This window comes from Mesoplodon mirus, assembly GCF_964341445.2.
Source record: "Mesoplodon mirus genome assembly, chromosome: 9".
Classification (NCBI taxonomy): Eukaryota; Metazoa; Chordata; class Mammalia; order Artiodactyla; family Ziphiidae; genus Mesoplodon; species Mesoplodon mirus.
The window spans coordinates 337,628-481,806 of NC_138985.1; positions in this window are offsets into that span (position 1 = coordinate 337,628).

Sequence of the window (144,179 nt, forward strand, 5' to 3'; positions counted from 1 at the left end):
ATGCAAATCTGCACTACACAGAAGTATCACTTCCCACCGGTCAAAAGGGACATCCACAAAATGTGTAAAAACCAGAAAGGCAAGACAGGCCCTGGAGAACAGGGAGCCTTGTTATGCTGATGGGCGGGATGTAAGTTGCCAACTGCCTCACTGGAGGAGTGCATTGTGTTCCCTAAAACAAGTAAACAACAGAGCTACAGAGCCAAGGGCACTTCCGGTCTAGGGAATATACCTTGGGAAAACTGAAAATCCATAAGACAGAGCCACCCCCAAATTGAGGGCTGCACTGCTTACAAGAACCTCAACCTGGGTACACCTGAAATATCCCAGGAAATATAAAAATGGTTCCAAACATTGTGGAACTTACGTACGATGGAATATCCCTCAGCCATGAAATCAATGTCATAAGACCAGTAGCAGCAAAATGAGTGGATTCAGGTACGATGATTCTAAGTGAAAGAAGTCACACAGAAAAAGAAACTTATTATAAGATATCACTTAGGAAGATCCTGTAAACATGGCTACACATGAACTGAGTTAGGCAAGAGAACAGAGTCTCACATTTAGAAAACACTCTTATGCCTGCTTAAGGGGGAAGGAGAGGTGGGGTGATGCATCAAACCAGAGTTTGATATAAGCACAGGTACCGTTCCAAAAACCAACTATGGAATAGACAAGACCTACACCTTCCTCAGTGAAAGGGACTCAAAACCCCATATTTCCCGCAGAGGAATAGATCTGACTAGTAAGAATCTTAAAACCTATGTATTGATATGTCTCCGTAAGGGAATCAAGTGTGTCTAGACTGGCATAAACATGGCAGCGAGAATCAGCTCAAACCCACTCTAAAAAGGAATTTCAAAAACAGAACAAAGAAACAGGGAAATTCTTTACAATTCCTTCAGGGTCTCTGATGCAACCTGGAATGACCCTATCTACAATGACAGCTGGATGTGGCATGAGGCTGGACACTTGGGACTGAGAGAATTGGTGAGATTGGGTGAGCAAATGCAGACCCTTTAAAGCAATAATGCATGGCACCCATTCCATGGGTCCCAGCCCTCCAGGTTGAAGGGAATATTACTACAGCTATAACATGTAAGGGAAACCTAGAGAATGGACACAATGTGAATACGAATGGTTTCTAAAACTCAACGAAGAGTCCCTCTCCTGGTGCTCCGGTTTGACTTTCCAACTGCTTTCCTATCAATCTCCCAACTTGGAGAGACAGCCCCTTTAAGCTCCTGGTTCGCACAGGTTGCCAATTTGTCAGAGGATGAAAGGGAAGAGGGAGAACCAATGAGAGAGTAGCTGTTAGGCATTTGGATGGGCACATGTCACTCTAATTTCCTGGCAGGAAGAAGAATTAACCAAAGTCTCAGCCACCTACCGGGAACCAGTATAGGTCATGAACCAAAAGTTTGGACTTGCGTTCAGCTCACAAAACAACGAGTTGAAAAATGGAGCTCAGGGGCACAGCAATTCACAAACTGGCAGAGTAATCAAGGCCAACTATGGTCCAAAAATCTGTTGAGGGAAGGCAACGAGGCGGACTTGAAAGCGAGGCAGAATAGCAGGAAACAGATTTCAAGAGGTACGTTGGAATCGCCTGTAAAGCACAGGAAGAGGGGCACAACTTCGACAATGATGCACTTGGCCAAAAACCGCGTACGCGTTTTCTCCTGAATATATTCAGGAGAAAACGCATACGCCCTTTTTGGCCAAGCAAGCAAGCGGGCAATGCAAATCTGCACTACAAAGAAGTATCACTTCCCACCGGTCCAAAGGGACATCCACAAAATGTGTAAAAACCAGAAAGGCAAGACAGGCCCTGGAGAACAGGGAGCCTTGTTATGCTGATGGGCGGGATGTAAGTTGCCAACTGCCTCACTGGAGGAGTGCATTGTGTTCCCTAAAACAAGTAAACAACAGAGCTACAGAGCCAAGGGCACTTCCGGTCTAGGGAATATACCTTGGGAAAACTGAAAATCCATAAGACAGAGCCACCCCCAAATTGAGGGCTGCACTGCTTACAAGAACCTCAACCTGGGTACACCTGAAATATCCCAGGAAATATAAAAATGGTTCCAAACATTGTGGAACTTACGTACGATGGAATATCCCTCAGCCATGAAATCAATGTCATAAGACCAGTAGCAGCAAAATGAGTGGATTCAGGTACGATGATTCTAAGTGAAAGAAGTCACACAGAAAAAGAAACTTATTATAAGATATCACTTAGGAAGATCCTGTAAACATGGCTACACATGAACTGAGTTAGGCAAGAGAACAGAGTCTCACATTTAGAAAACACTCTTATGCCTGCTTAAGGGGGAAGGAGAGGTGGGGTGATGCATCAAACCAGAGTTTGATATAAGCACAGGTACCGTTCCAAAAACCAACTATGGAATAGACAAGACCTACACCTTCCTCAGTGAAAGGGACTCAAAACCCCATATTTCCCGCAGAGGAATAGATCTGACTAGTAAGAATCTTAAAACCTATGTATTGATATGTCTCCGTAAGGGAATCAAGTGTGTCTAGACTGGCATAAACATGGCAGCGAGAATCAGCTCAAACCCACTCTAAAAAGGAATTTCAAAAACAGAACAAAGAAACAGGGAAATTCTTTACAATTCCTTCAGGGTCTCGGATGCAACCTGGAATGACCCTATCTACAATGACAGCTGGATGTGGCATGAGGCTGGACACTTGGGACTGAGAGAATTGGTGAGATTGGGTGAGCAAATGCAGACCCTTTAAAGCAATAATGCATGGCACCCATTCCATGGGTCCCATCCCTCCAGGTTGAAGGGAATATTACTACAGCTATAACATGTAAGGGAAACCTAGAGAATGGACACAATGTGAATACGAATGGTTTCTAAAACTCAACGAAGAGTCCCTCTCCTGGTGCTCCGGTTTGACTTTCCAACTGCTTTCCTATCAATCTCCCAACTTGGAGAGACAGCCCCTTTAAGCTCCTGGTTCGCACAGGTTGCCAATTTGGCAGAGGATGAAAGGGAAGAGGGAGAACCAATGAGAGAGTAGCTGTTAGGCATTTGGATGGGCACATGTCACTCTAATTTCCTGGCAGGAAGAAGAATTAACCAAAGTCTCAGCCACCTACCGGGAACCAGTATAGGTCCTGAACCAAAAGTTTGGACTTGCGTTCAGCTCACAAAACAACGAGTTGAAAAATGGAGCTCAGGGGCACAGCAATTCACAAACTGGCAGAGTAATCAAGGCCAACTATGGTCCAAAAATCTGTTGAGGGAAGGCAACGAGGCGGACTTGAAAGCGAGGCAGAATAGCAGGAAACAGATTTCAAGAGGTACGTTGGAATCGCCTGTAAAGCACAGGAAGAGGGGCACAACTTCGACAATGATGCACTTGGCCAAAAAGGGCGTATGCGTTTTCTCCTGAATATATTCAGGAGAAAACGCATACGCCCTTTTTGGCCAAGCAAGCAAGCGGGCAATGCAAATCTGCACTACAAAGAAGTATCACTTCCCACCGGTCCAAAGGGACATCCACAAAATGTGTAAAAACCAGAAAGGCAAGACAGGCCCTGGAGAACAGGGAGCCTTGTTATGCTGATGGGCGGGATGTAAGTTGCCAACTGCCTCACTGGAGGAGTGCATTGTGTTCCCTAAAACAAGTAAACAACAGAGCTACAGAGCCAAGGGCACTTCCGGTCTAGGGAATATACCTTGGGAAAACTGAAAATCCATAAGACAGAGCCACCCCCAAATTGAGGGCTGCACTGCTTACAAGAACCTCAACCTGGGTACACCTGAAATATCCCAGGAAATATAAAAATGGTTCCAAACATTGTGGAACTTACGTACGATGGAATATCCCTCAGCCATGAAATCAATGTCATAAGACCAGTAGCAGCAAAATGAGTGGATTCAGGTACGATGATTCTAAGTGAAAGAAGTCACACAGGAAAAGAAACTTATCATAAGATATCACTTAGGAAGATCCTGTAAACATGGCTACACATGAACTGAGTTAGGCAAGAGAACAGAGTCTCACATTTAGAAAACACTCTTATGCCTGCTTAAGGGGGAAGGAGATGTGGGGTGATGCATCAAACCAGAGTTTTATATAAGCACAGGTACCGTTCCAAAAACCAACTATAGAATAGACGAGACCTACACCTTCCTCAGTGAAAGGGACTCAAAACCCCATATTTCCCGCAGAGGAATAGATCTGACTAGTAAGAATGTTAAAACCTATGTATTGATATGTCTCCGTAAGGGAATCAAGTGTGTCTAGACTGGCATAAACATGGCAGCGAGAATCAGCTCAAACCCACTCTAAAAAGGAATTTCAAAAACAGAACAAAGAAACAGGGAAATTCTTTACAATTCCTTCAGGGTCTCGGATGCAACCTGGAATGACCCTATCTACAATGACAGCTGGATGTGGCATGAGGCTGGACACTTGGGACTGAGAGGATTGGTGAGATTGGGTGAGCAAATGCAGACCCTTTAAAGCAATAATGCATGGCACCCATTCCATGGGTCCCAACTCTCCAGGTTGAAGGGAATATTACTACAGCTATAACATGTACGGGAAACCTAGAGAATGGACACACTGTGAATACAAAAGGTTTCTAAAACTCAACGAAGAGCCCCTCTCCTGGTGCTCCGGTTTGACTTTCCAACTGCTTTCCTATCAATCTCCCAACTTGGAGAGACAGCCCCTTTTAGCTCCTGGTTCGCACAGGTTGCCAATTTGGCAGAGGATGAAAGGGAAGAGGGAGAACCAATGAGAGAGTAGCTGTTAGGCATTTGGATGGGCACATGTCACTCTAATTTCCCGGCAGGAAGAAGAATTAACCAAAGTCTCAGCCACCCACCTGGATCCAGTATAGGTCCTGAACCAAAAGTTTGGACTTGCGTTCAGCTCACAAAAAAACGAGTTGAATAATGGAGCTCAGGGGCACACCAATTCACAAACTGGCAGAGTAATCAAGGCCAACTATCGTCCAAAAATCTGTTGAGGGAAGGCAACGAGGCAGACTTGAAAGCGAGGCAGAATAGCAGGAAACAGATTTCAAGAGGTACGTTGGAATCGCCTGTAAAGCACAGGAAGAGGGGCACAACTTCGACAATGATGCACTTGGCCAAAAACCGCGTACGCGTTTTCTCCTGAATATATTCAGGAGAAAACGCATACGCCCTTTTTGGCCAAGCAAGCAAGCGGGCAATGCAAATCTGCACTACAAAGAAGTATCACTTCCCACCGTTCAAAAGGGACATCCACAAAATGTGTAAAAACCAGAAAGGCAAGACAGGCCCTGGAGAACAGGGAGCCTTGTTATGCTGATGGGCGGGATGTAAGTTGCCAACTGCCTCACTGGAGGAGTGCATTGTGTTCCCTAAAACAAGTAAACAACAGAGCTACAGAGCCAAGGGCACTTCCGGTCTAGGGATTATACCTTGGGAAAACTGAAAATCCATGAGACAGAGCCACCCCCAAATTGAGGGCTGCACTGCTTACAAGAACCTCAACCTGGGTACACCTGAAATATCCCAGGAAATATAAAAATGGTTCCAAACATTGTGGAACTTACGTACGATGGAATATCCCTCAGCCATGAAATCAATGTCATAAGACCAGTAGCAGCAAAATGAGTGGATTCAGGTACGATGATTCTAAGTGAAAGAAGTCACACAGAAAAAGAAACTTATCATAAGATATCACTTAGGAAGATCCTGTAAACATGGCTACACATGAACTGAGTTAGGCAAGAGAACAGAGTCTCACATTTAGAAAACACTCTTATGCCTGCTTAAGGGGGAAGGAGAGGTGGGGTGATGCATCAAACCAGAGTTTGATATAAGCACAGGTACCGTTCCAAAAACCAACTATGGAATAGACAAGACCTACACCTTCCTCAGTGAAAGGGACTCAAAACCCCATATTTCCCGCAGAGGAATAGATCTGACTAGTAAGAATCTTAAAACCTATGTATTGATATGTCTCCGTAAGGGAATCAAGTGTGTCTAGACTGGCATAAACATGGCAGCGAGAATCAGCTCAAACCCACTCTAAAAAGGAATTTCAAAAACAGAACAAAGAAACAGGGAAATTCTTTACAATTCCTTCAGGGTCTCTGATGCAACCTGGAATGACCCTATCTACAATGACAGCTGGATGTGGCATGAGGCTGGACACTTGGGACTGAGAGGATTGGTGAGATTGGGTGAGCAAATGCAGACCCTTTAAAGCAATAATGCATGGCACCCATTCCATGGGTCCCAACTCTCCAGGTTGAAGGGAATATTACTACAGCTATAACATGTACGGGAAACCTAGAGAATGGACACACTGTGAATACGAAAGGTTTCTAAAACTCAACGAAGAGTCCCTCTCCTGGTGCTCCGGTTTGACTTTCCAACTGCTTTCCTATCAATCTCCCAACTTGGAGAGACAGCCCCTTTAAGCTCCTGGTTCGCACAGGTTGCCAATTTGGCAGAGGATGAAAGGGAAGAGGGAGAACCAATGAGAGAGAAGCTGTTAGGCATTTGGATGGGCACATGTCACTCTAATTTCCCGGCAGGAAGAAGAATTAACCAAAGTCTCAGCCACCCAACGGGAACCAGTATAGGTCCTGAACCAAAAGTTTGGACTTGCGTTCAGCTCACAAAAAAACGAGTTGAAAAATGGAGCTCAGGTGCCCAGCAATTCACAAACTGGCAGAGTAATCAAGGCCAACTATCGTCCAAAAATCTGTTGAGGGAAGGCAACGAGGCGGACTTGAAATCGAGGCAGAATAGCAGGAAACTGATTTTAAGAGGTACGTTGGAATCGCCTGTAAAGCACAGGAAGAGGGGCACAACTTCGACAATGATGCACTTCGCCAAAAAGGGCGTATGCGTTTTTCCCCTGAATATATTCAGGAGAAAACGCATACGCCCATTTTGGCCAAGCAAGCAAGCGGGCAATGCAAATCTGCACTACAAAGAAGTATCACTTCCCACCGGTCAAAAGGGACATCCAAAAAATGTGTAAAAACCAGAAAGGCAAGACAGGCCCTGGAGAACAGGGAGCCTTGTTATGCTGATGGGCAGGATGTAAGTTGCCAACTGCCTCACTGGAGGAGTGCATTGTGTTCCCTAAAACAAGTAAACAACAGAGCTACAGAGCCAAGGGCACTTCCGGTCTAGGGAATATACCTTGGGAAAACTGAAAATCCATAAGACAGAGCCACCCCCAAATTGAGGGCTGCACTGCTTACAAGAACCTCAACCTGGGTACACCTGAAATATCCCAGGAAATATAAAAATGGTTCCAAACATTGTGGAACTTACGTACGATGGAATACCCCTCAGCCATGAAATCAATGTCATAAGACCAGTAGCAGCAAGATGAGTGGATTCAGGTACGATGATTCTAAGTGAAAGAAGTCACACAGAAAAAGAAACTTATCATAAGATATCACTTAGGAAGATCCTGTAAACATGGCTACACATGAACTGAGTTAGGCAAGAGAACAGAGTCTCACATTTAGAAAACACTCTTATGCCTGCTTAAGGGGGAAGGAGAGGTGGGGTGATGCATCAAACCAGAGTTTGATATAAGCACAGGTACCGTTCCAAAAACCAACTATGGAATAGACAAGACCTCCACCTTCCTCAGTGAAAGGGACTCAAAACCCCATATTTCCCGCAGAGGAAAAGATCTGACTAGTGGGCCTCCCTGGTGGCGCAGTGGTTGAGAGTCCGCCTGCCGATGCAGGGGATACGGGTTCGTGCCCCGGTCTGGGAGGATCCCATATGCCGCGGAGCGGCTGGGCCCGTGAGCCATGGCCGCTGGGCCTGCGCATCCGGAGCCTGTGCTCCGCAACGGGAGAGGCCACAACAGTGAGAGGCCCGCATACCGCAAAAAAAAAAAAAAAAAAAAAAAAAAAATCTGACTAGTAAGAATCTTAAAACCTATGTATTGATATGTCTCCGTAAGGGAATCAAGTGTGTCTAGACTGGCATAAACATGGCAGCGAGAATCAGCTCAAACCCACTCTAAAAAGGAATTTCAAAAACAGAACAAAGAAACAGGGAAATTCTTTACAATTCCTTCAGGGTCTCGGATGCAACCTGGAATGACCCTATCTACAATGACAGCTGGATGTGGCATGAGGCTGGACACTTGGGACTGAGAGGATTGGTGAGATTGGGTGAGCAAATGCAGACCCTTTAAAGCAATAATGCATGGCACCCATTCCATGGGTCCCAGCCCTCCAGGTTGAAGGGAATATTACTTCAGCTATAACATGTAAGGGAAACCTAGAGAATGGACACAATGTGAATACGAATGGTTTCTAAAACTCAACGAAGAGTCCCTCTCCTGGTGCTCCGGTTTGACTTTCCAACTGCTTTCCTATCAATCTCCCAACATGGAGAGACAGCCCCTTTTAGCTCCTGGTTCGCACAGGTTGCCAATTTGGCAGAGGATGAAAGGGAAGAGGGAGAACCAATGAGAGAGTAGCTGTTAGGCATTTGGATGGGCACATGTCACTCTAATTTCCTGGCAGGAAGAAGAATTAACCAAAGTCTCAGCCACCTACCGGGAACCAGTATAGGTCATGAACCAAAAGTTTGGACTTGCGTTCAGCTCACAAAACAACGAGTTGAAAAATGGAGCTCAGGGGCACAGCAATTCACAAACTGGCAGAGTAATCAAGGCCAACTATGGTCCAAAAATCTGTTGAGGGAAGGCAACGAGGCGGACTTGAAAGCGAGGCAGAATAGCAGGAAACAGATTTCAAGAGGTACGTTGGAATCGCCTGTAAAGCACAGGAAGAGGGGCACAACTTCGACAATGATGCACTTGGCCAAAAAGGGCGTATGCGTTTTCTCCTGAATATATTCAGGAGAAAACGCATACGCCCTTTTTGGCCAAGCAAGCAAGCGGGCAATGCAAATCTGCACTACACAGAAGTATCACTTCCCACCGGTCAAAAGGGACATCCACAAAATGTGTAAAAACCAGAAAGGCAAGACAGGCCCTGGAGAACAGGGAGCCTTGTTATGCTGATGGGCGGGATGTAAGTTGCCAACTGCCTCACTGGAGGAGTGCATTGTGTTCCCTAAAACAAGTAAACAACAGAGCTACATAGCCAAGGGCACTTCCGGTCTAGGGAATATACCTTGGGAAAACTGAAAATCCATAAGACAGAGCCACCCCCAAATTGAGGGCTGCACTGCTTACAAGAACCTCAACCTGGGTACACCTGAAATATCCCAGGAAATATAAAAATGGTTCCAAACATTGTGGAACTTACGTACGATGGAATATCCCTCAGCCATGAAATCAATGTCATAAGACCAGTAGCAGCAAAATGAGTGGATTCAGGTACGATGATTCTAAGTGAAAGAAGTCACACAGAAAAAGAAACTTATTATAAGATATCACTTAGGAAGATCCTGTAAACATGGCTACACATGAACTGAGTTAGGCAAGAGAACAGAGTCTCACATTTAGAAAACACTCTTATGCCTGCTTAAGGGGGAAGGAGAGGTGGGGTGATGCATCAAACCAGAGTTTGATATAAGCACAGGTACCGTTCCAAAAACCAACTATGGAATAGACAAGACCTACACCTTCCTCAGTGAAAGGGACTCAAAACCCCATATTTCCCGCAGAGGAATAGATCTGACTAGTAAGAATCTTAAAACCTATGTATTGATATGTCTCCGTAAGGGAATCAAGTGTGTCTAGACTGGCATAAACATGGCAGCGAGAATCAGCTCAAACCCACTCTAAAAAGGAATTTCAAAAACAGAACAAAGAAACAGGGAAATTCTTTACAATTCCTTCAGGGTCTCGGATGCAACCTGGAATGACCCTATCTACAATGACAGCTGGATGTGGCATGAGGCTGGACACTTGGGACTGAGAGAATTGGTGAGATTGGGTGAGCAAATGCAGACCCTTTAAAGCAATAATGCATGGCACCCATTCCATGGGTCCCAGCCCTCCAGGTTGAAGGGAATATTACTACAGCTATAACATGTAAGGGAAACCTAGAGAATGGACACAATGTGAATACGAATGGTTTCTAAAACTCAACGAAGAGTCCCTCTCCTGGTGCTCCGGTTTGACTTTCCAACTGCTTTCCTATCAATCTCCCAACTTGGAGAGACAGCCCCTTTAAGCTCCTGGTTCGCACAGGTTGCCAATTTGGCAGAGGATGAAAGGGAAGAGGGAGAACCAATGAGAGAGTAGCTGTTAGGCATTTGGATGGGCACATGTCACTCTAATTTCCTGGCAGGAAGAAGAATTAACCAAAGTCTCAGCCACCTACCGGGAACCAGTATAGGTCATGAACCAAAAGTTTGGACTTGCGTTCAGCTCACAAAACAACGAGTTGAAAAATGGAGCTCAGGGGCACAGCAATTCACAAACTGGCAGAGTAATCAAGGCCAACTATGGTCCAAAAATCTGTTGAGGGAAGGCAACGAGGCGGACTTGAAAGCGAGGCAGAATAGCAGGAAACAGATTTCAAGAGGTACGTTGGAATCGCCTGTAAAGCACAGGAAGAGGGGCACAACTTCGACAATGATGCACTTGGCCAAAAAGGGCGTATGCGTTTTCTCCTGAATATATTCAGGAGAAAACGCATACGCCCTTTTTGGCCAAGCAAGCAAGCGGGCAATGCAAATCTGCACTACAAAGAAGTATCACTTCCCACTGGTCAAAAGGGACATCCACAAAATGTGTAAAAACCAGAAAGGCAAGACAGGCCCTGGAGAACAGGGAGCCTTGTTATGCTGATGGGCGGGATGTAAGTTGCCAACTGCCTCACTGGAGGAGTGCATTGTGTTCCCTAAAACAAGTAAACAACAGAGCTACATAGTCAAGGGCACTTCCGGTCTAGGGAATATACCTTGGGAAAACTGAAAATCCATAAGACAGAGCCACCCCCAAATTGAGGGCTGCACTGCTTACAAGAACCTCAACCTGGGTACACCTGAAATATCCCAGGAAATATAAAAATGGTTCCAAACATTGTGGAACTTACGTACGATGGAATATCCCTCAGCCATGAAATCAATGTCATAAGACCAGTAGCAGCAAAATGAGTGGATTCAGGTACGATGATTCTAAGTGAAAGAAGTCACACAGAAAAAGAAACTTATCACAAGATATCACTTAGGAAGATCCTGTAAACATGGCTACACATGAACTGAGTTAGGCAAGAGAACAGAGTCTCACATTTAGAAAACACTCTTATGCCTGCTTAAGGGGGAAGGAGAGGTGGGGTGATGCATCAAACCAGAGTTTGATATAAGCACAGGTACCGTTCCAAAAACCAACTATGGAATAGACAAGACCTACACCTTCCTCAGTGAAAGGGACTCAAAACCCCATATTTCCCGCAGAGGAATAGATCTGACTAGTAAGAATCTTAAAACCTATGTATTGATATGTCTCCGTAAGGGAATCAAGTGTGTCTAGACTGGCATAAACATGGCAGCGAGAATCAGCTCAAACCCACTCTAAAAAGGAATTTCAAAAACAGAACAAAGAAACAGGGAAATTCTTTACAATTCCTTCAGGGTCTCGGATGCAACCTGGAATGACCCTATCTACAATGACAGCTGGATGTGGCATGAGGCTGGACACTTGGGACTGAGAGAATTGGTGAGATTGGGTGAGCAAATGCAGACCCTTTAAAGCAATAATGCATGGCACCCATTCCATGGGTCCCAGCCCTCCAGGTTGAAGGGAATATTACTACAGCTATAACATGTAAGGGAAACCTAGAGAATGGACACACTGTGAATACAAAAGGTTTCTAAAACTCAACGAAGAGTCCCTCTCCTGGTGCTCCGGTTTGACTTTCCAACTGCTTTCCTATCAATCTCCCAACTTGGAGAGACAGCCCCTTTTAGCTCCTGGTTCGCACAGGTTGCCAATTTGGCAGAGGATGAAAGGGAAGAGGGAGAACCAATGAGAGAGTAGCTGTTAGGCATTTGGATGGGCACATGTCACTCTAATTTCCCGGCAGGAAGAAGAATTAACCAAAGTCTCAGCCACCCACCTGGATCCAGTATAGGTCCTGAACCAAAAGTTTGGACTTGCGTTCAGCTCACAAAAAAACGAGTTGAATAATGGAGCTCAGGGGCACACCAATTCACAAACTGGCAGAGTAATCAAGGCCAACTATCGTCCAAAAATCTGTTGAGGGAAGGCAACGAGGCAGACTTGAAAGCGAGGCAGAATAGCAGGAAACAGATTTCAAGAGGTACGTTGGAATCACCTGTAAAGCACAGGAAGAGGGGCACAACTTCGACAATGATGCACTTGGCCAAAAAGCGCGTACGCGTTTTCTCCTGAATATATTCAGGAGAAAACGCATACGCCCTTTTTGGCCAAGCAAGCAAGCGGGCAATGCAAATCTGCACTACAAAGAAGTATCACTTCCCACCGGTCAAAAGGGACATCCACAAAATGTGTAAAAACCAGAAAGGCAAGAAAGGCCCTGGAGAACAGGGAGCCTTGTTATGCTGATGGGCGGGATGTAAGTTGCCAACTGCCTCACTGGAGGAGTGCATTTTGTTCCCTAAAACAAGTAAACAACAGAACTACAGAGCCAAAGGCACTTCCGGTCTAGGGAATATACCTTGGGAAAACTGAAAATTCATAAGACAGAGCCACCCCCAAATTGAGGGCTGCACTGCTTACAAGAACCTCAACCTGGGTACACCTGAAATATCCCAGGAAATATAAAAATGGTTCCAAACATTGTGGAACTTACGTACGATGGAATATCCCTCAGCCATGAAATCAATGTCATAAGACTAGTAGCAGCAAAATGAGTGGATTCAGGTACGATGATTCTAAGTGAAAGAAGTCACACAGAAAAAGAAACTTATCATAAGATATCACTTAGGAAGATCCTGTAAACATGGCTACACATGAACTGAGTTAGGCAAGAGAACAGAGTCTCACATTTAGAAAACACTCTTATGCCTGCTTAAGGGGGAAGGAGAGGTGGGGTGATGCATCAAACCAGAGTTTGATATAAGCACAGGTATCGTTCCAAAAACCAACTATGGAATAGACAAGACCTCCACCTTCCTCAGTGAAAGGGACTCAAAACCCCATATTTCCCGCAGAGGAATAGATCTGACTAGTAAGAATCTTAAAACCTATGTATTGGTATGTCTCCGTAAGGGAATCAAGTGTGTCTAGACTGGCATAAACAGGGCAGCGAGAATCAGCTCAAACCCACTCTAAAAAGGAATTTCAAAAACAGAACAAAGAAACAGGGAAATTCTTCAAAATTCCTTCAGGGTCTCTGATGCAAACTGGGAGGACCCTATCTACAATGACAGCTGGATGTGGCATAAGGCTGGACACTTGGGACTGAGAGGATTGGTGAGATTGGGTGAGCAAATGCAGACCCTTTAAAGCAATAATGCATGGCACCCATTCCATGGGTCCCAACTCTCCAGGTTGAAGGGAATATTACTACAGCTATAACATGTACGGGAAACCTAGAGAATGGACACACTGTGAATACGAAAGGTTTCTAAAACTCAACGAAGAGTCCCTCTCCTGGTGTTCCGGTTTGACTTTCCAACTGCTTTCCTATCAATCTCCCAACTTGGAGAGACAGCCCCTTTTAGCTCCTGGTTCGCACAGGTTGCCAATTTGGCAGAGGATGAAAGGGAAGAGGGAGAACCAATGAGAGAGTAGCTGTTAGGCATTTGGATGGGCACATGTCACTCTAATTTCCCGGCAGGAAGAAGAATTAACCAAAGTCTCAGCCACCCACCTGGATCCAGTATAGGTCATGAACCAAAAGTTTGGACTTGCGTTCAGCTCACAAAAAAACGAGTTGAAAAATGGAGCACAGGGGCACAGCAATTCACAAACTGGCAGAGTAATCAAGGCCAACTATCGTCCACAAATCTGTTGAGGGAAGGCAACGAGGCGGACTTGAAAGCGAGGCAGAATAGCAGGAAACAGATTTCAAGAGCTACGTTGGAATCGCCTGTAAAGCACAGGAAGAGGGGCACAACTTCGACAATGATGCACTTGGCCAAAAAGCGCGTACGCGTTTTCTCCTGAATATATTCAGGAGAAAACGCATACGCCCTTTTTGGCCAAGCAAGCAAGCGGGCAATGCAAATCTGCACTACAAAGAAGTATCACTTCCCACCGTTCAAAAGGGACATCCACAAAATGTGTAAAAACCAGAAAGGCAAGACAGGCCCTGGAGAACAGGGAGCCTTGTTATGCTGATGGGCGGGATGTAAGTTGCCAACTGCCTCACTGGAGGAGTGCATTGTGTTCCCTAAAACAAGTAAACAACAGAGCTACAGAGCCAAGGGCACTTCCGGTCTAGGGAATATACCTTGGGAAAACTGAAAATCCATAAGACAGAGCCACCCCCAAATTGAGGGCTGCACTGCTTACAAGAACCTCAACCTGGGTACACCTGAAATATCCCAGGAAATATAAAAATGGTTCCAAACATTGTGGAACTTACGTACGATGGAATATCCCTCAGCCATGAAATCAATGTCATAAGACCAGTAGCAGCAAAATGAGTGGATTAAGGTACGATGATTCTAAGTGAAAGAAGTCACACAGAAAAAGAAATTTATTATAAGATATCACTTAGGAAGATCCTGTAAACATGGCTACACATGAACTGAGTTAGGCAAGAGAACAGAGTCTCACATTTAGAAAACACTCTTATGCCTGCTTAAGGGGGAAGGAGAGGTGGGGTGATGCATCAAACCAGAGTTTGATATAAGCACAGGTACCGTTCCAAAAACCAACTATGGAATAGACAAGACCTACACCTTCCTCAGTGAAAGGGACTCAAAACCCCATATTTCCCGCAGAGGAATAGATCTGACTAGTAAGAATCTTAAAACCTATGTATTGATATGTCTCCGTAAGGGAATCAAGTGTGTCTAGACTGGCATAAACATGGCAGCGAGAATCAGCTCAAACCCACTCTAAAAAGGAATTTCAAAAACAGAACAAAGAAACAGGGAAATTCTTTACAATTCCTTCAGGGTCTCGGATGCAACCTGGAATGACCCTATCTACAATGACAGCTGGATGTGGCATGAGGCTGGACACTTGGGACTGAGAGGATTGGTGAGATTGGGTGAGCAAATGCAGACCCTTTAAAGCAATAATGCATGGCACCCATTCCATGGGTCCCAGCCCTCCAGGTTGAAGGGAATATTACTTCAGCTATAACATGTAAGGGAAACCTAGAGAATGGACACAATGTGAATACGAATGGTTTCTAAAACTCAACGAAGAGTCCCTCTCCTGGTGCTCCGGTTTGACTTTCCAACTGCTTTCCTATCAATCTCCCAACATGGAGAGACAGCCCCTTTTAGCTCCTGGTTCGCACAGGTTGCCAATTTGGCAGAGGATGAAAGGGAAGAGGGAGAACCAATGAGAGAGTAGCTGTTAGGCATTTGGATGGGCACATGTCACTCTAATTTCCTGGCAGGAAGAAGAATTAACCAAAGTCTCAGCCACCTACCGGGAACCAGTATAGGTCATGAACCAAAAGTTTGGACTTGCGTTCAGCTCACAAAACAACGAGTTGAAAAATGGAGCTCAGGGGCACAGCAATTCACAAACTGGCAGAGTAATCAAGGCCAACTATGGTCCAAAAATCTGTTGAGGGAAGGCAACGAGGCGGACTTGAAAGCGAGGCAGAATAGCAGGAAACAGATTTCAAGAGGTACGTTGGAATCGCCTGTAAAGCACAGGAAGAGGGGCACAACTTCGACAATGATGCACTTGGCCAAAAAGGGCGTATGCGTTTTCTCCTGAATATATTCAGGAGAAAACGCATACGCCCTTTTTGGCCAAGCAAGCAAGCGGGCAATGCAAATCTGCACTACACAGAAGTATCACTTCCCACCGGTCAAAAGGGACATCCACAAAATGTGTAAAAACCAGAAAGGCAAGACAGGCCCTGGAGAACAGGGAGCCTTGTTATGCTGATGGGCGGGATGTAAGTTGCCAACTGCCTCACTGGAGGAGTGCATTGTGTTCCCTAAAACAAGTAAACAACAGAGCTACATAGCCAAGGGCACTTCCGGTCTAGGGAATATACCTTGGGAAAACTGAAAATCCATAAGACAGAGCCACCCCCAAATTGAGGGCTGCACTGCTTACAAGAACCTCAACCTGGGTACACCTGAAATATCCCAGGAAATATAAAAATGGTTCCAAACATTGTGGAACTTACGTACGATGGAATATCCCTCAGCCATGAAATCAATGTCATAAGACCAGTAGCAGCAAAATGAGTGGATTCAGGTACGATGATTCTAAGTGAAAGAAGTCACACAGAAAAAGAAACTTATTATAAGATATCACTTAGGAAGATCCTGTAAACATGGCTACACATGAACTGAGTTAGGCAAGAGAACAGAGTCTCACATTTAGAAAACACTCTTATGCCTGCTTAAGGGGGAAGGAGAGGTGGGGTGATGCATCAAACCAGAGTTTGATATAAGCACAGGTACCGTTCCAAAAACCAACTATGGAATAGACAAGACCTACACCTTCCTCAGTGAAAGGGACTCAAAACCCCATATTTCCCGCAGAGGAATAGATCTGACTAGTAAGAATCTTAAAACCTATGTATTGATATGTCTCCGTAAGGGAATCAAGTGTGTCTAGACTGGCATAAACATGGCAGCGAGAATCAGCTCAAACCCACTCTAAAAAGGAATTTCAAAAACAGAACAAAGAAACAGGGAAATTCTTTACAATTCCTTCAGGGTCTCGGATGCAACCTGGAATGACCCTATCTACAATGACAGCTGGATGTGGCATGAGGCTGGACACTTGGGACTGAGAGAATTGGTGAGATTGGGTGAGCAAATGCAGACCCTTTAAAGCAATAATGCATGGCACCCATTCCATGGGTCCCAGCCCTCCAGGTTGAAGGGAATATTACTACAGCTATAACATGTAAGGGAAACCTAGAGAATGGACACAATGTGAATACGAATGGTTTCTAAAACTCAACGAAGAGTCCCTCTCCTGGTGCTCCGGTTTGACTTTCCAACTGCTTTCCTATCAATCTCCCAACTTGGAGAGACAGCCCCTTTAAGCTCCTGGTTCGCACAGGTTGCCAATTTGGCAGAGGATGAAAGGGAAGAGGGAGAACCAATGAGAGAGTAGCTGTTAGGCATTTGGATGGGCACATGTCACTCTAATTTCCTGGCAGGAAGAAGAATTAACCAAAGTCTCAGCCACCTACCGGGAACCAGTATAGGTCATGAACCAAAAGTTTGGACTTGCGTTCAGCTCACAAAACAACGAGTTGAAAAATGGAGCTCAGGGGCACAGCAATTCACAAACTGGCAGAGTAATCAAGGCCAACTATGGTCCAAAAATCTGTTGAGGGAAGGCAACGAGGCGGACTTGAAAGCGAGGCAGAATAGCAGGAAACAGATTTCAAGAGGTACGTTGGAATCGCCTGTAAAGCACAGGAAGAGGGGCACAACTTCGACAATGATGCACTTGGCCAAAAAGGGCGTATGCGTTTTCTCCTGAATATATTCAGGAGAAAACGCATACGCCCTTTTTGGCCAAGCAAGCAAGCGGGCAATGCAAATCTGCACTACAAAGAAGTATCACTTCCCACTGGTCAAAAGGGACATCCACAAAATGTGTAAAAACCAGAAAGGCAAGACAGGCCCTGGAGAACAGGGAGCCTTGTTATGCTGATGGGCGGGATGTAAGTTGCCAACTGCCTCACTGGAGGAGTGCATTGTGTTCCCTAAAACAAGTAAACAACAGAGCTACATAGTCAAGGGCACTTCCGGTCTAGGGAATATACCTTGGGAAAACTGAAAATCCATAAGACAGAGCCACCCCCAAATTGAGGGCTGCACTGCTTACAAGAACCTCAACCTGGGTACACCTGAAATATCCCAGGAAATATAAAAATGGTTCCAAACATTGTGGAACTTACGTACGATGGAATATCCCTCAGCCATGAAATCAATGTCATAAGACCAGTAGCAGCAAAATGAGTGGATTCAGGTACGATGATTCTAAGTGAAAGAAGTCACACAGAAAAAGAAACTTATCACAAGATATCACTTAGGAAGATCCTGTAAACATGGCTACACATGAACTGAGTTAGGCAAGAGAACAGAGTCTCACATTTAGAAAACACTCTTATGCCTGCTTAAGGGGGAAGGAGAGGTGGGGTGATGCATCAAACCAGAGTTTGATATAAGCACAGGTACCGTTCCAAAAACCAACTATGGAATAGACAAGACCTACACCTTCCTCAGTGAAAGGGACTCAAAACCCCATATTTCCCGCAGAGGAATAGATCTGACTAGTAAGAATCTTAAAACCTATGTATTGATATGTCTCCGTAAGGGAATCAAGTGTGTCTAGACTGGCATAAACATGGCAGCGAGAATCAGCTCAAACCCACTCTAAAAAGGAATTTCAAAAACAGAACAAAGAAACAGGGAAATTCTTTACAATTCCTTCAGGGTCTCGGATGCAACCTGGAATGACCCTATCTACAATGACAGCTGGATGTGGCATGAGGCTGGACACTTGGGACTGAGAGAATTGGTGAGATTGGGTGAGCAAATGCAGACCCTTTAAAGCAATAATGCATGGCACCCATTCCATGGGTCCCAGCCCTCCAGGTTGAAGGGAATATTACTACAGCTATAACATGTAAGGGAAACCTAGAGAATGGACACACTGTGAATACAAAAGGTTTCTAAAACTCAACGAAGAGTCCCTCTCCTGGTGCTCCGGTTTGACTTTCCAACTGCTTTCCTATCAATCTCCCAACTTGGAGAGACAGCCCCTTTTAGCTCCTGGTTCGCACAGGTTGCCAATTTGGCAGAGGATGAAAGGGAAGAGGGAGAACCAATGAGAGAGTAGCTGTTAGGCATTTGGATGGGCACATGTCACTCTAATTTCCCGGCAGGAAGAAGAATTAACCAAAGTCTCAGCCACCCACCTGGATCCAGTATAGGTCCTGAACCAAAAGTTTGGACTTGCGTTCAGCTCACAAAAAAACGAGTTGAATAATGGAGCTCAGGGGCACACCAATTCACAAACTGGCAGAGTAATCAAGGCCAACTATCGTCCAAAAATCTGTTGAGGGAAGGCAACGAGGCAGACTTGAAAGCGAGGCAGAATAGCAGGAAACAGATTTCAAGAGGTACGTTGGAATCACCTGTAAAGCACAGGAAGAGGGGCACAACTTCGACAATGATGCACTTGGCCAAAAAGCGCGTACGCGTTTTCTCCTGAATATATTCAGGAGAAAACGCATACGCCCTTTTTGGCCAAGCAAGCAAGCGGGCAATGCAAATCTGCACTACAAAGAAGTATCACTTCCCACCGGTCAAAAGGGACATCCACAAAATGTGTAAAAACCAGAAAGGCAAGAAAGGCCCTGGAGAACAGGGAGCCTTGTTATGCTGATGGGCGGGATGTAAGTTGCCAACTGCCTCACTGGAGGAGTGCATTTTGTTCCCTAAAACAAGTAAACAACAGAACTACAGAGCCAAAGGCACTTCCGGTCTAGGGAATATACCTTGGGAAAACTGAAAATTCATAAGACAGAGCCACCCCCAAATTGAGGGCTGCACTGCTTACAAGAACCTCAACCTGGGTACACCTGAAATATCCCAGGAAATATAAAAATGGTTCCAAACATTGTGGAACTTACGTACGATGGAATATCCCTCAGCCATGAAATCAATGTCATAAGACTAGTAGCAGCAAAATGAGTGGATTCAGGTACGATGATTCTAAGTGAAAGAAGTCACACAGAAAAAGAAACTTATCATAAGATATCACTTAGGAAGATCCTGTAAACATGGCTACACATGAACTGAGTTAGGCAAGAGAACAGAGTCTCACATTTAGAAAACACTCTTATGCCTGCTTAAGGGGGAAGGAGAGGTGGGGTGATGCATCAAACCAGAGTTTGATATAAGCACAGGTATCGTTCCAAAAACCAACTATGGAATAGACAAGACCTCCACCTTCCTCAGTGAAAGGGACTCAAAACCCCATATTTCCCGCAGAGGAATAGATCTGACTAGTAAGAATCTTAAAACCTATGTATTGGTATGTCTCCGTAAGGGAATCAAGTGTGTCTAGACTGGCATAAACAGGGCAGCGAGAATCAGCTCAAACCCACTCTAAAAAGGAATTTCAAAAACAGAACAAAGAAACAGGGAAATTCTTTACAATTCCTTCAGGGTCTCGGATGCAACCTGGAATGACCCTATCTACAATGACAGCTGGATGTGGCATGAGGCTGGACACTTGGGACTGAGAGAATTGGTGAGATTGGGTGAGCAAATGCAGACCCTTTAAAGCAATAATGCATGGCACCCATTCCATGGGTCCCAGCCCTCCAGGTTGAAGGGAATATTACTACAGCTATAACATGTACGGGAAACCTAGAGAATGGACACACTGTGAATACGAAAGGTTTCTAAAACTCAACGAAGAGTCCCTCTGCTGGTGCTCCGGTTTGACTTTCCAACTGCTTTCCTATCAATCTCCCAACTTGGAGAGACAGCCCCTTTAAGCTCCTGGTTCGCACAGGTTGCCAATTTGGCAGAGGATCAAAGGGAAGAGGGAGAACCAATGAGAGAGTAGCTGCTAGGCATTTGGATGGGCACATGTCACTCTAATTTCCTGGCAGGAAGAAGAATTAACCAAAGTCTCAGCCACCTACCGGGAACCAGTATAGGTCCTGAACCAAAAGTTTGGACTTGCGTTCAGCTCACAAAACAACGAGTTGAAAAATGGAGCTCAGGGGCACAGCAATTCACAAACTGGCAGAGTAATCAAGGCCAACTATCGTCCAAAAATCTGTTGAGGGTAGGCAACGAGGCAGACTTGAAAGCGAGGCAGAATAGCAGGAAACAGATTTCAAGTGGTACGTTGGAATTGCCTGTAAAGCACAGGAAGAGGGGCACAACTTCGACAATGATGCACTTGGCCAAAAAGCGCGTACGTGTTTTCTCCTGAATATATTCAGGAGAAAACGCATACGCCCTTTTTGGCCAAGCAAGCAAGCGGGCAATGCAAATCTGCACTACAAAGAAGTATCACTTCCCACCGGTCAAAAGGGACATCCACAAAATGTGTAAAAACCAGAAAGGCAAGACAGGCCCTGGAGAACAGGGAGCCTTGTTATGCTGATGGGCGGGATGTAAGTTGCCAACTGCCTCACTGGAGGAGTGCATTGTGTTCACAAAAGCAAGTAAACAACAGAGCTACATAGCCAAGGGCACTTCCGGTCTAGGGAATATACCTTGGGAAAACTGAAAATCCATAAGACAGAGCCACCCCCAAATTGAGGGCTGCACTGCTTACAAGAACCTCAACCTGGGTACACCTGAAATATCCCAGGAAATATAAAAATGGTTCCAAACATTGTGGAACTTACATACGATGGAATATCCCTCAGCCATGAAATCAATGTCATAAGACCAGTAGCAGCAAAATGAGTGGATTCAGGTATGATGATTCTAAGTGAAAGAAGTCACACAGAAAAAGAAACTTATCATAAGATATCACTTAGGAAGATCCTGTAAACATGGCTACACATGAACAGAGTTAGGCAAGAGAACAGAGTCTCACATTAAGAAAACACTCTTATGCCTGCTTAAGGGGGAAGGAGAGGTGGGGTGATGCATCAAACCAGAGTTTGATATAAGCTAAGGTACCGTTCCAAAAACCAACTATGGAGTAGACAAGACCTCCACGTTCCTCAGTGAAAGGGACTCAAAACCCCATATTTCCCGCAGAGGAATAGATCTGACTAGTAATAATCTTAAAACCTATGTATTGATATGTCTCCGTAAGGGAATCAAGTCTGTCTAGACTGGCATAAACATGGCAGCAAGAATAAGCTCAAACCCACTCTAAAAAGGAATTTCAAAAACAGAACAAAGAAACAGGTAAATTCTTTACAATTCCTTCAGGGTCTCTGATGCAACCTGGAATGACCCTATCTACAATGACAGATGGATGTGGCATGAGGCTGGACACTTGGGACTGAGAGGATTGGTGAGATTGGGTGAGCAAATGCAGACCCTTTAAAGCAATAATGCATGGCACCCATACCATGGGTCCCAGCTCTCCAGGTTGAAGGGAATATTACTACAGCTATAACATGTACGGGAAACCTAGAGAATGGACACACAGTGAATACGAAAGGTTTCTAAAACTCAACGAAGAGTCCCTCTCCTGGTGCTCCGGTTTGACTTTCCAACTGCTTTCCTATCAATCTCCCAACTTGGAGAGACAGCCCCTTTTAGCTCCTGGTTCGCACAGGTTGCCAATTTGGCAGAGGATGAAAGGGAAGAGGGAGAACCAATGAGAGAGTAGCTGTTAGGCATTTGGATGGGCACATGTCACTCTAATTTCCCGGCAGGAAGAAGAATTAACCAAAGTCTCAGCCACCCACCGGGAACCAGTATAGGTCCTGAACCAAAAGTTTGGACTTGCGTTCAGCTCACAAAAAAACGAGTTGAATAATGGAGCTCAGGGGCACAGCAATTCACAAACTGGCAGAGTAATCAAGGCCAACTATCGTCCAAAAATCTGTTGAGGGAAGGCAACGAGGCAGACTTGAAAGCGAGGCAGAATAGCAGGAAACAGATTTCAAGAGGTACGTTGGAATCGCCTGTAAAGCACAGGAAGAGGGGCACAACTTCGACAATGATGCACTTGGCCAAAAACCGCGTACGCGTTTTCTCCTGAATATATTCAGGAGAAAACGCATACGCCCTTTTTGGCCAAGCAAGCAAGCGGGCAATGCAAATCTGCACTACAAAGAAGTATCACTTCCCACCGTTCAAAAGGGACATCCACAAAATGTGTAAAAACCAGAAAGGCAAGACAGGCCCTGGAGAACAGGGAGCCTTGTTATGCTGATGGGCGGGATGTAAGTTGCCAACTGCCTCACTGGAGGAGTGCATTGTGTTCCCTAAAACAAGTAAACAACAGAGCTACAGAGCCAAGGGCACTTCCGGTCTAGGGAATATACCTTGGGAAAACTGAAAATCCATAAGACAGAGCCACCCCCAAATTGAGGGCTGCACTGCTTACAAGAACCTCAACCTGGGTACACCTGAAATATCCCAGGAAATATAAAAATGGTTCCAAACATTGTGGAACTTACGTACGATGGAATATCCCTCAGCCATGAAATCAATGTCATAAGACCAGTAGCAGCAAAATGAGTGGATTCAGGTACGATGATTCTAAGTGAAAGAAGTCACACAGAAAAAGAAACTTATCATAAGATATCACTTAGGAAGATCCTGTAAACATGGCTACACATGAACTGAGTTAGGCAAGAGAACAGAGTCTCACATTTAGAAAACACTCTTATGCCTGCTTAAGGGGGAAGGAGAGGTGGGGTGATGCATCAAACCAGATTTTGATATAAGCACAGGTACCGTTCCAAAAACCAACTATGGAATAGACAAGACCTACACCTTCCTCAGTGAAAGGGACTCAAAACCCCATATTTCCCGCAGAGGAATAGATCTGACTAGTAAGAATCTTAAAACCTATGTATTGATATGTCTCCGTAAGGGAATCAAGTGTGTCTAGACTGGCATAAACATGGCAGCGAGAATCAGCTCAAACCCACTCTAAAAAGGAATTTCAAAAACAGAACAAAGAAACAGGGAAATTCTTTACAATTCCTTCAGGGTCTCGGATGCAACCTGGAATGACCCTATCTACAATGACAGCTGGATGTGGCATGAGGCTGGACACTTGGGACTGAGAGGATTGGTGAGATTGGGTGAGCAAATGCAGACCCTTTAAAGCAATAATGCATGGCACCCATTCCATGGGTCCCAACTCTCCAGGTTGAAGGGAATATAACTACAGCTATAACATGTATGGGAAACCTAGAGAATGGACACACTGTGAATACGAAAGGTTTCTAAAACTCAACGAAGAGTCCCTCTCCTGGTGCTCCGGTTTGACTTTCCAACTGCTTTCCTATCAATCTCCCAACTTGGAGAGACAGCCCCTTTAAGCTCCTGGTTCGCACAGGTTGCCAATTTGGCAGAGGATGAAAGGGAAGAGGGAGAACCAATGAGAGAGTAGCTGTTAGGCATTTGGATGGGCACATGTCACTCTAATTTCCCGGCAGGAAGAAGAATTAACCAAAGTCTCAGCCACCCACCGGGAACCAGTATAGGTCCTGAACCAAAAGTTTGGACTTGCGTTCAGCTCACAAAAAACGAGATGAAAAATGGAGCTCAGGGGCACAGCAATTCACAAACTGGCAGAGTAATCAAGGCCAACTATCGTCCAAAAATCTGTTGACGGAAGGCAACGAGGCGGACTTGAAAGCGAGGCAGAATAGCAGGAAACAGATTTCAAGAGCTACGTTGGAATCGCCTGTAAAGCACAGGAAGAGGGGCACAACATCGACAATTATGCACTTGGCCAAAAAGGGAGTATGCGTTTTCTCCTGAATATATTCAGGATAAAACGCATACGCCCTTTTTGGCCAAGCAAGCAAGCGGGCAATGCAAATCTGCACTGCAAAGAAGTATCACTTCCCACCGGTCAAAAGGGACATCCACAAAATGTGTAAAAACCAGAAAGGCAAGACAGGCCCTGGAGAACAGGGGGCCTTGTTATGCTGATGGGCGGGATGTAAGTTGCCAACTGCCTCACTGGAGGAGTGCATTGTGTTCCCTAAAACAAGTAAACAACAGAGCTACAGAGCCAAGGGCACTTCCGGTCTAGGGAATATACCTTGGGAAAACTGAAAATCCATAAGACAGAGCCACCCCCAAATTGAGGGCTGCACTGCTTACAGGAACCTCAACCTGGGTACACCTGAAATATCCCAGGAAATATAAAAATGGTTCCAAACATTGTGGAACTTACGTACGATGGAATATCCCTCAGCCATGAAATCAATGTCATAAGACCAGTAGCAGCAAAATGAGTGGATTCAGGTACGATGATTCTAAGTGAAAGAAGTCACACAGAAAAAGAAACTTATCATAAGATATCACTTAGGAAGATCCTGTAAACATGGCTACACATGAACTGAGTTAGGCAAGAGAACAGAGTCTCACATTTAGAAAACACTCTTATGCCTGCTAAAGGGGGAAGGAGAGGTGGGGTGATGCATCAAACCAGAGTTTGATATAAGCACAGGTACCGTTCCAAAAACCAACTATGGAATAGACAAGACCTCCACCTTCCTCACTGAAAGAGACTCAAAACGCCATATTTCCCGCAGAGGAATAGATCTGACTAGTAAGAATCTTAAAACCTATGTATTGATATGTCTCCGTAAGGAAATCAAGTGTGTCTAGACTGGCATAAACATGACAGCGAGAATCAGCTCAAACCCACTCTAGAAAGGAATTTCAAAAACAGAACAAAGAAACAGGGAAATTCTTTACAATTCCTTCAGGGTCTCTGATAAACCTGGAATGACCCTATCTACAATGACAGCTGGATGTGGCATGAGGCTGGACACTTGGGACTGAGAGGATTGGTGAGATTGGGTGAGCAAATGCAGACCCTTTAAAGCAATAATGCATGGCACCCATTCCATGGGTCCCAACTCTCCTGGTTGAAGGGAATTTTACTACAGCTATAACATGTACGGGAAACCTAGAGAATGGACACACTGTGAATACGAAAGGTTTCTAAAACTCAACGAAGAGTCCCTCTCCTGGTGCTCCGGTTTGACTTTCCAACTGCTTTCCTATCAATCTCCCAACTTGGAGAGACAGCCCCTTTAAGCTCCTGGTTCGCACAGGTTGCCAATTTGGCAGAGGATGAAAGGGAAGAGGGAGAACCAATGAGAGAGAAGCTGTTAGGCATTTGGATGGGCACATGTCACTCTAATTTCCCGGCAGGAAGAAGAATTAACCAAAGTCTCAGCCACCCAACGGGAACAAGTATAGGTCCTGAACCAAAAGTTTGGACTTGCGTTCAGCTCACAAAAAAACGAGTTGAAAAATGGAGCTCAGGGGCCCAGCAATTCACAAACTGGCAGAGTAATCAAGGCCAACTATCGTCCAAAAATCTGTTGAGGGAAGGCAACGAGGCGGACTTGAAATCGAGGCAGAATAGCAGGAAACTGATTTTAAGAGGTACGTTGGAATCGCCTGTAAAGCACAAGAAGAGGGGCACAACTTCGACAATGATGCACTTCGCCAAAAATGGCGTATGCGTTTTTCCCCTGAATATATTCAGGAGAAAACGCATACGCCCTTTTTGGCCAAGCAAGCAAGCGGGCAATGCAAATCTGCACTACAAAGAAGTATCACTTCCCACCGGTCAAAAGGGACATCCACAAAATGTGTAAAAACCAGAAAGGCAAGACAGGCCCTGGAGAACAGGGAGCCTTGTTATGCTGATGGGCAGGATGTAAGTTGCCAACTGCCTCACTGGAGGAGTGCATTGTGTTCCCTAAAACAAGTAAACAACAGAGCTACAGAGCCAAGGGCACTTCCGGTCTAGGGAATATACCTTGGGAAAACTGAAAATCCATAAGACAGAGCCACCCCCAAATTGAGGGCTGCACTGCTTACAAGAACCTCAACCTGGGTACACCTGAAATATCCCAGGAAATATAAAAATGGTTCCAAACATTGTGGAACTTACGTACGATGGAATATCCCTCAGCCATGAAATCAATGTCATAAGACCAGTAGCAGCAAAATGAGTGGATTCAGGTACGATGATTCTAAGTGAAAGAAGTCACACAGAAAAAGAAACTTATCATAAGATATCACTTAGGAAGATCCTGTAAACATGGCTACACATGAACTGAGTTAGGCAAGAGAACAGAGTCTCACATTTAGAAAACACTCTTATGCCTGCTTAAGGGGGAAGGAGAGGTGGGGTGATGCATCAAACCAGAGTTTGATATAAGCACAGGTACCGTTCCAAAAACCAACTATGGAATAGACAAGACCTCCACCTTCCTCAGTGAAAGGGACTCAAAACCCCATATTTCCCGCAGAGGAAAAGATCTGACTAGTGGGCCTCCCTGGTGGCGCAGTGGTTGAGAGTCCGCCTGCCGATGCAGGGGATACGGGTTCGTGCCCCGGTCTGGGAGGATCCCATATGCCGCGGAGCGGCTGGGCCCGTGAGCCATGGCCGCTGGGCCTGCGCATCCGGAGCCTGTGCTCAGCAACGGGAGAGGCCACAACAGTGAGAGGCCCGCATACCGCAAAAAAAAAAAAAAAAAAAAAAAAAAAAATATCTGACTAGTAAGAATCTTAAAACCTATGTATTGATATGTCTCCGTAAGGGAATCAAGTGTGTCTAGACTGGCATAAACATGGCAGCGAGAATCAGCTCAAACCCACTCTAAAAAGGAATTTCAAAAACAGAACAAAGAAACAGGGAAATTCTTCAAAATTCCTTCAGGGTCTCTGATGCAAACTGGGAGGACCCTATCTACAATGACACCTGGATGTGGCATAAGGCTGGACACTTGGGACTGAGAGGATTGGTGAGATTGGGTGAGCAAATGCAGACCCTTTAAAGCAATAATGCATGGCACCCATTCCATGGGTCCCAACTCTCCAGGTTGAAGGGAATATTACTACAGCTATAACATGTACGGGAAACCTAGAGAATGGACACACTGTGAATACGAAAGGTTTCTAAAACTCAACGAAGAGTCCCTCTCCTGGTGCTCCGGTTTGACTTTCCAACTGCTTTCCTATCAATCTCCCAACTTGGAGAGACAGCCCCTTTTAGCTCCTGGTTCGCACAGGTTGCCAATTTGGCAGAGGATGAAAGGGAAGAGGGAGAACCAATGAGAGAGTAGCTGTTAGGCATTTGGATGGGCACATGTCACTCTAATTTCCCGGCAGGAAGAAGAATTAACCAAAGTCTCAGCCACCCACCTGGATCCAGTATAGGTCCTGAACCAAAAGTTTGGACTTGCGTTCAGCTCACAAAACAACGAGTTGAAAAATGGAGCTCAGGGGCACAGCAATTCACAAACTGGCAGAGTAATCAAGGCCAACTATCGTCCAAAAATCTGTTGAGGGAAGGCAACGAGGCGGACTTGAAAGCGAGGCAGAATAGCAGGAAACAGATTTCAAGAGCTACGTTGGAATCGCCTGTAAAGCACAGGAAGAGGGGCACAACTTCGACAATGATGCACTTGGCCAAAAAGGGCGTATGCGTTTTCTCCTGAATATATTCAGGAGAAAACGCATACGCCCATTTTGGCCAAGCAAGCAAGCGGGCAATGCAAATCTGCACTTCAAAGAAGTATCACTTCCCACCGTTCAAAAGGGACATCCACAAAATGTGTAAAAACCAGAAAGGCAAGACAGGCCCTGGAGAACAGGGAGCCTTGTTATGCTGATGGGCGGGATGTAAGTTGCCAACTGCCTCACTGGAGGAGTGCATTGTGTTCCCTAAAACAAGTAAACAACAGAGCTACAGAGCCAAGGGCACTTCCGGTCTAGGGATTATACCTTGGGAAAACTGAAAATCCATAAGACAGAGCCACCCCCAAATTGAGGGCTGCACTGCTTACAAGAACCTCAACCTGGGTACACCTGAAATATCCCAGGAAATATAAAAATGGTTCCAAACATTGTGGAACTTACGTACGATGGAATATCCCTCAGCCATGAAATCAATGTCATAAGACCAGTAGCAGCAAAATGAGTGGATTCAGGTACGATGATTCTAAGTGAAAGAAGTCACACAGAAAAAGAAACTTATCATAAGATATCACTTAGGAAGATCCTGTAAACATGGCTACACATGAACTGAGTTAGGCAAGAGAACAGAGTCTCACATTTAGAAAACACTCTTATGCCTGCTTAAGGGGGAAGGAGAGGTGGGGTGATGCATCAAACCAGAGTTTGATATAAGCACAGGTACCGTTCCAAAAACCAACTATGGAATAGACAAGACCTACACCTTCCTCAGTGAAAGGGACTCAAAACCCCATATTTCCCGCAGAGGAATAGATCTGACTAGTAAGAATCTTAAAACCTATGTATTGATATGTCTCCATAAGGGAATCAAGTGTGTCTAGACTGGCATAAACATGGCAGCGAGAATCAGCTCAAACCCACTCTAAAAAGGAATTTCAAAAACAGAACAAAGAAACAGGGAAATTCTTTACAATTCCTTCAGGGTCTCTGATGCAACCTGGAATGACCCTATCTACAATGACAGCTGGATGTGGCATGAGGCTGGACACTTGGGACTGAGAGGATTGGTGAGATTGGGTGAGCAAATGCAGACCCTTTAAAGCAATAATGCATGGCACCCATTCCATGGGTCCCAACTCTCCAGGTTGAAGGGAATATAACTACAGCTATAACATGTACGGGAAACCTAGAGAATGGACACACTGTGAATACGAAAGGTTTCTAAAACTCAACGAAGAGTCCCTCTCCTGGTGCTCCGGTTTGACTTTCCAACTGCTTTCCTATCAATCTCCCAACTTGGAGAGACAGCCCCTTTAAGCTCCTGGTTCGCACAGGTTGCCAATTTGGCAGAGGATGAAAGGGAAGAGGGAGAACCAATGAGAGAGTAGCTGTTAGGCATTTGGATGGGCACATGTCACTCTAATTTCCCGGCAGGAAGAAGAATTAACCAAAATCTCAGCCACCCACCGGGAACCAGTATAGGTCCTGAACCAAAAGTTTGGACTTGCGTTCAGCTCACAAAAAACGAGTTGAAAAATGGAGCTCAGGGGCACAGCAATTCACAAACTGGCAGAGTAATCAAGGCCAACTATCGTCCAAAAATCTGTTGACGGAAGGCAACGAGGCGGACATGAAAGCGAGGCAGAATAGCAGGAAACAGATTTCAAGAGCTACGTTGGAATCGCCTGTAAAGCACAGGAAGAGGGGCACAACTTCGACAATTATGCACTTCGCCAAAAAGGGAGTATGCGTTTTTCCCCTGAATATATTCAGGAGAAAACGCATACGCCCTTTTTGGCCAAGCAAGCAAGCGGGCAATGCAAATCTGCACTACAAAGAAGTATCACTTCCCACCGGTCAAAAGGGACATCCACAAAATGTGTAAAAACCAGAAAGGCAAGACAGGCCCTGGAGAACAGGGAGCCTTGTTATGCTGATGGGCAGGATGTAAGTTGCCAACTGCCTCACTGGAGGAGTGCATTGTGTTCCCTAAAACAAGTAAACAACAGAGCTACAGAGCCAAGGGCACTTCCGGTCTAGGGAATATACCTTGGGAAAACTGAAAATCCATAAGACAGAGCCACCCCCAAATTGAGGGCTGCACTGCTTACAAGAACCTCAACCTGGGTACACCTGAAATATCCCAGGAAATATAAAAATGGTTCCAAACATTGTGGAACTTACGTACGATGGAATATCCCTCAGCCATGAAATCAATGTCATAAGACCAGTAGCAGCAAAATGAGTGGATTCAGGTACGATGATTCTAAGTGAAAGAAGTCACACAGAAAAAGAAACTTATCATAAGATATCACTTAGGAAGATCCTGTAAACATGGCTACACATGAACTGAGTTAGGCAAGAGAACAGAGTCTCACATTTAGAAAACACTCTTATGCCTGCTTAAGGGGGAAGGAGAGGTGGGGTGATGCATCAAACCAGAGTTTGATATAAGCACAGGTACCGTTCCAAAAACCAACTATGGAATAGACAAGACCTCCACCTTCCTCAGTGAAAGGGACTCAAAACCCCATATTTCCCGCAGAGGAAAAGATCTGACTAGTGGGCCTCCCTGGTGGCGCAGTGGTTGAGAGTCCGCCTGCCGATGCAGGGGATACGGGTTCGTGCCCCGGTCTGGGAGGATCCCATATGCCGCGGAGCGGCTGGGCCCGTGAGCCATGGCCGCTGGGCCTGCGCATCCGGAGCCTGTGCTCCGCAACGGGAGAGGCCACAACAGTGAGAGGCCCGCATACCGCAAAAAAAAAAAAAAAAAAAAATATCTGACTAGTAAGAATCTTAAAACCTATGTATTGATATGTCTCCGTAAGGGAATCAAGTGTGTCTAGACTGGCATAAACATGGCAGCGAGAATCAGCTCAAACCCACTCTAAAAAGGAATTTCAAAAACAGAACAAAGAAACAGGGAAATTCTTCAAAATTCCTTCAGGGTCTCTGATGCAAACTGGGAGGACCCTATCTACAATGACAGCTGGATGTGGCATAAGGCTGGACACTTGGGACTGAGAGGATTGGTGAGATTGGGTGAGCAAATGCAGACCCTTTAAAGCAATAATGCATGGCACCCATTCCATGGGTCCCAACTCTCCAGGTTGAAGGGAATATTACTACAGCTATAACATGTACGGGAAACCTAGAGAATGGACACACTGTGAATACGAAAGGTTTCTAAAACTCAACGAAGAGTCCCTCTCCTGGTGCTCCGGTTTGACTTTCCAACTGCTTTCCTATCAATCTCCCAACTTGGAGAGACAGCCCCTTTTAGCTCCTGGTTCGCACAGGTTGCCAATTTGGCAGAGGATGAAAGGGAAGAGGGAGAACCAATGAGAGAGTAGCTGTTAGGCATTTGGATGGGCACATGTCACTCTAATTTCCCGGCAGGAAGAAGAATTAACCAAAGTCTCAGCCACCCACCTGGATCCAGTATAGGTCCTGAACCAAAAGTTTGGACTTGCGTTCAGCTCACAAAACAACGAGTTGAAAAATGGAGCTCAGGGGCACAGCAATTCACAAACTGGCAGAGTAATCAAGGCCAACTATCGTCCAAAAATCTGTTGAGGGAAGGCAACGAGGCGGACTTGAAAGCGAGGCAGAATAGCAGGAAACAGATTTCAAGAGCTACGTTGGAATCGCCTGTAAAGCACAGGAAGAGGGGCACAACTTCGACAATGATGCACTTGGCCAAAAAGGGCGTATGCGTTTTCTCCTGAATATATTCAGGAGAAAACGCATACGCCCATTTTGGCCAAGCAAGCAAGCGGGCAATGCAAATCTGCACTTCAAAGAAGTATCACTTCCCACCGTTCAAAAGGGACATCCACAAAATGTGTAAAAACCAGAAAGGCAAGACAGGCCCTGGAGAACAGGGAGCCTTGTTATGCTGATGGGCGGGATGTAAGTTGCCAACTGCCTCACTGGAGGAGTGCATTGTGTTCCCTAAAACTAGTAAACAACAGAGCTACAGAGCCAAGGGCACTTCCGGTCTAGGGATTATACCTTGGGAAAACTGAAAATCCATAAGACAGAGCCACCCCCAAATTGAGGGCTGCACTGCTTACAAGAACCTCAACCTGGGTACACCTGAAATATCCCAGGAAATATAAAAATGGTTCCAAACATTGTGGAACTTACGTACGATGGAATATCCCTCAGCCATGAAATCAATGTCATAAGACCAGTAGCAGCAAAATGAGTGGATTCAGGTACGATGATTCTAAGTGAAAGAAGTCACACAGAAAAAGAAACTTATCATAAGATATCACTTAGGAAGATCCTGTAAACATGGCTACACATGAACTGAGTTAGGCAAGAGAACAGAGTCTCACATTTAGAAAACACTCTTATGCCTGCTTAAGGGGGAAGGAGAGGTGGGGTGATGCATCAAACCAGAGTTTGATATAAGCACAGGTACCGTTCCAAAAACCAACTATGGAATAGACAAGACCTACACCTTCCTCAGTGAAAGGGACTCAAAACCCCATATTTCCCGCAGAGGAATAGATCTGACTAGTAAGAATCTTAAAACCTATGTATTGATATGTCTCCGTAAGGGAATCAAGTGTGTCTAGACTGGCATAAACATGGCAGTGAGAATCAGCTCAAACCCACTCTAAAAAGGAATTTCAAAAACAGAACAAAGAAACAGGGAAATTCTTTACAATTCCTTCAGGGTCTCTGATGCAACCTGGAATGACCCTATCTACAATGACAGCTGGATGTGGCATGAGGCTGGACACTTGGGACTGAGAGGATTGGTGAGATTGGGTGAGCAAATGCAGACCCTTTAAAGCAATAATGCATGGCACCCATTCCATGGGTCCCAACTCTCCAGGTTGAAGGGAATATAACTACAGCTATAACATGTACGGGAAACCTAGAGAATGGACACACTGTGAATACGAAAGGTTTCTAAAACTCAACGAAGAGTCCCTCTCCTGGTGCTCCGGTTTGACTTTCCAACTGCTTTCCTATCAATCTCCCAACTTGGAGAGACAGCCCCTTTAAGCTCCTGGTTCGCACAGGTTGCCAATTTGGCAGAGGATGAAAGGGAAGAGGGAGAACCAATGAGAGAGAAGCTGTTAGGCATTTGGATGGGCACATGTCACTCTAATTTCCCGGCAGGAAGAAGAATTAACCAAAGTCTCAGCCACCCAACGGGAACCAGTATAGGTCCTGAACCAAAAGTTTGGACTTGCGTTCAGCTCACAAAAAAACGAGTTGAAAAATGGAGCTCAGGGGCCCAGCAATTCACAAACTGGCAGAGTAATCAAGGCCAACTATCGTCCAAAAATCTGTTGAGGGAAGGCAACGAGGCGGACTTGAAATCGAGGCAGAATAGCAGGAAACTGATTTTAAGAGGTACGTTGGAATCGCCTGTAAAGCACAGGAAGAGGGGCACAACTTCGACAATGATGCACTTCGCCAAAAAGGGCGTATGCGTTTTTCCCCTGAATATATTCAGGAGAAAACGCATACGCCCTTTTTGGCCAAGCAAGCAAGCGGGCAATGCAAATCTGCACTACAAAGAAGTATCACTTCCCACCGGTCAAAAGGGACATCCACAAAATGTGTAAAAACCAGAAAGGCAAGACAGGCCCTGGAGAACAGGGAGCCTTGTTATGCTGATGGGCAGGATGTAAGTTGCCAACTGCCTCACTGGAGGAGTGCATTGTGTTCCCTAAAACAAGTAAACAACAGAGCTACAGAGCCAAGGGCACTTCCGGTCTAGGGAATATACCTTGGGAAAACTGAAAATCCATAAGACAGAGCCACCCCCAAATTGAGGGCTGCACTGCTTACAAGAACCTCAACCTGGGTACACCTGAAATATCCCAGGAAATATAAAAATGGTTCCAAACATTGTGGAACTTAGGTACGATGGAATATCCCTCAGCCATGAAATCAATGTCATAAGACCAGTAGCAGCAAAATGAGTGGATTCAGGTACGATGATTCTAAGTGAAAGAAGTCACACAGAAAAAGAAACTTATCATAAGATATCACTTAGGAAGATCCTGTAAACATGGCTACACATGAACTGAGTTAGGCAAGAGAACAGAGTCTCACATTTAGAAAACACTCTTATGCCTGCTTAAGGGGGAAGGAGAGGTGGGGTGATGCATCAAACCAGAGTTTGATATAAGCACAGGTACCGTTCCAAAAACCAACTATGGAATAGACAAGACCTCCACCTTCCTCAGTGAAAGGGACTCAAAACCCCATATTTCCCGCAGAGGAAAAGATCTGACTAGTGGGCCTCCCTGGTGGCGCAGTGGTTGAGAGTCCGCCTGCCGATGCAGGGGATACGGGTTCGTGCCCCGGTCTGGGAGGATCCCATATGCCGCGGAGCGGCTGGGCCCGTGAGCCATGGCCGCTGGGCCTGCGCATCCGGAGCCTGTGCTCAGCAACGGGAGAGGCCACAACAGTGAGAGGCCCGCATACCGCAAAAAAAAAAAAAAAAAAAAAAAAAAAAAATATCTGACTAGTAAGAATCTTAAAACCTATGTATTGATATGTCTCCGTAAGGGAATCAAGTGTGTCTAGACTGGCATAAACATGGCAGCGAGAATCAGCTCAAACCCACTCTAAAAAGGAATTTCAAAAACAGAACAAAGAAACAGGGAAATTCTTCAAAATTCCTTCAGGGTCTCTGATGCAAACTGGGAGGACCCTATCTACAATGACAGCTGGATGTGGCATAAGGCTGGACACTTGGGACTGAGAGGATTGGTGAGATTGGGTGAGCAAATGCAGACCCTTTAAAGCAATAATGCATGGCACCCATTCCATGGGTCCCAACTCTCCAGGTTGAAGGGAATATTACTACAGCTATAACATGTACGGGAAACCTAGAGAATGGACACACTGTGAATACGAAAGGTTTCTAAAACTCAACGAAGAGTCCCTCTCCTGGTGCTCCGGTTTGACTTTCCAACTGCTTTCCTATCAATCTCCCAACTTGGAGAGACAGCCCCTTTTAGCTCCTGGTTCGCACAGGTTGCCAATTTGGCAGAGGATGAAAGGGAAGAGGGAGAACCAATGAGAGAGTAGCTGTTAGGCATTTGGATGGGCACATGTCACTCTAATTTCCCGGCAGGAAGAAGAATTAACCAAAGTCTCAGCCACCCACCTGGATCCAGTATAGGTCCTGAACCAAAAGTTTGGACTTGCGTTCAGCTCACAAAACAACGAGTTGAAAAATGGAGCTCAGGGGCACAGCAATTCACAAACTGGCAGAGTAATCAAGGCCAACTATCGTCCAAAAATCTGTTGAGGGAAGGCAACGAGGCGGACTTGAAAGCGAGGCAGAATAGCAGGAAACAGATTTCAAGAGCTACGTTGGAATCGCCTGTAAAGCACAGGAAGAGGGGCACAACTTCGACAATGATGCACTTGGCCAAAAAGGGCGTATGCGTTTTCTCCTGAATATATTCAGGAGAAAACGCATACGCCCATTTTGGCCAAGCAAGCAAGCGGGCAATGCAAATCTGCACTTCAAAGAAGTATCACTTCCCACCGTTCAAAAGGGACATCCACAAAATGTGTAAAAACCAGAAAGGCAAGACAGGCCCTGGAGAACAGGGAGCCTTGTTATGCTGATGGGCGGGATGTAAGTTGCCAACTGCCTCACTGGAGGAGTGCATTGTGTTCCCTAAAACTAGTAAACAACAGAGCTACAGAGCCAAGGGCACTTCCGGTCTAGGGATTATACCTTGGGAAAACTGAAAATCCATAAGACAGAGCCACCCCCAAATTGAGGGCTGCACTGCTTACAAGAACCTCAACCTGGGTACACCTGAAATATCCCAGGAAATATAAAAATGGTTCCAAACATTGTGGAACTTACGTACGATGGAATATCCCTCAGCCATGAAATCAATGTCATAAGACCAGTAGCAGCAAAATGAGTGGATTCAGGTACGATGATTCTAAGTGAAAGAAGTCACACAGAAAAAGAAACTTATCATAAGATATCACTTAGGAAGATCCTGTAAACATGGCTACACATGAACTGAGTTAGGCAAGAGAACAGAGTCTCACATTTAGAAAACACTCTTATGCCTGCTTAAGGGGGAAGGAGAGGTGGGGTGATGCATCAAACCAGAGTTTGATATAAGCACAGGTACCGTTCCAAAAACCAACTATGGAATAGACAAGACCTACACCTTCCTCAGTGAAAGGGACTCAAAACCCCATATTTCCCGCAGAGGAATAGATCTGACTAGTAAGAATCTTAAAACCTATGTATTGATATGTCTCCGTAAGGGAATCAAGTGTGTCTAGACTGGCATAAACATGGCAGCGAGAATCAGCTCAAACCCACTCTAAAAAGGAATTTCAAAAACAGAACAAAGAAACAGGGAAATTCTTTACAATTCCTTCAGGGTCTCTGATGCAACCTGGAATGACCCTATCTACAATGACAGCTGGATGTGGCATGAGGCTGGACACTTGGGACTGAGAGGATTGGTGAGATTGGGTGAGCAAATGCAGACCCTTTAAAGCAATAATGCATGGCACCCATTCCATGGGTCCCAACTCTCCAGGTTGAAGGGAATATAACTACAGCTATAACATGTACGGGAAACCTAGAGAATGGACACACTGTGAATACGAAAGGTTTCTAAAACTCAACGAAGAGTCCCTCTCCTGGTGCTCCGGTTTGACTTTCCAACTGCTTTCCTATCAATCTCCCAACTTGGAGAGACAGCCCCTTTAAGCTCCTGGTTCGCACAGGTTGCCAATTTGGCAGAGGATGAAAGGGAAGAGGGAGAACCAATGAGAGAGTAGCTGTTAGGCATTTGGATGGGCACATGTCACTCTAATTTCCCGGCAGGAAGAAGAATTAACCAAAGTCTCAGCCACCCACCTGGATCCAGTATAGGTCCTGAACCAAAAGTTTGGACTTGCGTTCAGCTCACAAAACAACGAGTTGAAAAATGGAGCTCAGGGGCACAGCAATTCACAAACTGGCAGAGTAATCAAGGCCAACTATCGTCCAAAAATCTGTTGAGGGAAGGCAACGAGGCGGACTTGAAAGCGAGGCAGAATAGCAGGAAACAGATTTCAAGAGCTACGTTGGAATCGCCTGTAAAGCACAGGAAGAGGGGCACAACTTCGACAATGATGCACTTGGCCAAAAAGGGAGTATGCGTTTTCTCCTGAATATATTCAGGAGAAAACGCATACGCCCATTTTGGCCAAGCAAGCAAGCGGGCAATGCAAATCTGCACTTCAAAGAAGTATCACTTCCCACCGTTCAAAAGGGACATCCACAAAATGTGTAAAAACCAGAAAGGCAAGACAGGCCCTGGAGAACAGGGAGCCTTGTTATGCTGATGGGCGGGATGTAAGTTGCCAACTGCCTCACTGGAGGAGTGCATTGTGTTCCCTAAAACTAGTAAACAACAGAGCTACAGAGCCAAGGGCACTTCCGGTCTAGGGATTATACCTTGGGAAAACTGAAAATCCATAAGACAGAGCCACCCCCAAATTGAGGGCTGCACTGCTTACAAGAACCTCAACCTGGGTACACCTGAAATATCCCAGGAAATATAAAAATGGTTCCAAACATTGTGGAACTTACGTACGATGGAATATCCCTCAGCCATGAAATCAATGTCATAAGACCAGTAGCAGCAAAATGAGTGGATTCAGGTACGATGATTCTAAGTGAAAGAAGTCACACAGAAAAAGAAACTTATCATAAGATATCACTTAGGAAGATCCTGTAAACATGGCTACACATGAACTGAGTTAGGCAAGAGAACAGAGTCTCACATTTAGAAAACACTCTTATGCCTGCTTAAGGGGGAAGGAGAGGTGGGGTGATGCATCAAACCAGAGTTTGATATAAGCACAGGTACCGTTCCAAAAACCAACTATGGAATAGACAAGACCTACACCTTCCTCAGTGAAAGGGACTCAAAACCCCATATTTCCCGCAGAGGAATAGATCTGACTAGTAAGAATCTTAAAACCTATGTATTGATATGTCTCCGTAAGGGAATCAAGTGTGTCTAGACTGGCATAAACATGGCAGCGAGAATCAGCTCAAACCCACTCTAAAAAGGAATTTCAAAAACAGAACAAAGAAACAGGGAAATTCTTTACAATTCCTTCAGGGTCTCTGATGCAACCTGGAATGACCCTATCTACAATGACAGCTGGATGTGGCATGAGGCTGGACACTTGGGACTGAGAGGATTGGTGAGATTGGGTGAGCAAATGCAGACCCTTTAAAGCAATAATGCATGGCACCCATTCCATGGGTCCCAACTCTCCAGGTTGAAGGGAATATAACTACAGCTATAACATGTACGGGAAACCTAGAGAATGGACACACTGTGAATACGAAAGGTTTCTAAAACTCAACGAAGAGTCCCTCTCCTGGTGCTCCGGTTTGACTTTCCAACTGCTTTCCTATCAATCTCCCAACTTGGAGAGACAGCCCCTTTAAGCTCCTGGTTCGCACAGGTTGCCAATTTGGCAGAGGATGAAAGGGAAGAGGGAGAACCAATGAGAGAGTAGCTGTTAGGCATTTGGATGGGCACATGTCACTCTAATTTCCCGGCAGGAAGAAGAATTAACCAAAGTCTCAGCCACCCACCGGGAACCAGTATAGGTCCTGAACCAAAAGTTTGGACTTGCGTTCAGCTCACAAAAAACGAGTTGAAAAATGGAGCTCAGGGGCACAGAAATTCACAAACTGGCAGAGTAATCAAGGCCAACTATCGTCCAAAAATCTGTTGACGGAAGGCAACGACGCGGACTTGAAAGCGAGGCAGAATAGCAGGAAACAGATTTCAAGAGCTACGTTGGAATCGCCTGTAAAGCACAGGAAGAGGGGCACAACTTCGACAATTATGCACTTGGCCAAAAAGGGAGTATGCGTTTTCTCCTGAATATATTCAGGATAAAACGCATACGCCCTTTTTGGCCAAGCAAGCAAGCGGGCAATGCAAATCTGCACTGCAAAGAAGTATCACTTCCCACCGGTCAAAAGGGACATCCACAAAATGTGTAAAAACCAGAAAGGCAAGACAGGCCCTGGAGAACAGGGGGCCTTGTTATGCTGATGGGCGGGATGTAAGTTGCCAACTGCCTCACTGGAGGAGTGCATTGTGTTCCCTAAAACAAGTAAACAACAGAGCTACAGAGCCAAGGGCACTTCCGGTCTAGGGAATATACCTTGGGAAAACTGAAAATCCATAAGACAGAGCCACCCCCAAATTGAGGGCTGCACTGCTTACAAGAACCTCAACCTGGGTACACCTGAAATATCCCAGGAAATATAAAAATGGTTCCAAACATTGTGGAACTTACGTACGATGGAATATCCCTCAGCCATGAAATCAATGTCATAAGACCAGTAGCAGCAAAATGAGTGGATTCAGGTACGATGATTCTAAGTGAAAGAAGTCACACAGAAAAAGAAACTTATCATAAGATATCACTTAGGAAGATCCTGTAAACATGGCTACACATGAACTGAGTTAGGCAAGAGAACAGAGTCTCACATTTAGAAAACACTCTTATGCCTGCTAAAGGGGGAAGGAGAGGTGGGGTGATGCATCAAACCAGAGTTTGATATAAGCACAGGTACCGTTCCAAAAACCAACTATGGAATAGACAAGACCTCCACCTTCCTCACTGAAAGAGACTCAAAACGCCATATTTCCCGCAGAGGAATAGATCTGACTAGTAAGAATCTTAAAACCTATGTATTGATATGTCTCCGTAAGGAAATCAAGTGTGTCTAGACTGGCATAAACATGACAGCGAGAATCAGCTCAAACCCACTCTAGAAAGGAATTTCAAAAACAGAACAAAGAAACAGGGAAATTCTTTACAATTCCTTCAGGGTCTCTGATAAACCTGGAATGACCCTATCTACAATGACAGCTGGATGTGGCATGAGGCTGGACACTTGGGACTGAGAGGATTGGTGAGATTGGGTGAGCAAATGCAGACCCTTTAAAGCAATAATGCATGGCACCCATTCCATGGGTCCCAACTCTCCAGGTTGAAGGGAATATAACTACAGCTATAACATGTATGGGAAACCTAGAGAATGGACACACTGTGAATACGAAAGGTTTCTAAAACTCAACGAAGAGTCCCTCTCCTGGTGCTCCGGTTTGACTTTCCAACTGCTTTCCTATCAATCTCCCAACTTGGAGAGACAGCCCCTTTAAGCTCCTGGTTCGCACAGGTTGCCAATTTGGCAGAGGATGAAAGGGAAGAGGGAGAACCAATGAGAGAGAAGCTGTTAGGCATTTGGATGGGCACATGTCACTCTAATTTCCCGGCAGGAAGAAGAATTAACCAAAGTCTCAGCCACCCAACGGGAACCAGTATAGGTCCTGAACCAAAAGTTTGGACTTGCGTTCAGCTCACAAAAAAACGAGTTGAAAAATGGAGCTCAGGGGCCCAGCAATTCACAAACTGGCAGAGTAATCAAGGCCAACTATCGTCCAAAAATCTGTTGAGGGAAGGCAACGAGGCGGACTTGAAATCGAGGCAGAATAGCAGGAAACTGATTTTAAGAGGTACGTTGGAATCGCCTGTAAAGCACAGGAAGAGGGGCACAACTTCGACAATGATGCACTTCGCCAAAAAGGGCGTATGCGTTTTTCCCCTGAATATATTCAGGAGAAAACGCATACGCCCTTTTTGGCCAAGCAAGCAAGCGGGCAATGCAAATCTGCACTACAAAGAAGTATCACTTCCCACCGGTCAAAAGGGACATCCACAAAATGTGTAAAAACCAGAAAGGCAAGACAGGCCCTGGAGAACAGGGAGCCTTGTTATGCTGATGGGCAGGATGTAAGTTGCCAACTGCCTCACTGGAGGAGTGCATTGTGTTCCCTAAAACAAGTAAACAACAGAGCTACAGAGCCAAGGGCACTTCCGGTCTAGGGAATATACCTTGGGAAAACTGAAAATCCATAAGACAGAGCCACCCCCAAATTGAGGGCTGCACTGCTTACAAGAACCTCAACCTGGGTACACCTGAAATATCCCAGGAAATATAAAAATGGTTCCAAACATTGTGGAACTTAGGTACGATGGAATATCCCTCAGCCATGAAATCAATGTCATAAGACCAGTAGCAGCAAAATGAGTGGATTCAGGTACGATGATTCTAAGTGAAAGAAGTCACACAGAAAAAGAAACTTATCATAAGATATCACTTAGGAAGATCCTGTAAACATGGCTACACATGAACTGAGTTAGGCAAGAGAACAGAGTCTCACATTTAGAAAACACTCTTATGCCTGCTTAAGGGGGAAGGAGAGGTGGGGTGATGCATCAAACCAGAGTTTGATATAAGCACAGGTACCGTTCCAAAAACCAACTATGGAATAGACAAGACCTCCACCTTCCTCAGTGAAAGGGACTCAAAACCCCATATTTCCCGCAGAGGAAAAGATCTGACTAGTGGGCCTCCCTGGTGGCGCAGTGGTTGAGAGTCCGCCTGCCGATGCAGGGGATACGGGTTCGTGCCCCGGTCTGGGAGGATCCCATATGCCGCGGAGCGGCTGGGCCCGTGAGCCATGGCCGCTGGGCCTGCGCATCCGGAGCCTGTGCTCCGCAACGGGAGAGGCCACAACAGTGAGAGGCCCGCATACCGCAAAAAAAAAAAAAAAAAAAAAAAAAATATCTGACTAGTAAGAATCTTAAAACCTATGTATTGATATGTCTCCGTAAGGGAATCAAGTGTGTCTAGACTGGCATAAACATGGCAGCGAGAATCAGCTCAAACCCACTCTAAAAAGGAATTTCAAAAACAGAACAAAGAAACAGGGAAATTCTTCAAAATTCCTTCAGGGTCTCTGATGCAAACTGGGAGGACCCTATCTACAATGACAGCTGGATGTGGCATAAGGCTGGACACTTGGGACTGAGAGGATTGGTGAGATTGGGTGAGCAAATGCAGACCCTTTAAAGCAATAATGCATGGCACCCATTCCATGGGTCCCAACTCTCCAGGTTGAAGGGAATATTACTACAGCTATAACATGTAAGGGAAACCTAGAGAATGGACACACTGTGAATACGAAAGGTTTCTAAAACTCAACGAAGAGTCCCTCTCCTGGTGCTCCGGTTTGACTTTCCAACTGCTTTCCTATCAATCTCCCAACTTGGAGAGACAGCCCCTTTAAGCTCCTGGTTCGCACAGGTTGCCAATTTGGCAGAGGATGAAAGGGAAGAGGGAGAACCAATGAGAGAGTAGCTGTTAGGCATTTGGATGGGCACATGTCACTCTAATTTCCCGGCAGGAAGAAGAATTAACCAAAGTCTCAGCCACCCACCGGGAACCAGTATAGGTCCTGAACCAAAAGTTTGGACTTGCGTTCAGCTCACAAAAAACGAGTTGAAAAATGGAGCTCAGGGGCACAGAAATTCACAAACTGGCAGAGTAATCAAGGCCAACTATCGTCCAAAAATCTGTTGACGGAAGGCAACGACGCGGACTTGAAAGCGAGGCAGAATAGCAGGAAACAGATTTCAAGAGCTACGTTGGAATCGCCTGTAAAGCACAGGAAGAGGGGCACAACTTCGACAATTATGCACTTGGCCAAAAAGGGAGTATGCGTTTTCTCCTGAATATATTCAGGATAAAACGCATACGCCCTTTTTGGCCAAGCAAGCAAGCGGGCAATGCAAATCTGCACTGCAAAGAAGTATCACTTCCCACCGGTCAAAAGGGACATCCACAAAATGTGTAAAAACCAGAAAGGCAAGACAGGCCCTGGAGAACAGGGGGCCTTGTTATGCTGATGGGCGGGATGTAAGTTGCCAACTGCCTCACTGGAGGAGTGCATTGTGTTCCCTAAAACAAGTAAACAACAGAGCTACAGAGCCAAGGGCACTTCCGGTCTAGGGAATATACCTTGGGAAAACTGAAAATCCATAAGACAGAGCCACCCCCAAATTGAGGGCTGCACTGCTTACAAGAACCTCAACCTGGGTACACCTGAAATATCCCAGGAAATATAAAAATGGTTCCAAACATTGTGGAACTTACGTACGATGGAATATCCCTCAGCCATGAAATCAATGTCATAAGACCAGTAGCAGCAAAATGAGTGGATTCAGGTACGATGATTCTAAGTGAAAGAAGTCACACAGAAAAAGAAACTTATCATAAGATATCACTTAGGAAGATCCTGTAAACATGGCTACACATGAACTGAGTTAGGCAAGAGAACAGAGTCTCACATTTAGAAAACACTCTTATGCCTGCTAAAGGGGGAAGGAGAGGTGGGGTGATGCATCAAACCAGAGTTTGATATAAGCACAGGTACCGTTCCAAAAACCAACTATGGAATAGACAAGACCTCCACCTTCCTCACTGAAAGAGACTCAAAACGCCATATTTCCCGCAGAGGAATAGATCTGACTAGTAAGAATCTTAAAACCTATGTATTGATATGTCTCCGTAAGGAAATCAAGTGTGTCTAGACTGGCATAAACATGACAGCGAGAATCAGCTCAAACCCACTCTAGAAAGGAATTTCAAAAACAGAACAAAGAAACAGGGAAATTCTTTACAATTCCTTCAGGGTCTCTGATAAACCTGGAATGACCCTATCTACAATGACAGCTGGATGTGGCATGAGGCTGGACACTTGGGACTGAGAGGATTGGTGAGATTGGGTGAGCAAATGCAGACCCTTTAAAGCAATAATGCATGGCACCCATTCCATGGGTCCCAACTCTCCAGGTTGAAGGGAATATTACTACAGCTATAACATGTACGGGAAACCTAGAGAATGGACACACTGTGAATACGAAAGGTTTCTAAAACTCAACGAAGAGTCCCTCTCCTGGTGCTCCGGTTTGACTTTCCAACTGCTTTCCTATCAATCTCCCAACTTGGAGAGACAGCCCCTTTAAGCTCCTGGTTCGCACAGGTTGCCAATTTGGCAGAGGATGAAAGGGAAGAGGGAGAACCAATGAGAGAGAAGCTGTTAGGCATTTGGATGGGCACATGTCACTCTAATTTCCCGGCAGGAAGAAGAATTAACCAAAGTCTCAGCCACCCAACGGGAACCAGTATAGGTCCTGAACCAAAAGTTTGGACTTGCGTTCAGCTCACAAAAAAACGAGTTGAAAAATGGAGCTCAGGGGCCCAGCAATTCACAAACTGGCAGAGTAATCAAGGCCAACTATCGTCCAAAAATCTGTTGAGGGAAGGCAACGAGGCGGACTTGAAATCGAGGCAGAATAGCAGGAAACTGATTTTAAGAGGTACGTTGGAATCGCCTGTAAAGCACAGGAAGAGGGGCACAACTTCGACAATGATGCACTTCGCCAAAAAGGGCGTATGCGTTTTTCCCCTGAATATATTCAGGAGAAAACGCATACGCCCTTTTTGGCCAAGCAAGCAAGCGGGCAATGCAAATCTGCACTACAAAGAAGTATCACTTCCCACCGGTCAAAAGGGACATCCACAAAATGTGTAAAAACCAGAAAGGCAAGACAGGCCCTGGAGAACAGGGAGCCTTGTTATGCTGATGGGCAGGATGTAAGTTGCCAACTGCCTCACTGGAGGAGTGCATTGTGTTCCCTAAAACAAGTAAACAACAGAGCTACAGAGCCAAGGGCACTTCCGGTCTAGGGAATATACCTTGGGAAAACTGAAAATCCATAAGACAGAGCCACCCCCAAATTGAGGGCTGCACTGCTTACAAGAACCTCAACCTGGGTACACCTGAAATATCCCAGGAAATATAAAAATGGTTCCAAACATTGTGGAACTTAGGTACGATGGAATATCCCTCAGCCATGAAATCAATGTCATAAGACCAGTAGCAGCAAAATGAGTGGATTCAGGTACGATGATTCTAAGTGAAAGAAGTCACACAGAAAAAGAAACTTATCATAAGATATCACTTAGGAAGATCCTGTAAACATGGCTACACATGAACTGAGTTAGGCAAGAGAACAGAGTCTCACATTTAGAAAACACTCTTATGCCTGCTTAAGGGGGAAGGAGAGGTGGGGTGATGCATCAAACCAGAGTTTGATATAAGCACAGGTACCGTTCCAAAAACCAACTATGGAATAGACAAGACCTCCACCTTCCTCAGTGAAAGGGACTCAAAACCCCATATTTCCCGCAGAGGAAAAGATCTGACTAGTGGGCCTCCCTGGTGGCGCAGTGGTTGAGAGTCCGCCTGCCGATGCAGGGGATACGGGTTCGTGCCCCGGTCTGGGAGGATCCCATATGCCGCGGAGCGGCTGGGCCCGTGAGCCATGGCCGCTGGGCCTGCGCATCCGGAGCCTGTGCTCCGCAACGGGAGAGGCCACAACAGTGAGAGGCCCGCATACCGCAAAAAAAAAAAAAAAAAAAAAAAAATATCTGACTAGTAAGAATCTTAAAACCTATGTATTGATATGTCTCCGTAAGGGAATCAAGTGTGTCTAGACTGGCATAAACATGGCAGCGAGAATCAGCTCAAACCCACTCTAAAAAGGAATTTCAAAAACAGAACAAAGAAACAGGGAAATTCTTCAAAATTCCTTCAGGGTCTCTGATGCAAACTGGGAGGACCCTATCTACAATGACAGCTGGATGTGGCATAAGGCTGGACACTTGGGACTGAGAGGATTGGTGAGATTGGGTGAGCAAATGCAGACCCTTTAAAGCAATAATGCATGGCACCCATTCCATGGGTCCCAACTCTCCATGTTGAAGGGAATATTACTACAGCTATAACATGTACGGGAAACCTAGAGAATGGACACACTGTGAATACGAAAGGTTTCTAAAACTCAACGAAGAACCCCTCTCCTGGTGCTCCGGTTTGACTTTCCAACTGCTTTCCTATCAATCTCCCAACTTGGAGAGACAGCCCCTTTTAGCTCCTGGTTCGCACAGGTTGCCAATTTGGCAGAGGATGAAAGGGAAGAGGGAGAACCAATGAGAGAGTAGCTGTTAGGCATTTGGATCGGCACATGTCACTCTAATTTCCCGGCAGGAAGAAGAATTAACCAAAGTCTCAGCCACCCACCGGGAACCAGTATAGGTCCTGAACCAAAAGTTTGGACTTGCGTTCAGCTCACAAAAAAACGAGTTGAAAAATGGAGCTCAGGGGCACAGCAATTCACAAACTGGCAGAGTAATCAAGGCCAACTATCGTCCAAAAATCTGTTGAGGGAAGGCAACGAGGCGGACTTGAAAGCGAGGCAGAATAGCAGGAAACAGATTTCAAGAGGTACGTTGGAATCGCAGTAAAGCACAGGAAGAGGGGCACAACTTCGACAATGATGCACTTGGCCAAAAAGGGCGTATGCGTTTTCTCCTGAATATATTCAGGAGAAAACGCATACGCCCTTTTTGGCCAAGCAAGCAAGCGGGCAATGCAAATCTGCACTACAAAGAAGTATCACTTCCCACCTGTCAAAAGGGACATCCACAAAATGTGTAAAAACCAGAAAGGCAAGACAGGCCCTGGAGAACAGGGAGCCTTGTTATGCTGATGGGCGGGATGTAAGTTGCCAACTGCCTCACTGGAGGAGTGCATTGTGTTCCCTAAAACAAGTAAACAACAGAGCTACAGAGCCAAGGGCACTTCCGGTCTAGGGATTATACCTTGGGAAAACTGAAAATCCATAAGACAGAGCCACCCCCAAATTGAGGGCTGCACTGCTTACAAGAACCTCAACCTGGGAACACCTGAAATATCCCAGGAAATATAAAAATGGTTCAAAACATTGTGGAACTTACGTACGATGGAATATCCCTCAGCCACGAAATCAATGTCATAAGACCAGTAGCAGCAAAATGAGTGGATTCAGGTACGATGATTCTAAGTGAAAGAAGTCACACAGGAAAAGAAACTTATCATAAGATATCACTTAGGAAGATCCTGTAAACATGGCTACACATGAACTGAGTTAGGCAAGAGAACAGAGTCTCACATTTAGAAAACACTCTTATGCCTGCTTAAGGGGGAAGGAGAGGTGGGGTGATGCATCAAACCCGAGTTTGATATAAGCACAGGTACCGTTCCAAAAACCAACTATGGAATAGACAAGACCTACACCTTCCTCAGTGAAAGGGACTCAAAACCCCATATTTCCCGCAGAGGAATAGATCTGACTAGTAAGAATCTTAAAACCTATGTACTGATATGTCTCCGTAAGGGAATCAAGTGTGTCTAGACTGGCATAAACATGGCAGCGAGAATCAGCTCAAACACACAATAAGAGACGTTCCTTCCTAGACGGCACAGTGATAGACAAAACGCACAGTCAAACCTGCTCAACATCACTAATAATTAAAGAAATGCAAATCAATACATCAATGAGGTATCACCTCACACCTGTTAGAATCGGCATCATCAGAAAATCTGCAAAAAACAAATTATGGGGAAGGTGTGGAAAAAACGAGCCCTCTTCCAGTATTGGTGGGAATGTAAATTGATACAGTCACTATGGAGAACAGTATGGAGTTTCCTTAAAAAAACTAGAAATAGAATTACCATCTGATAGAGCAATCCCACTTCTGGTCATATACCCAGAGAAAACCACAAATCAAAATGGCACATTCACCACAATGTTCATTGCAGCGCTCTTTGCAATAGCGAGGTAATGGAAGCAACCTAAATGCCCACAGACAGATGAATGGATAAAGATGTGGTACATATATAAAATGGAATAATCCTCGGCCATAAAAAGGAATGAAACTGGGTCATTTGTAGAGACATCGATGGATCGAGGGACTGTCATACAGAATGAAGTAAGTCAGAAAGAGGAAAACAAATATTGTATTTTAACGCATATATGTGGAGCCTAAAAATGGTACAGATGAACTGGTTTGCAGGGAAGAAATAGAGACACAGAGGTAGAGAACAAACGTATGGACACCAAGTGTGGGAAGCCATGGGATGGTGGTGGTGGGATGAGTTGGGAGTTTGGGATTGACCTGTATACATGTATATGCATAAAATACATAACTAATAATAACGTGCTGTATAAAAAAAATAAATAAAATTAAATTTCAAAATTTTAAAAAATAAAACAGAAAAAATTCTTCCCGTCACACAGATGTATTTATAGGAATGAATTATTTCCATGCTTATATCTATACATACATAAAAGAGGAATAAAATCTAACTTGAACCATAAAAGAAAAAAAAACCTGAACCCACGAGTTATACAGAGGAAAACCCTATCAGGGCACTTGCTCCAGTGGTAAACAATTCTGAAATTGGTCAGAGGTGGGGAATCATCTCCCATACAGCCAGCAACACACCCCCCACGCAAGGAGCGTCCTCATTGCAAAGCTGGGGGACTGTGCCGAGGCATCTGTGAGTAAACGTGAGCTGAGCCCCAGGCCAGCTGCTGCTGAACTGTTCCCACCCTTTCCAGGTAAAACACCTGAATATGTACAAGGGCTTGAAAGCCTAGAGGAAGGTCCATGGAGCCACACCAGCGACAGCACGCAGGCCAACTTGGTGCCTGCAGGCCAGCCAGGGTGGTCCTGGCCCCGGGCGATCTTCCAGAAGCTTTCCATTGCCCTGCCTGAGATACCCCTCCTGTCCCTGCCCCCACTGCTTTTTTCCTTCCTCACCTCTGTCCGGAGAGAAATTCCAGCGGAAGGTATGAGTGACACAACCTCTTCTTTACAGGCGGCAGCCAGGCAACTCCTGCAGAAAGGCCAGCAGAACCCCACTCACACCGGGCCACCCACAAAGCTGTGGCCCCTCACTCCCTCCCACCAGCACAGCCCCGAGACTGCTGACGGGGCAGAGGATATGGAGTCAGGCACAGCTTCAGCGGCTATTGCTGCCTGGAGCGCTGTTTATATTGACCTCAATGAGGCACACCTGGGGAGGGCGGGACTGCAGGTTCAGGCTGCCCAGTTCAGCTAATCCACAACCCTCAGGGAATCACATTGTTGAAAATGGACCCCGCTAAGGCAGAAGAGAAGCCAAGGGAAAAAAGGACACAATGCCATTTGCAGCACCGTAGATGAGTCTAGAAGTAATCACGTGACTTGTAGTAAGTCAGAAAGTGAAAGACACATATCATATCATATCACTTATAGGTGTTACCTAAAAATGGATACCAGGGCAGATATTTCCACGGAGAAGGGCAATCACAGATTCATTAAACAAACTTATGGTTCACTAATGGAAAGGTGTGAGGATTGGTTTCATTACGATATGGGGGTTAACAGACATATACAAACACAGGTGACATATATAATCACCAAAGACCTACAGAATACCAAGAGAGGACTACTCAACATTCTGTCATAACGTACATGGGAAAAGGATCCCAGGAAGAACAGTCATCTGTATATGTGTAAAAGAACCACATCTTCCACACCTACAACAAGCCAAACGTTGTAATCAAACTTGCTGTAATAAAAAATAAAAAATTAAATTAAAAACACGAACAAGAAGTAGTGAGACAAACGTGAGGGGCTTTCTCCTGGCACATTCCATTCTAAACTCCAATCTAGAACACCACTTCCACTGAGGCTCTCTTGCCCTAGTAACCAGATTTGGTAAGGGTGAACTGCTGCCACCTTGTGGCCGTTTCACACAACAGCAGCTTTAATCCCAACGCTAATGGTCAGTTGATATTCAAAATCATTGCAGGCCTGTAAATGACACCTGCCCTGAAAACAAATCCTGGGGTCACACATCGACCAAAAAATTCAAAGGACGTCCATATTTCAAAACGACCGTTTCAAAAGGCATATTTTACGCACATTCGTGTTCTGCTTCTTTTCCTTTCTTTCCTTTTTTGTTAAAAAACACGGGAATGGAAAAAGGCATCCCTCAGAATGGGCGAAAATCGTTGCAGACGAATCAATGGACAGAAGTTTAATCTCCAATATATATATAAACAGCTCATGCAGCTTAATATTAAAAAAACAAACAACCCAAAAAAAATGGGCAGAAGATCTAAAGAGACGTTTCTTCAAAGGAGACACAGAGATGGCCAAGACGCACATGAAAAGCTGCTCAACAGCACTAATTATTAGAGAAATTCAAATCAAAACTACAATGAGGTATCACCTCACACCTGTTAGAATCGGCATCATCAGAAAATCTACAAACAACCAATTCTGGGGAGGGTGTGGACAAAAGGAGCCCTCTTCCACTATTGGTGGGAATGTAAATTGATACAGTCACTATGGAGAACAGTATGGAGTTTCCTTAAAAAAATTAGAAATAGAATTACCATCTGATCCAGCAATCCCACTTCTGGGCATATACCCAGAGAAAACCGTATTTCAAAAAGGCACATTCACCACAATGTTCGTTGCAGCACTATGTACAATAGCCAGGTAATGGAAGCAACCTAAATGCCCACAGACAGATGAATGGATAAAGATGTGGCACATATATAAAATGGAATATGACTCGGCCATAAAAAGGAATGAAACTGGGTCATTTGTAGAGACATCGATGGATCGAGAGACTGTCATACAGAATGAAGTAAGTCAGAAAGAGGAAAACAAATATTGTATATTAATGCATATATGTGGAGCCTAAAAATGGTACAGATGAACTGGTTTGCAGGGAAGAAATAGAGACACAGAGGTAGAGAACAAACGTATGGACACCAAGTGTGGGAAGCCATGGGGTGGTGGTGGTGGGATGAGTTGGGAGTTTGGGATTGACCTGTATACATGTATATGCATAAAATACATAACTAATAATAACGTGCTGTATAAAAAAATAAATAAAATTAAATTTCAAAATTTTAAAAAATAAAATTTAAAAATAAAACAGAAAAAATTCTTCCCATCACACAGATGTATTTATAGGAATGAATTATTTCCATGCTTATATCTATAAATACATAAAAGAGGAATAAAATCTAACTTGAAACATAAAAGAAAAAAAAAAACCTGAACCCACGAGTTATACAGAGGAAAACCCTATCAGGGCACTTGCTCCAGTGGTAAACAATTCTGAAATTGGTCAGAGGTGGGGAACCATCTCCCATACAGCCAGCAACCCACCCCCCACGCAAGGAGCGTCCTCATTGCAAAGCTGGGGGACCGTGCCGAGGCATCTGTGAGTAAACGTGAGCTGAGCCCCAGGCCAGCTGCTGCTGAACTGTTCCCACCCTTTCCAGGTAAAACACCTGAATATGTACAAGGTCTTGAAAGCCTAGAGGAAGGACCGTGGAGCCACACCAGCGACAGCACGAAGGCCAACTTGGTGCCTGCAGGCCAGCCAGCCCACTGGTCCTGGACCCTGGCGCTCTTCCAGAAGCTTTCCATTGCCCTGCCTGAGATACCCCTCCTGTCCCGGCCCCCACTGCTTTTTTCCTTCCACACCTCTGTCCGGAGAGAAATTCCAGCGGAAGGTATGGGTGACACAACCTCTTCTTTACAGGCGGCAGCCTGGCAACTCCTGCAGAAAGGCCAGCAGAACCCCACTCACACCGGGCCACCCACAAAGCAGTGGCCCCTCACTCCCTCCCACCAGCACAGCCCCGAGACTGCTGACGGGGCTGAACATATGGAGTCAGGCACAGCTTCAGCGGCTATTACTGCATGGAGTGCTGTTTATATTGACCTCAACGAGGCACACCTGGGGAGGGCGGGCCGGCAGAGTAAGGCTGCCCAGGTCAGCTAATCCACAACCCTCAGGGAATCACATTGTGGATAATGGACCCCGCTAAGGCAGAAGAGAAGCCAAGGGAAAAAAGGACACAATGCCATTTGCAGCACCGTAGATGAGTCTAGAAGTAATCACGTGACTTGTAGTAAGTCAGAAAGTGAAAGATACATATCATATCATATCACTTATAGGTGTTACCTAAAAATGCATACCAGGGCAGATATTTCCACGGAGAAGGGCAATCACAGATTCATTCAACAAACTTATGGTTCACCAATGGAAAGGAGTGAGGATTGGTTTCATTACGATATCGGGGTTAACAGACATATACAAACACAGGTGACATATATAATCACCAAACACCTACAGAATACCAAGAGAGGACTACTCAACATTCTGTCATAACGTACATGGGAAAAGGATCCCAAGAAGAACAGTCATCTGTATATGTGTAAAAGAACCACATCTTCCACACCTACAACAAGCCAAACATTGTAATCAAACTTGCTGTAATAAAAAATAAAAAATTAAATTAAAAACACGAACAAGAAGTAGTGAGACAAACGTGAGGGGCTTTCTCCTGGCACATTCCATTCTAAACTCCAATGTAGAACACCACTTCCACTGAGGCTCTCTTGCCCTAGTAACCAGATTTGGTAAGGGTGAACTGCTGCCACCTTGTGGCCGTTTCACACAACAGCAGCTTTAATCCCAACGCTAATGGTCAGTTGATATTCCAAATCATTGCAGGCCTGTAAATGACACCTGCCCTGAAAACAAATCCTGGGTTCACATATCGACCAAAAAATTCAAAGGACGTCCATATTTCAAAACGACCATTTCAAAAGGCATATTTTACGCACATTAGTGTTCTGCTTCTTTTCCTTTCTTTCCTTTTTTGTTAAAAAACACGGGAATGGAAAAAGGCATCCCTCAGAATGTGCAAAAATCGTTGCAGACGAATCAATGGACAGAGGTTTAATCTCCAATATATATAAACAGCTCATGCAGCTTAATATTAAAAAAAACAAACAACCCAAAAAAAAATGGGCAGAAGATCTAAAGAGACGTTTCTTCAAAGGAGACACAGAGATGGCCAAGACGCACATGAAAAGCTGCTCAACAGCACTAAATATTAGAGAAATGCAAATCAAATCTACAATGAGGTATCACCTCACACCTGTTAGAATCGGCATCATCAGAAAATCTACAAACAACCAATTCTGGGGAGGGTGTGGACAAAAGGAGCCCTCTTCCACTATTGGTGGGAATGTAAATGGATACAGTCACTATGGAGAACAGTATGGAGTTTCCTTAAAAAAATTAGAAATAGAATTACCATCTGATCCAGCAATCCCACTTCTGGGCAAATACCCAGAGAAAACCGTATTTCAAAAAGGCACATTCACCACAATGTTCGTTGCAGCACTATTTACAATAGCCAGGTAATGGAAGCAACCTAAATGCCCACAGACAGATGAATGGATAAAGATGTGGTACATATATAAAATGGAATATGACTCGGCCATAAAAAGGAATGAAACTGGGTCATTTGTAGAGACATCGATGGATCGAGAGACTGTCATACAGAATGAAGTAAGTCAGAAAGAGGAAAACAAATATTGTATATTAATGCATATATGTGGAGCCTAAAAATGGTACAGATGAACTGGTTTGCAGGGAAGAAATAGAGACACAGAGGTAGAGAACAAACGTATGGACACCAAGTGTGGGAAGCCATGGTGTGGTGGTTGTGGGATGAGTTGGGAGTTTGGGATTGACCTGTATACATGTATATGCATAAAATACATAACTAATAATAACGTGCGGTATAAAAAAATAAACAAAATTAAATTTCAAAATTTTTATAAATAAAATTTAAAATAAAACAGAAAACAGTTCTTCCCGTCTCACAGATGTATTTACAGGAATGAATTATTTCCATGCTTATATCTATAAATACATAAAAGAGGAATAAAATCTAACTTGAACCATAAAAGAAAAAAAAACCCTGAAACGACGAGTTATACAGAGGAAAACCCTATCAGGGCACTTGCTCCAGCGGTAAACAATTCTGAAATTGGTCAGAGGTGGGGAACCATCTCCCATACAGCCAGCAACCCACCCCCCACGCAAGGAGCGTCCTCATTGCAAAGCTGGGGGACCGAGCCGAGGCATCTGTGAGTAAACGTGAGCTGAGCCCGAGGCCAGCTGCTGCTGAACTGTTCCCACCCTTTCCAGGTAAAACACCTGAATATGTACAAGGGCTTGAAAGCCTAGAGGAAGGACCGTGGAGCCACACCAGGAACAGCACGCAGGCCAACTTGGCGCCTGCAGGCCAGCCTGGGTGGTCCTGGCCCCGGGCGCTCTTCCAGAAGCTTTCCATTGCCCTGCCTGAGATACCCCTCGTGTCCCGGCCCCCACTGCTTTTTTCCTTCCTCACCTCTGTCCGGAGAGAAATTCCAGCGGAAAGTATGGGTGACACAACCTCTTCTTTACAGGTGGCAGCCTGGCAACTCCTGCAGAAAGGCCAGCAGAACCCCACTCGCACCGGGCCACCCACAAAGCTGTGGCCCCTCACTCCCTCCCACCAGCACAGCCCCGAGACTGCTGACGGGGCAGAGAATATGGAGTCAGGCACAGCTTCAGGGGCTATTGCTGCCTGTTGCTCTCTTTATATTGACCTCAACGAGGCACACCTGGGGAGGGCCGGCCGGCAGGGTAAGGCTGCCCAGGTCAGCTAATCCACAACCCTCAGTGAATCACATTGTTGAAAATGGACCCCGCTAAGGCAGGGGTCATATATCTAATAAGAATCTTTATCTATTATATAATAAAGAATATTTATAGGTAAAAAATAATAAGAATATTTATAGGTAAACAATAAAAAGAGAAGTAACTCAATTTTAAAATAAGACAAAGGCAGAAGAGAAGCCAAGGGAAAAAAGGACACAATGCCATTTGCAGCACCGTAGATGAGTCTAGAAGTAATCACGTGATTTGTAGTAAGTCAGAAAGTGAAAGACACATATCATATCATATCACTTATAGGTGTTTCCTAAAAATGGATACCAGGGCAGATATTTCCACGGAGAAGGGCAATCACAGATTCATTAAACAAACTTATGGTTCACCAATGGAAAGGTGTGAGGATTGGTTTCATTACGATATCGGGGTTAACAGACATATACAAACACGGGTGACATATATAATCACCAAAGACCTACAGAATACCAAGAGAGGACTACTCAACATTCTGTCATAACGTACATGGGAAAAGGATCCCAGGAAGAACAGACATGTGTATATGTGTAAAAGAACTATATCTTCCACACCTACAACAAGCCAAACATTGTAATCAAACTTGCTGTAATAAAAAATAAAAAATTAAATTAGAAACACGAACAAGAAGTAGTGAGACAAACGTGAGGGGCTTTCTCATGGCACATTCCATTCTAAACTCCAATCTAGAACACCACTTCCACTGAGGCTCTCTTGCCCTAGTAACCAGATTTGGTAAGGGTGAACTGCTGCCACCTTGTGGCCGTTTCACACAACAGCAGCTTTAATCCCAACGCTAATGGTCAGTTGATATTCAAAATCATTGCAGGCCTGTAAATGACACCTGCCCTGAAAACAAATCCTGGGGTCACATATCAACCAAAAAATTCAAAGGACGTCCATATTTCAAAACGACCGTTTCAAAAGGCATATTTTACGCACATTAGTGTTCTGCTTCTTTTCCTTTCTTTCCTTTTTTGTTAAAAAAACGGGAATGGAAAAAGGCATCCCTCAGAATGGGCGAAAATCATTGCAGACGAATCAATGAACAGAGGTTTAATCTCCAATATATATAAACAGCTCATGCAGCTTAATATTAAAAAAACAAACAACCCAAAAAAAATGAGCAGAAGATCTAAAGAGACGTTTCTTCAAAGGAGACACAGATGGCCAAGACGCACATGAAAAGCTGCTCAACACCACTAATTATTAGAGAAATGCAAATCAAAACCACAATGAGGTATCACCTCACACCTGTTAGAATCGGCATCATCAGAAAATCTACAAACAACCAATTCTGGGGAGGGTGTGGACAAAAGGAGCCCTCTTCCACTATTGGTGGGAATGTAAATTGATACAGTCACTATGGAGAACAGTATGGAGTTTCCTTAAAAAAATTAGAAATAGAATTACCATCTGATCCAGCAATCCCACTTCTGGGCATATACCCAGAGGAAACCGTAAATCAAAAAGTCACATTCACCACAATGTTCATTGCAGCAGTATTTACAATAGCCAGGTAATGGAAGCAACCTAAATGCCCACAGACAGATGAATATATAAAGATGTGGTACATATATGAAATGGAATATTACTCGGCCATAAAAAGGAATGAAACTGGGTCATTTGTAGAGACATCGATGGATCGAGACACTGTCATACAGAATGAAGTAAGTCAGAAAGAGGAAAACAAATATTGTATATTAATGCATATATGTGGAGCCTAAAATGGTACAGATGAACTGGTTTGCAGGGAAGAAATAGAGACACAGAGGTAGAGAACAAACGTATGGACACCAAGTGTGGGAAGCCATGGGGTGGTGGTGGTGGGATGAGTCGGGAGTTTGGGATTGACCTGTATACATGTATATGCATAAAATACATAACTAATAATAACGTGCTGTATAAAAAAATAAATAAAATTAAATTTCAACATTTTAAAAAATAAAATTTAAAAATAAAACAGAAAAAAGTTCTTCCCGTCACACAGATGTATTTATAGCAATGAATTATTTCCATGCTTATATCTATAAATACATAAAAGAGGAATAAAATCTAACTTGAACCATAAAAGAAAAAAAAAATCCTGAACCAACGAGTTATACAGAGGAAAACCCTATCAGGGCACTTGCTCCAGTGGTAAACAATTCTGAAATTGGTCAGAGGTGGGGAATCATCTCCCATAGAGCCAACAACACACCCCCCACGCAAGGAGTGTCCTCATTGCAAAGCTGGGGGACCGTGCCGAGGCATCTGTGAGTAAACGTGAGCTGAGCCCCAGGCCAGCTGCTGCTGAACTGTTCCCACCCTTTCCAGGTAAAACACCTGAATATGTACAAGGGCTTGAAAGCCTAGAGGAAGGACCGTGGAGTCACACCAGCGACAGCACGCAGGCCAACTTGGTGCCTGCAGGCCAGCCAGGGTGGTCCTGGACCCTGGCGCTCTTCCAGAAGCTTTCCATTGCCCTGCCTGAGATACCCCTCCTGTCCCGGCCCCCACTGCTTTTTTTCCTTCCTCACCTCTGTCCGGAGAGAAATTCCAGCGGAAGGTATTGGTGACACATCTTCTTCTTTACAGGCGGCAGCCTGGCAACTCCTGCAGAAAGGCCAGCAGAACCCCACTCACACCGGGCCACCCACAAAGCTGTGGCCCCTCACTCCCTCCCACCAGCACAGCCCCGAGACTGCTGACGGGGCAAAGAATATGGAGTCAGGCACAGCTTCAGGGGCTATTGCTGCCTGGAGCGCTGTTTATATTTACCTCAACGAGGCACACCTGGGGAGGGCGGGCTGGCAGGGTAAGGCTGCCCAGGTCAGCTAATCCACAACCCTCAGGGAATCACATTGTTGAAAATGGACCCCGCTAAGGCAGAAGAGAAGCCAAGGGAAAAAAGGACACAATGCCATTTGCAGCACCGTAGATGAGTCTAGAAGTAATCACGTGACTTGTAGTAAGTCAGCAAGTGAAAGACACATATCCTATCATATCACTTATAGGTGTTACCTAAAAATGGATACCAGGGCAGATATTTCCACGGAGAAGGGCAATCACAGATTCATTAAACAAACTTATGGTTCACCAATGGAAAGGTGTGAGGATTGGTTTCATTACGATATCGGGGTTAACAGACATATACAAACACAGGTGACATGTATAATCACCAAAGACCTACAGAATACCAAGAGAGGACTACTCAACATTCTGTCACAACATACATGGGAAAAGGATCCCAGGAAGAACAGACATCTGGATATGTGTAAAAGAACCACATCTTCCACACCTACAACAAGCCAAACATTGTAATCAAACTTGCTGTAATAAAAAATAAAAAATTAAATTAAAAACACGAACAAGAAGTAGTGAGGCAAACGTGAGGGGCTTTCTCCTGGCACATTCCATATTAAACTCCAATCTAGAACACCACTTCCACTGAGGCTCTCTTGCCCTAGTAAGCAGATTTGGTAAGGGTGAACTGCTGCCACCTTGTGGCCGTTTCACACAACAGCAGCTTTAATCCCAAAGCTAATGGTCAGTTGATATTCAAAATCATTGCAGGCTTGTAAATGACACCTGCCCTGAAAACAAATCCTGGGGTCACATATCGACCAAAAAATTCAAAGGACGTCCATATTTCAAAACGACCGTTTCAAAAGGCATATTTTACGCACATTAGTGTTCTGCTTCTTTTCCTTTCTTCCCTTTTTTGTTAAAAAAACGGGAATGGAAAAAGAAATCCCTCACAATGGGCGAAAATCGTTGCAGACGAATCAATGGACAGAGGTTTAATCTCCAATATATATAAACAGCTCATGCAGCTTAATATTAAAAAAACAAACAACCCCCAAAAAAATGAGCAGAAGATCTAAAGAGACGTTTCTTCAAAGGAGACACAGAGATGGCCATGACGCACATGAAAAGCTGCTCAACAGCACTAATTATTAGAGAAATGCAAATCAAAACTACAATGAGGTTTCACCTCACACCTGTTAGAATCGGCATCATCAGAAAATCTACAAACAACCAATTCTGGGGAGGGTGTGGACAAAAGGAGCCCTCTTCCACTATTGGTGGGAATGTAAATTGATACAGTCACTATGGAGAACAGTATGGAGTTTCCTTAAAAAAACTAGAAATAGAAATACCATCTGATCCAGCAATCCCACTTTTGGGCATATACACAGAGAAAACCGTATTTCAAAAAGGCACATTCACCACAATGTTCGATGCAGCACTATTTACAATACCCAGGTAATGGAAGCAACCTAAATGCCCACAGACAGATGAATCGATAAAGATGTGGTACATATATGAAATGGAATATTCCTCGGCCATAAAAAGGAATGAAACTGGGTCATTTGTAGAGACATCGATGGATCGAGAGACTGTCATACAGAATGGAGTAAGTCAGAAACAGGAAAACAAATATTGTATATTAATGCATATATGTGGAGCCTAAAAATGGTACAGATGAACTGGATGGCAGGGAAGAAATAGAGACACAGAGGTAGAGAACAAACGTATGGACACCAAGTGTGGGAAGCCATGGGTTGGTGGTGGTGGGATGATTTGGGAGTTTGGGATTGACCTGTGTACATGTATATGCATAAAATACATAACTAATGATAACCTGCTGTATAAAAACATAAATAAAATTAAATTTCAAAATTTTAAAAAATAAAATTTAAAAATAAAACAGAAAATATTCTTCCCGTCACACAGATGTATTTATAGGAATGAATTATTTCCATGCTTATATCTATAAATACATAAAAGAGGAATAAAATCTAACTTGAACCATAAAAGAAAAAAAAAGTGAACCCACGAGTTATACAGAGGAAAACCCTATCACAGCACTTGCTCCAGCGGTAAACAATTCTGAAATTGGTCAGAGGTGGGGAACCATCTCCCATACAGCCAGCAACCCACCCCCCACGCAAGGAGCGTCCTCATTGCAAAGCTGGGGGACCGAGCCGAGGCATCTGTGAGTAAACGTGAGCTGAGCCTCAGGCCAGCTGCTGCTGAACTATTCCCACCCTTTCCAGGTAAAACACCTGAATATGTACAAGGGCTTGAAAGCCTAGAGGAAGGACCGTGGAGCCACACCAGCGACAGCACGCAGGCCAACTTGGTGCCTGCAGGCCAGCCAGGGTGGTCCTGGGCCCTGGCGCTCTTCCAGAAGCTTTCCATTGCCCTGCCTGAGATACCCCTCCTGTCCCGGCCCCCACTGCTTTTTTCCTTCCTCACCTCTGTCCGGAGAGAAATTCCAGCGCAAGGTATGGGTGACACACCCTCTTCTTTACAGGCGGCAGCCTGGCAGCTCCTGCAGAAAGGCCAGCAGAACCCCACTCACACCGGGCCACCCACAAAGCTGTGGCCCCTCACTCCCTCCCACCAGCACAGCCCCGAGACTGCTGACAGGGCAGAGAATATGGAGTCAGGCACAGCTTCAGGGGCTATTGCTGCCTGGAGCTCTGTTTATATTGACCTCAACGAGGCACACCTGGGGTGGGCGGGCCGGCAGGTTAAGGCTGCCCAGGTCAGCTAATCCACAACCCTCAGGGAATCACATTGTTGAAAATGGACCCCGCTAAGGCAGAAGAGAAGCCAAGGGAAAAAAGGACACAATGCCATTTGCAGCACCGTAGATGAGTCTAGAAGTAATCACGTGACTTGTAGTAAGTCAGCAAGTGAAAGACACATATCATATCATATCACTTATAGGTGTTACCTAAAAATGGATACCAGGGCAGATATTTCCACGGAGAAGGGCAAACACAGATTCATTAAAAAAACTTATGGTTCACCAATGGAAAGGTGTGAGGATTGGTTTCATTACGATATCGGGGTTAACAGACATATACAAACACAGGTGACATATATAATCACCAAAGACCTACAGAATACCAAGAGAGGACTACTCAACATTCTGTCATAACGTACATGGGAAAAGGATCCCAGGAAGAACAGTCATCTGTATTTGTGTAAAAGAACCACATCTTCCACACCTACAACAAGCCAAACATTGTAATCAAACTTGCTGTAATAAAAAATAAAAAAATTAAATTAAAAACACGAACAAGAAGTAGTGAGACAAACGTGAGGGGCTTTCTCCTGGCACATTCCATTCTAAACTCCAATCTAGAACACCACTTCCACTGAGGCTCTCTTGCCCTAGTAACCAGATTTGGTAAGGGTGAACTGCTGCCACCTTGTGGCCGTTTCACACAACAGCAGCTTTAATCCCAAAGCTAATGGTCAGTTGATATTCAAAATCATTGCAGGCCTGTAAATGACACCTGCCCTGAAAACAAATCCTGGGGTCACATATCGACCAAAATATTCAAAGGACGTCCATATTTCAAAACGACCGTTTCAAAAGGCATATTTTACGCACATTAGTGTTCTGCTTCTTTTCCTTTCTTTCCTTTTTTGTTAAAAAACACGGGAATGGAAAAAGGCATCCCTCAGAATGGGCGAAAATAGTTGCAGACGAATCAATGGACAGAGGTTTAATCTCCAATATATATAAACAGCTCATGCAGCTTAATATTAAAAAAACAAACAACCCCAAAAAAATGGGCAGAAGATCAATAGAGACGTTTCTTCAAAGGAGACACAGAGATGGCCAAGACGCACATGAAAAGCTGCTCAACAGCACTAATTATTAGAGAAATGCAAATCAAAACTACAATGAGGTTTCACCTCACACCTGTTAGAATCGGCATCATCAGAAAATCTACAAACAACCAATTCTGGGGAGGGTGTGGACAAAAGGAGCCCTCTTCCACTATTGGTGGGAATGTAAATTGATACAGTCACTATGGAGAACAGTATGGAGTTTCCTTAAAAAAACTAGAAATAGAAATACCATCTGATCCAGCAATCCCACTTTTGGGCATATACACAGAGAAAACCGTATTTCAAAAAGGCACATTCACCACAATGTTCGATGCAGCACTATTTACAATACCCAGGTAATGGAAGCAACCTAAATGCCCACAGACAGATGAATCGATAAAGATGTGGTACATATATGAAATGGAATATTCCTCGGCCATAAAAAGGAATGAAACTGGGTCATTTGTAGAGACATCGATGGATCGAGAGACTGTCATACAGAATGAAGTAAGTCAGAAACAGGAAAACAAATATTGTATATTAATGCATATATGTGGAGCCTAAAAATGGTACAGATGAACTGGTTTGCAGGGAAGAAATAGAGACACAGAGGTAGAGAACAAACGTATGGACACCAAGTGTGGGAAGCCATGGGGTGGTGGTGGTGGGATGATTTGGGAGTTTGGGATTGACCTGTGTACATGTATATGCATAAAATACATAACTAATAATAACCTGCTGTATAAAAATATAAATAAAATTAAATTTCAAAATTTTAAAAAATAAAATTTAAAAATAAAACAGAAAAAATTCTTCCCGTCACACAGATGTATTTATAGGAATGAATTATTTCCATGCTTATATTTATAAATACATAAAAGAGGAATAAAATCTAACTTGAACCATAAAAGAAAAAAAAAGTGAACCCACGAGTTATACAGAGGAAAACCCTATCACGGCACTTGCTCCAGCGGTAAACAATTCTGAAATTGGTCAGAGGTGGGGAACCATCTCCCATACAGCCAGCAACCCACCCCCCACGCAAGGAGCATCCTCATTGCAAAGCTGGGGGACCGAGCAGAGGCATCTGTGAGTAAACGTGAGCTGAGCCTCAGGCCAGCTGCTGCTGAACTGTTCCCACCCTTTCCAGGTAAAACACCTGAATATGTACAAGGGCTTGAAAGCCTAGAGGAAGGACTGTGGAGCCACACCAGCGACAGCACGCAGGCCAACTTGGTGCCTGCAGGCCAGCCAGGGTGGTCCTGGGCCCTGGCGCTCTTCCAGAAGCTTTCCATTGCCCTGCCTGAGATACCCCTTCTGTCCCGGCCCCCACTGCTTTTTTCCTTCCTCACCTCTGTCCGGACAGAAATTCCAGCGGAAGGTATGGGTGACACATCCTCTTCTTTACAGGCGGCAGCCTGGCAACTCCTGCAGAAAGGCCAGCAGAACCCCACTCACACCGGGCCACCCACAAAGCTGTGGCCCCTCACTCCCTCCCACCAGCACAGCCCCGAGACTGCTGACGGGGCAGAGAATATGGAGTCAGGCACAGCTTCAGCGGCTATTGCTGCCTGGAGCGCTGTTTATATTGACCTCAACGAGGCACACCATGGGAGGGCGGGCCGGCAGGGTAAGGCTGCCCAGGTCAGCTAATCCACAACCCTCAGGGAATCACATTGTTGAAAATGGACCCCGCTAAGGCAGAAGAGAAGCCAAGGGAAAAAAGGACACAATGCCATTTGCAGCACCGTAGATGAGTCTAGAAGTAATCACGTGACTTGTAGTAAGTCAGCAAGTGAAAGACACATATCATATCATATCACTTATAGGTGTTACCTAAAAATGGATACCAGGGCAGATATTTCCACGGAGAAGGGCAATCACAGATTCATTAAACAAACTTATGGTTCACCAATGGAAATGTGTGAGGATTGGTTTCATTACGATATCGGGGTTAACAGACATATACAAACACAGGTGACATATATAATCACCAAAAACCTACAGAATACCAAGAGAGGACTACTCAACATTCTGTCATAACGTACATGGGAAAAGGATCCCAGGAAGAACAGTCATCTGTATTTGTGTAAAAGAACCACATCTTCCACACCTACAACAAGCCAAACATTGTAATCAAACTTGCTGTAATAAAAAATAAAAAATTAAATTAAAAACACGAACAAGAAGTAGTGAGACAAACGTGAGGGGCTTTCTCCTGGCACATTCCATTCTAAACTCCAATCTAGAACACCACTTCCACTGAGGCTCTCTTGCCCTAGTAACCAGATTTGGTAAGGGTGAACTGCTGCCACCTTGTGGCCGTTTCACACAACAGCAGCTTTAATCCCAACGCTAATGGTCAGTTGATATTCAAAATCATTGCAGGCCTTTAAATGACACCTGCCCTGAAAACAAATCCTTGGGTCACATATCGACCAAAAAATTCAAAGGACGTCCATATTTCAAAACGACCGTTTCAAAAGGCATATTTTACGCACATTAGTGTTCTGCTTCTTTTCCTTTCATTCCTTTTTTGTTAAAAAACACGGGAATGGAAAAAGGCATCCCTCAGAATGGGCGAAAATAGTTGCAGACGAATCAATGGACAGAGGTTTAATCTCCAATATATATAAACAGCTCATGCAGCTTAATATTAAAAAAAAACAAACAACCCAAAAAAATGGGCAGAAGATCTAAAGAGACGTTTCTTCAAAGGAGACACAGAGATGGCCAAGACGCACATGAAAAGCTGCTCAACAGCACTAATTATTAGAGAAATGCAAATCAAAACTACAATGAGGTTTCACCTCACACCTGTTAGAATCGGCATCATCAGAAAATCTACAAACAACCAATTCTGGGGAGGGTGTGGACAAAAGGAGCCCTCTTCCACTATTGGTGGGAATGTAAATTGATACAGTCACTATGGAGAACAGTATGGAGTTTCCTTAAAAAAACTAGAAATAGAAATACCATCTGATCCAGCAATCCCACTTTTGGGCATATACACAGAGAAAACCGTATTTCAAAAAGGCACATTCACCACAATGTTCGATGCAGCACTATTTACAATACCCAGGTAATGGAAGCAACCTAAATGCTCACAGACAGATGAATCGATAAAGATGTGGTACATATATGAAATGGAATATTCCTCGGCCATAAAAAGGAATGAAACTGGGTCATTTGTAGAGACATCGATGGATCGAGAGACTGTCATACAGAATGAAGTAAGTCAGAAACAGGAAAACAAATATTGTATATTAATGCATATAAGTGGAGCCTAAAAATGGTACAGATGAACTGGTTTGCAGGGAAGTAATAGAGACACAGAGATAGAGAACAAACGTATGGACACCAAGTGTGGGAAGCCATGGGATGGTGGTGGTGGGATGAGTTGGGAGTTTGGGATTGACCTGTATACATGTATATGCATACAATACATAACTAATAATAACGTGCTGTATAAAAAAATAAATAAACTTAAATTTCAACATTTTAAAAAATAAAATTTAAAAATAAAACAGAAAAAAGTTCTTCCCGTCACACAGATGTATTTATAGCAATGAATTATTTCCATGCTTATATCTATAAATACATAAAAGAGGAATAAAATCTAACTTGAACCATAAAAGAAAAAAAAAATCCTGAACCCACGAGTTATACAGAGGAAAACCCTATCAGGGCACTTGCTCCAGTGGTAAACAATTCTGAAATAGGTCAGAGGTGGGGAATCATCTCCCATAGAGCCAACAACCCACCCCCCACGCAAGGAGCGTCCTCATTGCAAAGCTGGGGGACCGTGCCGAGGCATCTGTGAGTAAACGTGAGCTGAGCCCCAGGCCAGCTGCTGCTGAACTGTTCCCACCCTTTCCAGGTAAAACACCTGAATATGTACAAGGGCTTGAAAGCCTAGAGGAAGGACCGTGGAGCCACAACAGCGACAGCACGCAGGCCAACTTGGTGCCTGCAGGCCAGCCAGGGTGGTCCTGGCCTCGGGCGCTCTTCCAGAAGCTTTCCATTGCCCTGCCTGAGATACCCCTCCTGTCCCGGCCCCCACTGCTTTTTTCCTTCCTCACCTCTGTCCGGAGAGAAATTCCAGCGGAAGGTATGGGTGACACATCCTCTTCTTTACAGGCGGCAGCCTGGCAACTCCTGCAGAAAGGCCAGCAGAACCCCACTCACACCGGGCCACCCACAAAGCTGTGGCCCCTCACTCCCTCCCACCAGCACAGCCCCGAGACTGCTGACGGGGCAGAGAATATGGAGTCAGGCACAGCTTCAGGGGCTATTGCTGCCTGGAGCTCTGTTTATATTGACCTCAACGAGGCACACCTGGGGAGGGCGGGCCGGCAGGGTAAGGCTGCCCAGGTCAGCTAATCCACAACCCTCAGGGAATCACATTGTTGAAAATGGACCCCGCTAAGGCAGAAGAGAAGCCAAGGGATAAAAGGACACAATGCCATTTGCAGCACCGTAGATGAGTCTAGAAGTAATCACGTGACTTGTAGTAAGTCAGAAAGTGAAAGACACATATCCTATCATATCACTTATAGGTGTTACCTAAAAATGGATACCAGGGCAGATATTTCCACGGAGAAGGGCAATCACAGATTCATTAAACAAACTTATGGTTCACCAATGGAAAGGTGTGAGGATTGGTTTCATTATGGTATCGGGGTTAACAAACATATACAAACACAGGTGACATATATAATCACCAAAGACCTACAGAATACCAAGAGAGGACTACTCAACATTCTGTCATAACGTACATGGGAAAAGGATCCCAGGAAGAACAGTCATCAGTATATGTGTAAAAGAACCACATCTTCCACACCTACAACAAGCCAAACATTGTAATGAAACTTGCTGTAATAAAAAATAAAAAATTAAATTAAAAACACGAACAAGAAGTAGGGAGACAAACGTGAGGGGCTTTCTCCTGGCACATTCCATTCTAAACTCCAATCTAGAACACCACTTCCACTGAGGCTCTCTTGCCCTAGTAACCAGATTTGGTAAGGGTGAACTGCTGCCACCTTGTGGCCGTTTCACACAACAGCAGCTTTAATCCCAACGCTAATGGTCAGTTGATATTCAAAATCATTGCAGGCCTGTAAATGACACCTGCCCTGAAAACAAATCCTGGGGTCACATATCGACCAAAAAATTCAAAGGACGTCCATATTTCAAAACGACCGTTTCAAAAGGCATATTTTACGCACATTAGTGTTCTGCTTCTTTTCCTTGCTTTCCTTTTTTGTTAAAAAACACGGGAATGGAAAAAGGCATCCCTCAGAATGGGCGAAAATCGTTGCAGACGAATCAATGGACAGAGGTTTAATCTCCAATATATATAAACAGCTCATGCAGCTTAATATTAAAAAAACAAACAACCCCCCAAAAAATGGGCAGAAGATCTAAAGAGACGTTTCTTCAAAGGAGACACAGAGATGGCCAAGACGCACATGAAAACCTGCTCAACAGCACTAATTATTAGAGAAATGCAAATCAAAACTACAATGAGGTATCACCTCACACCTCTTAGAATCGGCATCATCAGAAAATCTACAAACAACCTATTCTGGGGAGGGTGTGGACAAAAGGAGCCCTCTTCCACTATTGGTGGGAATGTAAATTGATACAGTCACTATGGAGAACAGTATGGAGTTTCCTTAAAAAAATTAGAAATAGAATTACCATCTGATCCAGCAATCCCACTTCTGGGCATATACCCAGGAAAACCGTATTTCAAAAAGGCACATTCACCACAATGTTCGTTGCAGCACTATTTACAATAGCCAGGTAATGGAAGCAACCTAAATGCCCACAGACTGATGAATCCATAAAGATGTGGTATATATATAAAATGGAATATTACTCGGCCATAAAAAGGAATGAAACTGGGTCATTTGTAGAGACATCGATGGATCGAGAGACTGTCATACAGAATGAAGTAAGTCAGAAAGAGGAAAAGAAATATTGTATATTAATGCATATATGTGGAGCCTAAAAATGGTACAGATGAACTGGTTTGCAGGGAAGAAATAGAGACACAGAGGTAGAGAACAAACGTATGGACACCAAGTGTGGGAAGCCATGGGTTGGTGGTGGTGGGATGAGTTGGGAGTTTGGGATTCACCTGTATACATGTATATGCATAAAATACATAACTAATAATAACGTGCTGTATAAAAATATATAAATAAAATTAAATTTCAAAATTTTAAAAAATAAAATTTAAAAATAAAAGAGAAAAAAGTTCTTCCCGTCACACAGATGTATTTATAGGAATGAATTATTTCCATGCTTATATCTATAAATACATAAAAGAGGAATAAAATCTAACTTGAACCATAAAAGAAAAAAAAAATCCTGAACCCTCGAGTTATACAGGGGAAAGCCCTATCAGGGCACTTGCTGCAGTGGTAAACAATTCTGAAATTGGTCAGAGGTGGGGAATCATCTCCCATAGAGCCAACAACACACCCCCCACGCAAGGAGTGTCCTCATTGCAAAGCTGGGGGACAATGCCGAGGCATCTGTGAGTAAACGTGAGCTGAGCCCCAGGCCAGCTGCTGCTGAACTGTTCCCACCCTTTCCAGGTAAAACACCTGAATATGTACAAGGGCTTGAAAGCCTAGAGGAAGGACCGTGGAGTCACACCAGCGACAGCACGCAGGACAACTTGGTGCCTGCAGGCCAGCCAGGGTGGTCCTGGACCCTGGCGCTCTTCCAGAAGCTTTCCATTGCCCTGCCTGAGATACCCCTCCTGTCCCGGCCCCCACTGCTTTTTTCCTTCCTCACCTCTGTCCGGAGAGAAATTCCAGCGGAAGGTATGGGTGACACATCTTCTTCTTTACAGGCGGCAGCCTGGCAACTCCTGCAGAAAGGCCAGCAGAACCCCACTCACACCGGGCCACCCACAAAGCTGTGGCCCCTCACTCCCTCCCACCAGCACAGCCCCGAGACTGCTGACGGGGCAGAGAATATGGAGTCAGGCACAGCTTCAGGGGCTATTGCTGCCTGGAGCGCTGTTCATATTGACCTCAACGAGGCACACCTGGGGAGGGCGGGCCGGCAGGGTAAGGCTGCCCAGGTCAGCTAATCCACAACCCTCAGGGAATCACATTGTTGAAAATGGACCCCGCTAAGGCAGAAGAGAAGCCAAGGGAAAAAAGGACACAATGCCATTTGCAGCACCGTAGATGAGTCTAGAAGTAATCACGTGACTTGTAGTAAGTCAGAAAGTGAAAGACACATATCCTATCATATCACTTATAGGTGTTACCTAAAAATGGATACCAGGGCAGATATTTCCACGGAGAAGGGCAATCACAGATTCATTAAACAAACTTATGGTTCACCAATGGAAAGGTGTGAGGATTGGTTTCATTATGATATCGGGGTTAACAGACATATACAAACACAGGTGACATATATAATCACCAAAGACCTACAGAATACCAAGAGAGGACTACTCAACATTCTGTCATAACATACATGGGAAAAGGATCCCAGGAAGAACAGACATCTGGATATGTTTAAAAGAACCACATCTTCCACACCTACAACAAGCCAAACATTGTAATCAAACTTGCTGTAATAAAAAATAAAAAATTAAATTAAAAACACGAACAAGAAGTAGTGAGACAAACGTGAGGGGCTTTCTCCTGGCACATTCCATATTAAACTCCAATCTAGAACACCACTTCCACTGAGGCTCTCTTGCCCTAGTAACCAGATTTGGTAAGGGTGAACTGCTGCCACCTTGTGGCCGTTTCACACAACAGCAGCTTTAATCCCAACGCTAATGGTCAGTTGATATTCAAAATCATTGCAGGCCTGTAAATGACACCTGCCCTGAAAACAAATCCTGGGGTCACATATCGACCAAAAAATTCAAAGGACGTCCATATTTCAAAACGACCGTTTCAAAAGGCATATTTTACGCACATTAGTGTTCTGCTTCTTTTCCTTTCTTCCCTTTTTTGTTAAAAAAAGGGGAATGGAAAAAGAAATCCCTCACAATGGGCGAAAATCGTTGCAGACGAATCAATGGACAGAGGTTTAATCTCAAATATATAAAAACAGCTCATGCAGCTTAATATTAAAAAAACAAACAACCCCCAAAAAAATGGGCAGAAGATCTAACGAGACGTTTCTTCAAAGGAGACACAGAGATGGCCAAGACGCACATGAAAAGCTGCTCAACAGCACTAATTATTAGAGAAATGCAAATCAAAACTACAATGAGGTTTCACCTCACACCTGTTAGAATCGGCATCATCAGAAAATCTACAAACAACCAATTCTGGGGAGGGTGTGGACAAAAGCAGCCCTCTTCCACTATTGGTGGGAATGTAAATTGATACAGTCACTATGGAGAACAGTATGGAGTTTCCTTAAAAAAACTAGAAATAGAATTACCATCTGATCCAGCAATCCCACTTTTGGGCATATACACAGAGAAAACCGTATTTCAAAAAGGCACATTCACCACAATGTTCGGTGCAGCACTATTTACAATAGCCAGGTAATGGAAGCAACATAAATGCCCACAGACAGATGAATCGATAAAGATGTGGTACATATATGAAATGGAATATTCCTCGGCCATAAAAAGGAATGAAACTGGGTCATTTGTAGAGACATCGATGGATCGAGAGACTGTCATACAGAATGGAGTAAGTCAGAAACAGGAAAACAAATATTGTATATTAATGCATATATGTGGAGCCTAAAAATGGTACAGATGAACTGGATGGCAGGGAAGAAATAGAGACACAGAGGTAGAGAACAAACGTATGGACACCAAGTGTGGGAATCCATGGGTTGGTGGTGGTGGGATGATTTGGGAGTTTGGGATTGACCTGTGTACATGTATATGCATAAAATACATAACTAATGATAACCTGCTGTATAAAAACATAAATAAAATTAAATTTCAAAATTTTAAAAAATAAAATTTAAAAATAAAACAGAAAATATTCTTCCCGTCACACAGATGTATTTATAGGAATGAATTATTTCCATGCTTATATTTATAAATACATAAAAGAGGAATAAAATCTAACTTGAACCATAAAAGAAAAAAAAAGTGAACCCACGAGTTATACAGAGGAAAACCCTATCACGGCACTTGCTCCAGCGGTAAACAATTCTGAAATTGGTCAGAGGTGGGGAACCATCTCCCATACAGCCAGCAACCCACCCCCCACGCAAGGAGCGTCCTCATTGCAAAGCTGGGGGACCGTGCCGAGGCATCTGTGAGTAAACGTGAGCTGAGCCTCAGGCCAGCTGCTGCTGAACTGTTCCCACCCTTTCCAGGTAAAACACCTGAATATGTACAAGGGCTTGAAAGCCAAGAGGAAGAACCGTGGAGCCACACCAGCGACAGCACGCAGGCCAACTTGGTGCCTGCAGGCCAGCCAGGGTGGTCCTGGGCCCTGGCGCTCTTCCAGAAGCTTTCCATTGCCCTGCCTGAGATACCCCTCCTGTCCCGGCCCCCACTGCTTTTTTCCTTCCTCACCTCTGTCCGGAGAGAAATTCCAGCGGAAGGTATGTGTGACACACCCTCTTCTTTACAGGCGGCAGCCTGGCAACTCCTGCAGAAAGGCCAGCAGAACCCCACTCACACCGGGCCACCCACAAAGCTGTGGCCCCTCACTCCCTCCCACCAGCACAGCCCCGAGACTGCTGACGGGGCAGAGAATATGGAGTCAGGCACAGCTTCAGGGGCTATTGCTGCCTGGAGCGCTGTTTATATTGACCTCAACGAGGCACACCTGGGGAGGGCGGGCCGGCAGGGTAAGGCTGCCCAGGTCAGCTAATCCACAACCCTCAGGGAATCACATTGCTGAAAATGGACCCCGCTAAGGCAGAAGAGAAGCCAAGGGAAAAAAGGACACAATGCCATTTGCAGCACCGTAGATGAGTCTAGAAGTAATCACGTGACTTGTAGTAAGTCAGAAAGTGAAAGACACATATCCTATCATATCACTTATAGGTGTTACCTAAAAATGGATACCAGGGCAGATATTTCCACGGAGAAGGGCAATCACAGATTCATTAAACAAACTTATGGTTCACCAATGGAAAGGTGTGAGGATTGGTTTCATTACGATATCGGGGTTAACAGACATATACAAACACAGGTGACATATATAATCACCAAAGACCTACAGAATACCAAGAGAGGACTACTCAACATTCTGTCATAACGTACGTGGGAAAAGGATCCCATGAAGAACAGTCATCTGTATATGTGTAAAAGAACCACATCTTCCACACCTACAACAAGCCAAACATTGTAATCAAACTTGCTGTGATAAAAAATAAAAAAATTAAATTAAAAACACGAACAAGAAGTAGTGAGACAAACGTGAGGGGCTTTCTCCTGGCACATTCCATTCTAAACTCCAATCTAGAACACCACTTCCACTGAGGCTCTCTTGCCCTAGTAACCAGATTTGGTAAGGGTGAACTGCTGCCACCTTGTGGCCGTTTCACACAACAGCAGGTTTAATCCCAACGCTAATGGTCAGTTGATATTCAAAATCATTGCAGGCCTGTAAATGACACCTGCCCTGAAAACAAATCCTGGGGTCACATATCGACCAAAAAATTCAAAGGACGTCCATATTTCAAAACGACCGTTTCAAAAGGCATATTTTACGCACATTAGTGTTCTGCTTCTTTTCCTTTCTTTCCTTTTTTGTTAAAAAACACTGGAATGGAAAAAGGCATCCCTCAGAATGGGCGAAAATCGTTGCAGACGAATCAATGGACAGAGGTTTAATCTCCAATATATATAAACAGCTCATGCAGCTTAATATTAAAAAAACAAACAACCACCTAAACAATGGGCAGAAGATCTAAAGAGACGTTTCTTCAAAGGAGACACAGAGATAGCCAAGACACACATGAAAAGCTGCTCAGCAGCACTAATTATTAGAGAAATGCAAATCAAAACTACAATGAGGTATCACCTCACACCTGTTAGAATCGGCATCATCAGAAAATCTACAAACAACCAATTCTGGGGAGGGTGTGGACAAAAGGAGCCCTCTTCCACTATTGGTGGGAATGTAAATTGAGACAGTCACTATGGAGAACAGTATGGAGTTTCCTTAAAAAAACTAGAAATAGAATTACCATCTGATCCAGCAATCGCACTTCTGGGCATATACCCAGAGAAATCCGTATTTCAAAAAGGCACATTCACCACAATGTTCGTTGCAGCACTATTTACAATAGCCAGGTAATGGAAGCAACCTAAATGCCCACAGACAGATGAATGGATAAAGATGTGGTACATATATAAAATGGAATATTACTCGGCCATTAAAAGGAATGAAACTGGGTCATTTGTAGAGACATCGATGGATCGAGAGACTGTCATACAGAATGAAGTAAGTCAGAAAGAGGAAAAGAAATATTGTATATTAATGCATATATGTGGAGCCTAAAAATGGTACAGATGAACTGGTTTGCAGGGAAGAAATAGAGACACAGAGGTAGAGAACAAACGTATGGAAACCAAGTGTGGGAAGCCATGGGGTGGTGGTGGTGGGATGAGTTGGGAGTTTGGGATTGACCTGTATACATGTATATGCATAAAATACATAACTAATAATAACGTGCTGTATAAAAAAATAAATAAAATTAAATTTCAAAATTTTAAAAAATATAATTTAAAAATAAAACAGAAAAAAGTTCTTCCCGTCACACAGATGTATTCATAGGAATGAATTATTTCCATGCTTATATCTATAAATACATAAAAGAGGAATAAAATCTAACTTGAACCATAAAAGAAAAAAAAAAACCTGAACCCACGAGTTATACAGAGGAAAACCCTATCAGGGCACTTGCTCCAGTGGTAAACAATTCTGAAATTGGTCAGAGGTGGGGAACCATCTCCCATACAGCCAGCAACCCACCCCCCACGCAAGGAGCGTCCTCATTGCAAAGCTGGGGGACCGTGCCGAGGCATCTGTGAGTAAACGTGAGCTGAGCCCCAGGCCAGCTGCTGCTGAACTGTTCCCACCCTTTCCAGGTAAAACACCTGAATATGTACAAGGGCTTGAAAGCCTAGAGGAAGGACCGTGGAGCCACACCAGCGACAGCACGCAGGCCAACTTGGTGCCTGCAGGCCAGCCAGGGTGGTCCTGGCCCCTGGCGCTCTTCCAGAAGCTTTCCATTGCCCGGCCTGAGATACCCCTCCTGTCCCGGCCCCCACTGCTTTTTTCCTTCCACACCTCTGTCCGGAGAGAAATTCCAGCGGAAGGTATGGGTGACACAACCTCTTCTTTACAGGCGGCAGCCTGGCAACTCCTGCAGAAAGGCCAGCAGAACCCCACTCACACCGGGCCACCCACAAAGCTGTGGCCCCTCACTCCCTCCCACCAGCACAGCCCCGAGACTGCTGACGGGGCAGAGAATATGGAGTCAGGCACAGCTTCAGGGGCTATTGCTGCCTGGAGCGCTGTTTATATTGACCTCAACGAGGCACACCTTGGGAGGGCGGGCCGGCAGGGTAAGGCTGCCCAGGTCAGCTAATCCACAACCCTCAGGGAATCACATTGTTGAAAATGGACCCCGCTAAGGCAGAAGAGAAGCCAAGGGAAAAAAGGACACAATGCCATTTGCAGCACCGTAGATGAGTCTAGAAGTAATCACGTGACTTGTAGTAAGTCAGCAAGTGAAAGACACATATCATATCATATCACTTATAGGTGTTACCTAAAAATGGATACCAGGGCAGATATTTCCACGGAGAAGGGCAATCACAGATTCATTAAACAAACTTATGGTTCACCAATGGAAAGGTGTGAGGATTGGTTTCATTACGATATCGGGGTTAACAGACATATACAAACACAGGTGACATATATAATCACCAAAGACCTACAGAATACCAAGAGAGGACTACTCAACATTCTGTCATAACGTACATGGGAAAAGGATCCCAGGAAGAACAGTCATCTGTATTTGTGTAAAAGAACCACATCTTCCACACCTACAACAAGCCAAACATTGTAATCAAACTTGCTGTAATAAAAAATAAAAAATTAAATTAAAAACACGAACAAGAAGTAGTGAGACAAACGTGAGGGGCTTTCTCCTGGCACATTCCATTCTAAACTCCAATCTAGAACACCACTTCCACTGAGGCTCTCTTGCCCTAGTAACCAGATTTGGTAAGGGTGAACTGCTGCCACCTTGTGGCCGTTTCACACAACAGCAGCTTTAATCCCAACGCTAATGGTCAGTTGATATTCAAAATCATTGCAGGCCTGTAAATGACACCTGCCCTGAAAACAAATCCTGGGGTCACATATCGACCAAAAAATTCAAAGGACGACCATATTTCAAAACGACCGTTTCAAAAGGCATATTTTACGCACATTAGTGTTCTGCTTCTTTTCCTTTCATTCCTTTTTTGTTAAAAAACACGGGAATGGAAAAAGGCATCCCTCAGAATGGGCGAAAATAGTTGCAGACGAATCAATGGACAGAGGTATAATCTCCAATATATATAAACAGCTCATGCAGCTTAATATTAAAAAAAACAAACAACCCAAAAAAATGGGCAGAAGATCTAAAGAGACGTTTCTTCAAAGGAGACACAGAGATGGCCAAGACGCACATGAAAAGCTGCTCAACAGCACTAATTATTAGAGAAATGCAAATCAAAACTACAATGAGGTTTCACCTCACACCTGTTAGAATCGGCATCATCAGAAAATCTACAAACAACCAATTCTGGGGAGGGTGTGGACAAAAGGAGCCCTCTTCCACTATTGGTGGGAATGTAAATTGATACAGTCACTATGGAGAACAGTATGGAGTTTCCTTAAAAAAACTAGAAATAGAATTACCATCTGATCCAGCAATCCCACTTCTGGGCATATACCCAGAGAAAACCGTATTTCAAAAAGGCACATTCACCACAATGTTCGTTGCAGCACTATTTATAATAGCCAGGTAATGGAAGCAACCTAAATGCCCACAGACAGATGAATGGATAAAGATGTGGTACATATATGAAATGGAATATTCCTTGGCCATAAAAAGGAATGAAACTGGGTCATTTGTAGAGACATCGATGGATCGAGAGACCGTCATACAGAATGAAGTAAGTCAGAAAGAGGAAAACAAATATTCTATATTAACGCATATATGTGGAGCCTAAAAATGGTACAGATGAACTGGTTTGCAGGGAAGAAATAGAGACACAGAGGTAGAGAACAAACGTATGGACACCAAGTGTGGGAAGCCATGGGGTGGTGGTGGTGGGATGAGTTGGGAGTTTGGGATTGACCTGTATACATGTATATGCATAAAATACATAACTAATAATAACGTGCTGTATAAAAAAATAAATAAAATTAAATTTCAACATTTTAAAAAATAAAATTTAAAAATAAAACAGAAAAAAGTTCTTCCCGTCACAGAGATGTATTTATAGCAATGAATTATTTCCATGCTTATATCTATAAATACATAAAAGAGGAATAAAATCTAACTTGAACCATAAAAGAAAAAAAAATCCTGAACCCACGAGTTATACAGAGGAAAACCCTATCAGGTCACTTGCTCCAGTGGTAAACAATTCTGAAATTGGTCAGAGGTGGGGAATCATCTCCCATAGAGCCAACAACACACCCCCCACGCAAGGAGTGTCCTCATTGCAAAGCTGGGGGACCGTGCCGAGGCATCTGTGAGTAAACGTGAGCTGAGCCCCAGGCCAGCTGCTGCTGAACTGTTCCCACCCTTTCCAGGTAAAACACCTGAATATGTACAAGGGCTTGAAAGCCTAGAGGAAGGACCGTGGAGTCACACCAGCGACAGCACGCAGGCCAACTTGGTGCCTGCAGGCCAGCCAGGGTGGTCCTGGACCCTGGCGCTCTTCCAGAAGCTTTCCATTGCCCTGCCTGAGATACCCCTCCTGTCCCGGCCCCCACTGCTTTTTTCCTTCCTCACCTCTGTCCGGAGAGAAATTCCAGCGGAAGGTATGGGTGACACATCTTCTTCTTTACAGGCGGCAGCCTGGCAACTCCTGCAGAAAGGCCAGCAGAACCCCACTCACACCGGGCCACCCACAAAGCTGTGGCCCCTCACTCCCTCCCACCAGCACAGCCCCGAGACTGCTGACGGGGCAGAGAATATGGAGTCAGGCACAGCTTCAGGGGCTATTGCTGCCTGGAGCGCTGTTTATATTGACCTCAACGAGGCACACCTGGGGAGGGCGGGCCGGCAGGGTAAGGCTGCCCAGGTCAGCTAATCCACAACCCTCAGGGAATCACATTGTTGAAAATGGACCCCGCTAAGGCAGAAGAGAAGCCAAGGGAAAAAAGGACACAATGCCATTTGCAGCACCGTAGATGAGTCTAGAAGTAATCACGTGACTTGTAGTAAGTCAGAAAGTGAAAGACACATATCCTATCATATCACTTATAGGTGTTACCTAAAAATGGATACCAGGGCAGATATTTCCACGGAGAAGGGCAATCACAGATTCATTAAACAAACTTATGGTTCACCAATGGAAAGGTGTGAGGATTGGTTTCATTATGATATCGGGGTTAACAGACATATACAAACACAGGTGACATATATAATCACCAAAGACCTACAGAATACCAAGAGAGGACTACTCAACATTCTGTCATAACATACATGGGAAAAGGATCCCAGGAAGAACAGACATCTGGATATGTGTAAAAGAACCACATCTTCCACACCTACAACAAGCCAAACATTGTAATCAAACTTGCTGTAATAAAAAATAAAAAATTAAATTAAAAACACGAACAAGAAGTAGTGAGACAAACGTGAGGGGCTTTCTCCTGGCACATTCCATATTAAACTCCAATCTAGAACACCACTTCCACTGAGGCTCTCTTGCCCTAGTAAGCAGATTTGGTAAGGGTGAACTGCTGCCACCTTGTGGCCGTTTCACACAACAGCAGCTTTAATCCCAACGCTAATGGTCAGTTGATATTCAAAATCATTGCAGCCCTGTAAATGACACCTGCCCTGAAAACAAATCCTGGGGTCACATATCGACCAAAAAATTCAAAGGACGTCCATATTTCAAAACGACCGTTTCAAAAGGCATATTTTACGCACATTAGTGTTCTGCTTCTTTTCCTTTCTTCCCTTTTTTGTTAAAAAAAGGGGAATGGAAAAAGAAATCCCTCACAATGGGCGAAAATCGTTGCAGACGAATCAATGGACAGAGGTTTAATCTCAAATATATAAAAACAGCTCATGCAGCTTAATATTAAAAAAACAAACAACCCCCAAAAAAATGGGCAGAAGATCTAAAGAGACGTTTCTTCAAAGGAGACACAGAGATGGCCAAGACGCACATGAAAAGCTGCTCAACAGCACTAATTATTAGAGAAATGCAAATCAAAACTACAATGAGGTTTCACCTCACACCTGTTAGAATCGGCATCATCAGAAAATCTACAAACAACCAATTCTGGGGAGGGTGTGGACAAAAGCAGCCCTCTTCCACTATTGTTGGGAATGTAAATTGATACAGTCACTATGGAGAACAGTATGGAGTTTCCTTAAAAAAACTAGAAATAGAATTACCATCTGATCCAGCAATCCCACTTTTGGGCATATACACAGAGAAAACCGTATTTCAAAAAGGCACATTCACCACAATGTTCGTTGCAGCACTATTTACAATAGCCAGGTAATGGAAGCAACCTAAATGCCCACAGACAGATGAATCGGTAAAGATGTGGTACATATATGAAATGGAATATTCCTCGGCCATAAAAAGGAATGAAACTGGGTCATTTGTAGAGACATCGATGGATCGAGAGACTGTCATACAGAATGGAGTAAGTCAGAAACAGGAAAACAAATATTGTATATTAATGCATATATGTGGAGCCTAAAAATGGTACAGATGAACTGGTTTGCAGGGAAGAAATAGAGACACAGAGGTAGAGAACAAACGTATGGACACCAAGTGTGGGAAGCCATGGGTTGGTGGTGGTGGGATGATTTGGGAGTTTGGGATTGACCTGTGTACATGTATATGCATAAAATACATAACTAATGATAACCTGCTGTATAAAAACATAAATAAAATTAAATTTCAAAATTTTAAAAAATAAAATTTAAAAATAAAACAGAAAATATTCTTCCCGTCACACAGATGTATTTATAGGAATGAATTATTTCCATGCTTATATTTATAAATACATAAAAGAGGAATAAAATCTAACTTGAACCATAAAAGAAAAAAAAAACCTGAACCCACGAGTTATACAGAGGAAAACCCTATCAGGGCACTTGCTCCAGTGGTAAACAATTCTGAAATTGGTCAGAGGTGGGGAACCATCTCCCATACAGCCAGCAACCCACCCCCCACGCAAGGAGCGTCCTCATTGCAAAGCTGGGGGACCGTGCCGAGGCATCTGTGAGTAAACGTGAGCTGAGCCTCAGGCCAGCTGCTGCTGAACTGTTCCCACCCTTTCCAGGTAAAACACCTGAATATGTACAAGGGCTTGAAAGCCTAGAGGAAGGACCGTGGAGCCACACCAGCAACAGCACGCAGGCCAACTTGGTGCCTGCAGGCCAGCCAGGGTGGTCCTGGCCCCTGGCGCTCTTCCAGAAGCTTTCCATTGCCCTGCCTGAGATACCCCTCCTGTCCCGGCCCCCACTGCTTTTTTCCTTCCACACCTCTGTCCGGAGAGAAATTCCAGCGGAAGGTATGGGTGACACAACCTCTTCTTTACAGGCGGCAGCCTGGCAACTCCTGCAGAAAGGCCAGCAGAACCCCACTCACACCGGGCCACCCACAAAGCTGTGGCCCCTCACTCCCTCCCACCAGCACAGCCCCGAGACTGCTGACGGGGCAGAGAATATGGAGTCAGGCACAGCTTCAGGGGCTATTGCTGCCTGGAGCGCTGTTTATATTGACCTCAACGAGGCACACCTGGGGAGGGCGGGCCGGCAGGGTAAGGCTGCCCAGGTCAGCTAATCCACAACCCTCAGGGAATCACATTGTTGAAAATGGACCCCGCTAAGGCAGAAGAGAAGCCAAGGGAAAAAAGGACACAATGCCATTTGCAGCACCGTAGATGAGTCTAGAAGTAATCACGTGACTTGTAGTAAGTCAGCAAGTGAAAGACACATATCATATCATATCACTTATAGGTGTTACCTAAAAATGGATACCAGGGCAGATATTTCCACGGAGAAGGGCAATCACAGATTCATTAAACAAACTTATGGTTCACCAATGGAAAGGTGTGAGGATTGGTTTCATTACGATATCGGGGTTAACAGACATATACAAACACAGGTGACATATATAATCACCAAAGACCTACAGAATACCAAGAGAGGGCTACTCAACATTCTGTCATAACGTACATGGGAAAAGGATCCCAGGAAGAACAGTCATCTGTATATGTGTAAAGAACCACATCTTCCACACCTACAACAAGCCAAACATTGTAATCAAACTTGCTGTAATAAAAAATAAAAAATTAAATTAAAAACACGAACAAGAAGTAGTGAGACAAATGTGAGGGGCTTTCTCCTGGCTCATTCCATTCTAAACTCCAATCTAGAACACCACTTCCACTGAGGCTCTCTTGCCCTAGTAACCAGATTTGGTAAGGGTGAACTGCGGCCACCTTGTGACCTTTTCACACAACAGCAGCTTTAATCCCAACGCTAATGGTCAGTTGATATTCAAAATCATTGCAGGCCTGTAAATGACACCTGCCCTGAAAACAAATCCTGGGGTCACATATCGACCAAAACATTCAAGGGACGTCCATATTTCAAAACGACCGTTTCAAAAGGCATATTTTACGCACATTAGTGTTCTGCTTCTTTTCCTTTCATTCCTTTTTTGTTAAAAAACACGGGAATGGAAAAAGGCATCCCTCAGAATGGGCGAAAATAGTTGCAGACGAATCAATGGACAGAGGTTTAATCTCCAATATATATAAACAGCTCATGCAGCTTAATATTAAAAAAACAAACAACCCCAAAAAAATGGGCAGAAGATCTAAAGAGACGTTTCTTCAAAGGAGACACAGAGATTGCCAAGACGCACATGAAAAGCTGTTCAACAGCACTAATTATTAGAGAAATGCAAATCAAAACTACAATGAGGTATCACCTCACACCTGTTAGAATCGGCATCATCAGAAAATCTACAAACAACCAATTCTGGGGAGGGTGTGGACAAAAGGAGCCCTCTTCCACTATTGGTGGGAATGTAAATTGATACAGTCACTATGGAGAACAGTATGGAGTTTCCTTAAAAAAATTAGAAATAGAATTACCATCTGATCCAGCAATCCCACTTCTGGGCATATACCCAGAGAAAACCGTATTTCAAAAAGGCACATATACCACAATGTTCGTTGCAGCACTATTTACAATAGCCAGGTAATGGAAGCCACCTAAATGCCCACAGACAGATGAATGGATAAAGATGTGGTACATATATAAAATGGAATATTACTCGGCCATTAAAAGGAATGAATCTGGGTCATTTGTAGAGACATCGATGGATCGAGAGACCGTCATACAGAATGAAGTAAGTCAGAAAGAGGAAAACAAATATTGTATATTAATACATATATGTGGAGCCTAAAAATGGTACAGATGAACTGGTTTGCAGGGAAGAAATAGAGACACAGAGGTAGAGAACAAACGTATGGACACCAAGTGTGGGAAGCCATGGGGTGGTGGTGGTGGGATGAGTTGGGAGTTTGGGATTGACCTGTATACATGTATATGCATACAATACATAACTAATAATAACGTGCTGTATAAAAAAATAAATAAAATTAAATTTCAAAATTTTAAAAAAATAAAATTTAAAAATAAAACAGAAAAAAGTTCTTCCCGTCACACAGATGTATTTATAGGAATGAATTATTTCCATGATTATATCTAAATACATAAAAGAGGAATAAAATCTAACTTGAACCATAAAAGAAAAAAAAAACCTGAACCCACGAGTTATACAGAGGAAAACCCTATCACGGCACGTGCTCCAGTGGTAAACAATTCTGAAATTGGTCAGAGGTGGGGAACCATCTCCCATACAGCCATCAACCCACCCCCCACGCAAGGAGCGTCCTCATTGCAAAGCTGGGGGACCATGCCGAGGCATCTGTGAGTAAACGTGAGCTGAGCCCCAGGCCAGCTGCTGCTGAACTGTTCCCACCCTTTCCAGGTAAAACACCTGAATATGTACAAGGGCTTGAAAGCCTAGAGGAAGGTCCGTGGAGCCACACCAGTGACAGCACACAGGCCAAATTGGTGCCAGCAGGCCAGCCTTGGTGGTCCTGGACCCGGGCTCTCTTCCAGAAGCTTTCCATTGCCCTGCCTGAGATACCCCTCCTGTCCCGGCCCCCACTGCTTTTTTCCTTCCACACCTCTGTCCGGAGAGAAATTCCAGCGGAAGGTATGGGTGACACAACCTCTTCTTTACAGGCGGCAGCCTGGCAACTCCTGCAGAAAGGCCAGCAGAACCCCACTCACACCGGGCCACCCACAAAGCTGTGGCCCCTCACTCCCTCCCACCAGCACAGCCCCGAGACTGCTGACGGGGCAGAGAATATGGAGTCAGGCACAGCTTCAGGGGCTATTGCTGCCTGGAGCTCTGTTTATATTGACCTCAACGAGGAACACCTGGGGAGGGCGGGCCGGGAGGGTAAGGCTGCCCAGGTCAGCTAATCCACAACCCTCTGGGAATCACATTGTTGAAAATGGACCCCGCTAAGGCAGAAGAGAAGCCAAGGGAGAAAAGGACACAATGCCATTTGCAGCACCGTATATGAGTCTAGAAGTAATCATGTGACTTGTAGTAAGTCAGAAAGTGAAAGACACATATCCTATCATATCACTTATAGGTGTTACCTAAAAATCGATACCAGGGCAGATATTTCCACGGAGAAGGGCAATCACAGATTCATTAAACAAACTTACGGTTCACCAATGGAAAGGTGTGGGGATTGGTTTCATTATGGTATCGGGGTTAACAAACATATACAAACACAGGTGACATATATAATCACCAAAGACCTACAGAATACCAAGAGAGGACTACTAAACATTCTGTCATAACGTACATGGGAAAAGGATCCCAGGAAGAACAGTCATCAGTATATGTGTAAAAGAACCACATCTTCCACACCTACAACAAGCCAAACATTGTAATGAAACTTGCTGTAATAAAAAATAAAAAATTAAATTAAAAACACGAACAAGAAGTAGTGAGACAAACGTGAGGGGCTTTCTCCTGGCACATTCCATTCTAAACTCCAATCTAGAACACCACTTCCACTGAGGCTCTCTTGCCCTAGTAACCAGATTTGGTAAGGGTGAACTGCTGCCACCTTGTGGCCGTTTCACACAACAGCAGCTTTAATCCCAACGCTAATGGTCAGTTGATGTTCAAAATCATTGCAGGCCTGTAAATGACACCTGCCCTGAAAACAAATCCTGGGGTCACATATCGACCAAAAAATTCAAAGGACGTCCATATTTCAAAACGACCGTTTCAAAAGGCATATTTTACGCACATTAGTGTTCTGCTTCTTTTCCTTGCTTTCCTTTTTTGTTAAAAAACACCGGAATGGAAAAAGGCATCCCTCAGAATGGGCGAAAATCGTTGCAGACGAATCAATGGACAGAGGTTTAATCTCCAATATATATAAACAGCTCATGCAGCTTAATATTAAAAAAACAAACAACCCCCCAAAAAATGGGCAGAAGATCTAAAGAGACGTTTCTTCAAAGGAGACACAGAGATGGCCAAGACGCACATGAAAACCGGCTCAACAGCACTAATTATTAGAGAAATGCAAATCAAAACTACAATGAGGTATCACCTCACACCTCTTAGAATCGGCATCATCAGAAAATCTTCAAACAACCTATTCTGGGGAGGGTGTGGACAAAAGGAGCCCTCTTCCACTATTGGTGGGAATGTAAATTGATACAGTCACTATGGAGAACAGTATGGAGTTTCCTTAAAAAAATTAGAAATAGAATTACCATCTGATCCAGCAATCCCACTTCTGGGCATATACCCAGGAAAACCGTATTTCAAAAAGGCACATTCACCACAATGTTCGTTGCAGCACTATTTACAATAGCCAGGTAATGGAAGCAACCTAAATGCCCACAGATTGATGAATCCATAAAGATGTGGTATATATATAAAATGGAATATTACTCGGCCATAAAAAGGAATGAAACTGGGTCATTTGTAGAGACATCGATGGATCGAGAGACTGTCATACAGAATGAAGTAAGTCAGAAAGAGGAAAAGAAATATTGTATATTAATGCATATATGTGGAGCCTAAAAATGGTACAGATGAACTGGTTTGCAGGGAAGAAATAGAGACACAGAGGTAGAGAACAAACGTATGGACACCAAGTGTGGGAAGCCATGGGTTGGTGGTGGTGGGATGAGTTGGGAGTTTGGGATTCACCTGTATACATGTATATGCATAAAATACATAACTAATAATAACGTGCTGTATAAAAATATATAAATAAAATTAAATTTCATAATTTTAAAAAATAAAATTTAAAAATAAAAGAGAAAAAAGTTCTTCCCGTCACACAGATGTATTTATAGGAATGAATTATTTCCATGCTTATATCTATAAATACATAAAAGAGGAATAAAATCTAACTTGATCCATAAAAGAAAAAAAAAATCCTGAACCCTCGAGTTATACAGGGGAAAGCCCTATCAGGGCACTTGCTGCAGTGGTAAACAATTCTGAAATTGGTCAGAGGTGGGGAATCATCTCCCATACAGCCAGCAACCCACCCCCCACGCAAGGAGCGTCCTCATTGCAAAGCTGGGGGACCGTGCCGAGGCATCTGTGAGTAAACGTGAGCTGAGCCCCAGGCCAGCTGCTGCTGAACTGTTCCCACCCTTTCCAGGTAAAACACCTGAATATGTACAAGGGCTTGAAAGCCAAGAGGAAGGACCGTTGAGCCACACCAGTGACAGCACGCAGGCCAACTTGGTGCCTGCAGGCCAGCCAGCGTGGTCCTGGCCCCGGGCGCTCTTCCAGAAGCTTTCCATTGCCCTGCCTGAGATACCCCTCCTGTCCCTGCACCCACTGCTTTTTTCCTTCCTCACCTCTGTCCGGAGAGAAATTCCAGCGGAAGGTATGGGTGACACATCCTCTTCTTTACAGGCGGCAGCCTGGCAATTCCTGCAGAAAGGCCAGCAGAACCCCACTCACACCGGGCCACCCACAAAGCTGTGGCCCCTCACTCCCTCCCACCAGCACAGCCCCGAGACTGCTGACGGGGCAGAGAATATGGAGTCAGGCACAGCTTCAGGGGCTATTGCTGCCTGGAGCGCTGTTTATATTGACCTCAATGAGGCACACCTGGGGAGGGCGGGCCGGCAGGGTAAGGCTGCCCAGGTCAGCTAATCCACAACCCTCAGGGAATCACATTGTTGAAAATGGACCCCGCTAAGGCAGAAGAGAAGCCAAGGGAAAAAAGGACACAATGCCATTTGCAGCACCGTAGATGAGTCTAGAAGTAATCACGTGACTTTTAGTAAGTCAGAAAGTGAAAGACACATATCCTATCATATCACTTATAGGTGTTACCTAAAAATGGATACCAGGGCAGATATTTCCACGGAGAAGGCAATCACAGATTCATTAAACAAACTTATGGTTCACCAATGGAAAAGTGTGAGGATTGGTTTCATTACGATATCGGGGTTAACAGACATATACAAACACAGGTGACATATATAATCACCAAAGACCTACAGAATACCAAGAGAGGACTACTCAACATTCTGCCATATCGTTCATGGGAAAAGGATCCCAGGAAGAACAGACATCTGCATATGTGTAAAAGAACCACATCTTCCACACCTACAACAAGCCAAACATTGTAATCAAACTTGCTGTAATAAAAAATAAAAAATTAAATTAAAAACACGAACAAGAAGTAGTGAGACAAACGTGAGGGGCTTTCTCCTGGCACATTCCATTCTAAACTCCAATCTAGAACACCACATCCACTGAGGCTCTCTTGCCCTAGTAATCAGATTTGGTAAGGGTGAACTGCTGCCACCTTGTGGCCGTTTCACACAACAGCAGCTTTAATCCCAAAGCTAATGGTCAGTTGATATTCAAAATCATTGCAGGCCTGTAAATGACACGTGCCCTGAAAACAAATCCTGGGGTCACATATCGACCAAAAAATTCAAAGGACGTCCATATTTCAAAACGACCGTTTCAAAAGGCATATTTTACGCACATTAGTGTTCAGCTTCTTTTCCTTTCTTTCCTTTTTTGTTAAAAAACACGGGAATGGAAAAAGGCATCCCTCAGAATGGGCGAAAATCCTTGCAGACGAATCAATGTACAGAGGTTTAATCTCCAATATATATAAACAGCTCATGCAGCTTAATATTAAAAAAACAAACAACCCCCAAAAAAATGGGCAGAAGATCTAAAGAGACGTTTCTTCAAAGGAGACACAGAGATGGCCAAGACGCACATGAAAAGCTGCTCAACAGCACTAATTATTAGAGAAATGCAAATCAAAACTACAATGAGGTATCACCTCACACCTGTTAGAATCGGCATCATCAGAAAATCTACAAACAACCAATTCTGTGGAGGGTGTGGACAAAAGGAGCCCTCTTCCACTATTGGTGGGAATGTAAATTGATACAGTCACTATGGAGAACAGTATGGAGTTTCCTTAAAAAAATTAGAAATAGAATTACCATCTGATCCAGCAATCCCACTTCTGGGCATATACCCAGAGAAAACCGTATTTCAAAAAGGCACATTCACCACAATGTTTGTTGCAGCACTATTTAAAATAGCCAGGTAATGGAAGCAACCTAAATGCCCACAGACAGATGAATGGATAAAGATGTGGTACATATATAAAATGGAATATTACTCGGCCATGTAAAGGAGTGAAACTGGGTCATTTGTAGAGACATCGATGGATCGAGAGACTGTCATACAGAATGAAGTAAGTCAGAAAGAGGAAAACAAATATTGTATATTAATGCATATATGTGGAGCCTAAAAATGGTACAGATGAACTGGTTTGCAGGGAAGAAATAGAGACACAGAGGTAGAGAACAAACGTATGGACACCAAGAGAGGGAAGCCATGGGGTGGTGGTGGTGGGATGAGTTGGGAGTTTGGGATTGACCTGTATACATGTATATGCATAAAATACATAACTAATAATAACGTGCTGTATAAAAAAATAAAAAAAATTAAATTTCGAAATTTTAAAAAACAAAATTTAAAAATAAAACAGAAAAAAGTTCTTCCCGTCACACAGATGTATTTATAGGAATGAATTATTTCCCTGCTTATATCTATAAATACATAAAAGAGGAATAAAATCTAACTTGAACCATAAAAGAAAAAAAAAACCTGAACCCACGAGTTATACATAGGAAAACCCTATCAGGGCACTTGCTCCAGTGGTAAACAATTCTGAAATTGGTCAGAGGTGGGTAACCATCTCCCATACAGCCATCAACCCACCCCCCACTCAAGGAGCGTCCTCATTGCAAAGCTGGGGGACTGTGCCGAGGCATCTGTGAGTAAAGGTGAGCTGAGCCCCAGGCCAGCTGCTGCTGAACTGTTCCCACCCTTTCCAGGTAAAACACCTGAATATGTACAAGGGCTTGAAAGCCTAGAGGAAGGACCGTGGAGCCACACCTGCGACAGCACGCAGGCCAACTTGGTGCCTGCAGGCCAGCCAGGTTGGTCCTGGCCCTGGGCGCACTTCCAGAAGCTTTCCATTGCCCTGCCTGAGATACCCCTCCTGTCCCGGCCCCCTCTGCATTTTTTCCTTCCTCACCTCTGTCCGGAGAGAAATTCCAGCAGAAGGTATGGGTGACATAACCTCTTCTTTACAGGCGGCAGCCTGGCAACTCCTGCAGAAAGGCCAGCAGAACCCCACTCACACCGGGCCACCCACAAAGCTGTGGCCCTTCACTCCCTCCCACCAGCACAGCCCCGAGACTGTTGACGGGGCAGAGAATATGGAGTCAGGCACAGCTTCAGGGTCTATTGCTGCCTGGAGCGCTGTTTATATTGACCTCAACGAGGCACACCTGGGGAGGGCGGGCCGGCAGGGTAAGGCTTCCCAGGTCAGCTAATCCACAACCCTCAGGGAATCACATTGTTGAAAATGGACCCCGCTAAGGCAGAAGAGAAGCCAAGGGAAAAAAGGACACAATGCCATTTGCAGCACCGTAGATGAGTCTAGAAGTAATCACGTGACTTGTAGTAAGTCAGAAAGTGAAAGACACATATCGTATCATATCACTTATAGGTGTTACCTAAAAATGGATACCAGGGCAGATATTTCCACGGAGAAGGGCAATCACAGATTCATTAAACAAACTTATGGTTCACCAATGGAAAGGTGTGAGGATTGGTTTCATTACGATATCGGGGTTAACAGACATATACAAACACAGGTGACATATATAATCACCAAAGACCTACAGAATACCAAGAGAGGACTACTCAACATTCTGTCATAACGTACATGGGAAAAGGATCCCAGGAAGAACAGACATCTGCATATGTGTAAAAGAACCACATCTTCCACACCTACAACAAGCCAAACATTGTAATCAAACTTGCTGTAATAAAAAATAAAAAATTAAATTAAAAACACGAACAAGAAGTAGTGAGACAAACGTGAGGGGCTTTCTCCTGGCACATTCCATTCTAAACTACAATCTAGAACACCACTTCTACTGAGGCTCTCTTGCCCTAGTAACCAGATTTGGTAAGGGTGAACTGCTGCCACCTTGTGGCCGTTTCACACAACAGCAGCTTTAATCCCAACGCTAATGGTCAGTTGATATTCAAAATCATTGCAGGCCTGTAAATGACACCTGCCCTGAAAACAAATCCTGGGGTCACATATCGACCAAAAAATTCAAAGGACGTCCATATGTCAAAACGACCGTTTCAAAAGGCATATTTTACGCACATTAGTTTTCTGCTTCTTTTCCTTTCTTTACTTTTTTGTTAAAAAAAGGGGAATGGAAAAAGGCATCCCTCAGAATGGGAGAAAATCGTTGCAGACGAATCAATGGACAAACGTTTAATCTCCAATATATATAAACAGCTCATGCAGCTTAATATTAAAAAAAACAAACAACCCAAAAAAAATGGGCAGAAGATCTAAAGAGACGTTTCTTCAAAGGAGACACAGAGATGGCCAAGACGCACATGGAAAGCTGCTCAACAGCACTAATTATTAGAGAAATGCAAATCAAAACTACAATGAGGTTTCACGTCACACCTGTTAGAATCGGCATCATCAGAAAATCTACAAACAACCAATTCTGGGGAGGGTGTGGACAAAAGGAGCCCTCTTCCACTATTGGTGGGAATGTAAATTGATACAGTCACTATGGAGAACAGTATGGAGTTTCCTTAAAAAAACTAGAAATAGAATTACCATCTGATCCAGCAATCCCACTTCTGGGCAAATACACAGAGAAAACGGTAAATCAAAAAGGCACATTCAGCACAATGTTCGTTGCAGCACTATTTACAATAGCCAGGTAATGGAAGCAACCTAAATGCCCACCGACAGATGAATCGATAAAGATGTGGTACATATATAAAATGGAATATTACTCGGCCATAAAAAGGAATGAAACTGGGTCATTTGTAGAGACATCGATGGATCGAGAGACTGTCATACAGAAGGAAGTAAGTCAGAAAGAGGAAAACAAATATTGTATATTAATGCATATATGTGGAGCCTAAAAATGGTACAGATGAACTGGTTTGCAGGGAAGAAATAGAGACACAGAAGTAGAGAACAAACGTATGGACACCAAGTGTGGGAAGCCATGGAGTGGTGGTATTGGGATGAGTTGGGAGTTTGGGATTCACCTGTATACATGTATATGCATAAAATACATAACTAATAATAAAGTGCTGTATAAAAAAATAAATAATATTAAATTTCAAAATTTTAAAAAATAAAATTTAAAAATAAAACAGAAAAAAGTTCTTCCCGTCACACAGATGTATTCATAGGAATGAATTATTTCCATGCTTATATCTATAAATACATAAAAGAGGAATAAAATCTAACTTGAACCATAAAAGAAAAAAAAACCTGAACCCACGAGTTATACAGAGGAAAACACTATCAGGGCACTTTCTCCAGTGGTAAACAATTCTGAAATAGGTCAGAGGTGGGGAACCATCTCCCATACAGCCAACAACCCACCCCCCACGCAAGGAGCGTCCTCATTGCAAAGCTGGGGGAACGTGCTGCGGCATCTGTGAGTATACGTGAGGGGAGCCCCAGGCCAGCTGCTGCTGAACTGTTCCCACCCTTTCCAGGTAAAACACCTGAATATGTACAAGGGCTTGAAAGCCTAGAGGAAGGACCGTGGAGCCACACCAGCAACAGCACGCAGGCCAACGTGGTGCCTGCAGGCCAGCCAGGGTGGTCCTGGACACTGGCGCTCTTCCAGAAGCTTTCCATTGCCCTGCCTGAGATACCACTCCTGTCCCAGCCCCCACTGCGTTTTTCCTTCCACACCTCTGTCCGGAGAGAAATTCCAGCGGAAGGTATGGGTGACACAACCTCTTCTTTACAGGCGGCAGCCTGGCAACTCCTGCAGAATGGCCAGCAGAACCCCACTCACACCGGGCCACCCACAAAACTGTGGCCCCTCACTCCCTCCCACCAGCACAGCCCCGAGACTGCTGATGGGGCAGAGAATATGGAGTCAGGCACAGCTTCAGGGGCTATTGCTGCCTGGAGCGCTATTTATATTGACCTCAACGAGGCACACCTGGGGAGGGCGGGCCAGGAGGGTAAGGCTGCCCAGGTCAGCTAATCCACAACTCTCTGGGAATCACATTGTTGAAAATGGACCCCGCTAAGGCAGAAGAGAAGCCAAGGAAAAAAATGAAACAATGCCATTTGCAGCACCGTAGATGAGTCTAGAATTAATCACGTGACTTGTAGTAAGTCAGAAAGTGAAAGACACATATCCTATCATATCACTTATAGGTGTTACCTAAAAATGGATACCAGGGCAGATATTTCCACGGAGAAGGGCAATCACAGATTCATTAAACAAACTTATGGTTCACCAATGGAAAGGTGTGAGGATTGGTTTCATTATGATATCGGGGTTAACAGACATATACAAACACAGGTGACATATATAATCACCAAAGACCTACAGAATACCAAGAGGGGACTACTCAACATTCTGTCATAACGTACATGGGAAAAGGATCCCAGGAAGAACAGACATCTGTATATGTGTAAAAGAACCACATCTTCCACACCTACAACAAGCCAAACATTGTAATCAAACTTGCTGTAATAAAAAATAAAAAAATAAATTAAAAACACGAACAAGAAGTAGTGAGACAAACGTGAGGGGCTTTCTCCTGGCACATTCCATTCTAAACTCCAATCTAGAACACCACTTCCACTGAGGCTCTCTTGCCCTAGTAACCAGATTTGGTAAGGGTGAACTGCTGCCACCTTGTGGCCGTTTCACACAACAGCAGCTTTAATCCCAACGCTAATGGTCAGTTGATATTCAAAATCATTGCAGGCCTGTAAATGACACCTGCCCTGAAAACAAATCCTGGGGTCACATATCGACCAAAAAATTCAAAGGACGTCCATATTTCAAAACGACCGTTTCAAAAGGCATATTTTACGCACATTAGTGTTCTGCTTCTTTTCCTTTCTTTCCTTTTTTGTTAAAAAACACGGGAATGGAAAAAGGCATCCCTCAGAATTGGCGAAAATCCTTGCAGAAGAATCAATGGACTGAGGTTTAATCTCCAATGTATATAAGCAGCTCATGCAGCTTAATATTAAAAAAACAAACAACCCAAAAAAATGGGCTGAAGATCTAAAGAGACGTTTCTTCAAAGGAGACACAGAGATTGCCAAGACGCACATGAAAAGCTGCTCAACAGCACTAATTATTAGAGAAATGCAAATCAAAACTACAATGAGGTATCACCTCACACCTGTTAGAATCGGCATCATCAGAAAATCTACAAACAACCAATTCTGGGGAGGGTGTGGACAAAAGGAGCCCTCTTCCACTATTGGTGGGAATGTAAATTGATACAGTCACTATGGAGAACAGTATGGAGTTTCCTTAAAAAAACTAGAAATAGAATTACCATCTGATCCAGCAATGCCACTTCTGGCCATATACCCAGAAAAAACCGTATTTCAAAAAGGCACATTCACCACAATATTCGTTGCAGCACTATTTACAATAGCCAGGTAATGGAAGCAACCTAAATGCCCACAGACAGATGAATGGATAAAGATGTGGTACACATATAAAATGGAATATTACTCGGCCATAAAAAGGAATGAAACTGGGTCATTTGTAGAGACATCGATGGATCGAGAGACTGTCATACAGAATGAAGTAAGTCAGAAAGAGGAAAACAAATATTGTATATTAATGCATATATGTTGAGCCTAAAAATGGTACAGATGAACTGGTTTGCAGGGAAGAAATAGAGACACAGAGGTAGAGAACAAACGTATGGACACCAAGGGTGGGAAGCCATGGGGTGGTGGTGGTGGGATGAGTTGGGAGTTTGGGATTGACCTGTATACATGTATATGCATAAAATACATAACTAATAATAACGTGCTGTAAAAAAATAAATAAATTTACATTTCAAAATTTTAAAATATAAAATTTAAAAATAAAACAGAAAAAAGTTCTTCCCGTCACACAGATGTATTTATAGGAATGAATTATTTCCATGCTTATATCTATAAATACATAAAAGAGGAATAAAATCTAACTTGAACCATAAAAGAGAAAAAAACCTGAACCCACGAGTTATACAGAGGAAAACCCTATCAGGGCACTTGCTCCAGTGGTAAACAATTCAGAAATTGGTCAGAGGTGGGGAACCATCTCCCATACAGCCATCAACCCACCCCCCACGCAAGGAGCATCCTCATTGCAAAGCTGGGGGACCGTGTCGAGGCATCTGTGACTAAACGTGAGCTGAGCCCCAGGCCAGCTGCTGCTGAACTGTTCCCACCCTTTCCAGGTAAAACACCTGAATATGTACAAGGGCTTGAAAGCCTAGAGGAAGGACCATGGAGCCACACCAGCGACCGCACGCAGGCCAACTTGGTGCCTGCAGGCCAGCCAGGGTGGTCCTGGCCTCGGGCGCTCTTCCAGAAGCTTTCCATTGCCCTGCCTGAGATACCCCTCCTGTCCTGGCCCCCACTGCTTTTTTCCTTCCTCACCTCTGTCCGGAGAGAAATTCCAGCGGAAGGTATGTGTGACACAACCTCTTCTTTACAGGCGGCAGCCTAGCAACTCCTGCAGAAAGGCCAGCAGAACCCCACTCACACCGGGCCACCCACAAAGCTGTGGCCCCTCACTCCCTCCCACCAGCACAGCCCCGAGACTGCTGACGCGGCAGAGAATATGGAGTCAGGCACAGCTTCAGGGGCTATTGCTGCCTGGAGCGCTGTTTATATTGACCTCAACGAGGCACACCTGGGGAGGGCGGGCCGGCAGGGTAAGGCTGCCCAGGTCAGCTAATCCACAACCCTCAGGGAATCACATTGTTGAAAATGGACCCCGCTAAGGCAGAAGAGAAGCCAAGGGAAGAAAGGACACAATGCCATTTGCAGCACCGTAGATGAGTCTAGAAGTAATCACGTGACTTGTAGTAATTCAGAAAGTGAAAGACACATATCATATCATATCACTTATAGGTGTTACCTAAAAATGGATACCAGGGCAGATATTTCCACAGAGAAGGGCAATCACAGATTCATTAAACAAACTTATGGTTCACCAATGGAAAGGTGTGAGGATTGGTTTCATTACGATATCGGGGTTAACAGACATATACAAACACAGGTGACATATATAATCACCAAAGACCTACAGAATACCAAGAGAGGACTACTCAACATTCTGTCATAACGTACATGGGAAAAGGATCCCAGGAAGAACGGACATCTGTATATGTTTAAAAGAACCACATCTTCGACACCTACAACAAGCCAAACATTGTAATCAAACTTGCTGTAATAAAAAATAAAAAAAATTAAATTAAAAACACGAACAAGAAGTAGTGAGATAAACGTGAGGGGCTTTCTCCTGGCACATTGCCTTCTAAATTCCAATCTAGAACACGACTTCCACTGAGGCTCTCTTGCCCTAATAACCAGATTTGGTAAAGGTGAACTGCTGCCACCTTGTGGCCGTTTCACTCAACAGCAGCTTTAATCCCAACGCTAATGGTCAGTTGATATTCAAAATCATTGCATGCCTGTAAATGACACCTGCCCTGAAAACAAATCCTGGGGTCACATATCGACCAAAAAATTCAAAGGACGTCCTTATTTCAAAACGACCATTTCAAAAGGCATATTTTACGCACATTAGTGTTCTGCTTCTTTTCCTTTCTTTCCTTTTTTGTTAAAAAACACGGGAATGGAAAAAGGCATCCCTCAGAATGGGCGAAAATCGTTGCAGACGAATCAATGGACAAAGGTTTAATCTCCAATATATATAAACAACACATGCAGCTTAATATTAAAAAAACAAACAACCCAATACAAAAATGGGCAGAAGATCTAAAAAGACGTTTCTTCAAAGAAGACACAGAGATGGCCAAGACGCACATGAAAAGCTGCTCAACAGCACTAATTATTAGAGAAATGCAAATCAAAACTACAATGAGGTATCACCTCACACCTGTTAGAATCAGAATCATCAGAAAATCTACAAACAACCAATTCTGGGGAGGGTGTGGACAAAAGGAGCCCTCTTCCACTATTGGTGGGAATGTAAATTGATACAGTCACTATGGAGAACAGTATGGAGTTTCCTTAAAAAAACTAGAAATAGAATTACCATCTGATCCAGCAATCCCACTTCTGGGCATATACCCAGAGAAAACCGTAAATCAGAAATGCACATTCACCACAATGTTCATTTCAGCACTATTTACAATAGCCAGGTAAAGGAAGCAACCTAAATGCCCACAGACAGATGAATGGATAAAGATGTGGTACATATATAAAATGGAATATTACTCGGCCATTAAAAGGAATGAAACTGTGTCATTTGTAGAGACATCGATGGATCGAGAGACTGTCATACAGAATGAAGTAAGTCAGAAAGAGGAGAACAAATATTGTATATTAATGCATATATGTGGAACCTAAAAAAATGGTACAGATGACCTGGTTTGCAGGGAAGAAATAGAGACACAGAGGTAGAGAACAAACGTATGGACACCAAGTTTGGGAAGCTATGGGGTGGTGGTGGTGGGATGAGTTGGGAGATTGGGATTGACCTGTATACATGTATATGCATAAAATACATAACTAATAATAATGTGCTGTACAAAACATAAATAAAATTAAATTTCAAAATTTTAAAAAATAAAATTTAAACATAAAACAGAAAAAATTCTTCCAATCACACAGATGTATTTATAGGAATGAATTATTTCCATGCTTATATTTATAAATACATAAAAGAGGAATAAAATCTAACTTGAACCATAAAAGAAAAAAAAAAGTTAACCCACGAGTTATACAGAGGAAAACCCTATCACGGCACGTGCTCCAGCGGTAAACAATTCTGAAATTGCTCAGAGGTGGGGAACCATCTCCCATACAGCCAACAACCCACCCCCCCATGGAAGGAGCGTCCTCACTGCAAAGCTGGGGGACCGTGCCGAGGTATCTGTGAGTAAACGTGAGCTGAGCCCCAGGCCAGCTGCTGCTGAACTGTTCCCACCCTTTCCAGGTAAAACACCTGAATATGTACAAGGGCTTGAAAGCCTAGAGGAAGGACCGTGGAGCCACACCAGCGACAGCACGCAGGCCAACTTGGTGCCTGCAGGCCAGCCAGGGTGGTCCTGGCCCCAGGCGCTTTTCCAGAAGCTTTCCATTGCCCTGCCTGAGGTACCCCTCCTGTCCCGGCCACCACTGCTTTTTTCCTTCCTCACCTCTGTCCGGAGAGAAATTCCCACGGAAGGTATGGGTGACATATCCTCTTCTTTACAGGCGGCAGCCTGGCAACTCCTGCAGAAAGGCCAGTAGAACCCCACTCACACTGGGCCACCCACAAAGCTGTGGCCCCTCACTCCCTCCCACCAGCACAGCCCCGAGACTGCTGATGGGGCAGAGAATATGGAGTCAGGCACAGCTTCAGGGGCTATTGCTGCCTGGAGCTCTGTTTATATTGACCTCAACGAGGCACACCAGGGGAGGGCGGGCCGGCAGGGTAAGGCTGCCCAGGTCAGCTAATCCACAACCCTCAGGGAATCACATTGTTGAAAATGGACCCCGCTAAGGCAGAAGAGAAGCCAAGGGAAAAAAGGACACAATGCCATTTGCAGCACCGTAGATGAGTCTAGAAGTAATCACGTGACTTGTAGTAAGTCAGAAAGTGAAAGACACATATCATATCATATCACTTATAGGTGTTACCTAAAAATGGATACCAGGGCAGATATTTCCACGGAGAAGGGCAATCACAGATTCATTAAACAAACTTATGGTTCACCAATGGAAAGGTGTGAGGATTGGTTTCATTACGATATCGGGGTTAACAGACATATACAAACACAGGTGACATATATAATCACCAAAGACCTACAGAATACCAAGAGAGGACTACTCAACATTCTGTCATAACGTACATGGGAAAAGGATCCCAGGAAGAACAGTCATCTGCATATGTGTAAAAGAACCACATCTTCCACACCTACAACAAGCCAAACATTGTAATCAAACTTGCTGTAATAAAAAATAAAAAATTAAATTAAAAACACGAACAAGAAGTAGTGAGACAACCGTGAGGGGCTTTCTCCTGGCACATTCCATTCTAAACTCCAATCTAGAACACCACTTCCACTGAGGCACTCTTGCCCTAGTAACCAGATTTGGTAAGGGTGAACTGCTGCCACCTTGTGGCCGTTTCACACAACAGCAGCTTTAATCCCAACGCTAATGGTCAGTTGATATTCAAAATCATTGCAGGCCTGTAAATGACACCTGCCCTGAAAACAAATCCTGGGGTCACATATCGACCAAATATTTCAAAGGACGTCCATATTTCAAAACGACTGTTTCAAAAGGCATATTTTACGCACATTAGTGTTCTGCTTCTTTTCCTTTCTTTCCTTTTTTGTTAAAAAACACGGGAATCGAAAAAGGCATCCCTCAGGATGGGTGAAAATCGTTGCAAATGAATCATTGGACACAGGTTTAATCTCCAATATATATAAACAGCTCATGCAGCTTAATATTAAAAAAAACAAACAACCCAAAAAAATGGGCAGAAGATCTAAAGAGACGTTTCTTCAAAGGAGACACAGAGATGGCCAAGACGCACATGAAAAGCTGCTCAACAGCACTAATTATTAGAGAAATGCAAATCAAAACTACAATGAGGTATCACCTCACACCTGTTAGAATCGGCATCATCAGAAAATCTACAAACAACCAATTCTGGGGAGGGTGTGGACAAAAGGAGCCCTCTTCCACTATTGGTGGGAATGTAAATTGATACAGTCACTATGGAGAACAGTATGGAGTTTCCTTAAAAAAATTAGAAATAGAATTACCATCTGATCCAGCAATCCCACTTCTGGGCATATACCCAGAGAAAACCGTATTTCAAAAAGGCACATTCAGCACAATGTTCGTTGCAGCACTATTTACAATAGCCAGGTAATGGAAGCAACCTAAATGCCCACAGACAGATGAGTGGATAAAGATGTGGTACATATATAAAATGGAATATTACTCGGCCATAAAAAGGAATGAAACTGGGTCATTTGTAGAGACATCGATGGATTGACAAACTGTCATACAGAATGAAGTAAGTCAGAAAGAGGAAAAGAAATATTGTATATTAACGCATATATGTGGAGCCTAAAAATGGTACAGATGAACTGGTTTGCAGGGAAGAAATAGAGACACAGAGGTAGAGAACAAACGTATGGACACCAAGTGTGGGAAGCCATGGGGTGGTGGTGGTGGGATGAGTTGGGAGTTTTGGATTGACCTGTATACATGTATATGCATAAAATACATAACTAATAATAACCTGCTGTATAAAAACATAAATAAAATTAAATTTCAAAATTTTAAAAAATAAAATTTAAAAATAAAACAATAAAAATTCTTCCCGTCACACAGATGTATTTATAGGAATGAAATATTTCCATGCTTATATTTATAAATACATAAAAGAGGAATAAAATCTAACTTGAACCATAAAAGAAAAAAAAATTGAACCCACGAGTTATACAGAGGAAAACCATATCACGGCACTTGCTCCAGCGGTAAACAATTCTGAAATTGGTCAGAGGTGGGGAACCATCTCCCATACAGCCAGCCACCCACCCCCCACGCAAGGAGCGTCCTCATTGCAAAGCTGGGGGACCGTGCCGAGGCATCTGTGAGTAAACGTGAGCTGAGCCCCAGGCCAGCTGCTGCTGAACTGTTCCCACCCTTTCCAGGTAAAACACCTGAATATGTACAAGGGCTTGAAAGCCTAGAGGAAGGACCGTGGAGCCACACCAGCGACAGCACGCAGGCCAACTTGGTGCCTGCAGGCCAGCCAGCCCACTGGTCCTGGACCCTGGCGCTCTTCCAGAAGCTTTCCATTGCCCTGCCTGAGATACCCCTCCTGTCCCGGCCCCCACTGCTTTTTTCCTTCCTCACCTCTGTCCGGAGAGAAATTCCAGCCAAGGTATGTGTGACACATCCTCTTCTTTACAGGCGGCAGCCTGGCAACTCCTGCAGAAAGGCCAGCAGAACCCCACTCACACCGGGCCACCCACAAAGCTGTGGCCCCTCACTCCCTCCCACCAGCACAGCCCCGAGACTGCTGACGGGGCAGAGAATATGGAGTCAGGCACAGCTTCAGGGGCTATTGCTGCCTGGAGCTCTGTTTATATTGACCTCAACGAGGCACACCTGGGGAGGGCGGGCCGGCAGGGTAAGGCTGCCCAGGTCAGCTAATCCACAACCCTCAGGGAATCACATTGTTGAAAATGGACCCCGCTAAGGCAGAAGAGAAGCCAAGGGAAAAAAGGACACAATGCCATTTGCAGCCCAGTAGATGAGTCTAGAAGTAATCACGTGACTTGTAGTAAGTCAGAAAGTGAAAGACACATATCCTATCATATCACTTATAGGTGTTACCTAAAAATGGATACCAGGGCAGATATTTCCACGGAGAAGGGCAATCACAGATTCATTAAACAAACTTATGGTTCACCAATGGAAAGGTGTGAGGATTGGTTTCATTACGATATCGGGGTTAACAGACATATACAAACACAGGTGACATATATAATCACCAAAGACCTACAGAATACCAAGAGAGGACTACTCAACATTCTGTCATAACGTACATGGGAAAAGGATCCCAGGAAGAACAGTCATCTGTATATGTGTAAAAGAACCATATCTTCCACACCTACAACAAGCCAAACATTGTAATCAAACTTGCTGTAATAAAAAATAAAAAATAAATTAAAAACACGAACAAGTAGTAGTGAGACAAACGTGAGCGGCTTTCTCCTGGTACATTCCATTCTAAACTCCAATCTAGAACACCACTTCCACTGAGGCTCTCTTGCCCTAGTAACCAGATTTGGTAAGGGTGAACTGCTGCCTCCTTGTGGCCATTTCACACAACAGCAGCTTTAATCCCAACGCTAATGGTCAGTTGATATTCAAAATCATTGCATGCCTGTAAATGACACATGCCCTGAAAACAAATCCTGGGGTCACATATCGACCAAAAAATTCAAAGGACGTCCATATTTCAAAACGACCATTTCAAAAGGCATATTTTACGCACATTAGTGTTCTGCTTCTTTTCCTTTCTTTCCTTTTTTGTTAAAAAAAAAACGGGAGGGCCTCCCTGGTGGCGCAGTGGTTGTGAGTCCGCCTGCCGATGCAGGGGATACGGGTTCGTGCCCCGGTCTGGGAGGATCCCATATGCCGCGGAGAGGCTGGGCCCGTGAGCCATGGCCGCTGGGCCTGAGCATCCGGAGCCTGTGCTCCGCAACGGGAGAGACCACAACAGTGAGAGGCCCGCATACCGCAAAAAAAATAAATAAATAAATAAATAAAAATAAAAAATAAATAAATAAACGGATATGGAAAAAGGCATCCCTCAGGATGGGTGAAAATCGTTGCAAATGAATCAATGGACACAGGTTTAATCTCCAATATATATAAACAGCTCATGCAGCTTAATATTAAAAAAACAAACAACCCAAGAAAAATGGGCAGAAGATCTAAAGAGACGTTTCTTCAAAGGAGACACAGAGATGGCCAAGACGCACATGAAAAGCTGCTCAACAGCACTAATTATTAGAGAAATGCAAATCAAAACTACAATGAGGTATCACCTCACACCTGTTAGAATCGGCATCATCAGAAAATCTACAAACAACCAATTCTGGGGAGGGTGTGGACAAAAGGAGCCCTCTTCCACTATTGGTGGGAATGTAAATTGATACAGTCACTATGGAGAACAGTATGGAGTTTCCTTAAAAAAATTAGAAATAGAATTACCATCTGATCCAGCAATCCCACTTCTGGGCATATACCCAGAGAAAACCGTATTTCAAAAAGGCACATTCAGCACAATGTTCGTTGCAGCACTATTTACAATAGCCAGGTAATGGAAGCAACCTAAATGCCCACAGACAGATGAGTGGATAAAGATGTGGTACATATATAAAATGGAATATTACTCGGCCATAAAAAGGAATGAAACTGGGTCATTTGTAGAGACATCGATGGATCGAGAGACTGTCATACAGAATGAAGTAAGTCAGAAAGAGGAAAACAAATATTGTATATTAATGCATATATGTGGAGCCTAAAAATGGTACAGATGAACTGGTTTGCAGGGAAGAAGTAGATACACAGACGATGAGAACAAACGTATGGACACCAAGTGTGGGAAGCCATGGGGTGGTGGTGGTGGGATGAGTTGGGAGATTGGGATTGACCTGTATACATGTATATGCATAAAATACATAACTAATAATAACCTGCTGTATAAAAACATAAATAAAATTAAATTTCAAAATTTTAAAAAATAAAATTTAAAAATAAAACAGAAAAAAGTTCTTCCCGTCACACAGATGTATTTATAGGAATGAATTATTTCCATGCTTTTATCTATAAATACATAAAAGAGGAATAAAATCTAACTTGAACCATAAAAGAAAATAAAATCATGAACCCACGAGTTATACAGAGGAAACCCCTATCAGGGCACTTGCTCCAGTGGTAAACAATTCTGAAATAGGTCAGAGGTGGGGAATCATCTCCCATACAGCCAGCAACCCACCCCCCACGCAAGGAGCGTCCTCATTGCAAAGCTGGGGGACCGTGCCGAGGCATCTGTGAGTAAACGTGAGCTGAGCCCCAGGCCAGCTGCTGCTGAACTGTTGCCACTCTTTCCAGGTAAAACACCTGAATATGTACAGGGGCTTGAAAGCCTAGAGGAAGGACCGTGGAGCCACACCAGCGACAGCACGCAGGCCAACTTGGTGCCTGCAGGCCAGCCAGGGTGGTCCTGTACCCTGGCGCTCTTCCAGAAGCTTTCCATTGCCCTGCCTGAGATACCCCTCCTGTCCCAGCCCCCACTGCTTTTTTCCTTCCTCACCTCTGTCCGGAGAGAAATTCCAGCGGAAGGTATGGGTGACACATCCTCTTCTTTACAGGCGGCAGCCTGGCAACTCCTGCAGAAAGGCCAGCAGAACCCCACTCACACCGGGCCACCCACAAAGCTGTGGACCCTCACTCCCTCCCACAGGCACAGCCCCGAGACTGCTGACGGGGCCGAGAATATGGAGGAAGGCACAGGTTCAGGGGCTATTGCTGCCTGGAGCTCTGTTTTTATTGACCTCAACGAGGCACACCTGGGGAGGGCGGGCCGGCAGGGTAAGGCTGCCCAGGTCAGCTAATCCACAACCCTCAGGGAATCACATTGTTGAAAATGGACCCCGCTAAGGCAGAAGAGAAACCAAGGGAAAAAAGGACACAATGCCATTTGCAGCACCGTAGATGAGTCTAGAAGTAATCACGTGACTTGTAGTAAGTCAGAAAGTGAAAGACACATATCATATCATATCACTTATAGGTGTTACCTAAAAATGGATACCAGGGCAGATATTTCCACGGAGAAGGGCAATCACAGATTCATTAAACAAACTTATGGTTCACCAATGGAAAGGTGTGAGGATTGGTTTCATTACGATATCGGGGTTAACAGACATACAAACACAGGTGACATATATAATCACCAAAGACCTACAGAATACCAAGAGAGGACTACTCAACATTCTGTCATAAGGTACATGGGAAAAGGATCCCAGGAAGAACAGACATCTGTATATGTGTAAAAGAACCACATCTTCCACACCTACAACAAGCCAAACATTGTAATCAAACTTGCTGTAATAAAAAATAAAAAATTAAATTAAAAACACGAACAAGAAGTAGTGAGACAAACGTGAGGGGCTTTCTCCTGGCACATTCCATTCTAAACTCCAATCTAGAACACCACTTCCACTGAGGCTCTCTTGCCCTAGTAACCAGATTTGGTAAGGGTGAACTGCTGCCACTTGTGGCCGTTTCACACAACAGCAGCTTTAATCCCAACGCTAATGGTCAGTTGATATTCAAAATCATTGCATGCCTGTAAATGACACCTGCCCTGAAAACAAATCCTGGGGTCACATATCGACCAAAAAATTCAAAGGACGTCCATATTTCAAAACGACCGTTTCAAAAGGCATATTTTACGCATATTAGTGTTCTGCTTCTTTTCCTTTCTTTCCTTTTTTGTTAAAAAAAACGGGAATGGAAAAAGGCATCCCTCAGGATGGGTGAAAATCGTTGCAAATGAATCAATGGACACAGGTTTAATCTCCAATATATATAAACAGCTCATGCAGCTTAATATTAAAAAAACAAACAACCCAAAAAAAAATGGGCAGAAGATCTAAAGAGACGTTTCTTCAAAGGAGACACAGAGATGGCCAAGACGCACATGAAAAGCTGCTCAACAGCACTAATTATTAGAGAAATGCAAATCAAAACTACAATGAGGTATCACCTCACACCTGTTAGAATCGGCATCATCAGAAAATCTACAAACAACCAATTCTGGGGAGGGTGTGGACAAAAGGAGCCCTCTTCCACTATTGGTGGGAATGTAAATTGATACAGTCACTATGGAGAACAGTATGGAGTTTCCTTAAAAAAACTAGAAATAGAATTACCATCTGATCCAGCAATCCCACTTCTGGGCATATACCCAGAGAAAACCGTATTTCAAAAAGGCACATTCAGCACAATGTTGGTTGCAGCACTATTTACAATAGCCAGGTAATGGAAGCAACCTAAATGCCCACAGACAGATGAGTGGATAAAGATGTGGTACATATATAAAATGGAATATTACTCGGCCATAAAAAGGAATGAAACTGGGTCATTTGTAGAGACATCGAAGGATGGAGAGACTGTCATACAGAATGAAGTAAGTCAGAAAGAGGAAGACAAATATTGTATATTAATGCATATATGTGGAGCCTAAAAATGGTACAGATGAACTGGTTTGCAGGGAAGAAATAGAGACACAGACGTAGAGAACAAACGTATGGACACCAAGTGTGGGAAGCCATGGGGTGGTGGTGGTGGGATGAGTTGGGAGATTGGGATTGACCTGTATACATGTATATGCATAAAATACATAACTAATAATAACCTGCTGTTTAAAAACATAAATGAAATTAAATTTCAAAATTTTAAAAAATAAAATTTAAAAATAAAACTATAAAAATTCTTCCCGTCACACAGATGTATTTATAGGAATGAATTATTTCCATGCTTATATTTATAAATACATAAAAGAGGAATAAAATCTAACTTGAACCATAAAAGAAAAAAAAATTGAACCCACGAGTTATACAGAGGAAAACCCTATCACGACACTTGCTCCAGCGGTAAACAATTCTGAAATTGGTCAGAGGTGGAGAACCATCTCCCATACAGCCAGCCAACCACCCCCCACGCAAGGAGCGTCCTCATTGCAAAGCTGGGGGACCGTGCCGAGGCATCTGTGAGTAAACGTGAGCTGAGCCCCAGGCCAGCTGCTGCTGAACTGTTCCCACCCTTTCCAGGTAAAACACCTGAATATGTACAAGGGCTTGAAAGCCTAGAGGAAGCACCATGGAGCCACACCAGCGACAGCACGCAGGCCAACTTGGTGCCTGCAGGCCAGCGAGCCCACTGGTCCTGGCCCCGGGCGCTCTTCCAGAAGATTTCCATTGCCCTGCCTGAGATACCCCTCCTGTCCCGGACCCCACTGCTTTTTTCCTTCCTCACCTCTCTCCGGAGAGAAATTCCAGCGGAATGTATGGGTGACACATCCTCTTCTTTACAGGCGGCAGCCTGGCAACACCTGCAGAAAGGCCAGCAGAACCCCACTCACACCGGGCCACCCACAAAGCTGTGGCCCCTCACTCCCTCCCACCAGCACAGCCCCGAGACTGCTGACGGGGCAGGAATATGGAGTCAGGCACAGCTTCAGGGGCTATTGCTGCCTGGAGCTCTGTTTATATTGACCTCAACGAGGCACACCTGGGGAGGGCGGGCCGGCAGGGTAAGGCTGCCCAGGTCAGCTAATCCACAACCCTCAGGGAATCACATTGTTGAAAATGGACCCCGCTAAGGCAGAAGAGAAACCAAGGGAAAAAAGGACACAATGCCATTTGCAGCACCGTAGATGAGTCTAGAAGTAATCACATGACTTGTAGTAAGTCAGAAAGTGAAAGACACATATCATATCATATCACTTATAGGTGTTACCTAAAAATGGATACCAGGGCAGATATTTCCACGGAGAAGGGCAATCACAGATTCATTAAACAAACTTATGGTTCACCAATGGAAAGGTGTGAGGATTGGTTTCATTACGATATCAGACATATACAAACACAGGTGACATATATAATCACCAAAGACCTACAGAATACCAAGAGAGGACTACTCAACATTCTGTCATAACGTACATGGGAAAAGAATCCTAGGAAGAACAGTCATCTGTATATGTGTAAAAGAACCACATCTTCCACACCTACAACAAGCCAAACATTGTAATCAAACTTGCTGTAATAAAAAATAAAAAAATTAAATTAAAAACACGAACAAGAAGTAGTGAGACAAACGTGAGCGGCTTTCTCCTGGTACATTCCATTCTAAACTCCAATCTAGAACACCACTTCCACTGAGGCTCTCTTGCCCTAGTAACCAGATTTGGTAAGGGTGAACTGCTGCCACCTTGTGGCCGTTTCACACAACAGCAGCTTTAATCCCAACGCTAATGGTCAGTTGATATTCAAAATCATTGCATGCCTGTAAAGGACACCTGACCTGAAAATAAATCCTGGGGTCACATATCGACCAAAAAATTCAAAGGACGTCCATATTTAAAAACGACCGTTTCAAAAGGCATATTTTACGCACATTAGTGTTCTGCTTCTTTTCCTTTCTTTCCTTTTTTGTTAAAAAACACGGGAATGGAAAAAGGCATCCCTCAGGATGGGTGAAAATCGTTGCAAATGAATCAATGGACACAGGTTTAATCTCCAATATATATAAACAGCTCATGCAGCTTAATATTAAAAAAACAAACAACCCAAAAAAAATGGGCAGAAGATCTAAAGAGACGTTTCTTCAAAGGAGACACAGAGATGGCCAAGACGCACATGAAAAGTTGCTCAACAGCACTAATTATTAGAGAAATGCAAATCAAAACTACAATGAGGTATCACCTCACACCTGTTAGAATCGGCATCATCAGAAAATATACAAACAACCAATTCTGGGGAGGTTGTGGACAAAAGGAGCCCTCTTCCACTATTGGTGGGAATGTAAATTGATACAGTCACTATGGAGAACAGTATGGAGTTTCCTTAAAAAAATTAGAAATAGAATTACCATCTGATCCAGCAATCCCACTTCTGGGCATATACCCAGAGAAAACCGTATTTCAAAAAGGCACATTCACCACAATGTTGGTTGCAGCACTATTTACAATAGCCAGGTAATGGAAGCAACCTAAATGCCCACAGACAGATGAGTGGATAAAGATGTGGTACATATATAAAATGGAATATTACTCGGCCATAAAAAGGAATGAAACTGGGTCATTTGTAGAGACATCGATGGATCGAGAGACTGTCATACAGAATGAAGTAAGTCAGAAAGAGGAAAACAAATATTGTATATTAATGCATATATGTGGAGCCTAAAAATGGTACAGATGAACTGGTTTGCAGGGAAGAAATAGAGACACAGACGTAGAGAACAAACGTATGGACACCAAGTGTGGGAAGCCATGGGGTGGTGGTGGTGGGATGAGTTGGGAGATTGGGATTGACCTGTATACATGTATATGCATAAAATACATAACTAATAATAACCTGCTGTATAAAAACATAAATGAAATTAAATTTCAAAATTTTAAAAAATAAAATTTAAAAATAAAACAATAAAAATTCTTCCCGTCACACAGATGTATTTATAGGAATGAATTATTTCCATGCTTATATTTATAAATACATAAAAGAGGAATAAAATCTAACTTGAACCATAAAAGAAAAAAAAATTGAACCCACGAGTTATACAGAGGAAAACCCTATCACGACACTTGCTCCAGCGGTAAACAATTCTGAAATTGGTCAGAGGTGGGGAACCATCTCCCATACAGCCAGCCACCCACCCCCCACGCAAGGAGCGTCCTCATTGCAAAGCTGGGGGACCGTGCCGAGGCATCTGTGAGTAAACGTGAGCTGAGCCCCAGGCCAGCTGCTGCTGAACTGTTCCCACCCTTTCCAGGTAAAACACCTGAATATGTACAAGGGCTTGAAAGCCTAGAGGAAGGACCGTGGAGCCACACCAGCGACAGCACGCAGGCCAACTTGGTGCCTGCAGGCCAGCCAGGGTGGTACAGGACCCTGGCGCTCTTCCAGAAGCTTTCGATTGCCCTGCCTGAGATACCCCTCCTGTCCCAGCCCCCACTGCTTTTTTCCTTCCTCACCTCTGTCCTGAGAGAAATTCCAGCGGAAGGTATGGGTGACACATCCTCTTCTTTACAGGCGGCAGCCTGGCAACTCCTGCAGGAAGGCCAGCAGAACCCCACTCACACCGGGCCACACACAAAGCTGTGGCCCCTCACTCCCTCCCACCAACACAGTCCCGAGACTGCTGACGGGGCCGAAAATATGGAGGCAGGCACAGCTTCAGGGGCTATTGCTGCCTGGAGCTCTGTTTATATTGACCTCAACGAGGCACACCTGGGGAGGGCGGGCCGGCAGGGTAAGGCTGCCCAGGTCAGCTAATCCACAACCCTCAGGGAATCACATTGTTGAAAATGGACCCCGCTAAGGCAGAAGAGAAGCCAAGGGAAAAAAGGACACAATGCCATTTGCAGCACCGTAGATGAGTCTAGAAGTAATCACGTGACTTGTAGTAAGTCAGAAAGTGAAAGACACATATCCTATCATATCACTTATAGGTGTTACCTAAAAATGGATACCAGGGCAGATATTTCCACGGAGAAGGACAATCACAGATTCATTAAACAAACTTATGGTTCACCAAAGGAAAGGTGTGAGGATTGGTTTCATTACGATATTGGTGTTAACAGACATATAAAAACACAGGTGACATATATAATCACCAAAGACCTACAGAATACCAAGAGAGGACTACTCAACATTCTGTCATAACGTACATGGGAAAAGGATCCCAGGAAGAACAGTCATCTGCATATGAGTAAAAGAACCACATCTTCCACACCTACAACAAGACAAACATTGTAATCATCCACAAAATGTGTAAAAACCAGAAAGGCAAGACAGGCCCTGGAGAACATGGAGCCTTGTTATGCTGATGGGCGGGATGTAAGTTGCCAACTGCCTCACTGGAGGAGTGCATTGTGTCCCCTAAATCAAGTAAACAACAGAGCTACAGAGCCAAGGGCACTTCCAGTCTAGGGAATATACCTTGGGAAAACTGAAAATCCATAAGACAGAGCCACCCCCAAATTGAGGGTTGCACTGCTTACAGGAACCTCAACCTGGGTACACCTGAAATATCCCAGGAAATATAAAAATGGTTCCAAACATTGTGGAACTTATGTACGATGGAATATCCCTCAGCCATGAAATCAATGTCATAAGACCAGTAGCAGCAAAATGAATGGATTCAGGTACGATGATTCTAAGTGAAAGAGGTCACACAGGAAAAGAAACTTATCATAAGATATCACTTAGGAAGATCCTGTAAACATGGCTACACATGAACTGAGTTAGGCAAGAGAACAGAGTCTCACATTTAGAAAACTCTCTTATGCCTGCTTAAGGGGGAAGGAGAGGTGGGGTGATGCATCAAACCCGAGTTTGATATAAGCACAGGTACCGTTCCAAAAACCAACTATGGAATAGACAAGACCTACACCTTCCTCAGTGAAAGGGACTCAAAACCCCATATTTCCCGCAGAGGAATCGATCTGACTAGTAAGAATCTTAAAACCTATGTATTGATATGTCTGCGTAAGGGAATCAAGTGTGTCTAGACTGGCATAAACATGGCAGCGAGAATCAGCTCAAACCCACTCTAAAAAGGAATTTCAAAAACAGAACAAAGAAACAGGGAAATTCTTTACAATTCCTTCAGGGTCTCTGATGCAACCTGGAATGACCCTATCTACAATGACAGCTGGATGTGGCATAAGGCTGGACACTTGGGACTGAGAGGATTGGTGAGATTGGGTGAGCAAATGCAGACCCTTTAAAGCAATAATGCATGGCACCCATTCCATGGGTCCCAGCTCTCCAGGTGGAAGGGAATATTACTACAGCTATAACGTGTACGGGAAACCTAGAGAATGGACACACTGTGAATACGAAATGTTTCTAAAACTCAACGAAGAGCCTCTCTCCTGGTGCTCCGGTTTGACTTTCCAACTGCTTTCCTATCAATCTCCCAACTTGGAGAGACAGCCCCTTTAAGCTCCTGGTTCGCACAGGTTGCCAATTTGGCAGAGGATGAAAGGGAAGAGGGAGAACCAATGAGAGAGTAGCTGTTAGGCATTTGGATGGGCACATGTCACTCTAATTTCCCGGCAGGAAGAAGAATGAACCAAAGTCTCAGCCACCCACCGGGAACCAGTAGAGGTCCTGAACCAAAAGTTTGGACTTGCGTTCAGCTCACAAAAACGAGTTGAAAAATGGAGCTCAGGGGCACAGCAATTCACAAACTGGCAGAGTAATCAAGGCCAACTATCGTCCAAAAATCTGTTGAGGGAAGGCAACGAGGCGGACTTGAATGCGAGGCAGAATAGCAGGAAACAGATTTCAAGAGGTACGTTGGAATCGCCTGTAAAGCACAGGAAGAGGGGCACAACTTCGACAATGATGCACTTGGCCAAAAAGGGCGTATGAATATATTAAGGAGAAAACGCATACGCCCTTTTTGGCCAAGCAAGCAAGCGGGCAATGCAAATCTGCACTACAAAGAAGTATCACTTCCCACCGGTCAAAGGGGACATCCACAAAATGTGTAAAAACCAGAAAGGCAAGACAGGCCCTGGAGAACAGGGAGCCTTGTTATGCTGTTGGGCGGGATGTAAGTTGCCAACTGCCTCACTGGAGGAGTGCATTGTGTCCCCTAATACAAGTAAACAACAGAGCTCCAGAGCCAAGGGCACTTTCAGTCTAGGGAATATACCTTGGGAAAACTGAAAATCCATAAGACAGAGCCACCCCCAAATTGAGGGCTGCACTGCTTACAGGAACCTCAACCTGGGTACACCTGAAATATCCCAGGAAATATAAAAATGGTTCCAAACATTGTGGAACTTACGTACGATGGAATATCCCTCAGCCACGAAATCAATGTCATAAGACCAGTAGCAGCAAAATGAGTGGATTCAGGTACGATGATTCTAAGTGAAAGAAGTCACACAGGAAAAGAAACTTATCATAAGATATCACTTAGGAAGTTCCTGTAAACATGGCTACACATGAACTGAGTTAGGCAAGAGAAAAGAGTCTCACATTTAGAAAACACTCTTATGCCTGCTTAAGGGGGAAGGAGAGGTGGGGTGATGCATCAAACCCGAGTTTGATATAAGCACAGGTACCGTTCCAATAACCAACTATGGAATAGACAAGACCTAAACCTTCCTCAGTGAAAGGGACTCAAAACCCCATATTTCCCGCAGAGGAATCGATCTGACTAGTAAGAATCTTAAAACCTATGTATTGATATGTCTGCGTAAGGGAATCAAGTGTGTCTAGACTGGCATAAACATGGCAGCGAGAATCAGCTCAAACCCACTCTAAAAAGGAATTTCAAAAACAGAACAAAGAAACAGGGAAATTCTTTACAATTCCTTCAGGGTCTCTGATGCAACCTGGAATGACCCTATCTACAATGACAGCTGGATGTGGCATAAGGCTGGACACTTGGGACTGAGAGGATTGGTGAGATTGGGTGAGCAAATGCAGACCCTTTAAAGCAATAATGCATGGCACCCATTCCATGGGTCCCAGCTCTCCAGGTTGAAGGGAATATTACTACAGCTATAACGTGGACGGGAAACCTAGAGAATGGACACACTGTGAATACGAAAGGTTTCTAAAACTCAACAAAGAGCCTCTCTCCTGGTGCTCCGGTTTGACTTTCCAACTGCTTTCCTATCAATCTCCCAACTTGGAGAGACAGCCCCTTTAAGCTCCTGGTTCGCACAGGTTGCCAATTTGGCAGAGGATGAAAGGGAAGAGGGAGAACCAATGAGAGAGTAGCTGTTAGGCATTTGGATGGGCACATGTCACTCTAATTTCCCGGCAGGAAGAAGAATGAACCAAAGTCTCAGCCAGCCACCGGGAACCAGTAGAGGTCCTGAACCAAAAGTTTGGACTTGCGTTCAGCTCACAAAAAACGAGTTGAAAAATGGAGCTCAGGGGCACAACAATTCACAAACTGGCAGAGTAATCAAGGCCAACTATCGTCCAAAAATCTGTTGAGGGAAGGCAACGAGGCGGACTTGAAAGCGAGGCAGAATAGCAGGAAACAGATTTCAAGAGGTACGTTGGAATCGCCTGTAAAGCACAGGAAGAGGGGCACAACTTCGACAATGATGCACTTGGCCAAAAAGGGCGTATGCGTTTTCTCCTGAATATATTCAGGAGAAAACGCATACGCCCTTTTTGGCCAAGCAAGCAAGCGGGCAATGCAAATCTGCACTACAAAGAAGTATCACTTCCCACCGGTCAAAAGGGACATCCACAAAATGTGTAAAAACCAGAAAGGCAAGACAGGCCCTGGAGAACAGGGAACCTTGTTATGCTGTTGGGCGGGATGTAAGTTGCCAACTGCCTCACTGGAGGAGTGCATTGTGTCCCCTAAAACAAGTAAACAACAGAGCTACAGAGCCAAGGGCACTTCCAGTCTAGGGAATATACCTTGGGAAAACTGAAAATCCATAAGACAGAGCCACCCCCAAATTGAGGGCTGCACTGCTTACAGGAACCTCAACCTGGGTACACCTGAAATATCCCAGGAAATATAAAAATGGTTCCAAACATTGTGGAACTTACGTACGATGGAATATCCCTCAGCCACGAAATCAATGTCATAAGACCAGTAGCAGCAAAATGAGTGGATTCAGGTACGATGATTCTAAGTGAAAGAAGTCACACAGGAAAAGAAACTTATCATAAGATATCACTTAGGAAGTTCCTGTAAACATGGCTACACATGAACTGAGTTAGGCAAGAGAACAGAGTCTCACATTTAGAAAACACTCTTATGCCTGCTTAAGGGGGAAGGAGAGGTGGGGTGATGCATCAAACCCGAGTTTGATATAAGCACAGGTACCGTTCCAAAAACCAACTATGGAATAGACAAGACCTACACCTTCCTCAGTGAAAGGGACTCAAAACCCCATATTTCCCGCAGAGGAATAGATCTGACTAGTAAGAATCTTAAAACCTATGTATTGATATGTCTGCGTAAGGGAATCAAGTGTGTCTAGACTGGCATAAACATGGCAGCGAGAATCAGCTGAAACCCACTCTAAAAAGGAATTTCAAAAACAGAACAAAGAAACAGGGAAATTCTTTACAATTCCTTCAGGGTCTCTGATGCAACCTGGAATGACCCTATCTACAATGACAGCTGGATGTGGCATAAGGCTGGACACTTGGGACTGAGAGGATTGGTGAGATTGGGTGAGCAAATGCAGACCCTTTAAAGCAATAATGCATGGCACCCATTCCATGGGTCCCAGCTCTCCAGGTTGAAGGGAATATTACTACAGCTATAACGTGTACGGGAAACCTAGAGAATGGACACACTGTGAATACGAAAGGTTTCTAAAACTCAACAAAGAGCCTCTCTCCTGGTGCTCCGGTTTGACTTTCCAACTGCTTTCCTATCAATCTCCCAACTTGGAGAGACAGCCCCTTTAAGCTCCTGGTTCGCACAGGTTGCCAATTTGGCAGAGGATTAAAGGGAAGAGGGAGAACCAATGAGAGAGTAGCTGTTAGGCATTTGGATGGGCACATGTCACTCTAATTTCCCGGCAGGAAGAAGAATGAACCAAAGTCTCAGCCAGCCACCGGGAACCAGTAGAGGTCCTGAACCAAAAGTTTGGACTTGCGTTCAGCTCACAAAAAACGAGTTGAAAAATGGAGCTCAGGGGCACAACAATTCACAAACTGGCAGAGTAATCAAGGCCAACTATCGTCCAAAAATCTGTTGAGGGAAGGCAACGAGGCGGACTTGAAAGCGAGGCAGAATAGCAGGAAACAGATTTCAAGAGGTACGTTGGAATCGCCTGTAAAGCACAGGAAGAGGGGCACAACTTCGACAATGATGCACTTGGCCAAAAAGGGCGTATGAATATATTAAGGAGAAAACGCATACGCCCTTTTTGGCCAAGCAAGCAAGCGGGCAATGCAAATCTGCACTACAAAGAAGTATCACTTCCCACCGGTCAAAGGGGACATCCACAAAATGTGTAAAAACCAGAAAGGCAAGACAGGCCCTGGAGAACAGGGAGCCTTGTTATGCTGATGGGCGGGATGTAAGTTGCCAACTGCCTCACTGGAGGAGTGCATTGTGTCCCCTAAAACAAGTAAACAACAGAGCTACAGAGCCAAGGGCACTTCCAGTCTAGGGAATATACCTTGGGAAAACTGAAAATCCATAAGACAGAGCCACCCCCAAATTCAGGGCTGCACTGCTTACAGGAACCTCAACCTGGGTACACCTGAAATATCCCAGGAAATATAAAAATGGTTCCAAACATTGTGGAACTTACGTACGATGGAATATCCCTCAGCCATGAAATCAATGTCATAAGACCAGTAGCAGCAAAATGAGTGGATTCAGGTACGATGATTCTAAGTGAAAGAAGTCACACAGGAAAAGAAACTTATCATAAGATATCACTTAGGAAGATCCTGTAAACATGGCTACACATGAACTGAGTTAGGCAAGAGAACAGAGTCTCACATTTAGAAAACATTCTTATGCCTGCTTAAGGGGGAAGGAGAGGTGGGGTGATGCATCAAACCAGACTTTGATATAAGCACAGGTACCGTTCCAAAAACCAACTATGGAATAGACAAGACCTACACCTTCCTCAGTGAAAGGGACTCAAAACCCCATATTTCCCGCAGAGGAATAGATCTGACTAGTAAGAATCTTAAAACCTATGTATTGATATGTCTCCGTAAGGGAATCAAGTGTGTCTAGACTGGCATAAACATGGCAGTGAGAATCAGCTCAAACCCACTCTAAAAAGGAATTTCAAAAACAGAACAAAGAAACAGGGAAATTCTTTACAATTCCTTCAGGGTCTCTGATGCAACCTGGAATGACCCTATCTACAATGACAGCTGGATGTGGCATAAGGCTGGACACTTGGGACTGAGAGGATTGGTGAGATTGGGTGAGCAAATGCAGACCCTTTAAAGCAATAATGCATGGCACCCATTCCATGGGTCCCAGCCCTCCAGGTTGAAGGGAATATTACTACAGCTATAACGTGTACGGGAAACCTAGAGAATGGACACACTGTGAATACGAAAGGTTTCTAAAACTCAACAAAGAGCCTCTCTCCTGGTGCTCCGGTTTGACTTTCCAACTGCTTTCCTATCAATCTCCCAACTTGGAGAGACAGCCCCTTTAAGCTCCTGGTTCGCACAGGTTGCCAATTTGGCAGAGGATGAAAGGGAAGAGGGAGAACCAATGAGAGAGTAGCTGTTAGGCATTTGGATGGGCACATGTCACTCTAATTTCCCGGCAGGAAGAAGAATGAACCAAAGTCTCAGCCAGCCACCGGGAACCAGTAGAGGTCCTGAACCAAAAGTTTGGACTTGCGTTCAGCTCACAAAAAACGAGTTGAAAAATGGAGCTCAGGGGCACAACAATTCACAAACTGGCAGAGTAATCAAGGCCAACTATCGTCCAAAAATCTGTTGAGGGAAGGCAACGAGGCGGACTTGAAAGCGAGGCAGAATAGCAGGAAACAGATTTCAAGAGGTACGTTGGAATCGCCTGTAAAGCACAGGAAGAGGGGCACAACTTCGACAATGATGCACTTGGCCAAAAAGGGCGTATGAATATATTAAGGAGAAAACGCATACGCCCTTTTTGGCCAAGCAAGCAAGCGGGCAATGCAAATCTGCACTACAAAGAAGTATCACTTCCCACCAGTCAAAGGGGACATCCACAAAATGTGTAAAAACCAGAAAGGCAAGACAGGCCCTGGAGAACAGGGAGCCTTGTTATGCTGATGGGTGGGATGTAAGTTGCCAACTGCCTCACTGGAGGAGTGCATTGTGTCCCCTAAAACAAGTAAACAACAGAGCTACAGAGCCAAGGGCACTTCCAGTCTAGGGAATATACCTTGGGAAAACTGAAAATCCATAAGACAGAGCCACCCCCAAATTCAGGGCTGCACTGCTTACAGGAACCTCAACCTGGGTACACCTGAAATATCCCAGGAAATATAAAAATGGTTCCAAACATTGTGGAACTTACGTACGATGGAATATCCCTCAGCCATGAAATCAATGTCATAAGACCAGTAGCAGCAAAATGAGTGGATTCAGGTACGATGATTCTAAGTGAAAGAAGTCACACAGGAAAAGAAACTTATCATAAGATATCACTTAGGAAGATCCTGTAAACATGGCTACACATGAACTGAGTTAGGCAAGAGAACAGAGTCTCACATTTAGAAAACACTCTTATGCCTGCTTAAGGGGGAAGGAGAGGTGGGGTGATGCATCAAACCAGACTTTGATATAAGCACAGGTACCGTTCCAAAAACCAACTATGGAATAGACAAGACCTACACCTTCCTCAGTGAAAGGGACTCAAAACCCCATATTTCCCGCAGAGGAATCGATCTGACTAGTAAGAATCTTAAAACCTATGTATTGATATGTCTGCGTAAGGGAATCAAGTGTGTCTAGACTGGCATAAACATGGCAGCGAGAATCAGCTCAAACCCACTCTAAAAAGGAATTTCAAAAACAGAACAAAGAAACAGGGAAATTCTTTACAATTCCTTCAGGGTCTCTGATGCAACCTGGAATGACCCTATCTACAATGACAGCTGGATGTGGCATAAGGCTGGACACTTGGGACTGAGAGGATTGGTGAGATTGGGTGAGCAAATGCAGACCCTTTAAAGCAATAATGCATGGCACCCATTCCATGGGTCCCAGCTCTCCAGGTGGAAGGGAATATTACTACAGCTATAACGTGTACGGGAAACCTAGAGAATGGACACACTGTGATAACGAAAGGTTTCTAAAACTCAACGAAGAGCCCCTCTCCTGGTGCTCCGGTTTGACTTTCCAACTGCTTTCCTATCAATCTCCCAACTTGGAGAGACAGCCCCTTTAAGCTCCTGGTTCGCACAGGTTGCCAATTTGGCAGAGGATGAAAGGGAAGAGGGAGAACCAATGAGAGAGTAGCTGTTAGGCATTTGGATGGGCACATGTCACTCTAATTTCCCGGCAGGAAGAAGAATGAACCAAAGTCTCAGCCACCCAGCGGGAACCAGTAGAGGTCCTGAACCAAAAGTTTGGACTTGCGTTCAGCTCACAAAAAACGAGTTGAAAAATGGAGCTCAGGGGCACAGCAATTCACAAACTGGCAGAGTAATCAAGGCCAACTATCGTCCAAAAATCTGTTGAGGGAAGGCAACGAGGCGGACTTGAAAGCGAGGCAGAATAGCAGGAAACAGATTTCAAGAGGTACGTTGGAATCGCCTGTAAAGCACAGGAAGAGGGGCACAACTTCGACAATGATGCACTTGGCCAAAAAGGGCGTATGCGTTTTCTCCTGAATATATTCAGGAGAAAACGCATACGCCCTTTTTGGCCAAGCAAGCAAGCGGGCAATGCAAATCTGCACTACAAAGAAGTATCACTTCCCACCGGTCAAAAGGGACATCCACAAAATGTGTAAAAACCAGAAAGGCAAGACAGGCCCTGGAGAACAGGGAGCCTTGTTATGCTGATGGGCGGGATGTAAGTTGCCAACTGCCTCACTGGAGGAGTGCATTGTGTTCCCTAAAACAAGTAAACAACAGAGCTCCAGAGCCAAGGGCACTTCCAGTCTAGGGAATATACCTTGGGAAAACTGAAAATCCATAAGACAGAGCCACACCCAAATTGAGGGCTGCACTGCTTACAGGAACCTCAACCTGGGTACACCTGAAATATCCCAGGAAATATAAAAATGGTTCCAAACATTGTGGAACTTACGTACGATGGAATATCCCTCAGCCACGAAATCAATGTCATAAGACCAGTAGCAGCAAAATGAGTGGATTCAGGTACGATGATTCTAAGTGAAAGAAGTCACACAGGAAAAGAAACTTATCATAAGATATCACTTAGGAAGATCCTGTAAACATGGCTACACATGAACTGAGTTAGGCAAGAGAACAGAGTCTCACATTTAGAAAACACACTTATGCCTGCTTAAGGGGGAAGGAGAGGTGGGGTGATGCATCAAACCAGACTTTGATATAAGCACAGGTACCGTTCCAAAAACCAACTATGGAATTGACAAGACCTACACCTTCCTCAGTGAAAGGGACTCAAAACCCCATATTTCCCGCAGAGGAATAGATCTGGCTAGTAATAATCTTAAAACCTATGTATTGATATGTCTCCGTAAGGGAATCAAGTGTTTCTAGACTGGCATAAACATGGCCGCGAGAATCAGCTCAAACCCACTCTAAAAATGAATTTCAAAAACAGAACAAAGAAACAGAGAAATTCTTTACAATTCCTTCAGGGTCTCTGATGCAACCTGGAATGACCCTATCTACAATGACAGCTGGATGTGGCATAAGGCTGGACACTTGGGACTGAGAGGATTGGTGAGATTGGGTGAGCAAATGCAGACCCTTTAAAGCAATAATGCATGGCACCCATTCCATGGGTCCCAGCTCTCCAGGTGGAAGGGAATATTACTACAGCTATAACGTGTACGGGAAACCTAGAGAATGGACACACTGTGAATACGAAAGGTTTCTAAAACTCAACGAAGAGCCCCTCTCCTGGTGCTCCGGTTTGACTTTCCAACTGCTTTCCTATCAATCTCCCAACTTGGAGAGACAGCCCCTTTAAGCTCCTGGTTCGCACAGGTTGCCAATTTGGCAGAGGATGAAAGGGAAGAGGGAGAACCAATGAGAGAGTAGCTGTTAGGCATTTGGATGGGCACATGTCACTCTAATTTCCCGGCAGGAAGAAGAATGAACCAAAGTCTCAGCCACCCACCGAGAACCAGTAGAGGTCCTGAACCAAAAGTTTGGACTTGCGTACAGCTCACAAAATAACGAGATGAAAAATGGAGCTCAGGGGCACAGCAATTCACAAACTGGCAGAGTAATCAAGGCCAACTATCGTCCAAACATCTGTTGAGGGAAGGCAACGAGGCGGACTTGAAAGCGAGGCAGAATAGCAGGAAACAGATTTCAAGAGGTACGTTGGAATCGCCTGTAAAGCACAGGAAGAGGGGCACAACTTCGACAATGATGCACTTGGCCAAAAAGGGCGTATGCGTTTTCTCCTGAATATATTCAGGAGAAAACGCATACGCCCTTTTTGGCCAAGCAAGCAAGCGGGCAATGCAAATCTGCACTACAAAGAAGTATCACTTCCCACCGGTCAAAAGGGACATCCACAAAATGTGTAAAAAACCAGAAAGGCAAGACAGGCCCTGGAGAACAGGGAGCCCTGTTATGCTGATGGGCGGGATGTAAGTTGCCAACTGCCTCACTGGAGGAGTGCATTGTGTTCCCTAAAACAAGTAAACAACAGAGCTACAGAGCCAAGGGCACTTCCAGTCTAGGGAATATACCTTGGGAAAACTGAAAATCCATAAGACAGAGCCACCCCCAAATTGAGGGCTGCACTGCTTACAAGAACCTCAACCTGGGTACACCTGAAATATCCCAGGCAATATAAAAATGGTTCCAAACATTGTGGAACTTACGTACGACGGAATATCCCTCAGCCACGAAATCAATGTCATAAGACCAGTAGCAGCAAAATGAGTGGATTCAGGTACGATGATTCTAAGTGAAAGAAGTCACACAGGAAAAGAAACTTATCATAAGATATCACTTAGGAAGATCCTGTAAACATGGCTACACATGAACTGAGTTAGGCAAGAGAACAGAGTCTCACATTTAGAAAACACTCTTATGCCTGCTTAAGGGGGAAGGAGAGGTGGGGTGATGCATCAAACCCGAGTTTGATATAAGCACAGGTACCGTTCCAAAAACCAACTATGGAATAGACAAGACCTACACCTTCCTCAGTGAAAGGGACTCAAAACCCCATATTTCCCGCAGAGGAATAGATCTGACTAGTAAGAATGTTAAAACCTATGTACTGATATGTCTCCGTAAGGGAATCAAGTGTGTCTAGACTGGCATAAACATGGCAGCGAGAATCAGCTCAAACCCACTCTAAAAAGGAATTTCAAAAACAGATCAAAGAAACAGGGAAATTCTTTACAATTCCTTCAGGGTCTCTGATGCAACCTGGAATGACCCTATCTACAATGACAGCTGGATGTGGCATAAGGCTGGACACTTGGGACTGAGAGGATTGGTGAGATTGGGTGAGCAAATGCAGACCCTTTAAAGCAATAATGCATGGCACCCATTCCATGGGTCCCAGCTCTCCAGGTGGAAGGGAATATTACTACAGCTATAACGTGTACGGGAAACCTAGAGAATGGACACACTGTGAATACGAAAGGTTTCTAAAACTCAACGAAGAGCCCCTCTCCTGGTGCTCCGGTTTGACTTTCCAACTGCTTTCCTATCAATCTCCCAACTTGGAGAGACAGCCCCTTTAAGCTCCTGGTTCGCACAGGTTGCCAATTTGGCAGAGGATGAAAGGGAAGAGGGAGAACCAATGAGAGAGTAGCTGTTAGGCATTTGGATGGGCACATGTCACTCTAATTTCCCGGCAGGAAGAAGAATGAACCAAAGTCTCAGCCACCCACCGGGAACCAGTATAGGTCCTGAACCAAAAGTTTGGACTTGCGTTCAGCTCACAAAAAACGAGTTGAAAAATGGAGCTCAGGGGCACAGCAATTCACAAACTGGCAGAGTAATCAAGGCCAACTATCGTCCAAAAATCTGTTGAGGGAAGGCAACGAGGCGGACTTGAAAGCGAGGCAGAATAGCAGGAAACAGATTTCAAGAGGTACGTTGGAATCGCCTGTAAAGCACAGGAAGAGGGGCACAACTTCGACAATGATGCACTTGGCCAAAAAGGGCGTATGCGTTTTCTCCTGAATATATTCAGGAGAAAACGCATACGCCCTTTTTGGCCAAGCAAGCAAGCGGGCAATGCAAATCTGCACTACAAAGAAGTATCACTTCCCACCGGTCAAAAGGGACATCCACAAAATGTGCAAAAACCAGAAAGGCAAGACAGGCCCTGGAGAACAGGGAGCCTTGTTATGCTGATGGGCGGGATGTAAGTTGCCAACTGCCTCACTGGAGGAGTGCATTGTGTTCCCTAAAACAAGTAAACAACAGAGCTACAGAGCCAAGGGCACGTCCAGTCTAGGGAATATACCTTGGGAAAACTGAAAATCCATAAGACAGAGCCACCCCCAAATTGAGGGCTGCACTGCTTACAAGTACCTCAACCTCGGTACACCTGAAATATCCCAGGCAATATAAAAATGGTTCCAAACATTGTGGAACTTACATACGATGGAATATCCCTCAGCCACGAAATCAATGTCATAAGACCAGTAGCAGCAAAATAAGTGGATTCAGGTACGATGATTCTAAGTGAAAGAAGTCACACAGGAAAAGAAACTTATCATAAGATATCACTTAGGAAGATCCTGTAAACATGGCTACACATGAACTGAGTTAGGCAAGAGAACAGAGTCTCACATTTAGAAAACACTCTTATGCCTGCTTAAGGGGGAAGGAGAGGTGGGGTGATGCATCAAACCCGAGTTTGATATAAGCACAGGTACCGTTCCAAAAACCAACTATGGAATAGACAAGACCTACACCTTCCTCAGTGAAAGGGACTCAAAACCCCATATTTCCCGCAGAGGAATAGATCTGACTAGTAAGAATCTTAAAACCTATGTATTGATATGTCTCCGTAAGGGAATCAAGTGTGTCTAGACTGGCATAAACATGGCCGCGAGAATCAGCTCAAACCCACTCTAAAAAGGAATTTCAAAAACAGAACAAAGAAACAGGGAAATTCTTTACAATTCCTTCAGGGTCTCTGATGCAACCTGGAATGACCCTATCTACAATGACAGCTGGATGTGGCATAAGGCTGGACACTTGCGACTGAGAGGATTGGTGAGATTGGGTGAGCAAATGCAGACCCTTTAAAGCAATAATGCATGGCACCCATTCCATGGGTCCCAGCTCTCCAGGTTGAAGGGAATATTACTACAGCTATAACGTGGACGGGAAACCTAGAGAATGGACACACTGTGAATACGACAGGTTTCTAAAACTCAACGAAGAGCCCCTCTCCTGGTGCTCCGGTTTGACTTCCCAACTGCTTTCCTATCAATCTCCCAACTTGGAGAGACAGCCCCTTTAAGCTCCTGGTTCGCACAGGTTGCCAATTTGGCAGAGGATGAAAGGGAAGAGGGAGAACCAATGAGAGAGTAGCTGCTAGGCATTTGGATGGGCACATGTCACTCTAATTTCCCGGCAGGAAGAAGAATTAACCAAAGTCTCAGCCACCCACCGGGAACCAGTATACGTCCTGAACCAAAAGTTTGGACTTGTGTTCAGCTCACAAGAAACGAGTTGAAAAATGGAGCTCAGGGGCACAGCAATTCACAAACTGGCAGAGTAATCAAGGCCAACTATCGTCCAAAAATCTGTTGAGGGAAGGCAACGAGGCGGACTTGAAAGCGAGGCAGAATAGCAGGAAACAGATTTCAAGAGGTACGTTGGAATCGCCTGTAAAGCACAGGAAGAGGGGCCCAACTTCGACAATGATGCACTTGGCCAAAAAGGGCGTATGCGTTTTCTCCTGAATATATTCAGGAGAAAACGCATACGCCCTTTTTGGCCAAGCAAGCAAGCGGGCAATGCAAATCTGCACTACAAAGAAGTATCACTTCCCACCGGTCAAAAGGGACATCCACAAAATGTGTAAAAACCAGAAAGGCAAGACAGGCCCTGGAGAACAGGGAGCCTTGTTATGCTGATGGGCGGGATGTAAGTTGCCAACTGCCTCACTGGAGGAGTGCATTGTGTTCCCTAAAACAAGTAAACAACAGAGCTCCAGAGCCAAGGGCACTTCCAGTCTAGGGAATATACCTTGGGAAAACTGAAAATCCATAAGACAGAGCCACCCCCAAATTGAGGGCTGCACTGCTTACAGGAACCTCATCCTGGGTACACCTGAAATATCCCAGGAAATATAAAAATGGTTCCAAACATTGTGGAACTTACGTACGATGGAATATCCCTCAGCCACGAAATCAATGTCATAAGACCAGTAGCAGCAAAATAAGTGGATTCAGGTACGATGATTCTAAGTGAAAGAAGTCACACAGGAAAAGAAACTTATCATAAGATATCACTTAGGAAGATCCTGTAAACATGGCTACACATGAACTGAGTTAGGCAAGAGAACAGAGTCTCACATTTAGAAAACACTCTTATGCCTGCTTAAGGGGGAAGGAGAGGTGGGGTGATGCATCAAACCCGAGTTTGATATAAGCACAGGTACCGTTCCAAAAACCAACTATGGAATTGACAAGACCTACACCTTCCTCAGTGAAAGGGACTCAAAACCCCATATTTCCCGCAGAGGAATAGATCTGGCTAGTAAGAATCTTAAAACCTATGTATTGATATGTTTCTGTAAGGGAATCAAGTGTGTCTAGACTGGCATAAACAGGGCAGCGAGAATCAGCTCAAACCCACTCTAAAAAGGAATTTCAAAAACAGAACAAAGAAACAGGGAAATTCTTTACAATTCCTTCAGGGTCTCTGATGCAACCTGGAATGACCCTATCTACAAAGACAGCTGGATGTGGCATAAGGCTGGACACTTGCGACTGAGAGGATTGGTGAGATTGGGTGAGCAAATGCAGACCCTTTAAAGCAATAATGCATGGCACCCATTCCATGGGTCCCAGCTCTCCAGGTGGAAGGGAATATTACTACAGCTATAACGTGTACGGGAAACCTAGAGAATGGACACACTGTGAATACGAAAGGTTTCTAAAACTCAACGAAGAGCCCCTCTCCTGGTGCTCCGGTTTGACTTTCCAACTGCTTTCCTATCAATCTCCCAACTTGGAGAGACAGCCCCTTTAAGCTCCTGGTTCGCACAGGTTGCCAATTTGGCAGAGGATGAAAGGGAAGAGGGAGAACCAATGAGAGAGTAGCTGTTAGGCATTTGGATGGGCACATGTCACTCTAATTTCCCGGCAGTAAGAAGAATGAACCAAAGTCTCAGCCACCCACCGGGAACCAGTAGAGGTCCTGAACCAAAAGTTTGGACTTGCGTTCAGCTCACAAAAAACGAGTTGAAAAATGGAGCTCAGGGGCACAGCAATTCACAAACTGGCAGAGTAATCAAGGCCAACTATCGTCCAAAAATCTGTTGAGGGAAGGCAACGAGGCGGACTTGAAAGCGAGGCAGAATAGCAGGAAACAGATTTCAAGAGGTACGTTGGAATCGCCTGTAAAGCACAGGAAGAGGGGCACAACTTCGACAATGATGCACTTGGCCAAAAAGGGCGTATGCGTTTTCTCCTGAATATATTCAGGAGAAAACGCATACGCCCTTTTTGGCCAAGCAAGCAAGCGGGCAATGCAAATCTGCACTACAAAGAAGTATCACTTCCCACCGGTCAAAAGGGACATCCACAAAATGTGTAAAAACCAGAAAGGCAAGACAGGCCCTGGAGAACAGGGAGCCTTGTTATGCTGATGGGCGGGATGTAAGTTGCCAACTGCCTCACTGGAGGAGTGCATTGTGTTCCCTAAAACAAGTAAACAACAGAGCTCCAGAGCCAAGGGCACGTCCAGTCTAGGGAATATACCTTGGGAAAACTGAAAATCCATAAGACAGAGCCACCCCCAAATTGAGGGCTGCACTGCTTACAAGAACCTCAACCTGGGTACACCTGAAATATCCCAGGAAATATAAAAATGGTTCCAAACATTGTGGAACTTACGTACGATGGAATATCCCTCAGCCACGAAATCAATGTCATAAGACCAGTAGCAGCAAAATGAGTGGATTCAGGTACGATGATTCTAAGTGAAAGAAGTCACACAGGAAAAGAAACTTATCATAAGATATCACTTAGGAAGATCCTGTAAACATGGCTACACATGAACTGAGTTAGGCAAGAGAACAGAGTCTCACATTTAGAAAACACTCTTATGCCTGCTTAAGGGGGAAGGAGAGGTGGGGTGATGCATCAAACCCGAGTTTGATATAAGCACAGGTACCGTTCCAAAAACCAACTATGGAATAGACAAGACCTACACCTTCCTCAGTGAAAGGGACTCAAAACCCCATATTTCCCGCAGAGGAATAGATCTGACTAGTAAGAATCTTAAAACCTATGTATTGATATGTCTCCGTAAGGGAATCAAGTGTGTCTAGACTGGCATAAACATGGCCGCGAGAATCAGCTCAAATCCACTCTAAAAAGGAATTTCAAAAACAGAACAAAGAAACAGGGAAATTCTTTACAATTCCTTCAGGGTCTCTGATGCAACCTGGAATGACCCTATCTACAATGACAGCTGGATGTGGCATAAGGCTGGACACTTGGGACTGAGAGGATTGGTGAGATTGGGTGAGCAAATGCAGACCCTTTAAAGCAATAATGCATGGCACCCATTCCATGGGTCCCAGCTCTCCAGGTGGAAGGGAATATTACTACAGCTATAACGTGTACGGGAAACCTAGAGAATGGACACACTGTGAATACGAAAGGTTTCTAAAACTCAACGAAGAGCCCCTCTCCTGGTGCTCCGGTTTGACTTTCCAACTGCTTTCCTATCAATCTCCCAACTTGGAGAGACAGCCCCTTTAAGCTCCTGGTTCGCACAGGTTGCCAATTTGGCAGAGGATGAAAGGGAAGAGGGAGAACCAATGAGAGAGTAGCTGTTAGGCATTTGGATGGGCACATGTCACTCTAATTTCCTGGCAGGAAGAAGAATGAACCAAAGTATCAGCCACCCAGCGGGAACCAGTATAGGTCCTGAACCAAAAGTTTGGACTTGCGTTCAGCTCACAAAAAACGAGTTGAAAAATGGAGATCAGGGGCACAGCAATTCACAAACTGGCAGAGTAATCAAGGCCAACTATCGTCCAAAAATCTGTTGAGGGAAGGCAACGAGGCGGACTTGAAAGCGAGGCAGAATAGCAGGAAACAGATTTCAAGAGGTACGTTGGAATCGCCTGTAAAGCACAGGAAGAGGGGCACAACTTCGACAATGATGCACTTGGCCAAAAAGGGCGTATGCGTTTTCTCCTGAATATATTCAGGAGAAAACGCATACGCCCATTTTGGCCAAGCAAGCAAGCGGGCAATGCAAATCTGCACTACAAAGTAGTATCACTTCCCACCAGTCAAAAGGGACATCCACAAAATGTGTAACAACCAGAAAGGCAAGACAGGCCCTGGAGAACAGGGAGCCTTGTTATGCTGATGGGCGGGATGTAAGTTGCCAACTGCCTCACTGGAGGAGTGCACTGTGTTCCCTAAAACAAGTAAACAACAGAGTTACAGAGCCAAGGGCACTTCCAGTCTAAGGAATATACCTTGGGAAAACTGAAAATCCATAAGACAGAGCCACCCCCAAATTGAGGGCTGCACTGCTTACAGGAACCTCAACCTGGGTACACCTGAAATATCCCAGGCAATATAAAAATGGTTCCAAACATTGTGGAACTTACGTACGATGGAATATCCCTCAGCCACGAAATCAATGTCATAAGACCAGTAGCAACAAAATGAGTGGATTCTGGTACGATGATTCTAAGTGAAAGAAGTCACACAGGAAAAGAAACTTATCATAAGATATCACTTAGGAAGATCCTGTAAACATGGCTACACATGAACTGAGTTAGGCAAGAGAACAGAGTCTCACATTTAGAAAACACTCTTATGCCTGCTTAAGGGGGAAGGAGAGGTGGGGTGATGCATCAAACCAGACTTTGATATAAGCACAGGTACCGTTCCAAAAACCAACTATGGAATAGACAAGACCTACACCTTCCTCAGTGAAAGGGACTCAAAACCCCATATTTCCCGCAGAGGAATAGATCTGACTAGTAAGAATCTTAAAACCTATGTGTTGATATGTCTCCCTAAGGGAATCAAGTGTGTCTAGACTGGCATAAATATGGCAGCGAGAATCAGCTCAAACCCACTCTAACAAGGAATTTCAAAAACAGAACAAAGAAACAGGGAAATTCTTTACAATTCCTTCAGGGTCTCTGATGCAACCTGGAATGACCCTATCTACAATGACAGCTGGATGTGGCATAAGGCTGGACACTTGGGACTGAGAGGATTGGTGAGATTGGGTGAGCAAATGCAGACCCTTTAAAGCAATAATGCATGGCACCCATTCCATGGGTCCCAGCTCTCCAGGTTGAAGGGAATATTACTACAGCTATAACGTGTACGGGAAACCTAGAGAATGGACACACTGTGAATACGAAAGGTTTCTAAAACTCAACGAAGAGCCCCTCTCCTGGTGCTCCGGTTTGACTTTCCAACTGCTTTCCTATCAATCTCCCAACTTGGAGAGACAGCCCCTTTAAGCTCCTGGTTCGCACAGGTTGCCAATTTGGCAGAGGATGAAAGGGAAGAGGGAGAACCAATGAGAGAGTAGCTGTTAGGCATTTGGATGGGCACATGTCACTCTAATTTCCCGGCAGGAAGAAGAATTAACCAAAGTCTCAGCCACCCACCGGGAACCAGTATAGGTCCTGAACCAAAAGTTTGGACTTGCGTTCAGCTCACAAAAAACGAGTTGAAAAATGGAGCTCAGGGGCACAGCAATTCACAAACTGGCAGAGTAATCAAGTCCAACTATCGTCCAAAAATCTGTTGAGGGAAGGCAACGAGGCGGACTTGAAAGCGAGGCAGAATAGCAGGAAACAGATTTCAAGAGGTACGTTGGAATCACCTGTAAAGCACAGGAAGAGGGGCACAACTTCGACAATGATGCACTTGGCCAAAAAGGGCGTATGCGTTTTCTCCTGAATATATTCAGGAGAAAACGCATACGCCCTTTTTGGCCAAGCAAGCAAGCGGGCAATGCAAATCTGCACTACAAAGAAGTATCACTTCCCACCGGTCAAAAGGGACATCCACAAAATGTGTAAAAACCAGAAAGGCAAGACAGGCCCTGGAGAACAGGGAGCCTTGTTATGCTGATGGGCGGGATGTAAGTTGCCAACTGCCTCACTGGAGGAGTGCATTGTGTTCCCTAAAACAAGTAAACAACAGAGCTCCAGAGCCAAGGGCACTTCCAGTCTAGGGAATATACCTTGGGAAAACTGAAAATCCATAAGACAGAGCCACCCCCAAATTGAGGGCTGCACTGCTTACAGGAACCTCAACCTGGGTACACCTGAAATATCCCAGGAAATATAAAAATGGTTCAAACATTGTGGAACTTACGTACGATGGAATATCCCTCAGCCACGAAATCAATGTCATAAGACCAGTAGCAGCAAAATAAGTGGATTCAGGTACGATGATTCTAAGTGAAAGAAGTCACACAGGAAAAGAAACTTATCATAAGATATCACTTAGGAAGATCCTGTAAACATGGCTACACATGAACTGAGTTAGGCAAGAGAACAGAGTCTCACATTTAGAAAACACTCTTATGCCTGCTTAAGGGGGAAGGAGAGGTGGGGTGATGCATCAAACCCGAGTTTGATATAAGCACAGGTGCCGTTCCAAAAACCAACTATGGAATAGACAAGACCTACACCTTCCTCAGTGAAAGGGACTCAAAACCCCATATTTCCCGCAGAGGAATAGATCTGGCTAGTAAGAATCTTAAAACCTATGTATTGATATGTCTCCGTAAGGGAATCAAGTGTGTCTAGACTGGCATAAACATGGCCGCAAGAATCAGCTCAAACCCACTCTAAAAAGGAATTTCAAAAACAGAACAAAGAAACAGGGAAATTCTTTACAATTCCTTCAGGGTCTCTGATGCAACCTGGAATGACCCTATCTACAATGACAGCTGGATGTGGCATAAGGCTGGACACTTGGTACTGAGAGGATTGGTGAGACTGGGTGAGCAAATGCAGACCCTTTAAAGCAATAATGTATGGCACCCATTCCATGGGTCCCAGCTCTCCAGGTGGAAGGGAATATTACTACAGCTATAACGTGTACGGGAAACCTAGAGAATGGACACACTGTGAATACGAAAGGTTTCTAAAACTCAACGAAGAGCCCCTCTCCTGGTGCTCCGGTTTGACTTTCCAACTGCTTTCCTATCAATCTCCCAACTTGGAGAGACAGCCCCTTTAAGCTCCTGGTTCGCACAGGTTGCCAATTTGGCAGAGGATGAAAGGGAAGAGGGAGAACCAATGAGAGAGTAGCTGTTAGGCATTTGGATGGGCACATGTCACTCTAATTTCCCGGCAGGAAGAAGAATGAACCAAAGTCTCAGCCACCCACCGGGAACCAGTAGAGGTCCTGAACCAAAAGTTTGGACTTGCGTTCAGCTCACAAAAAACGAGTTGATAAATGGAGCTCAGGGGCACAGCAATTCACAAACTGGCAGAGTAATCAAGTCCAACTATCGTCCAAAAATCTGTTGAGGGAAGGCAACGTGGCGGACTTGAAAGTGAGGCAGAATAGCAGGAAACAGATTTCAAGAGGTACGTTGGAATTACCTGTAAAGCACAGGAAGAGGGGCACAACTTCGACAATGATGCACTTGGCCAAAAAGGGCGTATGCGTTTTCTCCTGAATATATTCAGGAGAAAACGCATACGCCCTTTTTGGCCAAGCAAGCAAGCGGGCAATGCAAATCTGCACTACAAAGAAGTATCACTTCCCACCGGTCAAAGGGGACATCCACAAAATGTGTAAAAACCAGAAAGGCAAGACAGGCCCTGGAGAACAGGGAGCCTTGTTATGCTGATGGGCGGGATGTAAGTTGCCAACTGCCTCACTGGAGGAGTGCATTGTGTTCCCTAAAACAAGTAAACAACAGAGCTACAGAGCCAAGGGCACTTCCGGTCTAGGGAATATACCTTGGGTAAACTGAAAATCCATAAGACAGAGCCACCCCCAAATTGAGGGCTGCACTGCTTACAGGAACCTCAACCTGGGTACACCTGAAATATCCCAGGAAATATAAAAATGGTTCCAAACATTGTGGAACTTACGTACGATGGAATATCCCTCAGCCACGAAATCAATGTCATAAGACCAGTAGCAGCAAAATGAGTGGATTCAGGTACGATGATTCTAAGTGAAAGAAGTCACACAGGAAAAGAAACTTATCATAAGATATCACTTAGGAAGATCCTGTAAACATGGCTACACATGAACTGAGTTAGGCAAGAGAACAGAGTCTCACATTTAGAAAACACTCTTATGCCTGCTTAAGGGGGAAGGAGAGGTGGGGTGATGCATCAAACCCGAGTTTGATATAAACACAGGTACCGTTCCAAAAACCAACTATGGAATAGACAAGACCTACACCTTCCTCAGTGAAAGGCACTCAAAACCCCATATTTCCCGCAGAGGAATCGATCTGACTAGTAAGAATCTTAAAACCTATGTATTGATATGTCTCCGTAAGGGAATCAAGTGTGTCTAGACTGGCATAAACATGGCCGCGAGAATCAGCTCAAACCCACTCTAAAAAGGAATTTCAAAAACAGAACAAAGAAACAGGGAAATTCTTCAAAATTCCTTCAGGGTCTCTGATGCAACCTGGAATGACCCTATCTACAATGACAGCTGGATGTGGCATAAGGCTGGACACTTGGGACTGAGAGGATTGGTGAGATTGGGTGAGCAAATGCAGACCCTTTAAAGCAATAATGCATGGCACCCATTCCATGGGTCCCAGCTCTCCAGGTGGAAGGGAATTTTACTACAGCTATAACGTGTATGGGAAACCTAGAGAATGGACACACTGTGAATACGAAAGGTTTCTAAAACTCAAAGAAGAGCCCCTCTCCTGGTGCTCTGGTTTGACTTTCCAACTGCTTTCCTATCAATCTCCCAACTTGGAGAGACAGCCCCTTTAAGCTCCTGGTTCGCACAGGTTGCCAATTTGGCAGAGGATGAAAGGGAAGAGGGAGAACCAATGAGAGAGTAGCTGTTAGGCATTTGGATGGGCACATGTCACTCTAATTTCCCGGCAGGAAGAAGAATGAACCAAAGTCTCAGCCACCCACCGGGAACCAGTATAGGTCCTGAACCAAAAGTTTGGACTTGCGTTCAGCTCACAAAAAACGAGTTGAAAAATGGAGCTCAGGGGCACAGCAATTCACAAACTGGCAGAGTAATCAAGGCCAACTATCGTCCAAAAATCTGTTGAGGGAAGGCAACGAGGCGGACTTGAAAGCGAGGCAGAATAGCAGGAAACAGATTTCAAGAGGTACGTTGGAATCGCCTGTAAAGCACAGGAAGAGGGGCACAACTTCGACAATGATGCACTTGGCCAAAAAGGGCGTATGCGTTTTCTCCTGAATATATTCAGGAGAAAACGCATACGCCCTTTTTGGCCAAGCAAGCAAGCGGGCAATGCAAATCTGCACTACAAAGAAGTATCACTTCCCACCGGTCAAAAGGGACATCCACAAAATGTGTAAAAACCAGAAAGGCAAGACAGGCCCTGGAGAACAGGGAGCCTTGTTATGCTGATGGGCGGGATGTAAGTTGCCAACTGCCTCACTGGAGGAGTGCATTGTGTTCCCTAAAACAAGTAAACAACAGAGCTCCAGAGCCAAGGGCACTTCCAGTCTAGGGAATATACCTTGGGAAAACTGAAAATCCATAAGACAGAGCCACCCCCAAATTGAGGGCTGCACTGCTTACAAGAACCTCAACCTGGGTACACCTGAAATATCCCAGGAAATATAAAAATGGTTCCAAACATTGTGGAACTTACGTATGATGGAATATCCCTCAGCCACGAAATCAATGTCATAAGACCAGTAGCAGCAAAATGAGTGGATTCAGGTACGATGATTCTAAGTGAAAGAAGTCACACAGGAAAAGAAACTTATCATAAGATATCACTTAGGAAGATCCTGTAAACATGGCTACACATGAACTGAGTTAGGCAAGAGAACAGAGTCTCACATTTAGAAAACACTCTTATGCCTGCTTAAGGGGGAAGGAGAGGTGGGGTGATGCATCAAACCCGAGTTTGATATAAGCACAGGTACCGTTCCAAAAACCAACTATGGAATAGACAAGACCTACACCTTCCTCAGTGAAAGGGACTCAAAACCCCATATTTCCCGCAGAGGAATAGATCTGGCTAGTAAGAATCTTAAAACCTATGTATTGATATGTCTCCGTAAGGGAATCAAGTGTGTCTAGACTGGCATAAACATGGCCGCAAGAATCAGCTCAAACCCACTCTAAAAAGGAATTTCAAAAACAGAACAAAGAAACAGGGAAATTCTTTACAATTCCTTCAGGGTCTCTGATGCAACCTGGAATGACCCTATCTACAATGACTGCTGGATGTGGCATAAGGCTGGACACTTGGGACTGAGAGGATTGGTGAGATTGGGTGAGCAAATGCAGACCCTTTAAAGCAATAATGCATGGCACCCATTCCATGGGTCCCAGCTCTCCAGGTGGAAGGGAATATTACTACAGCTATAACGTGTACGGGAAACCTAGAGAATGGACACACTGTGAATACGAAAGGTTTCTAAAACTCAATGAAGAGCCCCTCTCCTGGTGCTCCAGTTTGACTTTCCAACTGCTTTCCTATCAATCTCCCAACTTGGAGAGACAGCCCCTTTAAGCTCCTGGTTCGCACAGGTTGCCAATTTGGCAGAGGATGAAAGGGAAGAGGGAGAACCAATGAGAGAGTAGCTGTTAGGCATTTGGATGGGCACATGTCACTCTAATTTCCCGGCAGGAAGAAGAATGAACCAAAGTCTCAGCCACACACCGGGAACCAGTAGAGGTCCTGAACCAAAAGTTTGGACTTGCGTTCAGCTCACAAAAAACGAGTTGATAAATGGAGCTCAGGGGCACAGCAATTCACAAACTGGCAGAGTAATCAAGGCCAACTATCGTCCAAAAATCTGTTGAGGGAAGGCAACGTGGCGGACTTGAAAGTGAGGCAGAATAGCAGGAAACAGATTTCAAGAGGTACGTTGGAATCGCCTGTAAAGCACAGGAAGAGGGGCACAACTTCGACAATGATGCACTTGGCCAAAAAGGGCGTATGCGTTTTCTCCTGAATATATTCAGGAGAAAACGCATACGCCCTTTTTGGCCAAGCAAGCAAGCGGGCAATGCAAATCTGCACTACAAAGAAGTATCACTTCCCACCGGTCAAAGGGGACATCCACAAAATGTGTAAAAACCAGAAAGGCAAGACAGGCCCTGGAGAACAGGGAGCCTTGTTATGCTGATGGGCGGGATGTAAGTTGCCAACTGCCTCACTGGAGGAGTGCATTGTGTTCCCTAAAACAAGTAAACAACAGAGCTACAGAGCCAAGGGCACTTCCGGTCTAGGGAATATACCTTGGGTAAACTGAAAATCCATAAGACAGAGCCACCCCCAAATTGAGGGCTGCACTGCTTACAGGAACCTCAACCTGGGTACACCTGAAATATCCCAGGAAATATAAAAATGGTTCCAAACATTGTGGAACTTACGTACGATGGAATATCCCTCAGCCACGAAATCAATGTCATAAGACCAGTAGCAGCAAAATGAGTGGATTCAGGTACGATGATTCTAAGTGAAAGAAGTCACACAGGAAAAGAAACTTATCATAAGATATCACTTAGGAAGATCCTGTAAACATGGCTACACATGAACTGAGTTAGGCAAGAGAACAGAGTCTCACATTTAGAAAACACTCTTATGCCTGCTTAAGGGGGAAGGAGAGGTGGGGTGATGCATCAAACCCGAGTTTGATATAAGCACAGGTACCGTTCCAAAAACCAACTATGGAATAGACAAGACCTACACCTTCCTCAGTGAAAGGGACTCAAAACCCCATATTTCCCGCAGAGGAATCGATCTGACTAGTAAGAATCTTAAAACCTATGTATTGATATGTCTCCGTAAGGGAATCAAGTGTGTCTAGACTGGCATAAACATGGCCGTGAGAATTAGCTCAAACCCACTCTAAAAAGGAATTTCAAAAACAGAACAAAGAAACAGGGAAATTCTTTACAATTCCTTCAGGGTCTCTGATGCAACCTGGAATGACCCTATCTACAATGACAGCTGGATGTGGCATAAGACTGGACACTTGGGACTGAGAGGATTGGTGAGATTGGGTGAGCAAATGCAGACCCTTTAAAGCAATAATGCATGGCACCCATTCCATGGGTCCCAGCTCTCCAGGTGGAAGGGAATATTACTACAGCTATAACGTGTATGGGAATCCTAGAGAATGGACACACTGTGAATACGAAAGGTTTCTAAAACTCAACGAAGAGCCCCTCTCCTGGTGCTCCGGGTTGACTTTCCAACTGCTTTCCTATCAATCTCCCAACTTGGAGAGACAGCCCCTTTAAGCTCCTGGTTTGCACAGGTTGCCAATTTGGCAGAGGATGAAAGGGAAGAGGGAGAACCAATGAGAGAGTAGCTGTTAGGCATTTGGATGGGCACATGTCACTCTAATTTCCCGGCAGGAAGAAGAATGAACCAAAGTCTCAGCCACCCACCGGGAACCAGTAGAGGTCCTGAACCAAAAGTTTGGAATTGCGTTCAGCTCACAAAAAACGAGTTGAAAAATGGAGCTCAGGGGCACAGCAATTCACAAACTGGCAGAGTAATCAAGGCCAACTATCGTCCAAAAATCTGTTGAGGGAAGGCAACGTGGCGGACTTGAAAGCGAGGCAGAATAGCAGGAAACAGATTTCAAGAGGTACGTTGGAATCGCCTGTAAAGCACAGGAAGAGGGGCACAACTTCGACAATGATGCACTTGGCCAAAAAGGGCGTATGCGTTTTCTCCTGAATATATTCAGGAGAAAACGCATACGCCCCTTTTGGCCAAGCAAGCAAGCGGGCAATGCAAATCTGCACTACAAAGAAGTATCACTTCCCACCGTTCAAAAGGGACATCCACAAAATGTGTAAAAACCAGAAAGGCAAGACAGGCCCTGGAGAACAGGGAGCCTTGTTATGCTGATGGGCGGGATGTAAGTTGCCAACTGCCTCACTGGAGGAGTGCATTGTGTTGCCTAAAACAAGTAAACAACAGAGCTCCAGAGCCAAGGGCACGTCCAGTCTAGGGAATATACCTTGGGAAAACTGAAAATCCATAAGACAGAGCCACCCCCAAATTGAGGGCTGCACTGCTTACAGGAACTTCAAACTGGGTACACCTGAAATATCCCAGGAAATATAAAAATGGTTCCAAACTTTGTGGAATTTACGTACGATGGAATATCCCTCAGCCACGAAATCAATGTCATAAGACCAGTAGCAGCAAAATGAGTGGATTCAGGTACGATGATTCTAAGTGAAAGAAGTCACACAGGAAAAGAAACTTATCATAAGATATCACTTAGGAAGATCCTGTAAACATGGCTACACATGAACTGAGTTAGGCAAGAGAACAGAGTCTCACATTTAGAAAACACTCTTATGCCTGCTTAAGGGGGAAGGAGAGGTGGGGTGATGCATCAAACCCGAGTTTGATATAAGCACAGGTACCGTTCCAAAAACCAACTATGGAATAGACAAGACCTACACCTTCCTCAGTGAAAGGGACTCAAAACCCCATATTTCCCGCAGAGGAATAGATCTGACTAGTAAGAATCTTAAAACCTATGTATTGATATGTCTCCGTAAGGGAATCAAGTGTGTCTAGACTGGCATAAACATGGCAGCGAGAATCAGCTGAAACCCACTCTAAAAAGGAATTTCAAAAACAGAACAAAGAAACAGGGAAATTCTTTACAATTCCTTCAGGGTCTCTGATGCAACCTGGAATGACCCTATCTACAATGACAGCTGGATGTGGCATAAGGCTGGACACTTGGGACTGAGAGGATTGGTGAGATTGGGTGAGCAAATGCAGACCCTTTAAAGCAATAATGCATGGCACCCATTCCATGGGTCCCAGCTCTCCAGGTGGAAGGGAATATTACTACAGCTATAACGTGTACGGGAAACCTAGAGAATGGACACACTGTGAATACGAAAGGTTTCTAAAACTCAACGAAGAGCCCCTCTCCTGGTGCTCCGGTTTGACTTTCCAACTGCTTTCCTATCAATCTCCCAACTTGGAGAGACAGCCCCTTTAAGCTCCTGGTTCGCACAGGTTGCCAATTTGGCAGAGGATGAAAGGGAAGAGGGAGAACCAATGAGAGAGTAGCTGTTAGGCATTTGGATGGGCACATGTCACTCTAATTTCCCGGCAGGAAGAAGAATGAACCAAAGTCTCAGCCACCCACCGGGAACCAGTAGAGGTCCTGAACCAAAAGTTTGAACTTGCGTTCAGCTCACAAAAAACGAGTTGAAAAATGGAGCTCAGGGGCACAGCAATTCACAAACTGGCAGAGTAATCAAGTCCAACTATCGTCCAAAAATCTGTTGACGGAAGGCAACGAGGCAGACTTGAAAGCGAGGCAGAATAGCAGGAAACAGATTTCAAGAGGTACGTTGGAATCGCCTGTAAAGCACAGGAAGAGGGGCACAACTTCGACAATGATGCACTTGGCCAAAAAGGGCGTATGCGTTTTCTCCTGAATATATTCAGGAGAAAACGCATATGCCCTTTTTGGCTAAGCAAGAAATCGGGCAATGCAAATCTGCACTACAAAGAAGTATAACTTCCCACCGTTCAAAAGGGACATCCACAAAATGTGTAAAAACCAGAAAGGCAAGACAGGCCCTGGAGAACAGGGAGCCTTGTTATGCTGATGGGCGGGATGTAAGTTGCCAACTGCCTCACTGGAGGAGTGCATTGTGTTCCCTAAAACAAGTAAACAACAGAGCTACAGAGCCAAGGGCACTTCCAGTCTAGGGAATATACCTTGGGAAAACTGAAAATCCATAAGACAGAGCCACCCCCAAATTCAGGGCTGCACTGCTTACAGGAACCTCAACCTGGGTACACCTGAAATATCCCAGGAAATATAAAAATGGTCCAAACATTGTGGAACTTACGTACGATGGAATATCCCTCAGCCACGAAATCAATGTCATAAGACCAGTAGCAGCAAAATGAGTGGATTCAGGTACGATGATTCTAAGTGAAAGAAGTCACACAGGAAAAGAAACTTATCATAAGATATCACTTAGGAAGATCCTGTAAACATGGCTACACATGAACTGAGTTAGGCAAGAGAACAGAGTCTCACATTTAGAAAACACTCTTATGCCTGCTTAAGGGGGAAGGAGAGGTGGGGTGATGCATCAAACCCGAGTTTGATATAAGCACAGGTACCGTTCCAAAAACCAACTATGGGATAGACAAGACCTACACCTTCCTCAGTGAAAGGGACTCAAAACCCCATATTTCCCGCAGAGGAATAGATCTGACTAGTAAGAATCTTAAAACCTATGTATTGATATGTCTCCGTAAGGGAATCAAGTGTGTCTAGACTGGCATAAACATGGCCGCGAGAATCAGCTCAAACCCACTCTAAAAAGGAATTTCAAAAACAGAACAAAGAAACAGGGAAATTCTTTACAATTCCTTCAGGGTCTCTGATGCAACCTGGAATGACCCTATCTACAATGACAGCTGGATGTGGCATAAGGCTGGACACTTGGGACTGAGAGGATTGGTGAGACTGGGTGAGCAAATGCAGACCCTTTAAAGCAATAATGCATGGCACACATTCCATGGTTCCCAGCTCTCCAGGTGGAAGGGAATATTACTACAGCTATAACGTGTACGGGAAACCTAGAGAATGGACACACTGTGAATACGAAAAGTTTCTAAAACTCAACGAAGAGCCCCTCTCCTGGTGCTCTGGTTTGACTTTCCAACTGCTTTCCTATCAATCTCCCAACTTGGAGAGACAGCCCCTTTAAGCTCCTGGTTCGCACAGGTTGCCAATTTGGCAGAGGATGAAAGGGAAGAGGGAGAACCAATGAGAGAGTAGCTGTTAGGCATTTGGATGGGCACATGTCACTCTAATTTCCCGGCAGGAAGAAGAATGAACCAAAGTCTCAGCCACCCACCGGGAACCAGTATAGGTCCTGAACCAAAAGTTTGGACTTGCGTTCAGCTCACAAAAAACGAGTTGATAAATGGAGCTCAGGGGCACAGCAATTCACAAACTGGCAGAGTAATCAAGGCCAACTATCGTCCAAAAATCTGTTGAGGGAAGGCAACGTGGCGGACTTGAAAGTGAGGCAGAATAGCAGGAAACAGATTTCAAGAGGTACGTTGGAATCGCCTGTAAAGCACAGGAAGAGGGGCACAACTTCGACAATGATGCACTTGGCCAAAAAGGGCGTATGCGTTTTCTCCTGAATATATTCAGGAGAAAACGCATACGCCCTTTTTGGCCAAGCAAGCAAGCGGGCAATGCAAATCTGCACTACAAAGAAGTATCACTTCCCACCGGTCAAAGGGGACATCCACAAAATGTGTAAAAACCAGAAAGGCAAGACAGGCCCTGGAGAACAGGGAGCCTTGTTATGCTGATGGGCGGGATGTAAGTTGCCAACTGCCTCACTGGAGGAGTGCATTGTGTTCCCTAAAACAAGTAAACAACAGAGCTACAGAGCCAAGGGCACTTCCGGTCTAGGGAATATACCTTGGGAAAACTGAAAATCCATAAGACAGAGCCACCCCCAAATTGAGGGCTGCACTGCTTACAGGAACCTCGACGTGGGTACACCTGAAATATCCCAGGAAATATAAAAATGGTTCCAAACATTGTGGAACTTACGTACGATGGAATATCCCTCAGCCACGAAATCAATGTCATAAGACCAGTAGCAGCAAAATGAGTGGATTCAGGTACGATGATTCTAAGTGAAAGAAGTCACACAGGAAAAGAAACTTATCATAAGATATCACTTAGGAAGATCCTGTAAACATGGCTACACATGAACTGAGTTAGGCAAGAGAACAGAGTCTCACATTTAGAAAACACTCTTATGCCTGCTTAAGGGGGAAGGAGAGGTGGGGTGATGCATCAAACCAGAGTTTGATATAAGCACAGTTACCGTTCCAAAAACCAACTATGGAATAGACAAGACCTACACCTTCCTCAGTGAAAGGGACTCATAACCCCATATTTCCCGCAGAGGAATAGATCTGACTAGTAAGAATCTTAAAACCTATGTATTGATATGTCTCCGTAAGGGAATCAAGTGTGTCTAGACTGGCATAAACATGGCAGCGAGAATCAGCTCAAACCCACTCTAACAAGGAATTTCAAAAACAGAACAAAGAAACAGGGAAATTCTTTACAATTCCTTCAGGGTCTCTGATGCAACCTGGAATGACCCTATCTACAATGACAGCTGGATGTGGCATAAGGCTGGACACTTGGGACTGAGAGGATTGGTGAGATTGGGTGAGCAAATGCAGACCCTTTAAAGCAATAATGCATGGCACCCATTCCATGGGTCCCAGCTCTCCAGGTGGAAGGGAATATTACTACAGCTATAACTTGTACGGGAAACCTAGAGAATGGACACACTGTGAATACGAAAGGTTTCTAAAACTCAAGGAAGAGCCCCTCTCCTGGTGCTCCGGTTTGACTTTCCAACTGCTTTCCTATCAATCTCCCAACTTGGAGAGACAGCCCCTTTAAGCTCCTGGTTCGCACAGGTTGCCAATTTGGCAGAGGATGAAAGGGAAGAGGGAGAACCAATGAGAGAGTAGCTGTTAGGCATTTGGATGGGCACATGTCACTCTAATTTCCCGGCAGGAAGAAGAATTAACCAAAGTCTCAGCCAACCACCGGGAAACAGTATAGGTCCTGAACCAAAAGTTTGGACTTGCGTTCAGCTCACAAAAAACGAGTTGAAAAATGGAGCTCAGGGGCACAGCAATTCACAAACTGGCAGAGTAATCAAGTCCAACTATCGTCCAAAAATCTGTTGAGGGAAGGCAACGAGGCGGACTTGAAAGCGAGACAGAATAGCAGGAAACAGATTTCAAGATGTACGTTGGAATCGCCTGTAAAGCACAGGAAGAGGGGCACAACTTCGACAATGATGCACTTGGCCAAAAACGGCATATGCGTTTTCTCCTGAATATATTCAGGAGAAAACGCATATGCCCTTTTTGGCCAAGCAAGAAAGCGGGCAATGCAAATCTGCACTACAAAGAAGTATCACTTCCCACCGTTCAAAAGGGACATCCACAAAATGTGTAAAAACCAGAAAGGCAAGACCGGCCCTGGAGAACAGGGAGCCTTGTTATGCTGATGGGCGGGATGTAAGTTGCCAACTGCCTCACTGGAGGAGTGCATTGTGTTCCCTAAAACAAGTAAACAACAGAGCTCCAGAGCCAAGGGCACTTCCAGTCTAGGGAATATACCTTGGGAAAAATGAAAATCCATAAGACACAGCCACCCCCAAATTCAGGGCTGCACTGCTTACAGGAACCTCAACCTGGGTACACCGGAAATATCCCAGGAAATATAAAAATGGTTCGAAACATTGTGGAACTTACGTACGATGGAATATCCCTCAGCCACGAAATCAATGTCATAAGACCAGTAGCAGCAAAATGAGTGGATTCAGGTACGATGATTCTAAGTGAAAGAAGTCACACAGGAAAAGAAACTTATCATAAGATATCACTTAGGAAGATCCTGTAAACATGGCTACACATGAACTGAGTTAGGCAAGAGAACAGAGTCTCACATTTAGAAAACACTCTTATGCCTGCTTAAGGGGGAAGGAGAGGTGGGGTGATGCATCAAACCAGACTTTGATATAAGCACAGGTACCTTTCCAAAAACCAACTATGGAATAGACAAGACCTACACCTTCCTCAGTGAAAGGGACTCAAAACCCCATATTTCCCGCAGAGGAATAGATCTGACTAGTAAGAATCTTAAAACCTATGTATTGATATGTCTCCGTAAGGGAATCAAGTGTGTCTAGACTGGCATAAACATGGCCGCGAGAATCAGCTCAAACCCACTCTAAAAAGGAATTTCAAAAACAGAACAAAGAAACAGGGAAATTCTTTACAATTCCTTCAGGGTCTCTGATGCAACCTGGAATGACCCTATCTACAATGACAGCTGGATGTGGCATAAGGCTGGACACTTGGGACTGAGAGGATTGGTGAGATTGGGTGAGCAAATGCAGACCCTTTAAAGCAATAATGCATGGCACCCATTCCATGGGTCCCAGCTCTCCAGGTGGAAGGGAATATTACTACAGCTATAACGTGTACGGGAAACCTAGAGAATGGACACACTGTGAATACGAAAGGTTTCTAAAACTCAACGAAGAGCCCCTCTCCTGGTGCTCCGGTTTGACTTTCCAACTGCTTTCCTATCAATCTCCCAACTTGGAGAGAGAGCCCCTTTAAGGTCCTGGTTCGCACAGGTTGCCAATTTGGCAGAGGATGAAAGGGAAGAGGGAGAACCAATGAGAGAGTAGCTGTTAGGCATTTGGATGGGCACATGTCACTCTAATTTCCCGGCAGGAAGAAGAATGAACCAAAGTCTCAGCCACCCACCGGGAACCAGTAGAGGTCCTGAACCAAAAGTTTGGACTTGCGTTCAGCTCACAAAAAACGAGTTGAAAAATGGAGCTCAGGGGCACAGCAATTCACAAACTGGCAGAGTAATCAAGGCCAACTATCGTCCAAAAATCTGTTGAGGGAAGGCAACGAGGCGGACTTGAAAGCGAGGCAGAATAGCAGGAAACAGATTTCAAGAGGTATGTTGGAATCGCCTGTAAAGCACAGGAAGAGGGGCACAACTTCGACAATGATGCACTTGGCCAAAAAGGGCGTATGCGTTTTCTCCTGAATATATTCAGGAGAAAACGCATACGCCCTTTTTGGCCAAGCAAGCAAGCGGGCAATGCAAATCTGCACTACAAAGAAGTATCACTTCCCACCGGTCAAAAGGGACATCCACAAAATGTGTAAAAACCAGAAAGGCAAGACAGGCCCTGGAGAACGGGGAGCCTTGTTATGCTGATGGGCGGGATGTAAGTTGCCAACTGCCTCACTGGAGGAGTGCATTGTGTTCCCTAAAACAAGTAAACAACAGAGCTCCAGAGCCAAGGGCACGTCCAGTCTAGGGAATATACCTTGGGGAAACTGAAAATCCATAAAACAGAGCCACCCCCAAATTGAGGGCTGCACTGCTTACAGGAACCTCAACCTGGGTACACCTGAAATATCCCAGGAAATATAAAAATGGTTCCAAACATTGTGGAACTTACGTACGATGGAATATCCCTCAGCCACGAAATCAATGTCATAAGACCAGTAGCAGCAAAATGAGTGGATTCAGGTACGATGATTCTACGTGAAAGAAGTCACACAGGAAAAGAAACTTATCATAAGATATCACATAGGAAGATCCTGTAAACATGGCTACACATGAACTGAGTTAGGCAAGAGAACAGAGTCTCACATTTAGAAAACACTCTTATGCCTGCTTAAGGGGGAAGGAGAGGTGGGGTGATGCATCAAACCCGAGTTTGATATAAGCACAGGTGCCGTTCCAAAAACCAACTATGGAATAGACAAGACCTACACCTTCCTCAGTGAAAGGGACTCAAAACCCCATATTTCCCGCAGAGGAATAGATCTGACTAGTAAGAATCTTAAAACCTATGTATTGATATGTCTCCGTAAGGGAATCAAGTGTGTCTAGACTGGCATAAACATGGCCGCGAGAATCAGCTCAAACCCACTCTAAAAAGGAATTTCAAAAACAGAACAAAGAAACAGGGAAATTCTTTACAATTCCTTCAGGGTCTCTGATGCAACCTGGAATGACCCTATCTACAATGACAGCTGGATGTGGCATAAGGCTGGACACTTGGGACTGAGAGGATTGGTGAGATTGGGTGAGCAAATGCAGACCCTTTAAAGCAATAATGCATGGCACCCATTCCATGGGTCCCAGCTCTCCAGGTGGAAGGGAATATTACTACAGCTATAACGTGTATGGGAAACCTAGAGAATGGACACACTGTGAATACGAAAGGTTTCTAAAACTCAACGAAGAGCCCCTCTCCTGGTGCTCCGGTTTGACTTTCCAACAGCTTTACTATCAATCTCCCAACTTGGAGAGACAGCCCCTTTAAGCTCCTGGTTCGCACAGGTTGCCAATTTGGCAGAGGATGAAAGGGAAGAGGGAGAACCAATGAGAGAGTAGCTGTTAGGCATTTGGATGGGCACATGTCACTCTAATTTCCCGGCAGGAAGAAGAATGAACCAAAGTCTCAGCCACCCACCGGGAACCAGTAGAGGTCCTGAACCAAAAGTTTGGACTTGCGTTCAGCTCACAAAAAAAGAGTTGAAAAATGGAGCTCAGGGGCACAGCAATTCACAAACTGGCAGAGTAATCAAGGCCAACTATCGTCCAAAAATCTGTTGAGGGAAGGCAACGAGGCGGACTTGAAAGCGAGGCAGAATAGCAGGAAACAGATTTCAAGAGGTACGTTGGAATCGCCTGTAAAGCACAGGAAGAGGGGCACAACTTCGACAATGATGCACTTGGCCAAAAAGGGCGTATGCGTTTTCTCCTGAATATATTCAGCAGAAAACGCATACGCCCTTTTTGGCCAAGCAAGCAAGCGGGCAATGCAAATCTGCACTACAAAGAAGTATCACTTCCCACCAGTCAAAAGGGACATCCACAAAATGTGTAAAAACCAGAAAGGCAAGACAGGCCCTGGAGAACAGGGAGCCTTGTTATGCTGATGGGCGGGATGTAAGTTGCCAACTGCCTCACTGGAGGAGTGCATTGTGTTCCCTAAATCAAGTAAAAAACAGAGCTCCAGAGCCAAGGGCACGTCCGGTCTAGGGAATATACCTTGGGAAAACTGAAAATCCATAAGACAGAGCCACCCCCAATTTGAGGGCTGCACTGCTTACAGGAACCTCAACCTGGGTACACCTGAAATATCCAAGGAAATATAAAAATGGTTCCAAACATTGTGGAACTTACGTACGATGGAATATCCCTCAGCCACGAAATCAATGTCATAAGACCAGTAGCAGCAAAATGAGTGGATTCAGGTACGATGATTCTAAGTGAAAGAAGTCACACAGGAAAAGAAACTTATCATAAGATATCACTTAGGAAGATCCTGTAAACATGGCTACACATGAACTGAGTTAAGCAAGAGAACAGAGTCTCACATTTAGAAAACACTCTTATGCCTGCTTAAGGGGGAAGGAGAGGTGGGGTGATGCATCAAACCCGAGTTTGATATAAGCACAGGTACCGTTCCAAAAACCAACTATGGAATAGACAAGACCTACACCTTCCTCAGTGAAAGGGACTCAAAACCCCATATTTCCCGCAGAGGAATAGATCTGACTAGTAAGAATCTTAAAACCTATGTATTGATATGTCTCCGTAAGGGAATCAAGTGTGTCTAGACTGACATAAACAGGGCAGCGAGAATCAGCTCAAACCCACTCTAAAAAGGAATTTCAAAAACAGAACAAAGAAACAGGGAAATTCTTTACAATTCCTTCAGGGTCTCTGATGCAACCTGGAATGACCCTATCTACAATGACAGCTGGATGTGGCATAAGGCTGGACACTTGGGACTGAGAGGATTGGTGAGATTGGGTGAGCAAATGCAGACCCTTTAAAGCAATAATGCATGGCACCCATTCCATGGGTCCCAGCTCTCCAGGTGGAAGGGAATATTACTACAGCTATAACGTGTACGGGAAACCTAGAGAATGGACACACTGTGAATACGAAAGGTTTCTAAAACTCAACGAAGAGCCCCTCTCCTGGTGCTCCGGTTTGACTTTCCAACTGCTTTCCTATCAATCTCCCAACTTGGAGAGACAGCCCCTTTAAGCTCCTGGTTCGCACAGGTTGCCAATTTGGCAGAGGATGAAAGGGAAGAGGGAGAACCAATGAGAGAGTAGCTGTTAGGCATTTGGATGGACACATGTCACTCTAATTTCCCGGCAGGAAGAAGAATGAACCAAAGTATCAGCCACCCACCGAGAACCAGTAGAGGTCCTGAACCAAAAGTTTGGACTTGCGTTCAGCTCACAAAATAACGAGTTGAAAAATGGAGCTCAGGGGCACAGCAATTCACAAACTGGCAGAGTAATCAAGGCCAACTATCGTCCAAACATCTGTTGAGGGAAGGCAATGAGGCGGACTTGAAAGCGAGGCAGAATAGCAGGAAACAGATTTCAAGAGGTACGTTGGAATCGCCTGTAAAGCACAGGAAGAGGGGCACAACTTCGACAATGATGCACTTGGCCAAAAAGGGCGTATGCGTTTTCTCCTGAATATATTCAGGAGAAAACGCATACGCCCATTTTGGCCAAGCAAGCAAGCGGGCAATGCAAATCTGCACTACAAAGAAGTATCACTTCCCACCGGTCAAAAGGGACATCCACAAAATGTGTAAAAACCAGAAAGGCAAGACAGGCCCTGGAGAACAGGGAGCCTTGTTATGCTGATGGGCGGGATGTAAGTTGCCAACTGCCTCACTGGAGGAGTGCATTGTGTTCCCTAAAACAAGTAAACAACAGAGCTCCAGAGCCAAGGGCACGTCCAGTCTAGGGAATATACCTTGGGAAAACTGAAAATCCATAAGACAGAGCCACCCCCAATTTGAGGGCTGCACTGCTTACAGGAACCTCAACCTGGGTACACCTGAAATATCCCAGGAAATATAAAAATGGTTCCAAACATTGTGGAACTTACGTACGATGGAATATCCCTCAGCCACGAAATCAATGTCATAAGACCAGTAGCAGCAAAATGAGTGGATTCAGGTACGATGATTCTAAGTGAAAGAAGTCACACAGG